This window comes from Mustelus asterias, chromosome 3, assembly GCF_964213995.1.
Source record: "Mustelus asterias chromosome 3, sMusAst1.hap1.1, whole genome shotgun sequence".
In the NCBI taxonomy this organism is placed as follows: Eukaryota; Metazoa; Chordata; class Chondrichthyes; order Carcharhiniformes; family Triakidae; genus Mustelus; species Mustelus asterias.
This window is the reverse complement of record NC_135803.1, coordinates 138,633,240-138,755,135: the sequence shown is the minus strand read 5'-3', so window position 1 is coordinate 138,755,135 and position 121,896 is coordinate 138,633,240. Positions and strand designations below refer to the sequence as shown.

At 42.5% G+C, this 121,896-nt stretch overlaps 1 protein-coding gene and 1 non-coding gene across 4 annotated transcripts; one reads left to right on the top strand and one right to left on the bottom strand.

The window, feature by feature from the left end:
* The first annotated feature begins 13,045 nt into the window (after positions 1-13,045).
* LOC144485000 (POC1 centriolar protein homolog A-like) lies at positions 13,046-112,261 on the top strand. 3 transcript variants are annotated; one of them, XM_078203328.1, is made up of 11 exons: positions 13,046-13,244; positions 16,451-16,535; positions 20,342-20,513; positions 33,736-33,915; positions 37,364-37,471; positions 40,427-40,542; positions 43,638-43,771; positions 62,378-62,446; positions 67,477-67,626; positions 103,198-103,398; positions 111,835-112,261. In XM_078203328.1, the coding sequence occupies exons 1-11, from the start codon at positions 13,230-13,232 to the stop codon at positions 111,913-111,915; spliced, it is 1,311 nt and encodes a 436-aa protein (XP_078059454.1). In that variant the 5' UTR covers positions 13,046-13,229; the 3' UTR covers positions 111,916-112,261. The 3 variants fall into 3 exon arrangements, with proteins under 3 accessions (XP_078059454.1, XP_078059462.1, XP_078059466.1); XM_078203336.1 differs by lacking the exons at positions 103,198-103,398; positions 111,835-112,261 and adding an exon at positions 76,594-79,215 and having other exon boundaries at positions 13,076-13,244; XM_078203340.1 differs by lacking the exons at positions 103,198-103,398; positions 111,835-112,261 and adding an exon at positions 67,773-67,820 and having other exon boundaries at positions 13,076-13,244.
* LOC144492010 (U2 spliceosomal RNA) lies at positions 109,294-109,492 on the bottom strand. Its single transcript, XR_013497563.1, has one exon. It is a non-coding gene; the product is annotated as a U2 spliceosomal RNA (small nuclear RNA).
* Positions 112,262-121,896: the final 9,635 nt, after the last annotated feature.

The window sequence follows — 121,896 nt, the reverse complement described above, 5'->3', positions numbered from 1 at the left end:
CTCGCTTCCTTCTCTACGAACGGTATGCTTTGTCTGTATAGCACGCAGGAAACAATACTTTTCACTGTATACTAATACATGTGACAATAATAAATCAAATCAAATCAAATCGAAACCATAAAAATCCACCCAAGGATTTCCAATGGTCTGCCCTTTTCCGCTCTGTAGGGATATGGGGGTAGGGCCTGAGTGGGATTGTGGTCGATGCAGACTCGATGGGCCGAATGGCCCCTTTCTGTACTGTAGGGTTTCTATGATTCTATGATTCCCGTGGCGGGCGGGACGGTAAAATTTGCCCCATGGAGTCATTATTTTAACAAGTTATTATGATCTACAATTTCCCCATCTGGAAGGGTGGAAGCAGGTTTAAAAATAACTTGCAAATTTGGATATATAATTTGAAAAGGAAACATAAAATACAGGGGAAAAGGGGGAGGGGAGAAGAGTGGGTATAATTGGGTAGCTCTTTTCATGATGGGCTGAATCGCCAGCTTCTTTGCTGTATGTTTCTATAATTCTATAATTATTTGCGATATGAATATGTTTTGACAAACACATTGAGCAAAAATATTATTTCCCTGTGTCACAGCTTGGCCATTTTTCTATGAAAAAGATTTGGAATAAGCAATTTTAATCCGGTCTCCACCAGTGTTATACCATCCACGGCCATCATGGACAGCCCACTTATCAGTCAAGCCAGTTTAAGGGCAGACAATGGCCTAGTGGTATTATCGTTAGACTATTAATCCAGAAACTTAGCTAATATGCTGAGGGTCAGGGTTCGAATCCCGCCACGGCAGATGGTGGAATTTGAATTCAATAAAAAATATCTGGAATTGCGAATCTACTGATGACTGTGAAACCACTGTCGATTGTCGGAAAAACCCATCTGGTTCACTAATATCCCTTTAGGGAAGGAAATCTGCCGTCCTTACCCAGTCTGGCCTACATGTGACTCCAAAGCCACAGCAACGTGGTTGACTCTCAACTGCCCTCCAAGGGCAACTAGGGATGGGCAATAAATGCTGGCCAGCCAGCGACACCCATGTCCCACGGATGAATTTAAAAAAAGTAATACATCATTTTCTATTACCAAAGAACGCAATTAGAAAAATGTTCTCTGCTGCACATTAATCGTGCTGGATATTTCAGGCTTTATGGAAGATGGAAGCTTCATCAGTTTAATATTTACAGTTTGCCACCAGCTCATTTTAGCAACAACTTGAATCCGCATGGGATTCTGGAGCAAAATACAGAATCACAATGATCCATTGATGGCGATAATAGCACCTTGAATTTATATAGCGCCCTTAATATAATAAAATATCTGAAGGTGCTGCACAGAAGCATTGTAAATCAAATTTTGAATGACATAAGGAATCAGTAGGGCAGATGACCCAAAGGCTTGGTCAAAGAAAGTTTAAGGAATATCGTAAATAGTCACTTTGTAATACAGAACTTGATTATTGTTGAAAAAAGTGACACGTTCTTGAAGTTTATTGTCTCGCACTCATCAGAGCAGCTGTGCAAAATAAACCAACAGTAAAAGGAACAAGAATTTATACTGCATCAGAAGAGAGTGCTGATTGGTTGGAAAGTGGAGTCTGATTGGTAGAGGTGTTGCCATGGGAAATGCAGCAGAAAAGAGTTAACTGTTAACTGTCAAGCTTTGGTTTCAAATTCAAACCAAGCAGGTCAGCTCTAATTGATCATTGCATTGCCATGGGGAGTGCACCAGAGATTGGCTGTCCCCCAAACTTCTCATTGGTTGGAAAAGACATAGGCTGAAATTTACCACCCTGCCTGCTACGGGAATCGGAGCGAGTGAGGGGTGGACCATGGAAAGGTCCGTTGACCTTGGACAGAATTTTACGGTTTCGGGACGAGCGAGGCCGTAAAGTCCCACCCATAATGCATGGACATGCTCCTTCTGTCAAAGAGCCAGGCCCTGTGTGAATATATGTGGCTTCTAACATGCACGAGTGAGCCACACAGCCAGATGAACTGATAATCTTCAATTAGTTTTCAATGCAATTCTTAGCACAATCAGGATTGTTTAGCAATCACATCTAATGTGAGTTTTGCAAGCACAGGCTGTTTGGGTACGATCAGCACTTTGCCTGTTTTTGCAAACAGCTGACTGGAAAAGATCACTAGGAGGCTTGAGGCGTGTTTGCCTGTGGAGTGAATGCAGACGTGATCATCCCCTCTCCCCATCAATGGCGGGCCACCTTTCCCACTGTCAAATGTCAGGAAATCCTTTATAATAAATTTGCATATAATTACAGAGGCGAAATGTCAAAACCATCCCCCACGTCTAACTTAAGTCTCACGGCGGCATGATCGTAGAATCGTGCAATGTATCAGTGGTTTCAAAAGGTGTGCACCCGGTGAGCTGAATTCCAAGGGGAACTCGGAGGAGAGGGCAAACATGCAGTGCTTGTGGATCCCATTTCAAGAAAGCAGCTCCTCATATGCGTTGGGGGGAGGGCGGGTGCTCATAGGCAGGTCTCCACAGCAGCTTCTTCACGCCTGCCTTGTGGCAAGGCAAACTGTGCAAGAGTGAAGGGATGCAAGGACCCCCAGGACTTGGGTAACAATAGGGTGGGGGGAGGGGGTTGAAGTCAGCACAGGCTGCACGCAAGCACATGGGGGGTGCAGCATAGGGAGGGAGGGGAAGGTGAAGACAACAGCCAAGCAAATGCATAAAACTTGTCAATGATGAGCACTCTATCGCATCTGAGGTCATTTGGCTTGAGCTCAATTGACAGGCTTGGAGTCAGGCTAGTCAAGAAATTGTGCCCACTCAAAGAGCACTAATGCCTGAGAGTGTCAATGATTGCTGCACTACATTTAACCACTTATGCACAGACATACAAATCCAATGAGTTCTATGGTTCAACAGAACCACTGAGTGACTTGGCAAGTATGAGGATTCCTTTAGAGAGGTGACTGTGGAGCATTGATTGAGGGGTGCACCCCTAATCCCTTGCTTTATGTTAAAGTTTACATTGACAAGTGCGGGTAGAAGAAAAACACAATGATTTGGAATGCAGGTCAGGACAATGCCTGCACCCGCGTTGAGGCATCAGGATGCAGTTGAGTGGCCGGAGGTCATGTTGTGTGGCGCAGTAGTGTGGGGAGGTTGTTTGATCAGCCATCATGTGCACTGAACACTGGATATTCATGGGGTGATCAAGACTCTGTGGCATGCATAAAGGGGCCTTGAGAGACAGCTGCAAATGATGACTTGACAAAGGTTGGTCCTCAGCAGACTAAAGGTGACTGTTGTATCTCTCCCTTTGCTGCACCAATGAGGAGGTTGTCAGGAAGATGGAGCCTGGCAATCTCATTTTCTGCCTCATTGCTTATAAACAGGAGAGAAGATGGGGAAGAATTTGACAGCGGAGCTTGGCTCACCAAAGACAGGAGCTGAACCCTCAAGAGCAAGGGGCGGAAAGACCCCTCTGCATGTAGAGGATGAACCCCCAGACAGGCATCACTCATAGGTGCCTCGCTAGGCTGAGGGTCTATATTGTCTTGCTGCAGATGACCAAGAACCAGTGTTGCCAAAGAATGCGCATGTCCAGGGGTTGCTCACATCTGCCACCTGCTGCAGGATTTGGTGCCAAAGGGACTTGGAAGACATCTACTGTTAGTGTCCATGAAAGTGACTGCAGTGCTCTATGTTTATGCCAGTGGCTCCTTTAATGGATCCACCGGGGACCACTGTGGGATCTCACAAGCCTCCACACACAGGTGCTTCCAGGAGGTCATGAATACCATCATCATGAAAGCAGACAACTTTGTGCATTTCGGCTGGGATCAGGCAAACTGGAAGCTGGGATTTATGCAGATCCACAAGTTTCTACAGATGCAGGGTGCCACCGACTGCACTTATTTGGCACTCAGATCTCCATTGGTAACAAGCAGATATCAATCGCAAGGGTTTCCACTTGCTGAATGTTCAGATGGTCTGGGACCATAACAAATGCATTCTGCAGGTCTGTGCACGATTCCCAGGGAGTGTCCACAACTCCTACATTCTCACCCACTCTCAGATCCCTGATGCCATCCAAGATGCACAGAGGCTGCAGGGTTGGTTGCTCAGGGAAAAGGGCTACCAACTGAGGATGTGGCTGATGGCATCCATGAGACGCCTATCTCCAACAGAGGGAAGATATAATGAGACTTATGCTGCAACTTGTACATTGATGGAGATACAAGATGATCCAGATGTTGCAAGTTAGGTTCTGGCACCTGGACCGATCGCGTGGAACCTTGCAATATAGTCCACAGAGGATGTCACGCATCATTGTCACCTGCTGCACCCTACACAACCTAACAGTGCAATGTGGGAAGAAACTCCCAAAGGAAGAGATGGAGGAGCTGCATATCTCCTTCAATGTGGAAGACATCTCCAGGGACGAGGGTGAGGAGGTCCTCAAAGGCGAGGATGATGGCCAAGAGTCTATTGCAATATCCAGACAAGGCTGGCATGCTCAGGACATGCTCGTAGCTGCTAGATTCATGGAGGGTGATGGCGACATGCATTCTGGACATTCCATAGATCCTCACATTGCATCTTTTAAACTTTGGACTCATGTCTGACTATTGGCAGCGCACACATCCTCAGTGAAAAGGCTCCCATCATGCAGACACAGCATTTGCCCATAGTCCTGACATTCTAGGAGGATGATGATGAGACACTGCATAGATCCTTATGGAGCTTATATGAATGTCTGACTCCTGTCTGACTTTGGCGGCTCACTTGTGTTTGGGTAGCACGGTGGCACAGTGGTTAGCACCGCTGCCTCACAGCGCCAGGAACCTGGATTCAATTTCAGGCTTGGGTCACTGTCTGTGCGGAGTTTGCACATTCTCCCTGTGTCTGCGTGGGTTTCCTGCGGGTGCTCCCATTTCCTCCTACATTACCCTTTACTGTCAGGGAGACTAGCTAATGTAAATGCATGGGATTATGTGGATAGGGCCTGAGTGGGGTTGTGGTCAGCGCAGACTCGATGGGCTGAATGGCCTCCTTCTGCGCTGTAGGATTCTATGAACGGGGCCATATCATGGGGATGCAGTGAGGGAACTTTGACTTAAAAAGACACACTTTTAAATCTTCTTTCAAACAGTGCTTTCCCTCAGCTGTTTTCAGCAAGGATTCACTTTTACAACTCTGCTTTTGGTATTCCTTTGTCTTGAATACCATCAAGCTTTCATACAAATTTTCAGAGACGAAGCCACTAATTGCTTCACAATTACTTCAACTATCGCTTCACAGACTATAGTGAAATATCAAAAACCTTTGGATTGCTGGGTAGGTGGTGTGGAAGTGTTTTTTTTATTAACCAATCTTTTCTATTTTCAAACATTGTGTATTCCCAGGAATCTAATTTTTTATATCTGATTCCCAGCATCTATGTATTTCTTTTTAACCCAAAGTATTAGACTTGAAAGAAAATTTAGTGATCTTGTGCCAACATGCAATGGGAAGATTAGTTTGAGATATAGCAACATCAATGTAGCATTGATTCCTCCAACTTGTGTTCCCTTGGGGTAAGGCTCATGGGACTATGGATAGTTGAAGTTATCATTTGCTGTATAATGACCTTCTCTGTCTGATGATGAAAAATACATCTATTTATTGATTTTTTTCTCTGCTTGTGTCTAAGGATCTGTGGATAATAATCCAAACAAGCAGAATTAATTATTTTGGAGTTACATAATGTGAGTAATGAATTTATAATGAATGTTTTGATAAATCTAAGCATCCATTTCACCACAAAGACTTCGGTGGAGCAATTAATACAATGTTTGACCAGGAATTAACTCTTTTAAAACAGAATTTTATACAATTGGTAGAAAATAATATACTTGCTGTGCTAAGTGTTGTATTTCCCTCAGATGTGGGTGTCTAGTTTAATTGAATGGCTGTTTCTGAGACTTTCCAATGAACTTCAGAGAGATTTAGCTCGACTCACTTTTTGAAGGCTGTTATATATTTAAGTAGTTGCGTAATTGCTTTAAGAGCCAGCCAGTCATGATTTGATGGTGATATCATTGGGGTATTTCACAGGTTCTTAGAATCCATAAAATCCCTACAGTGCAGAAGGAGGCCATTTGGCCCATTGAGTCTGCACCAACAACAATCCCACCCAGGACCTTGAGAGTAAGGGGAAATTTAGCATGGCCAATCCACTGAACCCACACATCTTTGGAGCATGGGCGGAAACTGGAGCATCTGGAGGAAACGCACGCAGACACGGAGAGAATGTGCAAAGTCCACACAGACATTCACCCAAGGTCAGAATTGAACCCGGGTCCCTGGCACTGTGAGGCAGCAGTGCTAACCAATGTGCCACCGTGCCACCCGTTCTTGTTTAATTTCAGTTTCATTTTGTACTCTGTTTGGCAATAGCTCCTTCAATACACCTGTGTTGTTGTTCCTTTGAACCGACTTGTGCAAATTACATCTTTTTCTTGATGTTTAAAACCCACAACCCCTAACATAGTTAGGACAATACAAAAAGAAAATTGGCAACGAGTCAGAATTTTGTTTCACCAAGAACATTGAGAAAAGATCCGAAGGCAAAAAAAGCATGGTAGGTCCTCGCACTTCAAATATTAGCAGGCTGGGGAAAATCAACAACAGGATCAAAGATTGGAGTGACAGAGCAAGAAAACGAAGTAAGAAAAAAAGCAAAAACAAATATAGCATTTGTTACTGGAGAAATAAATTGGGTAGACTCTTCTAAACTGCAGAGTCCACGTACATGTTGTAGTCTGTAGCGGCAGAGCAGAAGACTCACTACACAGTTGAAAAAGGGTGGAAGCTTTCTGTGTGGTTTTAAATGAGGGTTTTTTTTCCCGATCAGAGAAGGGTGAGAATCCAGGCAGCATCTGGCATATTTAAAAAGAAGGAAGCCTCTACTAGGTGGCTGGGGTTATTTGAAAAAAATACATAAAGTCAACTATCTCCAGGGTAAACAGGGGAGTACTGGGAAGACAGCAGAAATATATATACTCAGCAGTCTCGAATCGCTTGTGTCTGTAAGAGAAATGGTGGGTCAATTAGGATCCATGTATCCTTTCAAGGAAGATGAATCATGGTGTTCCTGTGCAAAGCATTTTCAATACTTTGTACAAGCGAATAAAATTGCAAACGAGTTGCTCATACCAGCTTTTCTCAGTACATTAGGAAGTAAAACCTTCAATTTGCCCCAGTGCATACTTCATCCAGCAAAGCCAGGAACCAAAACTTACGATGTTTAGACAAAGATCTTTGAAGAACATTTACTCTCCAAAGCCATTGATCATCGTGGAATGGTTCAAGTTTAGTTTTAAGTTACACCAAAGGAATCAAGTGGAAGATGAAAGTGTTACTCAATTTGTGGCAACATTAAAAACGGCTGGCACAACATTGTGAGTCATTTAGAAGACACTTTTCAAGATCATCCAGTTTGTGGTCTCCTAAATGAGGCTATCAAAAGAGGATTGCTGACTGGACGTGCTTTGACTTTAAAGACAGCAGTAGAAATCGCAGTTTAGATGGAACTGGCAGATAAAGAACCTCCACAATTTGGTACAGGAATGAAGATCCACGAGTTGGGAACAGCCCTTAAGAAGTCAAAAAGCAACAAGATATCACAGATGTGCCAAAATGGATCATTCAGGGAGTAACTGCTGAAGCAAGGATAGTCAGGGCAATAATGTGGCAAAGTGGATCAGATTGCAAAAACTTGTGGGCCAGAAGAACTTCCCTTGAGAAGAATATTCAAAAGAAGAATCTGGGTCCTTTAAGAAGAACAAGTTGCATTCGACAAAAATAATTGACAACATGGAAGAATTATGGCTCTGAAAAAGAAAATGTCAGAAATATGATGAAGGGCCCCAACTGAACATCTTATCCATACATTATTCTGGGGGTGATTTTCTGTCTGCTTTCACCGTCAAAGAGAATGGCAACAAGGGCTGAAAATCCAGAATCGGGAAATGCAATTCTCTCCCATGAGATTACGTTCCATGACTTTCCTGCCCCTCGCTGGTGACGTAGTGAGGGTGAAAACCCCATTTAAATGTATTTTAATAAATTTAAATATAATTATCAGCCCCCACCCCCACCCCCTTGCCATATATTCCACCCTAACCATATTTTCAAACCTCAGCGACGTTTACATCCAGATGTGAACCTGTCATGGGGATCCCCCCGGGGGCGTAAAGACGAGTATAGCCCCAGGGGAGAGGGACATGGCCAGCCCTGGCTAGTCTAGTTGAGTTTCTGGTCAATGGAACCTCCCAGGATATGGACAGTGGGGAATTCAGTGATGGTAATGCCACTGAATGTTAAGGGGCGATAGTTAAGATTCTCTCTTGTTGGAGATGGTCATTGTTTGGCAACTTGTGCAGCATGAATGTTATTTGTCGCTTGTCAGCTCAAATCTGGATATTGCCCAGGTCTTGTTTCATTTAGACATGGACTGCTCCAGTATCTGAGGAGTCATGAATGATGCTGAACTTGGTGCAATCATCGACGAACATCCCCACTTTTGACCTTCTGCTGAAAGGAAGGTCAGCTGAAGATGGTTGGGCCTAGGACACATGCTTGAGGAACTCCTGCAGTGATGTCCTGGAGCCGAGATGACTGACCTCCAACAACCACAACCATCTTCGTTTGTGCTTGGTCTGAGTCCAACGAGCAGAGAGCTTTCCCCCTGATTCCAGGCTAAGGCTCCTTGATCCTAGGTGATTTTCACAGTAACTTAATTGCAATGTTAATGTAAGCATACTTGTGACATTAATAAATAAAATCAAAAATAAAAATAATGATTCCACACCAAATAAAATGCTGTCTTGATGTCAAGGGCAATCACTTTCACCTCTCCTCTGGAGTTCAGCTCTTTTGTCCATGTTTCAGCCAAGGCTGTAATGAGGTCAGGAGTTGAGTGGCCTGGGCAGACTGAGCATCAGTGAGCAGAATATTACTAGGCAAGTGTTGCTTGATTGCATTGTTGATGACCCCTTCCATCACTTATAATTGAGAGTAAATCGATGGGACTGTAATTGGCTGGGTTGGATTTGTCCTGCTTGTTGTGTACAGGAAAAACCTCGGCAATTTTTCACATTGCTAGGTAGATGCCAGTGTTGTAGCTGTACTGGATCAACATGGCTGAGGGCATAGCAGGTTCTGCAGCAAATGTCTTCAGTACTATTGCTGGAATATTGTCAGGGCCCATAGCCTTTGCAGTATCCAGTGCATTTAGCCATGAGCAGCACAGTGGCACAGTAGTTAGCACTGCTGCCTCATAGCACCAGAGACCCTGGTTCAATTCCAGCCTAGGGTGACTGTGTGGAGTTTGCACGTTCTGCCCGTGTCTGTGTGGGTTTCCTCCGGGTGCTCTGGTTTCCTCCCCACTCCAAAGATGTGCGGGTTAGGTTGATTGGCCATGCTAAATTGCCCCTTAGTGTCAGGGGGATTAGCAGGGTAATTATGTGGGATTACGGGGACAAGACCTGGGTGGGATTGTTGTTGGTGCAAGCCTGATGGGCCGAATGGTCTCCTTCTGCACTGTAGGAATTCTATACAAAGAACAAAGAAAATTACAGCACAGAAACAGGCCCTTTGTCCCTCCAAGCCTGCACCGACCATGCTGCCTGACTGAACTAGAACCTCCTACCTTTTCGGGGACCTTATCCCTCTATTTCTATCCTATTCATGTATTTGTCAAGACATCCCTATAAAGTCACTTTCGTATCTGCTTCCACTGCCTCCCCCGGCAGTGAGTTCCAGGCATCCACCACTATGATACTGTGATTTCTTAGTTTCCCATTCAAGAAGAATTTTTTTGTTGCAGAAAACTCAAAACTCAGCCGTTCAATAATAACCTTGTTGTTTGTATTTTTTTGCAGTTCCTTGTGGAATGCTAAAAGCATTCAGCTTATCAACAATTTGGATGATGGTGAGGGATCAATATCTGCTGGGGCTTTGGGGCAGCTGAAAATTTGGGCTATTCTTTTTGATACCTGGGCCCAAATCTTCCAATCAGGGTGGGAATGCTTATTTCCAACACTGATCAGACAACAAAATACCCATTTACCTGCTTCCAATTCTTCAAGGCAATCTTCGGATTGTGGGTCCTTTCAAACTCACTCAGTGCAGGAAACCTTGGAGACATTGGTGAAGGGAATCTGCGCAGAAGTAATGCCCCTTGTTATGGCACCAGCTACCTTATTCTGGTAAATAATTTTAATGTTCTTTGAGAAGCTTCGGAGAGGAGGTAACTGGGCGAGGGGTAGGGTGGGTGAGGGGGTTGGATGGGTAAGGGAGGTAAGTCGGGGGAGTCAGTGAGGTGTTGGGAAAGTTGGGGAGGTCGTCAGGTAGTGGGGGAATAGGGCGGAGGGGAGTTTTGCTGGGGCTGGAGAATCTGGGGTAGTCGGGCGGTGATTGTTAGCAGGTGGGGGGCTCAGGGGGTTTGGTGGATGAGAGGGTTCAGGAGTTGGCAGGCAGAGGGGTTCGGGGTGTTGGCAGCAGTGGATGGCTGATGGACAATGGGGTTCAGGGATTTGTGGGCAGGAGGGTCAGGAGGATTGGCAAGTGGGGGCGTTGGCGAGCAGAGGGTTTGGGGGGCTGAAGGGCAGGTGGGGGATTGGCAGGTGGAGGGGGTTTGGAGCCATGGATGTTAGGGAAATAAATAGTGATATCTTGAAGAGTATATATATAACAGAGAAGGAGGTACTGGAAGTTTTATAGTGCATCAGGATAGATAAATCCCTGGGACCTGATGAAGTGTATCCCAGAACATTGTGGGAGGCTAGGGAGGAAATTGCTGATCCCCTAGCAGAGATATTTGAATCATCGACAACCACAGGTGAGGTGCTTGATGATTGGAAGGTGGCAAATGTTGTGCCTTTGTTTAAGAAGGGCTGCAGAGAAAAGCCAGGGAACTACAGGCCGGTGAGCCTCACATCTGTAGTGGGTAAGTTGTTAGAAGGTATTCTGAGAAACAGGATCTACAGGCATTTAGAGAGGCAAGGACTGATTAGGGACAGTCAGCATGGCTTTGTGAGTGGAAAATCATGTCTCACAAATTTGATTGAGTTTTGTAAGGGGTAACCAAGAAGGTAGATGAGGGCAGTGCAGTTGATGTTGTCTACATGGACTTTAGGAAGGCCTTTGACAAGGTACCACATGGTAGGTTGTTGCATAAGGTTAAATATCACAGGATCCAGGGTGAGGTAGCCAAATGGATACAAAATTGGCTGAATGACAGAAGCCAGAGGGTGGTTGTAGAGGGTCATTTTTCAAACAGGAGGGCTGTGACCAGGGGTGTGCCTCAGGGATCGGTGCTGGGTCCATTGTTAATTGTCATTTATATTAATGATTTGGATGAGAATTTAGTCGGCATGGTTAGTAAGTTTGCAGATGATACTGAGATTGGTGGCATAGTGGACAGTGAAGAAGGTTATCGAGGATTGCAGTGGGATCTTGATCAATTGAGCCAGTGGGCTGACGAATGGCAAATGAAGTTTAATTTAGATAAATGTGAGGTGACGCATTTTGGTAGATTGAACCAGGGCAGGACTTACTCAATTAATGGTAGGGCGTTGGGGAGAATTATAGAACAAAGCGATCTAGGGGTACAGGTTCATAGGTCCTTGAAAGTGGAGTCACAGTTGGACAGAGTGGTGAAGAAGGCATTCAACATGCTTGGTTTCATTAGTCAGTTGAAGTTGTTCAAGACATTGGTAAGGCCACACTTGGAATACTGTGTACAGTTCTGGTCACCCCCTTATAGAAAGAGTACAGAAAAGATTTTCTGGGATGCTACCGGGACTTGATGTTTTGAGTTACAAGGAGAGGTTGGGTAGACTACGGCTTTTTTCTCTGGAGCGTAGGATGTTTAGGGGGGATCTTATAGAGGTCTATAAAATAATGAGGGGCATAGATCAGCTGGATAGTCAATATCTTTTCCCAAAGGGAGGGGAGTCTAAAACTAGAGGGCATAAGTTTAAGGTGAGAGGGCAGAGATACAAAAGGGTCTAGAGAGGTAATATTTTCACAAAGAGGGTGGTGAGTGTCTGAAACAAGCTGCCAGAGGTAGTAGCAGAGGCGGGTACAATTTTGTCTTTTAAAAAGCGTTTAGACAGTTACATGGTTAAGGTGGCTACAGAGGGATATGGGCCAAACGCAGGCAATTGGGACTAGCCTAGTGGTTAAAAAAAAGGGGCAGTAGGGACAAGTTGGGCTGTAGGGCCTGTTTCCATGCTGTAAACCTTTATGACTCTATGAAGCTATTAGTGGGTGGGATGTTTCAAAGGGGTTGGTGGACGGACGGGTTCAGGGGGTTGGTGGGTGTGGGGGTCAGGGGTTGGCAGACGGGGGTGTTGGGGGTGTTGTTGGGTAATGGGGTCAGGTGCTTGGTGGACAGAGGTGGGCGGAGGGGTCAAAGTGGTTGGCGGGGCAGGAGAGCGTGTGGCTTCAGTGTGGGAGAATGGGGATCAGTTCTGTGGTAACCCAGGAATTAAGAGTCGGATTGTTCATGGGGTGGAGGGGAATTGCCCATCGGAAATTCCAACTTCCCAAGTAATCCCAACGGAGTCTGTGCACTGGGACTTCTGAGAAGTCCCCAAATGCAAATGACAGGTGGGTCTCTGACCATCCGAGACTGGATGATCTGGGCCAAAACCTTTCAGCGAAATGTGGGGCGGAAAAAAAAAGTTGCTTAGAATGCAATCAAGAATCTCTACTGTGCAGAAGGAGGCCATCTGGCCCACTGAGTTTGCACCAACTCTGACAGCATTTCTTACCCAGGTCCATCCTACACATTTGCCAATGCAGGTAACCACATCTTTTGGGAGGAAAGTCACACAGTAATGGGGAGAATGTGTGATAGTGTGGAATCGAACCTGGGCTCATGGCGCTGTGAGGCAGCAGTGCTAACCACTGTGCCACTATGCCGCACTGCCATTGAAGTGGAGAGCAGCATGACTGGTCGAATGAGTGAGATATCAGTCGGCGGACAGAAATTGGGTTGGTGCCCTCGCCTTTAAGGGAGGGGAGGGGCCTGGCGGCGGCGCGAGCGGCGCGCGGGGGGATAGCGGCACCTGGATTGGCGGAGGCCGGTTACCGGGGAGACGGCGGGCCGGTTACCAGGGAGACAGCGGCTCGCGCTAGGCCCAGTGCGGCAGGTGGCTCCTGTCAGCCTGAGCTCCAGTGAGGCGGCAAGATGAGCTCCGGCCTGGTAGGTGTCCCGGGGCGGCCGGAGATCAGCTCAGTGGGATTAGGGCGAGAGGAAGGCCTAAAGCCCCGGCTGTGGGTTGGGGCTCCGGGGCCCCGGGAGGGTGGGCTGAGCTGAGCGGGGGAAGGCTCTGTCAGGCTGGGGAAGAGGTGGGGGTCGGGATGGACCGCGAATGCTTTGTCCATTTTGAATCTTTGCACTGGCCACCCTCCCCCAACAAACACACAACTGCCCCAAGGGGATCTAATCTACTGCTTCACTTCTGCTCATCTTCAAATTACACTTTAATGGAGCAAAGGTGCTCCGGTTTCCTCCCACAGTCCAAAAGACGTGCTGGTTAGATGCATTGGCCATGCTAAATTCTCCCTCAGTGTACCCGAACAGGCGCCGGAGTGTGGTGACTCGGGGATTTTCACATTAACTTCATTGCAGTGTTAATGTAAGCCTACTTGTGACACTAATAAATAAACTTTTTAACCTGAGGACTCCCCATTTTAAAGCAGAGTCTGGTCGTTGCACACCATGTATTGTGCCAATCATGGGTCACTGGTTTAGACATCCCATCGCCACGTTCAATGGTATAAGGTCCTGCTGCCCTCAACTCAAACTCCACCAGCCCAGTGTCATCCTAGAATGTGAAGGTAATTTCTGGCATCTTATCGTGCCTACTGTCAACAGTCTCCTTCAAACCCTTTCCCAACTTCAGCAACAAATATGAGGAGCTTACAGACTGCTTTGAAACTAATGTTGACATAATCCATTCAAGTGTCTTTGTGGTTTCTTTTCTCTCTCACACATACAGACTTGGCACTTGTTTCTTTCTGTAGCATCTCTCCCCTCGGGCCCTTTCTCAGCTCATTTTGTTCAGCTCCTGCTCCCTCGACTTTATTACCGCTAAATTATTCCATTGTTGGATAGCGTAAACAGTTCCCGAGAAACTGTCCCTGATGTTTCCAAATCTGCCACCATAATCCTTTTCCATTTATTAAGAGTACCTTTACTCATGTCCTTTCAAAATTACTGCCCCACCTCCAATATTCCTTTCCTCTCTAAAGTGTTTAAGTATGTTGTTACTTTCCAAATCTGCCCTTCTTTCCTGCTGACCCATGTTTAAACTTCTTTAAGTCATATTTCTATCCCTTCAAAGCACAGAAACACTTCAATCAAAGAAACAGTGGCATCTTCTGTGCCTAAAACAGTTGTATCCTCTTCCTCCTCATCTTCATCCCTTTGCAGCCTTAGACCCAATTGACATTGACCAGGTCAAGAGGGTTTCCCTTGAAGGCATTCCCATCGATTGCCTTGGAATCTCCTGAAATGGCTTCTCTTTATCATCCCTTTTGAGTATCCGAGGGATCTATCATTGAACTGCTCTACTAATCCACATGATGCCTCTTAATAGCATCATCTAAAGTCATAGAATCATAGAATCCCGACAGTGTAGAAGGAGGCCATTTGGCCCATTGAGTCTGCACTGACAACAATCTCACCCAGGCCCTATCCCCGTAGCCCCACATATTTACCCCACTAATCCCTCTAACTCTCCGCAATTTAGCATGGCCAACGCACCTAACCCGCACATCTTTGGAGTGCTGACACCTCTTTCCATATGTATGCTGATGACATTTGGTTCTATTTCACCATCACCTGCCTTCACCCTACCATCATCTCAGCTTTCAGACCATTCATCTGATATCCACTCCTGGATGAGCCACAATTTCCTTCAGTTAAATATTGGAAAGGTCAGAGCGTCTTCTGCCCTTGCCCATCCCATTGCATTCCATTCTCTTACTGCTGTCTTGGGCTAACTACTGTTCGCAATGTTGGCATCATTATTAACCCTGAGCTGAGTTCCTGTTCTCTATACTCTCCATCAAAAAGGCCACCTAATTCCACATCTGTAACATTGCCCGTTCTTATCACAGCCCTAACGTCTCTGGTGCAACCTTAACTCTTGCCTCGTTCACTCCAGACTGAAACACTCCAGTGTCCTCCTGGTTGGCCTCCCATTATTCAGCATCCATAAACGTGAGCTTATCCAAACCTTTTCTGCCCATATCCTAATTCATACTGTCTCACCCACCCATCAGCCTGAAACTTGCTGACCTACATTGGCTCCCATGCTCCTGCACTTCAGATTTGAATTTGCATCTACATGTTCCAATCTCCTTGTGGCCTTCCCCTTCCAACTTGCGTAACCTCCCCCAGGAACGCTGGCTTGGATTTCCGCTGAGTCAAATTGTTGCTATTCCTACTTGACAATATTGTGTTGCTGGACAGCTGGATATCCCCATGGTGCCAGATTAGAACTGACTGAACATATCCTGGGGCGGCACGGTAGCACAGTGGTTAGCACTGCTGCTTCACAGCTCCAGGGACCTGGGTTCGATTCCTGGCTTGGGTCACTGTCTGTGTGGAGTTTGCACATTCTCCTCGTGTCTGCGTGGGTTTCCTTCGGGTGCTCCGGTTTCCTCCCACAGTCCAAAGATGTGCGGGTTAGGTTGATTTGCTCTGCTAAAAATTGCCCCTGAAAGTCCTGAAATGCGTAGGTTAGAGGGATTAGCGGGTAAATATGTAGGGATATGGGGGTAGGGCCTGGGTGGGATTGTGGTCAGTGCAGACTCGATGGGCCGAATGGCCTCCTTCTGCACTGTAGGGTTTCTATGATTTCTATATGAAATAAAGGATGGGAAAAGGCCATTAGGTGTGTCAAGTTTGTCTCATTGGGACAAGGTCGAGGAAATTGGGGGTGGGGTGGGGTGGGACGGTGGTGGGGCGGTGGGACGGTGGTGGGGCGGTGGGACAGTGGGGAGGCGTGGAATCTTCAATTTCTGCCAGAGTTTGGTGCAAAGCTGGTGGAGCAGCTGTGCTCCCTGCCGAAAGGTAGTGTCAGGAAGTCCAGACCATTTTCTGGTTTGGTCCTCATCCCATTATTTCCAAGAACTATGGGTACCAAAGGAGCATTACAGTGGTACTCTGCTTCTGGGAGGGTGGAGAATTGGCTGACTCCTACTTGAAGTTGGCTGGGAGGTACGACCTGTGAGAGGACAGGTGTGTATTTGTGTGTATGCAATAATTATAAAAGCAGTTTTTGTGTAGAAATGTGTCCTGCACAATAATTCAAAGAAACAAACTGAAGCAACAATTATTGACTGGTGTAGAAACACAGAATGTGCAAATATTTAAGGTTTCACTTTTTTATTTTGTAGGAGGATCCAACATTAGAACGCCACTTTAAAGGCCATCGTGACACTGTTACAAGTATCGACTTTAACACTAACATGAAGCAGTTGGGTATGTTGCATTTCCTGAGTAAGCTATTGATAATCTTTAAGGGCATCCATAAAGTTAGGATATCAGATATGTGCCAATGTGTGTGTTCAGGGAGATGGCAGTGAGGACTTTTAGAGGTCATGCTACCCAGAAATAAAGACTTGTATTTACCTCATGCCGTTCGTGACCTTAGACGTTCCAAAGCACTTTACAGCCAAGGGAGTACTTTTAAGTCTAATGTTGTAATATAGGAAAAGTATTCCAACATCTGACAAGTATCCCAACATCTTCACCTGGTCAGAGTTCAGTCAACATCAATGTTGATCATGGATAATCAAAGCATCCAATTCCTCAACCATGCATTCTGAACTGGACTACTATCACTGTAGATCCAGACTTTATATTCTTACTGTTACGAAGCAAAGCCAAAGAATCAAATTGAGTAACACAACTTTGGCTCATCAAGTTCACACCTTTTGATAATTATGTGTATAGTCTCCAGTAAAGTTCACACTCTTATCACTTACTTAGTAATGTTAGGAAAGATTCTGTGTATTGCCCAGTCTGGCAGATATATCTTTCAGGATTTGCCCAGCTCAATCAGTACTGGTGATACTGAGGCACTCTTTGTGAAGGGCATTGAAGTTCCTGACTCAGAGTACATTCAGTACCCTTGCTACGCTCAGTGCTTCTGCTAGATAGTGTTCAACATGGAGGAATACTGATTTATCAGCTAAGGAAGGGTGGTAACTGGTAATCAACAGGAGGTTTCCTTGCTCATGTTTGACTTGATGCTGTGAGACCCCATGGGGTCCAGAATCAATGTTGAGGATTCCATGGGCTGCTCTTTCCGAAATTGCAACTTCTGGTGGGTCTGTCCTGCAAGTGAGATAAGGATGCTACCTCTGACGGAGGAGTCTGAGACATTGGCTATTAGGTGCAATATGTTAAGAATGATTGTGTTGGGCTGTTGCTTGGATAGTTTTGCACTATAGGGATTCTATGGTTCTAATCTCAGTCTTGAACATACTTAATGACTCATCCTCCACAACCCTCTGGTTCCTCCACATCTCTCTGGGGCAGAGAATTTCAGAGATTCATTACACTCTGGGTGAAGAAATTCCTTCTCATCTCAGCCCTAAATGACATGCTCCTTATTCTGAGACTGTCCCTTGGTTCTAGACACCAAGCATCCCACTCCATCTGACGAAGGAGCAGTGCTCCGAAAGCTTATGGTATTTGCTACCAAATAAACCTGTTGGACTTTAACCTGGTGTTGTGAGACTTCTTACTCTAGACACCTAGCCAGGGGAAACATTCTTTTTGCATTTACCGTCGAGCCCTTTAAGAATTTTACATGTTTGAATGAGAACATCTCTTATTCTTCTAAACTCCAGAGATAAAAGGCCCTGTCTATTTAATCATTCCTTATAGGATAATCCCATCGCCTCCACAGTTAATTTCGTGTACCTTCATTGCACTGTCTATGGCAAGTATATTTTTCCTTGGGTAAGAAGACCAAAACTGTACATAGTATTCCAGATGCGGTCTCACCAAGGCTCTATATAACTGCAGTGAGACACCCAAATCCCTTTGAAGTTCAATACTTCCCAGCCTCTCACCATTTTCAGAAATAGACTGAATTTATGTTTTTCCTATCAAAATAAATAACCTCATATTTCTGCACGTTGTATTTCATCTGTCAAATTCTTGCCCACTCAGTCTCTCCAAATCCCCATAAAGCGTCTTTGCATCCTCCTCATAGCGCATATTTCCATCTATTTTGTGCCATCTGCAAACTTGCAAATATTACATTTCATCCCCAGAAATCATTTATCCAGATTGTGAATATTTGGGACCCAAACCCTGACCCTTGTGGTACCTCACTAGCCACAGCTTATCATGTGAAAATGACCCATTTATTCCTACTCTCTGTTTTAGAATCCATAGAATCCCTGTAGTACAAAAGGAGGCCATTCGGCCCATTAGGTCTGTACCGACCACAATCCCAACCAGGTCCTATTCCTGTAACTGCACACATTTACCCTGCTAATCCCCCTGACACTAAGGGGTAATTTAGCATGGCCAATCCAACCTGACCAAACATCTTTGGACTGGAGGAAACCGGAGCACCCAGAAGAAGCCCATGTAGACATGCAAACTCCACACACACAGTGACCCAAGGCTGAATTGAACCTGGGTCCCTGGCGCTGTGAGGCAATAGTACTAACCACTTTTCTGTCTAATAACGTTCTCAATCCATGTCAGTATATTTCCCCCAATTCCATGTGCCCTAATTTTGTTTACTAACTGCGTTGTGTGACACCTTACTAAAAGCGTTCTGAAAATCTAAGTATACCACATCCACCGGTTGTCCCTTATCTATTCTGCCAGATATATCGTCAAAAAACTCCAACAGGTTTGTTCAACATGATTTCCCTTTTATAAATCCACATTGACTCTGACTCTGTCCAATTCTTCCAATATTTTCTGTGTCCTGTTATCACATCTTTTATTGTAGATTCTAGCATTTTTCCTACTACTGATGTCAGGCTAATGGGCTGTAGTTCTCCTTTTCCCCCTCTCCCTCCTTTCTTAAATAGTGGAATGCTTGAATCTTAAATAACATTTGTAGAAAACAGTTTCTATGCAGATCTTTAAAGTTTTATGACAACTACTTACAACTAAAAAATGAACATTAATTTAGCTGACATTTTTAAGCATTGACTGTTTACATCTATTAAACAGATATTTGTAAAACATAATTTCTATGTTTCTGAAGAGAAGTTCAATACAGTAAATTTTTACCACAAAATACTTAATCCGTTTAATTTCATGCAAGTAATGTGAAATAAGACATGTAGCGCCTTTCATGATCACCGGATTTCTTGAAGCATTTTACAGCTAATGAAATACTTTTTGAAGAATAGTCACAATAATGTAGGAAACATGGCAGCTAATTTGTATAGAAGACCAAGCTCCCAGAAACAGCAATGTGATAATGGCCAGTTAATATGTTTATTGTGATGCTAAGGGATAAAATATTGTCCATGGGGATTACTCCCCTGTCCTTTAAAATAGTGCAATGGGATATTTTACCTCCATGTGAAAGAGCAGACTGGGCCATAGTTTAATTTTTCAACCTTTTTAATCCGAAGACAAGGCCAAATAATTGCCTGTTTTCTCTCATTGGTTTATTTGCTGGCTCAGCTAATTTATCCATTGATTACTTAGTCCATTAAGGTCAGGAAAGCCCAATCTTAGTTGGGACAGTGATAAGAGCACAATTGACCTCTGCTTCCATGGATAAAAGAGGGGAAAATTCGCTAGAAATCCAGCTCTTAATCTGTGTCCGATGGTCCTTGGTGTTTGTTGGATCAGGATAGAATTGGACTTGGCTGTGATGTCATAGTTTGCTAACAGGCTTATGGATGAATCATGGTTTAAGTAACTAAGGAATCAATACCATCCAGTAAGAAAAGAATAGGAGGGGGCGAAAGTTGGTGAGAGAAAAGTAGTACTGCTAACTATGGATCTTTTGGGTAGTCCCTGTTCCTGAAAGGATTAAAGAGATCCAAAACCTGGGTAAAGATCAACTTCCGTTTCACGGTTTTAACGCACTGATCAAAATTGACAAATTTTGAGACAGATTTCATAGAAATTACAGCATTGCAGATTATGGAATTTGGTGATCGTATACTCAGTTTACAAATTTAGGACAAGGGAGTCGAAGGAGACTGCTTTGGTGCATAATTTTAAATAAAGAGAATGTACCAGTTATGTTGCAGATTTGAAACTAACCTTAAAACCTTGTTTTCTTTTAACAGCAACCGGATCAATGGATTCCTGTGTCATGATCTGGAACTTAAAACCACAGATGAGAGCCTATCGATATGTAGGTCACAAAGACGCAGTCCTTTCAGTTCAGTTCTCTCCCTCTGGTCATTTAGTGGCTTCTGCATCCCGAGACAAAACAGTCCGCCTCTGGGTTCCCAGTGTGTAAGAACATTTTTTTTGTACTTATGATTTAAAATGTGACATATATCTTATAGAGACCTATAAGATAATGAAGGGGCTGGATAGGGTAGAGGTAGAGAGATTCTTTCCACTTAGAAGGGAAACCAGAACTAAAGGGCACAGCCTCAAAATAAGTGGGGGCCGGTTCAGAACAGAGTTGAGGGGGAACTTCTTCTCTCAGAGGGTAGTGAATCTCTGGAATTCTCTGTCCATTGAAGTCGTGCAGGCTTCCTCGTTGAATATGTTTAAATCACGGGTAGATAGATTTCTGATCGATAAGGGAATTAAGGGATATGGGGAGCAGGCGGGTAAGTGGAATTAATTCACTTCAGATCAGCCATGATCTTGTTGAATGGTGGGGCAGGCTCGAGGGGCTAGATGACCTACTCCTGCTCCTATTTCTTATGTTCTTATGTTCTTATGAAAAGGTTGATACCTATTATTGCTCGAGAACTGGGGATTTTGATTCAGCTTTGTTCCCTTATTGTATCTGCAACTTTTATTGTAATGGTTGCAAGCAAGAAAGTTTATTTTTATTATTCATTTTTACAGATGTGAGCATTGCTGGCTGGACCCTTATTGTCCACCTGAATTGCTCTTGAGAAAGTGGTAGTGTTCAGCCTTCTTGAACTGCTGCAGTGTAGAAACACCCACAGTGCTGTTAGGGAGCCAGTTCCAAGATTTTGACAAAGAAGGAATGGCGATATATTGCCAGGTCACGCTGGTGAGTGACTTGGGGCAGATCTTCCAGGTCCTGATGTTCCCATGTGTCTGCTGCCCTTGGCCTTCCAGATGGTTGTGGGTTTGGAAGATGCTGCCTAAGGAGCCTTGGTGAGTTCCTGCAGTACAACTTGTGGATGGTACAAATTGCTGCCACTGTTCATCAGCGGTAGAGGGAATAAATATTTGTCGAAGGGGTACAGATTAAGTGGGCTGCTTTGTCCTGGATGGTGTCGAGCTTCTGGAGTGTTATTGGAGCTGAACTCTGCAGGCAAGTGGAGAGTATTCCACCACACTCCTGGCTTGTGCCTTGTAGATGGGGAAAAGGCTTTGGGGAGTCAGGAGGTGAGTTACTCGCTGCAGGATTCCTAGCCTTTGATCTGCTCTCATAGCCACGTATTTATACAGTTAGTCCAGCTGAGTTTCTGGTCAATGGTAACCTCTAGGATGTTGATAGTGGCCGATTCAGTGATACTAACGCCATTGACTATCAAGGGGCGATGGTTAGATTCTCTCTTGTTGGAGATGATTGTTGCCTGGCACTTGTGTGGCACAAATGTTGTTTGCTACTTGTCAGCCCAAGCCTGGATATTGTCAAGGTCGTGCTGCATTTAGACAGGAACTGCTTCAGTATCTGAGGAGCCACAGATGGTGTTGAGCATTGTGTGGTCATCAGCGAACGTCCCCACTACTGACCTTTATAATGAAAGGAAGGTAATCGATGAAGCAGCTGAAGATTGTTGAGCCCAGGAAACCACCCTGAGGAACTCCTGCTGTGATGTCCTGGAGCTGAGATGATTGACCTCCAACAACCACGACCATCTTTCTTTGTGTTAGCTATGAGTCCAACCAGCAGGGTTTTCCCTTGATTCCTATTAACTCCATTTTTGCTAGGACTCCTTGATACCATACTCAGTCAAATGCTAACTTGATGTCAAGGAAAGTCACACTCACCTCACCTCTGGAGTTCAACTCTTTTGTCCATGTTTGAACCAAGACTGTAATGAAGTCAGGAGCTCAGTGACTCCGCTGACAGAATCCAAATGAGCATCAGTGAGTAGGTTATTGCTAAGCAAGTGCCACTTGCCAAGAAAATCTGTCAGGAAAACCTATGAAATTGTAATATTTTGTGTTGACAATATTCTGTTCATTTTTTAAACAACTGGGGTATGTGAATGGTAATCGAAGCAAGGGACAGAGTGACTGTGGGAGTGCAAATTAAGAGTTTGATATGGTAATGAGATTAGCAAGACATCAACAAATGTTTAGCTAAGGTAATTTAGAAGGATGGTTATAGAACAGAAATAGATTTGAATGAGTGTTGTGGTTCAAAGGATAAGATACACAAGGTGTGAAAAAAGATGTCATAGGTGAAGTATGGATAAAGGAAGTTTATAAGATGTTGAGAGGCATAGATCGGGTGGACTCTCAGAGGCTTTTTCCCAGGGTGGAAATGGCTGCTACAAGAGGACACAGGTTTAAGGTGCTGGGGGGTAGGTACAGGGGAAATGTTAGAGGGAAGTTTTTCACACAGAGGGTGGTGGGCGAGTGGAATCGGCTGCCGTCAGTGGTGGTGGAGGCAAACTCGATAGGGTCTTTTAAGAGACTCCTGGATGGGACTTAATAGGATGGAGGGTTATAGGTCGGCCTAAAAGGTAGGGATATGTTCGGCACAACTTGTGGGGCCGAAGGGCCTGTTTTGTGCTGTAGTTTTTCTATGTTTCTACTTTTCTTTTAACTTCTAAAGCTAAAGTAAAGAGATGAAGTTAATCAATTTTGGGCAAAGGCAGTCTTAAAGAAACTGGGTGAGAAAATAAGAGATTAAGGGGAAAGAATGTATTTATTATTTATTAGTAACAAGTAAGGCTTATGTTAACACTGCAATGAAGTTACTGTGAAATTCCCGTGGTCGCCACAGTCCGGCACCTATTTGGGTCAATGCACCTAACCAGCACGCCTTTCAGATTGTGGGAGGAAACCAGAACACCCGGAGTAAATCCATGCAGACATAGAGAGAATGTGCAAACTCCACACACTGACCCAAGCCAGGAATTGAATCCGGGTCCCTGGTGCTGTGAAGCAGCAGTGCTAACCACTGTGCTACCGTGCTACTGAAACCTATGAATATAACTGTTTTCGATCTCTGTCAACAGCAGGAATAGCTTGTTAGGTCTCAACAAAATGTGTGAATGAAGCCAGATCCAAACATCAAAAGAGCACCCTAAAGACAATTAAAGGCACTGTGGCAAAAGGTACTGAGCTTTTATAGACCTTAAAAGGTGTTGCTGAACAGATGGGGAAGGTTAGCTCTGAAGGTAATTAAGTTAAGATTCTTCGGAACTGTTTAAAGTATTGGTACCATGCGAAGCCATTGACTTATTTAAGTGCACTTCTATTTTAGTTTATTGTTTTTTAAAATATTTCTTAGTAAACATTTACTTTGCTATAAAAACATCGCAAACAGTCCAGGGTATCATTTATAGATTTCAAAACCTCTTGTCATAATATCCAATTGCAAACACAACATGAAGACAGTTGTTTCAAGTTTTCCTTCTAGGATTTGAATAGCTTGGCACTTGCCATCAGCTTTGCCTTTAACACACTTGATAGCACTGTTGATGTCCCCTTCTACCTATAGCGTGCATTGACTATAAACCACCCCCACAGCTACCTGTCATTTTTGCTCCACCTACCCTGCAGCTCACTACAGCCCAGAGTGAGAGGGAATCCTCCTTCAAGTGGTTAGCACTGCTGCCTCACAGTGCCAGGGACCCAGGTTTGATTCCCGACTTGGGTCACTGTCTGTGTGGAGCTCACCCGTTCTCCTCGTGTCTGCGTGGGTTTCCTCCGGGTGTTCTTGTTTCCTCCCACAATCCAAAGATGTGCTGGTTAGGTGGATTGGTCATGTAAATTGCCCCTCAGTGTCAGGGGGGACTACCAAGGTAAATGCATGGGGTTATGGGAATAGGGCCCGGGTGGGATTGTGGTCGATGCAGACTCGATGAGTCAAATGGCCTCCTTCTGCACCGTAGGATCCTATGATCAAGGCAGAAAAAATTCTCACCACAGGAATGGAAACAATGTGCCGGGTTACCGGGAAAAGGTGGGCGAATGGCACTAAGCCATGATGCTTGTTTGGAGAGCCGGTGCAGACGCATTGGGCCAAATGGCCTCCTTCTGCGCCATAATGATTCTGTGGTAGGCTTGTGCAGAGATCTATTCAATGACAGCAGTGAGCACTGTCATAGACCTCTCAATCCTGGGTCCATGATTAAATTAAGCATAGATTGCTGGGCTGAAAGTTGCTTCCTCCTGCTGGCTATATGAATTTGGAAGGTCTTTATCCAGTTCTTAGTAGCCATGTGACGACAGAGCAAAACCATCTGGAAAAATGCAATACTGTGTGAAACTTGGGCCCTGGTTTAGTTGGTGTGGGAAATTTAAAATTGCCTCCTTGGTGCAGTTGGTGGTGCTCTCCTCAGGTGCGTTATTAGAGAAAAGTACTGAGAGTTTTAATCTTCATCCAACTGGTCCAGATCTGACTTGGCCGTGATACTCCCCCTGGTGTCTGAAATGGAAAGTATTCTTGGCAGGAATGACATCCTTCACCTTGAACAGGTAAAGGGCACATTTGATTACCAAAAAAAATGACAAAGAGTCTCTTTTTGATCATTTTAATGGCAAAGAACTCAAATTTGATTTTGGGCCCAATTTTAATTCAGTGTAAGTAAATGGATTTTGAATGAATTAAGTTTGGGCACTGTATTGTGTCGATCTGTGATGCATTGTCCCATAATGAAAAGGAAAAAGTACTGATAGATCAGCAAACTTGAGAGGATTTCAGAAGAGCAAACTCCGGTATGCTCTGGATTTACAACAGCTGCGATGTATTTTATGTTTATTTGCTGGAAAATGCTGGGTTTTTTTAAACTTCACTCCAAGGCTTGGATTCATCAGCTAGTGCACTACTGACTGTGTACCATTTTACAGATGCTGTTCTTTGAATGCGATGTTAAAGTATGCTTTGTCTAAACATTATTTTCCTATTACCCTACTCGAAGAGGAACGGAGAGTTCACCTTAATTCTTCCCTCAACCAAAACCGCCAAAAGTAGATTAACTTTCATTCATTTAATTGCTCTTTGTGGGATTTTGTTGTTTGCAAAATGGCAATCATAAGCCTGCATAACAGTCGCTGCAGTCTTAAGAATAAATTGTTGTATTTTAAACACTTTTGAACAAAAGTCCCAAGAGCTAATTGGTGTTGATTTTAACCTGAGGATCACCACACCTCAGGTGAGGGGCAAGGATGAGAAGGCATGAATAACCTCAGCTGGTACGGGTATTGAATCCGTGCCGTTGGCGGCGTTATGCATTACGAACAAGCCACCCAGCCAGCTGAGCTGACTGACCCCTTTAAGCACCGTAATACACTATTGAAAGATGTGATTTGTTGCTGTGTAAATGCATATAATAATGAAACGAAGGAGACTGTCACCGACTTCAGGAAGCGTAGTGAAGGACATGCCCCTGTCTACATCAACAGAGGTGAAGTGGAAATGGTCGACAGCTTCAAGTTTCCAGGTGTCCAGATCACCAAGAGTCTCTCCTGGTCCCTCCATGCTGACTGTATAGTTAAGAAAGCCCATCATCATGTTACTTTCTCAGGAGGCTAAGGAATGTGGCATGTCCGTTACAACTCTCACCAACTTTTACAGATGCACCATGGAAAGCATTCTTTCTGGATATATTACAGCTTAGTATGGCTCCTGCTCTGTCCAAGACTGCAGGAAACTATAAAGGGTTGTGAATGTAGCGTAGTCCATCACACAAACCCGCCTCCCATCCATTGACTCTATCTACACCTCCCTCCCTCGGAAAAGCAGCTAGCATAATCAAGGACCCCATGCAGCCTGGAATACTCTCTTCCACCTTCTTCCGCTGGGATACAGATACAAAAATCTGAGAATGTATAGCAACCGAGTCCAGAAGAGCTTGCCTGCTGCCATCAGACTTTTGAATGGTCGGGCTGCACGGTGGCACAGTGGTTAGCACTGCTGCCTCAGAGCACCAGGGACCTGAGTTCGATTCCTAGCTTGGGTCACTGTGTGGAGTTTGCATGTTCTCTCCGTGTCTACATGGGTTTCCTCCGAGTGCTCCGGTTTCCTCGCATAGTCCAAAGATGTGCTGGTTAGGTGAATTGGCCATGCTAAATTCTCCCTCAGTGTACCCGAACAAGCGCCGGAGTATGGCGACTAGGGGATATTCACAGTAACTTCATTGCAGTGTTAATTTAAGCTGACTTGTGACACTGATAAATAAACTTTACTGAAGATCAGTTTACTATATTATGATCTTTCTCTACACTCTAGCTATGACTGTTTCACTATATTCTGCACCCTCTCATTTCCTTTTCCCCAATGTACACTCTGAACGGTATGCTTTGTATAGCGCGCAAGAAACAATACTTTTCACTGTCTCCCAATACATGTGACAATAATAAACCGAATCAAATCATTTTTTCTTTTCTGTTGTGCTTCTGAACGGTCACTAGGTGGTGCAATTGATATTGTACTTTATAAACTGAAGATTTTTTTGAGGTTAAGTTCTTATAGGTCTGTAACACTAAGGAGTGTGTACTCGTCAAGCAATACACAATGTAGCATATTAAAATGATATTATAAGAGGCGCTTATCCAGTATTTCTTCTTTGTGTAAAGCACTTGAAGTGGTCTCCAGATTAAATAATGGAGCTGTTTCACCAACTGAAAGCACTTCATTAAGCTGTTTTGATATTTGTTTCTCATCTGGTTTGTGTCTAACAATTAGTTTATAATAATATACAGGTGTGCTGCAATTAGTGGAAAATTGTTTTGTTTCTTCAGTAAATACCTTTTTCCCGACCATTTGAGAAGGACAGTGAAACCCGCTAATCTACAGTTACTTTAAAACAAATTAATTTATATATTGAGAAGAACTTTTGGTTTTGAATATAAGAACATAGAAAATGAGAACAAGAGTAGGCCATTCAGGCCCTCGAGCCAGCTCCATCTTTCAACTATACCACGGTTGTCTTCTCCCTCAATGCCGTTTTCATGCATTATCTCCATAGACCATGGGCGGGATTCTCTGGCCACGCTCACCTCAAAGCTGGAGAATCCCGCCTGAGGTCAATGAACCTTTGCATGATTCCACCCCCCCTCCCCCCCGTCTGAGGTCAATGCATGGTCGCCCCCCCCCCTCGCTACAATTCTCGTGGCGGGCAGGAGAGTTCCAGCCCATATCTTAAATTCTATCAATCTCTGTCTTAAATATACTCAATGACTGAACTTTCACTGCCCTCTGGGGTAGTTTAGGACATCATTTTTTCTGGGTTTGGATAGGTGTTTTGAGTCTATTTCTATATATTGATGCTACAATATGCTAAAGCTATTAAAATAAGCAGTGAAATGAGACAAGTTATCGCTGCTGTTTAAATCATGAAAGTTTGCCACTCTGTGCAAGCCAATGTGACATTCACACTCTTCACCCTTCAAATAAATTCCCAAAAACGAATTGCCCTAAGTCAACTTGTATTATATAGAATAAAGCAGTGGAGAGTTTGTTTCAAAATGTATTGGCATGTAACAGCAGCCATTTGAGCTTTGGTTTTGTATTATCAGTTCATTTATTCAGCAACTGAATTTCTGGTGTGCAAAAATTGCTCACCAGGTTGAACCTCCAGAAGTTCCTTGCAAGGTTTCTATCTGCCTAGCATGAATTGCACATTCCTCTTGTAGGAATCTCACCCAGTTATCCAAATTCACAGAACTTAAGTTCAGGTTAGCAGAGGGAAGGTTCTGGAATCCCGTTGTGTGCATGTAGGGGAACTGCTGGAGTTCAACTAGCTAAAACCGCGCTCAACAGAACTGTATCATGCTGTTTAACCACCTCGGACTCGCCTACCTGTTGGGGCATTGACTTGTAAGCGACTCTGGAGCTATGGCAAGAATCATGGCTCACCTAATGAAGGGGCAGTGCTTCGAAAGCTTGTGCTATCAAATAAACCTGTTGGACTTTAACCTGGTGTTGTGAGACTTCTTACTGTGCTTACTTGCCCCAGTCCAACGCCGGCATCTCCACATCAAGAATCATGGTTCCCAGTGATGGTTTATTCCTCCAGGTGCCACCAGGGAGCTATTCTTGGGTCACTGAGTCTATAACAAGAGGGTTGATTGGGTTTTGAGCTTGTCACCTTACCTTACCAGCCAGGAGCTCGTAATTGGCTTGGCATGAGACAGTTCCCCACAACAGGTTTTTGCCTTTGATGGTTGGAAGGCCAATGGTGAGCTGCATGTCTTTGGAATGTTTTTTATATTATTTCATGGAATATGGGTGTCAGCAATTGTCGGCAATGGGTGTCACTGGCAAAGCCAGCAATTATCATGAGTTGCTCTTGTGAAGAAGGTGATGAATGGCCTTCTTGAACTGCTACAGCCAATAGCCATAAACCAGCTAACTTTGTTCAAAGTAGTTGCGAGTAATTCTACACTTGAAATTTTGGTGTTCAAGTTTAATTGGATAACTTTCTGCTTTGAAACATGAGCACTTTACAAAACTTTGCCAAAGCAAAAAACTAAATCGCATTCAATTCAGGCAGCCTGCCTTAAAAAAATATCTTTATCATGCAGACTATTGATAAGTGATCTGCATTTGTAATTGCTTAGATTGGCAGAAGTTGATTGTGAATGTTGTTTACTAAATGGTCTGGCAACATTTGAATTAAAAATAAATTTTGACAATAATTTTGCTCCTTTGATAAAAATGAAAAATGTAATAGAACAAAGAACAAAAAACAGTACAGCACAGGAAACAGGCCCTTCGGCCCTCCAAGCCTGTGCCGCTCATTGGTCCAACTAGACCATTCGTTTGTATCCCTCCATTCCCAGACTGCTCATGTGACTATCCAGGTAAGTCTTAAACGATGCCAGCGTGTCTGCCTCCACCACCCTAATGTTTGTCTGCTGCTCGCTTATTCAGCTTGAAGGCTACAATACTTAAGATTTCCTCGCTCAGTCAGTAGAGCTTGAGACTCTTAATCTCAAGGTCGTGTGTTCGTTGGGCGGTTAACATTTGGGGCGGGACAGTGGTTAGCACTGCTGCCTCACAGCGCCAGGGACCTGGGTTCGAATCCCGGTTTGAGTCATTCTCTGTGTGGAGTTTGCACGTTCTCCCTGTGTCTGTGTGGGGTTTCTCCGGGTGCTCCGTTTTCCTCCCACAGTCTGAAAGATGAGCTGGTTTGGTGCATTGACCCGAACAGGCACCAGAATGTGGCGACTAGGGGAATTTCACCGTAACTTGTGACTAAGAAATAAAAACTTTAAACTTTAAGATTTATTTTGGTTAAACTGATGTATTGTGTAGGTGCTGAGGATTAAGTCCTGTGGGCATCACTGTGTTGTACCCTGGTGAAATCACCATTATCCATATATACAATGATTCAAGACCAGGAGTGCTAATGATTAAAAGGCCTGAAACTACTTATAGGTTGTTGCTGGGCAACATAAGAATGTTCGAATAGATGTTCCGAAAATAAATTTAACAATAGTGGCCTGTGATAAAGAGATGCAGGTGCTATATTTAGCAGCGTGGACTTAAAAGCAATTTGTTTTCATGTACCTACCTTGAGGTTGTGCCCCTTGATTAAAATGTGGGTTTGTAGTTATTTTTTAAGTGTGTGTCCTGATTTAAAATAAATGTCATTGTATTTAGAGCTCTTAATTGGATGCAAAAATGGAACAATGGCATTAAAAGCATTAATTCTTTGAGGGTCCTGGTTCATATTCAGTGAATAGACAAAATGTGTTCTTGAATAATTGATGTAATTCTTCAATTATTGTATACCGAGATCTATTATTAAAAAAAACATCTGTGGCATTGCTTACTGTGTTGGAAGATGCACTGTTTGACTGCAGGATTATTGTAATGTGTAAACCAGAATTTATTATTAAATTACATATAATTAATGTCCTGTGACATTGTTCATGAACCAAAAAGTAAACTTCTCCTGGAGTGCATAATCGAAAATGACAATCCAGTGCAGAACTGAGGGAATGCTGCCTTGTCAAAACGTTGCCATTTGTAGCAGTCATTAAACTGATGCATTGTCCAGTGGCTCAAAGGTAAAAATCCTTTGATTTTACTTGAAGAGCAAGGAATTTTCGCAATGTTCTGGGAAATCCTCTCTAAACTATTACCAACAGAAAAGACCCCGAATTCAAAATCAGACTACAATAAGTAAGCATCAACTGTGGAGTAAACATTCACTATGAATCTTGTGCAAGGATCAGTACAGGCTATTGCCAAATATGATTTTGATACTGAAAATTGAAACTCGTTACTGACTTGTAACTAATTATAATTTCCAGTGTCTGTTTTTTTAGTTAAGTCGTTTATGCAGTATTCTTGTGTATTTTTTGTATACTAATGTTTGGTTCACAGGGTCTTTCCTAGAACCTTTGAGTGGCTGTGAGGAGTGATGCCAGGGTCAAGGGACTTCAATTATGTAAAAGGAGTAGAAAAACTCGAATTAGCAAAAATACTGCAGGTATATAGAAATCTACAATAAAAACAAAATACTAGAAATAGTATTAAAGTTTCAGTTTGATGGGTGGCACAGAAGTTAGCACTGCTGTCTCACAGCGTCAAGGTGCAGACTCGATGGGCTCCTTCTGCACTATCGGGATTCTATGATGACCTTCAGAAGTGAAGATGTTGGGATTCTTCTCTTTACAGCAGATGATTACAGCAACAGGGTGCCCTATCGCAAGCATCCAACCTCCATCACCTCCTCTTCCACCCTGTGTCTGCACCATGCCTCAAAACTGGGAGTAGATTTCTCACACCACCCATAATTGGCTGGCTTCCCCGCTTGCCAGATGCTAATTGATTCTATGTGGCAAGATCAGCGAGGAAGTCTCACAACTGACCATGCAGCCAGACAACAGGCTTATGACCCCACCATTGGATCCTCCACACAAACAGTAAAATGCAACCTTTATTCCACCAACTTTCAGACAGCGCCTAACGTGAATGAAATGATGTCCATGAAATGTGAGGTCAGATGGTTGACCCATACTGGGGACATGACCTGGCACTACCCTCACTTTGAGGTGCACATTTTCTGCATACCCGAATCCCATGGTCAGTCAGAAGTGTGCGTTGTTTTGGCTGAATGGCCCTTTGCTCCTGCCATCCCAGTGGTATGATACTGCACATTTACAATGCCTCAGAATGAGTGGCACCACTGGGCCTGAGACAGGAGTGGTGCTATGTGTGGGTTTGCAGAAGGAGCATGCTCACAGTGTCAGGGAATGTTAACAAATGGGAGGTGGAGTGCAGTTCATCGCTGTGGTGATGCCGATGGAAGAGGAGGTGGTGGAGGTTGGATGGTTGCGGCAGGGCACCCTGTTGCTGAGGGTGAGAAGGGTGTGGAACCCCTGACAGCAGTCAATATTCTGGGTCATTGCATGACTGAGATTCCTTCTATACCCCTGTTTTCAAACCAGTTGAGCAGGTGAAAGGAAGGTCACCTCAGAAATATGGATGGTTGAGGGGGAAAAAATGAACATGATCATAAAATGAAGGAGAAGATTTTAAATATGCCTGTCTCATCATGCCACTTCATCCGTAGCCACAGGATTAATAATATTGACTTCAAGTGTATTAATAGCACAGGAATATATTGGACTGTTCAATCTGTTTGCAGGTTGAGCCAGTGTGTTAAGGATTTATTTTGCAATTTTGCTTGGATAATAAATCATTTTTATGTTGATGTTGAATCATGGTATGTAGGTTGTAATCTATAGAAATATTTCATGCTCTAAAAGGATACTTTGCAATTGCCTAGCACTCATTAAAATTTCACAAAGGTGTTTGGTGAGCCTGTCCTGATTTACTTCCACAGCATGTAACAAAGATTAATTGACGAGGGATTTTAAAAGAACTAAGTGGGAAAGTACCTCTTATGACTGACTCATTCTGATAGTCTAACCAGAGGCATTTAATTATTCTTCAATATGCCAATCTATATAGAATCATAGAATCCTACAGTGCAGAAGGAGGCCATTCGGCCCATCAAGTCTGCACCGACCACAATCCCACCCAGGCCCTATCCCTATAACCATGCATTCACCCTAGCTAGTCCCCCTGACACTAAGGGGCAATTTAGCATGGCCAATCCACCTAACCCGCATATCTTTGGACTGTGGGAGGAAATCAGAGCACCTGGAGGAAACCCACACAGACACGGGGAGAATGTGCAAACTGCACACAGGCAGTGACCCGAGGCTGGAATTGAACCCGGTCCCTGGCGTTGTGATGTAGCAATGCTAACCTCTGTGCCATCGTGCCTCTAGAAGTGTAACACTTCTAGAATTTAATACAAAACTATTTAGTTATAGGGATTGTGAAATTCGTGTGTGTTTCTGAATTGAAATTTGGTTTCTTTGTCTGAATTCAAGGAGTCGATTTCAAGTCTACCTCACTTTAGTTCACCTGCCTACATGTGCCCCACCTCTGTCTTCCTCCCCAAGGGCCGCAGCCACCCCGACCAGCGTCACCACCATCTTACTTTTTTTAAGCTTCGCCTTGAATTTATTGACTTGTCACTTGATCAAACCAGGCATTCATGTATCACTTGAATAAAAATAGAAAATGCTGGAAAAATTCAACAGACCTGGTAGCATCCGTGGATAGAGAAAGAGTCAACATTTCAAGTCCAATATGAATCTTCTTTGAAACTGATTCATGCATCAGGGCAGCATGGTTAGCACTGCTGCCTCAAAGCGCCAGGGACCCGGGTTCAGTTCTGGGTGGCTGTGTGGAGTTTGCACATTCTCCCAGTGTCTGGATGGGTTTCCTCCAGGTGCTCCAGTTTCCTCCCACAGAGATGTGCAGGTTAGGTGGCTTGGCCATGCTGAATTGCCTCTTAGTGTCCTAGGATGTGTAGCTTATGGGGATTAGTAGGATAAATACATGGGGTTACGTAGCTAGGACCTGGGTGGGATGCTCTGTCAGAGAGTTGGTTTAGACATGATGGGCCGAATGGCCTCCTTCTGTACTGTAGGAATTCTATGATCATTTCTTAAATTGGGAAATTATGAGATAATGCTTTTAGTTTTCAACAGATTTTCTCTCACCCCTCTTACTTGCGAGCCTTAAAAAATCTTGAATTTTTTGTCAGACTTTTCTCACTAAAATTACATCCTCTAAGTTTGTGTCTGCATTTGTTTGTTAACTTGATTATGACACATCACTGGTTTCTTGAAGTTGGGAAGTACTGGAACCTTGAGAAATAAAAGTGGTTAGTGGGAGGTATTGGAAGCGAAGTTGCCTTGAGAGAGATGGTTCAATGGTTGGACACTTAATCTGTGGGAACATTTGTTGTGTGGTGCATAATATTGCTTTTAATTGACTCGCATCATCTCTTTTCCTATTTCTCTGTAGAAAGGGTGAGTCAACTGTGTTAAAAGCTCACACAGGAACCATACGAAGTGTTCAGTTCTCCAGTGATGGACAATCATTGGTTACAGCTTCTGATGACAAAACCATCAAAGTTTGGACAGTTCATCGGCAGAAGTTTCTTTTTTCTCTGAGCCAGCACATAAATTGGGTTCGCTGTGCCAAGTAAGTACTTCTATTGTAGTAATTATACTTTACAGAGAGGAGGCAGGAAATGGTTTGGTTGGCATTTCTGCCTTTCATGCACATCGTTTGATGCATGGATTAGTCTTTGTGTGACTTCAGAGACTGAGAGTAGGTCTGTCATGCTAAGACTTGTATTTTAAAGCATTTTGACAGAAACTGTGCCCTCTGTCCTAGCGTGGATCGGGGGGTCTGAGTTTTACTTCATTTCAGTACTACTCTTAATGCTGATATGCATTTTAATTACATGAAAAGTTACCCTCCCTGCTTAGTTTATTTTATTTTTTCCACATGTTGCAAATTTGTTCTCTTTTTTTTTGGGGGGGGGTGGGTATTAGAATATGTTTGCTATTTTGTGCTCATTTTTAAGTATTTTATTGTACTAGTATTAGTTTATGCTGCATACACTTTATTATGTACTAGTACTTGTACTCTGTTTGCTATTCCTTGCTGGGTGAGTTTGGGTGGCCTATATATTTATATTTGATATCCTAGTGCTAGGATTACATGCTTGTACTTGTATTTCTGTCCGCCATCCTTTACTTGATGAGTTTGGATTTCCATTGGCTTTCTGGGGAGCCACTATTTATACTTCCCCTCAAAGTATGAGGGGAAGAGTGTGACATACCAAAACAGTTCTTTTCTAGGTCCATGTGGCCAACTTATAGCAATATTGGATGAGTCCCAGACCTAATTTGCTTATTCACATGCTCGACCTTTGTACATTGGACCAAATTTTGTCTCATGAAATATAAAAAGTGAAATGTAGAAATAACTTTAAAAATCAGACGGGGGGCGGGATCTCTTTTTCTACATGACTGGCAGAGTTTGTTTTTCCCTTCTTCAAGGGCTGTTCTTTTTGGTTGTTGATAATTGGGTTCATTAATATATTAGAATCGGTCACTACAAACGAAAGATATACAGCACAGAAACAGGCCCTTTGGCCCAACTCGTCCATGCCGACCAGGTTTCCTAAACTGAGCTAGTCCCATTTGTCTGCATTTGGCCCATATTCCTCTAAACCGTTCCTATCAGTGGAGCTGTCCAAATGTCTTTTAAATATTGTAATTGTACCCGCCTCCTCCGACAGCTCATTCCACATACTCACCACGCTCTGTGTGAAAAAGTTGGTCCCTTTTACAGTATATTGGCGATTGGCTGTCAGACAGAAGGCAGAGAGTTGGGATAAAAGGTTCTTTCTCAGAATGGCAACCGGTGACAAGTGGTGTCCCGCAGGGTTCAGTGTTGGGGCCACAGCTGTTCTCTTTATATATTAACGATCTAGATGACGGGACTGGGAGCATTCTGGCCAAGTTTGCCGATGATACAAAGATAGGTGGAGGGGCAGGTAGTATTGAGGAGGTGGGGAGGCTGCAGAAAGATTTAGACAGTTTAGGAGAGTGGTCCAAGAAGTGGCTGATGAAATTCAACGTGGGCAAGTGCGAGGTCGTACACTTTGGAAAAAAGAATAGAGGCATGGACTATTTTCTAAACGGTGACAAAATTCATAATGCTAAAGTGCAAAGGGACTTGGGAGTCCTAGTCCAGGATTCTCTAAAGGTAAACTTGCAGGTTGAGTCCGTAATTAAGAAAGCAAATGTAATGTTGTCATTTATCTCAAGAGGCTTGGAATACAAAAGCAGGGATGTACTTCTGAGGCTTTATAAAGCACTGGTTAGGCCCCATTTGGAGTACTGTGAGCAATTTTGGGCCCCACACCTCAGGAAGGACATACTGGCACTGGAGCGGGTCCAGCGGAGATTCACACGGATGATCCCAGGAATGGTAGGCCTGACATACGATGAACGTCTGAGGATCGTGGGATTATATTCATTGGAGTTTAGGAGGTTGAGGGGAGATCTGATAGAAACTTACAAGATAATGAACGGCTTAGATAGGATGGACGTAGGGAAGTTGTTTCCATTAACAGGGGAGACTAGGACGCGGGGGCACAGCCTTAGAATAAAAGGGAGTCACTTTAGAACAGAGATGAGGAGAAATTTCTTCAGCCAGAGAGTGGTGGGTCTGTGGAATTCATTGCCACAGAGGGCTGTGGAGGCCGAGACGTTGAGCGTCTTCAAGACAGAAATTGATAAATTCTTGATTTCTCGAGGAATTAAGGGCTATGGGGAGAGAGCGGGTAAATGGAGTTGAAATCAACCATGATTGAATGGTGGAGTGGACTCGATGGGCCGAATGGCCTTACTTCCGCTCCTATGTCTTATGGTCTTATGGTCTTATATCATTCAGTAGGTTATGCACATGGACAGTATTGTTGAAATATTGTAAAATGTATTGTAAAGTAGCAGACGCTGCCCTTTTATAGTGTCACTTTGATTAAAAATCTGATAGTGTCAAAGCACAACCTTTTATGCAGAAGAATTAGCAGTTAGCACAGAGGCTGTTTACATTTTTCACATCACAAAAAGCTTGCACGTTGGAGGTGTGCATTGGACCAAATTTTGCAGTCAGCACAGAACAAACGTCTCTATCATTTCATTGCATTTAGACTTCCCACAGAATTGCAATCAGCTTTTGCACTGGAAGTTGCAGTGATCCAGAGTCCAAAATGGCACAGTGGGTTCTAACTGTGTGAACAGGGAAAGCAATGGTGTGTTTCCCTAACCAATCAGATTGAAAAATCCTTAATAAAGCACAGAGTCTAAACTAAGAAATGTAAGTTGAAATAGGTAACTTAATGTCAGGCCATGCTCTGAAAGCAAAATAAATAGAGGGAAATAAAGATAAAGAGGGAAAGAAAAAAATAAATAATATTTTTAAAATTATAAAGTCATCAAAAGTAATTAAAATTTGAAGAAATGATATTCTACACCCATTAATTTTCATTGCTGGAGAGGTTGTTTGGCAGTAATTAAGATTTACCACACTGCTAAAATTTCATTTACACTTGCATGGACAAGACCCAACTTTTTCTATAATGTTCAATGGATATATATTTGGGTGTGTACTGGAGCTATAAACTTTCAAGGCCTTGGTTCGGGGATGGAGGTGGATGGGACTGACTCGATTGCTTTGTGGGCAGCGGGCATTGATTCAAATGGGCTAAATGACGACCTCCTGTGCTTTAACTGATTCTATGATAGCACATTGTTCCATGCCATGAGTCTTTCAATAAGATACTGTCATAGTGAAGCTTCTAAAGTAGCAGGGAAACTCAAACTGCATCTTCCTGATTTCCATATTTAGTTTTGCATGCGTCTTTGCCAGAAGTTGATGTACAATTTGCTCTTCAGTAACAGAGTGCTGATAGGCTTATCGCTATTTTTTTTACAAAATCCCAGCCAATATACTTGACGGAGGTTTTTTTTGTAATTTCCATCTACATTTCTTTTCAGTGAATAGAACTGGGAATAAAGCACTTCCTCATTGTTTTGTAGTTTAACTGTATTTTTTTGTTTTCGAATTCAAGATTTTCACCAGATGGACGGCTCATTGTTTCTGCAAGTGATGACAAAACTATTAAAATTTGGGATAAAGCTACTAGAGAATGTATACATTCATTTTACGAACATGGAGGGTGAGATTTTTAATTCCATATATTTGTAAATAAATTTTCAGTGTATTAATAATTGAACAGTCCTTACCTGTAGTGCTTGCACTGTCACCCCACTGTGCAGTGGAGCAATGGATTGTAGGTTTGTGCCCATGATTTGTCTGCATGCCAGATTCCTAATCTCAGTGGTGACATTGTGAGCTGGTGCAGGATGTGGAGCTTCCTCTGAAAGGAAGGAAGGACCCTGGATGAAAGTACATTCTGTACCTTCTAGCATGTGACGTATTTGCTGCGATACTCTGAAATTAAAATAGAGGTTTGCTTAAAGAAGTAAACCAGGCTGGGACTCTGTGTTTCACTACACCAGTATATTTATTGCTAGGGATAAACTAGCTGGGATGATGTTAGTTAGCTTGTATATGTTAATAGTGGTTTGTTACATGAAACCATTTGGATTGATGCCACTTGAAGTTTGCTTTGTCACCTGCAAATGGTCCATTAAGATTAAATAAATATGCAATCACATGATAAGTGGATTTAGGTCTGACTTTTGTTAGCTGACAGTGGCTTATTGCCATTTGTATTTGAATTTTTGATTTCCTTTGGCTGCTTGGAGATTAGACAAGAGATCATGTTTGTTATTTTCTTTATTTGGGGAGGATATATATGTTTCCTAACCTACTGCCATCTGTTTTGCCTTTGCTACTACTTACCTTGTTAATGAACTTGTCTAAATTATAACTTAAATGTTACACTATCACTTTGTAAAATAGAACAGATGGAGAGTGATTTATGCCATATCCAGTAAACTAACTTTAGTGATGGAGATTTTCTTAATCAAACACAGGCATGGAATGTTACCAAATCCATGCTCAATAGAGCTTCGTTAATGCATTAAGTTTATAATTAGAGTTTTGGATGTGATGGCTGGGACATGGTATATTTGTCTATAAACATTCCTTTGATTTATCTTAGTGTGAATTAAGATGCAAGATTCATTTCCTTTTACTCCATGCTTGATCCAACCTGAGTAAAATAATAGACCAGAATTTACTGTGACTGGCAAACAAATGCCAACAGTATTGCTCATTCGACTTGCCCTTGCACATTTCATTTCCAAGATCTTTTGCACAAGAGGTTCTTGTAAGTGGGAGATCAAAATGGCATGGGGTCCTCTATAGAGCATTGGGGCTTAGAGCAAACAGGGCAAGCAACTTTGGGGGAATTTTCCGATCCCGCCCGCCATGGGAATTGTAATGGGTGGGGGGGGGGTGAACCATGCAAAGGTCCGTTGACCTTGGGCTGGATTTTTTGGTTCTGGGCCGAACGCGGCTGGAAAATCCTATCCCATGTGTTTCTTTAACCAATCAAACTGAAATATTGCTAAAGGAACAGCACGAACTCTCTACCAGGAAGTGTAAGCTTTGTATTGAATTGAAAATCAGGTATCGAAAGCTAAATAAACAGAAAGCAAGATGAATTGACATGGAGAGAAATAAGAGACTGAAAGAACAAAGGTTTCTAATGACCATTAAAATCTGCAGGATTGGGACGTCACACCTGTGAGAGTTAATTTTCAATTCCAGAAAGATTGTTTGACAGTAATTAAGATGTATCACATCATTAAAAAAGATAGTTAGACTGAAATAGACAAACAATTACCCACTTTAGTGTGTGAGTTTAGTCTGTGTTATTCTTGTAAGTCCAGCAAATTCATGCTATTCAGTACATTCAGGCTGGGGAGCCAGATAGTGAGATACTAATTTCATGCAGTTTGTGGAGGAACAGCACCTCTTGGCAACAACATCTGGATTTTCATGTTTAACTGTAAAGTTGCACTGCTCTGAAGTTGCTGTCCGATTTGCGTATAAATAATGGTGAGCGCGGTTAGCCTCACCAGCATTTTCACATTAGATTCTGGCCCACTATTTGCTGTACCAGTATGTGCTTTTAATTTCGCACAGACATTTCCCTTGAGTGTCATTGCCAGTATGTGTTGAAATAAGTCTTGTTCTATGAACCTCTGTTGACAAGTTGTTGATTAAAGCTGCTCAAATGTATATAATTTTGAAGACATTGGGAAAAAGGAAATATCTATCCATTAGTTAGGTCCTAGATGTAAAAAGACATTAGGCAGGATTTTCCTGCAGGCTTTAGGACCCCGACATCAGGATCTGCACTTGGCCGCAGTGAGATTGGCATGGCACTGTTCCTAGAGGCAGCTTCCCAGTTGGGGTCTCCAAGCTGGCCAGCTTATTAAACTGGGCTTTGGATGTTGCAGGCCCAGCAATTCTGAAGTCTCAGCAGCCCCACCTGGAGAGGTGGACTTTTCTGAGGCAGGCAGGAGACCTCGAGGCAACGTCAAAATGTATGCAGACTTGAAGGAGTAAAACTATATATATTCATCAGAAGGGAGGAAAGCCTGTAGGCTCTCAGATTGGAGGGGAAATGTTTCCACGTGGCTCGATGGGACTGCTGGGGGAGGGGGCGGGGGGGGGGGGGGGCGGCATCCTTTCCTGCCATAGGTAAGGTAGGACTGCCATAGGGAGGCCTCCTTTTAGGACAAGGGCTCTCTGCCACTGCAAAATGCCAGCAAGCCAGTTTAATTGGGACCTTAATTATATAAATTGGCTGCCTGCCTCCGTGGTGCTTGCAGCCAGTCTACTTTCCTGCCAACCCCTAAGTTCCCCAATGACAGGAAATGTTGGGGAACTGTCTGACCTTGCTCTTCCAGTTTTCCATTATTTTGCCACTTCCAAGCACACCATACTGGTGCTGCAAAAATCCAGTTCCCAAGCAGATAATCTATGTTCCCACCAACTGTCGTGATACTTTTGTTGTAGTTTTGCTCAGCAGTTCTGCATTGTTGTTATCCAATGTAGACAAAAGAAAATAGTTTTGTTGTATGCCGGTAGTTTTTGCTCTCAGTAAAGTGAAAAAATAAACAAACTGAAAGTTATTTTCTTTTGTTCCTAAAAGGTTTGTAAATTATGTAGATTTTCATCCCAATGGAACATGTATTGCAGCAGCGGGAACAGACAACACTGTTAAACTTTGGGACATTCGTATGAATAAGCTTCTTCAACATTATCGAGGCAAGTAGATTGCAATCTCTATATTATTTCAACTCCATTTGTCTATTATGCATAATAAGTGCTTTAAATGGGTTTATAATATTTATTATAATTTTCTGATACCCGTTCTTGTTTATTTTAATTAGTATGAAGGGTTGGAAGCTGAAAGTGTATTTGAGAAACTGTTTTGTGTATTTGCTCTTTAGCCATCTTTGTTCAGTTGCACATTTTTTTGACCTTAATTGCTCCCAGGGTAGGTTATGCATTCTATATCCATGGAATGTATATTTTCTGATCATTTATCACAAAGGACTTTCCAATGAAAAGGAGTAAGGAACATTTGGAACTTCAAATACAAATTTTGAAGTGCTACCTTGAAGTAGCTTAAATTGATGACCTGGAACTCCAGTTGTACCTATAGGTTGAAAGTAAATGGATTACTGGCAGCTGGAATTGTTTGAAAGTTTAGAACGTTTTACACTCTGGAGGAAAAGATTGCTTGAGAAAGATATATTGAGAGAAAGTCGGAATTGATGTATTAAGATGTGTCACAAGGTGCGCGAAGCAAGTGTTATGTTCCTCATGGGGAACTGTAAACCAAAATAACCAAATTTACTGAGTGCCCCTCAAATGAAGAGATCATCAACAAGATTTCCCAATTTTGTAGTTTTTGTTTTAACATAAATCAGAACCAATGTAAATTAACAGGCAAATGATACTTCAGATAAAAAGTTAAACTTGACTTTAAATAGTTGACGCAACAAAGATATGTTTTACACAACCATAAGCATTCACATCACTCTCTACAAAATAGTGGCACCATGTCGATACAGAGCTCCGCAATATGTTGGTCCATATTCATGCAGGGGAGGCCAGGAGTCCGAGCTAACAACTGGTTTCACCTTCGTTTTCACTGGTACAATTTTCATCAGAAGGCAGACTTCTATGCTTGCGCTCTCCTGCAGGTCATGAGAGTCCTCATATTGTAGCTTTCTAGAGTTTATTTTCAGCCGACTGAAGAATATTGCTCTGGTTCATGGTTTAGCAACTTTTGGGAAAGCACCCAGCTCTTTAGTGTTTCTGAGCGATTCACAGCAGATTTCCAGATGTTAGACGTTTTTAGCCAGCTCTACAGTATCTCCTAGTGCTCCTTACTCCCTTTGTGCCAAACAAAAAAATTGTCCTCTTCCTGAGAGTGATTTGCTTTTTCTCCTCACAAAAATATTCTTGTGTCCTCTTTCTATCTCTGCCTGCTTCCTCTTTGTGTCTGCATCTGTGCACTGATTGCCTTCATTCTCCAGCTCCTCTGCTCGTAGGTAGCTCACTTTTATGTCTGCAGCTCTGCTTTCTGTCTGGCCGCTTGGCTTCTTTCTGAATTTCCTTCCTGTTGGCACTGGTCAAATTGACTGATAATTCTTATTAACCAAGAAAATTACAATCGATCCATTTACAATTAATTCAAACTCTTAAAAGGCCTTTTCAAACATTCTTAAAAACAATTACAGATTCCACAGACCTTTTGAAGAAATGATAAAATCTCCTTTGTGTACTGCCTCTGGGTTAAATGTTATATTGGGTGTTTGAAGAATCCCTGATATATCTGTCTGTGTAACCAGAAAAGAAGAGCTGATTGAAAAAGGGATTTCTATGGAAGTGTGTCGATTTGTAGATCATAACAGGTTTGATGGGCTCCAGTTTGTAGGGGCTTGCTTTCTTGAAAAATTTAAAAAGAAATTGAGGAAATGCTCTTTTCCAGTACTTCTCTTCCAGATATAGATATCTGCTCCAGACTCTGGGAATGTGCTGCTCATAACTGGTGTGATATATTAATCCAGCCAGTATTAAAGACATAGTGGGTGCTGGGGGCATTGCTTTGATTTCAGTTGGAATTAATTGGCCTCCCAATGCAGCAATTGTATGACTGAAGAGAGCAGTCACCAAATTTGTCTGCAGCCTATGTATCAACTGGTATCATGTGATCCCTAAGAAAGCATGAGATAAACTGTGCACTGTTTTCCCCAGACATAGCTTCCTTGATACTAATAAGGACTTTTGTCTGTTCAACTAAGTACAGACCAACCTTCAGGCTCACCCACTTAAAGGTTTTCCAGTTCCTAAGACGGAATTTTGAAAGGAATATTTATGCCCCTACCCACATAACTTTAGACCTTATTGCTATGTTGCTTTGTGTATTGCGGTTTGTGAATGTGTCTTCAGGATTTACTGAAGTTCATTACAGAAAGCTTGGCTAGGTATAAAGGCCAGTGAATGTACTCTGGAAGGCCCAGGGAATTGGGACATACAAAATATGGACGGTGGAAAATCCAGAATAAAATAGTTAGAAAGGGACCAAAAGTGTAACGGTCTATAATGAGAGAAAAAGGAATGTACATGAACAAAAGGACAAAATATAGAGATAGTAAATAAGAGTGAATGAGAATGATATACTACCAGTCTATTTTTCATGCACTGGGTTTTATTTGTAAATTCTAGATTACAGCTCAAAAGTATTTTGTAAGTCACTCTTGATATAAAATAGTCTGTGAAATGGATGGTGAAATGCATTCCAAGTGGATAACTCTGAATTGGCAGAACACTTTGAGTTCACTAATTTAAAATATGTTTCCATTGAGATAGAAACTTCCCAATTTGAATTAGAGTAACTTGCACACCTTTGTGATGTATTATTTTTACTATGAAGGTGTTATCTATTTTGACAGCCTCCCTTAGCAACCAATCTACTAGGCAGTGGATTTGCTTGTCCTGTTTCCACTACTTGGAATGTTAATGTTTGTAAAGGATGGCAACTGAAGAAGGAAACATTGTCCATCCTGTAGGATTGTCCTATTTTTACACATAGGCATTGACCACAAATCAAGCTCTCACTCTGTCATCCATGAGGCTGCTATAAATTTGGTATTGACACATACTTTTGCTTCTCAGTGACTGGGGTGGGGAAACCTTCTTATTCTTTGTGATGGATAGGGGAATGGGTTTTGACTGAAGCCATTCATTTCAAAATGGTCAGGCTTTTCTATTTTGGAAAACCAATTGGTGTGAGGGATGCTTAATTCAAGGAATGACACCTTAAGTTAGGTATCTTTATTTACTTACAGTGCATAGTGCAGTGGTCAACTGTCTCTCATTCCATCCAAATGGAAACTATCTCATCACCGCATCTAATGATTCAACACTGAAGATACTTGATTTACTAGAAGGGAAGTTGCTCTACACTCTTCATGGTCATCAGGTCAGCTCATTATATCAAAATTCTTTCTTTCAGTGGGAATCTTTTTATTTTGATAGTGAGGTGTCTGCGTTTGGCATGGTGTAACTGTCCGGAAGATGTGTCTGGAGTTAGCTTTTTACTATGACTCTGAATTTGCATGCCCTGTCAAGAAAGTATATATTATAATGAGGACTTTTCTTTAGGCTACAAAGACAATTAAATTATTTGTTTCTTTTCCTCTTTTTTTTAAATGTCAAAGGATCTCAACTAGAGTGAAGGCAAGACTTTGGATTCTTCATGGCTGAAAATTTTAAGTATTTCTAGGACAGGTTTCTTTGCAGCAGGTCAATCCAGAGTAAAGCATCTCCTCCTTCTAAAAGGAGGAACTGACCTCCATGCCTTGATCCAATTGTGCTGGCCCTTTAGTTAGTACTGGATACAAGGCTTTAACCTCCCTTGTTAGCCTTCATGTCCTTGATGGGTGGCATGGTGGCACAGTGGTTAGCACTGCTGCATCACAGCACCAGGGGCCTGGGTTCGATTCCTAGCTTGGGTCACTTTGTGTGCGGGGTCTGCACATTCTCCCCATGTCTGTGTGGGTTTCCACCGGGTACTCCAGTTTCTTCCCACAGTCCCAAAGATGTGCTGGTTAGGTGCATTGGCTATGCTAAATTCTCCCTCAGTGTACCCGAACAGGTGCCAGAGTGTGGCGACGAGGGGATTTTCACAGTAACTTCATTGCATTGTTAATGTAAGCCTACTTATGACACTAATGAATAAACTAAAAAACTTTAAACTTCACCCAAGATATCAGTGAGTGAAAATAAACTAGCCTTCTGGAAGAGGTTTGAAATGCCTTGTCCTAAAAAAAGTGTCAGACTTTGGATTACAACCCCATTACTAGCACTAATATTGATATGGAAACATTCCTCACTTCCTATTAGCTGCTGGAATTTCTAAGGCCGGGAAATACACCTAGCCAATCTGTCAAAATAGAGGTAAAATATAAGCTATGCAACTCATCAAAATGTTTAAATGAATGACCAACTTCCTGGGAACAAGTTGATTGGCCACCTCTGTTGTATTTGCATTAAAACTGAAAGTAGGTGGATTTGAGGCAGATTGAGTGCAGATATGAGATTTTAAACATTTCCACGTCCAGTTGACCCCAACCCACCTGTTTTTGGCAGTTAAAATGACCCTCAAAGTTTCAGGTTGGTGATTTTTCAGCAGAAGTGGAAAAATATTAAAGCAGATAGAGAGGTGGGACGATGAGGAAAGAATGGAAGAGATCAGATTAGTTGGTGAATTTAAATTCAGTTAAATACAATCTGGAATGAAAAGGTAGTATTAGTAATGGTGACTACGAAACTACCCAGATGTCATAAAAAGACCTAACTGGTTCATTAATGTCCTTTACAATCACCAGGAGGGTTGTGAAAATGCTGTGCTCGTGACTGAAGTTCTATGAGTTCTTCAGCCTGATAGCACCCAGACAAGTAAACCTGTCCATGATGTTGAAAGGGTTCAATTTGCAGAGTTGCAATTTCCCCATCTAACATATTTTGTTGCTGTCTAGATGAAGTTTAAGTAATCTATTTGTTACAAGTCTGCTTCCAAGTACTATCCCATATAGAGTTTTTCAGCTTTAATGGTGATGGTAATTTGCAATATTGATCAAGTTTCCTGTTTCAAAATTCTGGCCCATAGTTGCATTTTGTTTTGGAATCTAAGGTCGGTTTATTGTCATTGTTATTGGTGAGAATATTTATTTAATCTGATCAAATTTCTATCTATATCAAGAAAACCTGATTGTGAGCTTTAACACTCAATGCTAACTAGTTCTATAATTTTATACAATTAAATACCCAATAAGGACCCTTATACAACTGCAATCAAACGCTTGGATGATACAGAGTCTGCCAATGGTGGAATGAATTGTTTTTTCTGTTGTTCTCCATTGTGGCACATTTTTAATGGCTGGACTGTCCATTTTGCACATTGCCAAAAATTGCAAACTTGAAATAATTTTTATTACTGCAAATCTGTAACAAATACCATGTATCATAAATACTGACAGACAAAAGCAAAATGCTGTGGATGCTGGAAATCTGAAATTTAAAAAGTAAAAAATTGCTGGAAATACTCAACGGGCCATAACTTCCATGGAATGGCAATCACACTCTCGTTGCCACTCTAGTTACTTATACTGAAATGCAGCGACACCTTTCTGGCCTGACCTTCTGTTTTGGGCCGGGTGAGAATAGTGTACTGCAGCAGGTTTCCCGGACCATCAGTCGAGTACAACTGAGTCGTGAGTAAGGAAGACACCCCTCCTTTTTTAATGGCATTAGCTGCCATGAAGCAGTTAAGTTTAAACATCCTTTGATAAGCCAGGGGTAAGATAAGGGTGTAGGATGGGGGAAGGGATGGTGGGGGTTTGGTGGTCAGTGGTGGTGGTGGTCATCAGAGGGTGGGGGTTTGGGTCATCATTTGGGGGGGTGGTCTGGATGCGTAGTTGTGGGTGGGGAATGCCGTCAGCTGGGGGATGGGGGTAGACAGCTGATGAGGAGGGATGAGTGAGGATGGTGGTGGTTGAGTGGGGTAGCTGGGTGAGCGGGATGTAGTTTGGCGAGTGAGGGGTTGCTAGACTGGTGGAGGGAAGGATAGGCATGGGTCCTATGGGGAGGTGGGAGGGTAATCGGGGGTTGATGGAGATGTTAATTGGATGTAGTGGTGGGTAGTCGGAGTGGGATTGGGATGGTTGGAGGGCAGTTGGGTGATGGAGAGGGTAGGCATGTTGAAGATGCGCTTTCGTTGCCCTGACTGGTCAGGCAGTGAGTTCCAGTACAAGCTAATCAGTGTCCTGTGCTGTGGTCACCTATGCACTATACAACATGCCTATGCAAGGAAGTCTTTTAAATTTATTCTTTCATGGGCTGTGGACATTTGTTTCCCATTGCTAAGTGTCTTTGCATGGCTTACGAGGTCATTTCAGAGGGCAGTTAAGAGTCAACCACATTGTTGTGGGACTGGAGTTGCATGTAGGCCAGACTGGGTAAGGATGGCAGATTTCCACAGAACCATAGAGAAGTTATGGCACAGAAAGAGGCCATTCAGCCAGCATAGCTGAATGGCATCAGCTGTCATGGTGGGATTTGAACCTGTGTCGGCAGAGCTGAGTCTGGTTCTGACTTGGGTCTCTCGATTACTAATCCGGTGACATTACACTATGCCATCGTCTCCCCATAGGTGGAAAAAGAAGAGGGACTGATAATGTCATCGAGCAATAATATTGTAACAATACAAATTAAATGCAGCTAATGGCTGTCGCCTTGTACTCGCACCCACTCCTTCATGTGCACACCCTGTGGACACCCTATGGACTATGAAGAAAGGTTGAACAAACTTGGATTGTTTTCATTGGAGTGTCAGAAGATGAGGGGGGCCTTGATACAGGTCTACAAGATTATGACAGGCTTGGATAGAGTGGATAGTCAGAGTCATTTTCCCAGGGTCGAAGGGTCAATTAATTGGGGGCATAGATTGAAAGTGAGAGGGGGGAAATTTAAAAGAGATGTAAGGGACAAGTTTTTCTCACAGACAATGGTGAATGCCTGGAATGCGCTGCCAGAGGAGGTGGTGGAAGCAGACTCTAACGACTTTCAAGAGGCATCTGGATAGATACATGAATCGGCAGGAAATAGAAGGATATGGGCCACATAGAGGCAAGAAAATATTGGATTAGAGAGGCATCTGTGTCAGCACAGACTTGGTGGGCCGAAAGCCTGTTCTTGTGCTGTACTGTTCTTTGTTCTTTGTTGAGGATGAGATGGAAACAGTCCGTTCAAATTGTACCTGCAGCTGGCTGAGATGCCCATGGCTTTCCATTCTCATCTTGAATGTGCCTGTGAGGGCACCTCCACAACTGTTGTGTCTTACAACAATGAAGGGACAGCCTGCCACAGGGCCTTGCAGCAGGGATGGTTGCTAAGTTGGAGAGACCAAGAAGGGGAGGGACAATGTTGGTGCCCCTCAGGATGGCCACCTCATCAGCCTCTTTGACTGCCTCAGCCCTTTCATGGCATCCTTCAATGCTGGACAAGGGCACAGCTGGTATCCATGCCTCAAACGTCTGCACCACCAGTGACACTGCATTCCACGTGATAGAGCATCTCTCCTTTTCAGTGAAATCCTCCTACATCTAGTCAGAGCGGTGCAACGTATGATACTCTGTGAGGATGGCCATTCTCAATGGAGGAGCACATGCACTCAATTCTTCAGCCATGATGAAGAATAGTTCCTATAGATTGGAGGGTAGCTAATGTACATAGAAAAAATACAGCACAAACAGGCCCTTCGGCCCACAAGTTGCGCCGGTCATGTCCCTACCTACCTAGGCTTATATATAGGCTTACCTATAACCCTCAATCCTATTAAGTCCCATGTACTCATTCAGAAGCCTCTTAAAAGACCCTATCGAGTTTGCCTCCACCACCACTGACGGCAGCTGATTCCACTCACCCACCACCCTCTGTATGAAAAACTTACCCCTGACATCTCCTCTGTACCTACTCCCCAGCAAGAAGTTTAACAACACCAGGTTAAAGTCCAACAGGTTTATTTGGTAGCAAAAGCCACACAAGCTTTCGAGGCTCTAAGCCCCTTCTTCAGGTGAGTGGGAATTCTGTTCACAAACAGAACTTATAAAGACACAGACTCAATTTACATGAATAATGGTTGGAATGCGAATACTTACAACTAATCCAGTCTTTAAGAAACAAAACAATGGGAGTGGAGAGAGCATCAAGACAGGCTAAAAAGATGTGTATTGTCTCTCTCCACTCCCATTGTTTTGTCTGCATGGGCTTCCTCCGGGTGCTCCGGTTTCCTCCCACACTCCAAAGATGTGCAGATTAGGTGGATTGGCCATGCTAAATTGCCCCTTAGTGTCAGGGGAATAGGGTAAATGCGTGGGGCTATGGGGATAGGGCCTAGGTGGGATTGTGGTTGGTGCACACTCAGCGGGTCGAATGCCCTTCTTCTGCACTGTAGGATTCTATGAAGTGAATGAAATAGGGGAGGAGGTGAAGTAGAAAGCAATTCTCCTGATCGCATATAGAACTCAAACTTTTAATCTGATACATAGTCTCACAGCCCCAAGCGTGCCTGACTCCAGTTCATTCAGTGAATTTGTTGAATTGGTGAAGTCACATTTCTAGCCCAAGCCATCAATCATATTCTGGAGATTAAAGTTTAATTCATGGGGGAGATCCCCACGCAAAACGAATCCTGCACATATAAGGAGGCTGAGTGTTTTTTCTGTCATAGGAGAGGCCACCTGAGGCAAAGACATGGAGCCACGTCAAGTAGCCAATTAAATAATGCATCATCAGTATGCAATGTGGAAGAGTCTAACACCAACGACTTACATATTCATTCACTGTTTAATATAAAAGTGGGCAAGATAGCCCCTATTAGTGTAAATGGGAAGCCTCTTAAAATGGAAATTTATATAGGGGCATCAGTTACTCTGATAGGTGACCATACATACCAGTCGGTACTTGAGAGAGGAGTTCAACCATTGAATTTGCAGAGTGTTGCAGCCAAGTTGACGACTTATTAAAGATAATGGACGCTGCAATGGTAGCTGTAAGCTGTGGGCAACAGTCTTCCCAACTCCAGGTGATCATAGTGGCAGGCAAAGGACCAAGCCTTCTCGGCTGCGATTAGCTTAAGGAAATCAAGTTAAATTGGACTGAGATTTTCCAAGTACAGGCAGGAGGACTGCGCGAACAAATGAAGAAATTTGAGAGCATCTCAAGGATGAACTAGGCAAAATAAAAGGTCCTGCAAGTGGTGATCTATGGGGATCTATGGGGACCCAGAGGTGACCCCCTCAACGCTTTAGGGTGAGACCAGTACCATATGCTTTACGAGAAAATTTTAAAGGCACCATCCAGGACAAAAGCAGCCAGCTTGATTGCAACACCTTCCACAATCAATTCCTCCACCATGACGAACATTGGCAGCCATGTACACAACCTACACTATGCACTGCAGGAATTCACCAAAGTTCCTTAGGCAGCACCTTCCAAACCCATGAGTACCACCTAGGCCAACAGCAGCAGGTACCTGGGAACCCATCACCTGCACATTCCATTACAAGTCACTCATCACCCTGACTTGGAAATATATTTCCTTCACTGTCACTGAGTCAAAATCTTGGAATTTCCTCCCTAACAGCACTCTGGGTGTGCCTACACCTCAGGGACCGCAGCGGTTCAAGAAGGTTGCTCGCCATAACCTTCTGAAGAGCAACTAGAGATGGGCAATAAATGCTGGCCAGCGACACCCACATCCTGTAAATGAATTTTTAAAAACTTGCCTTGCAATTCTCTCCAAATGTTGCTCTCACTCAAGTGGCTTTGACCAGGAACCACCTCCAGGATTTCTGTCTCACTTTTCAAGATTCCTGATTCTCTGCATACACTCGAGCTTCACTTTCCTAGCGGACTTTCAGATCTTCAGCTATGCCAAGCAGAACACCACTGATCCAAAAGAGTATCTTTGTCCTTATGATTCACAGCATAGAGTCACCAACCTGTGGCTGCACACTCTTATCTTCCGGGCTTCTCTTATACCCACTTTGCTTCACTGCTCCTTGCAGTTCTTTCTTTAACTTTTTCTGCTCCTTTCACTCAACTTTACTTACAGGACCTGTTCCTGACCTCTGCCCTTGTCCCTCACCTGGGGCTGTCTTCTGAGACCGCTTTCTGTCTCACTCCCTGGTTTGGGACTTCTTCCTGTTCTGCTCCTCATGTCCTGCTCCCTGGGGCACATTCTGTCTTAATGGCACTTCTGTTCAGGTCACCTGATCTGCTGTTCACATTGTTTTACTTTTTTCCTTCTCCGCATGTGTGCAGAGCTGATTCCTGGCCTACAAAACATTAAAATAAAAGTCTAACTGCATGTGCGGTGCTTTCCCTGGCTGGCACATGTATCGAATGCCTGAGGCCTGCTATGAACTGTAGTCCTGGCCCCCAAACCCCTCCTCCCCGACTGCTGATTAAAGTAAGTATCAGCATTTGTTACACTGAAATTGGAAAATCAGTACTGCTGCAACATCTCCATGATCTTTTGCATTTCTGCTGGCAGGAAAGATTTGTGATTCAAGACGTGTGTGATTCAAAAATTGTTTTTGGGATTGCATTGACCACAGTAATTACTGAGGCATCCCCTTGTTAAGTATTGTGGGGAAGGTCTTTGCTTGTGTTGCTCTGACCAGATTGTAGACCCTGGCATTATGCATCTGCACTGATTCTCAATGCGGCTTCAGAGTTGGCAGATCAACACTTGACATGATTTTCTGACTTCAGCGGTTACAGAAGTGTGATGAAGAGTGCCGACCACTATATATTGCTCTCATAGACCTCACCAAGGCCTTCCACCTTCTCTCGATATCGACTTTGTCAACAGAGGCAGACTCTTTGGACAGCTGTGGAAAACAGACTACCCTGGGCGTCATTTTTGCCTTTCACAAGAAAGAGGTTTTCAAGGTCAGCAGCAAGATAATAATACAGGGCACGTCCTTTGGACCGCTGCTGCCATTGTACACTTTCAGCAATTCAAACGAGGGTATCCATCTGCACGAAAGATCTGGCGGCCAGCTGTTCTACTTGACAGGATTGTATGCCAAGACTAAATTGTGTAATCTCCTAATTCATAAATGGATGTTTGCTGATGAGACTGAAGTTTACTGGCAAATGCCTGTCGATCAGTTTTTCTGGGTCTGCAAGGAATTTGGACTGACGATCAGTGTCTGAAAGAACAACATTATGGGCCAGGACGTAGAGACTCCACCTCCTATCAATATCAACAATCTCACTCTGGAGGTCATTAACAATTTCACAACAATTACCAGCAACCTGTGAAATCAGCACCTGGATTGCCAAGGTCATAGCTGTCATGCTGAATTTGAGAAGCTGCTTTTGGACCAACAGAAAACTAACCAAAAATACAAACTCCGTGTGTACCAGGCTTCTGTCCTCAGTACCCGCCTTTATAGTCATAAGGCACAGATAACTTATGCAAGCCAAGAAAAGCTGCTGAACAGCTTCAACCTCTGCTGCCTCAGATGAATATTTATTTGGATATCTCCTGGAAAGAAGTATGGTATAGGGGTTCCTAACAAGTTTGCCTTTTGAGTCAATGGTAACTCTGTTGGCTGAGTCATGTGAGCTGAATGGGTGACAAATGCATCCCCAAAGACATGCCCTATGGTAAGCTTGCTTTCGGCACAAGACCAACAGGTAGTCAATGTCCACCATACAAGGATATCTCCAAGTGAGACTTAAGTTGACTGGGATCAGAGTTAATACATGGGAAGCCTTCACTGCTAACTGGCAGTCAGGAAGGATGTGCAAGAAGCAGAGGCCAAAAGAAATGGCCAGATGGCAGAATAGAGACTCTGCCAAAAGAATGAATATTGGTTGACCTTGGACCGAAGCCATTCACTTGTGCCAGCTGCAAATGGACTGCCACTCAAGAATCGGCCTCCATAGCTACAACAGTCGATGTTCAATACAGAAGTGACATTCACCTGAGGTCACGTACCAACCGACTCAAGAACAGCTTCTTCCCTGCTGCTGTCAGACGTTTGAGTGGACTTACCTTGCATTAAGTTGATCTTTCTCTACACCCTAGCTATGACTGTAACACTACATTCTGCACTCTCTCGTTTCCTTCTCTATGAATGGTATGTTTTGTCTGTATTGTCTGCACAAGAAACAATACTTTTCATTGTATGTTAATTCATGTGACAATAATAAATCAAATCATCAAATCAAGTCAAATCATCACCTTGGGTGTAGTCCTTTGTCTCCCGAGACAGATGTATGCCTGTATATATAATACTGACCATGGAAGAACAAAATTGGTAGCAGAGAGCAATTTTAAAAAAACAAGCTTGCTTTCTGGTAGTTGGTGATTCCAGATTCCTGGGTTTAAGCAAATAAATTACTAATTACATTGTATACTTCTGTTAACTTATTTGGTGCTGTTTTCTCATGGTTGATGGTCAGTTTTCCTTAAATGCTTATAGGTTCACCCTCCTTTGGACACCAATAAGATTCTTTAACCAGTTACAATAATTAATTAAGAGTGATTTTAAACTAAATGTGATTTTGTTTTTTGCAAAGTGAATGCTTTTGAGATATAACAGCGACTTTCCTTGTGTGATTTTATATAGTTTTATGCACTGTATATAAGATTTTTATATATTTGTAATGAATGAAAAGTTTTGTGAATGATGTGTACTTCTGTACACATTAGTTATACTATCTCTGTCCTGATTTTTATATAGTGCTTTTTATGTTAGCATTTATAATGATAAAAGACTATTAATATTTAATTAGTCATCAGGCAGCTTGGTATGTAAGTTTCCTACCATCAGACTGGAATGCTGTTTATAGAGTATTTGCAGTCAGCAGATTTTGCCCACAGGTTCCCTGCTGGCAACAGTATTTAACATTTTAATTGGTCATTAATCTGCTGGTTCCCCATAGGGAGCAGTGTTTAATCCATTACCTGACCTCACCAGGTTTCTGGCCATCAGTTGGGAATAACATTTTTTTAAAATTCTTTGGTGATCATCTGCCTTTCGCTTTTTTTTAGTGCCAATGCAGTCAGTCAGTTTGAATGAATTTGTCTTGCAACCAGTGCTTAAAGTTCTTTTTAGTTACAGAATCGCAGAATTGTTATGATGGCCCATCGTGCCTGCACTGGCTGTCCAAATGAGCATTATGACTTGGTGCCATTCTCCTGTCTTTTCCCTGTTATCCTGCCCATTGTTTCTATTCAAATAATCATCTAATACCACTTTAATACCTCAATGGAACCTGCCTCCATCACATTTTCAGGCAGTGCATTCCAGACCTGAACCACTTATTGTGTGAAAAAGTTTTCTCTTGCATCACGTTTGCTTCTTTTGCCAATCACTAAGTCAATGCCCTGCTATTCTCAATCCTTTTACGAGCGGGAACAGTTTTTCCCTTTCTACTCTGTCCAGCTCCCTCATGATACTGAATATCTCCATCAAATCTCTTAGCCTTCTCCTCTTCAAGGAGAATAGTCCCAACTTCTCCAATCTATCTTCATAACTGAAGTTTCTCATGCTTCCAACATTGAAATTCATCTGCACATCAAGGCTTAGATCATTAATATATGTCAGGAAAAGCAAAGGTTCCAATCCTGACCCCTGGGGAACTCCATTACAAACCTTCCTCCAGCCTGAAAAATATCCATTGACCATTACTTGCTGTTTCTTATTACTCAGCCAATTTTGTATCCATGTTGCTTCTGTCCCTTTTATTCCATGTGCTATAATAAGTCTGTTGTGTGGCACTGTATCAAATGTCTTTTGGAAGTCTACGTACACCACATCAACAACATTACCCTCTCTGTTACAAAGATAGTTAAACATGATCTTCCCTTAATAAATCCATGTTTGCTCTTCCTAATCAAACAAAATTTTCCATTTGACAATTAATGCTATCTTGAATAATTGTTTCTAGAAGCTTTCCCATCACTGAAGTTAAACTCTGTGTAATTGCTGCGTTTTTCCTTGCAACCTTTTTTGGACAAAGGAGTAATGTCTGTAATTCTCCAGTCCTTTGGCACCTCCCCTGAGTCTAGGGAAGACTGAAAGATTATTGTCAGTTCCCTCTACAATTTCCACTCTCACTTCCTTCAGTATCCTTAGATGCATCTCATCTGGGTGTTGGTGCCCTGTCAACTTTTAAGTACTGGTAGTTTATTCAATGCCTCTTCCTTATTTGAACCTTTCTGGGAATTTCCTCCTCTGTCACTGTGGTCTGGGTAGCATCTGCTTCCTTGGTAAAGACAGATGCAAAGTATTATTCATTTAACGCCTCAGGCATGTGCCCACCTCCATGTGTAAATATCCTTTTTGATCTCTAATTGGCCCTACTCCTTTTACCACCTTTTACTATTTGTATGCCTATAGAAGACTTTGGGATTCCCCTTTTTATGTTGGCTGCATTCATGGTATTTAATATAAGTTAAACTAAAGACTTTCGTAGCACAAAGAAGCTTCCCACTGACTCCAGTTTTGCCAGGGCTCCTTAATGCCATACTCAGTCAAATGCTGCCCTGATGTTAGGGGCAGCCACCTCATCTCACCTCCTGGAGTTCAGCTCTTTTGTGCATGTTTGAACCAAGGATGTAATGAGGTCAGGAACTGAATGACCCTGGCAGAACACACATTGAACATCTGTGAGCAGGTTATTGCTGAGTAAATGCCACTTAATGGTGCTGTTGGTGATCCCTTCCATTTATTTACTGATGATCAAAAGTAGACTGATGGGGGTCTTGTTCTTTTGTACAGGACATACCTGGGCAATTTTTCACATTGCATGGTAGATGACAGTAATGTGACTGTACTGGAACAGCTTGTGAAGCACAAGCCTTCAGTACTATTGCTGGAATATTGTTGAAAATATTCAGTGCCTTCAGCCATTTCTTGATATCACATGGGGTGAATCAAATTGCCTGACATCTGTGATGCTCGGAACATCCGGAGGGGGCTGAGATGGATCACTCGGCACTTCTGGCTGAAGATTGTTATGAGTGTTTCAGCCTGATCTTTTGCACTGATGTGCTGGGGTTCCTCTTCATTGAGGGTGTGGATATTTGTGCAGCCTCCTCCAGTGAGTTGTTCAGTTGTCCACTACCATTCATAGTTGGATGTGGCAGGACTGCAGAGTTTCAATCTGATCCATTGGCTGTGGAATTGCTTAGCTCTGTCTGTTACTCGCTGCTTAAGTTTGGCATGCGAGAGGAAGTAATTTTCCAGTTCACTCTGTTCAAATGTTTGATAATTTTCAACGTCTCTGTTAATTTCCTTGGCATTGTTGGCTCCAGTGGAATTAGAACAGTGTCTCAAATCTCTCCTCATACTTGTAGTTTCTCATTTTTATATAATTTCATAAGAGAAGAATATATACTGTCCTTTTTTTATGTTGAATCTTTAAATACCTTCACCATCCTTTGAAATGTCACCATATGAATATAACTTAAAATGAAAGCTTGGATAAATTAATATTTTTGTGCTTAGATTGAATGTGTCAATTGGACGGTCAGGGAAGATCATAGAATACCTACAGTGCAGAAGGAGGCCATTTGACCTATTGAATCTGCACCACTCTTAGACAGAGCATCATACCAAGGCCCTATTCCTGTAAACTCATCTATTTATCCCTCTAATTCCCCTTACCTACACATCTTGAGACACTTGAGGGGAAATTTAGCATGATCAATCCACCTAAGCTGACATATTTCAACTGTGGGAGGAAAACGGAGGAAACCCACGCAGACACGGGGACCGCATGGAATGTACCCCAGGTTACTGTGGGAGCGAGGGAAGAGATTGCTGAGCCTCTTGCGATGATCTTTGCGTCATTAATGGAGACGGGAGAGGTTCCGGAGGATTGGAGGATTGCAGATGTGGTTCTGTTATTCAAGAAAGGGAGAAGAGATAGCCCGGGAAATTATAGCCCAGTGAGTCTAACCTCAGTGGTTGGTAAGTTGATGGAGAAGATCCTGAGAGGCAGGATTTATGAACATCTGGAGAGGAATAGTATGATCAGAAATAGCCAGCACAGCTTTGTCCAAGGCAGATCATGCCTTACGAGCCTAATTGAATTTTTTGAAGATGTAACTAGACACATAGATGAGGGAAGAGCGGTAGATGTAGTTTATATTGATTTCAGCAAGGCGTTTGATAAGGTGCCCCATGCAAGGCTCATCGAGAAAGTGAAGGGGACGTTGCTTTGTGGATTCAGAACTGGCTTGCCCACAGAAGGCATAGAGTGGTTGTAGATGGGTCTTTTTCAGCATGGAGGTCGGTCACCAGTAGAGTGCCCCAGGGAACTGTTCTGGGACCCTTGCTCTGTGATTTTTATAAATGACCTGGATGAGGAAGTGGAAGGATGGGTTGGCAAGTTTGCTGATGACACAAAGGTTGGTGGGATTGTGGATAGTGTAGAGGGATGCCAGCAGTTGCAACGAGACATAGATAAGATGCAAGACTGGGCGGAGAAGTGGAGATGGACTTCAACCCAGATAAGTGTGTGGTAGTTCATTTTGGCAGGTCGAATAGGATGAAAGAATATAATATTAAGGGTAAGACGCTTGGCAGTGTGGAAGATCAGAAGGACCTTGGGGTCCGGGTTCATAGGACGCTCAAAGCAGCGTCGCAGGTGGAGGCTGTGGTTAAGAAGGCGTATGGAATACTGGCCTTCATCAATGGAGGAATTGAGTTTAGAAATCGGGAGATAATGCTGCAGCTGTATAGGACCCTGGTCAGACCCCACCTGGAGTACTGTGCTAGTCGCCTCATTACAGAAAGGATGTGGAAGCCATAGAAAGGGTGCAGAGGAGATTTACAAGGATGTTGTCTGGATTAGGTGGCATGCCTTATGAGGATAGGTTGAGAGAGCTGGGTCTTTTCTCCTTGGAGAGGCGAAGGATGAGAGGTGACCTGATACAGGTGTATAAGATGTTGAGGGGTATTGATAGAGTGGATTCTCAGAGGCTTTTACCCAAGGCTGAAATGGTTGCCACAAGAGGTCACAGGTTTAGGGTGCTGGGGAGTAGGTACAGAGGAGATGTTAGGGGTAAGTTTTTCACTGAGGGTGGTGGGTGCGTGGAATCGGCTACTGGTAGTGGTGGTGGAGGCGGATTCGATAGGGTCTTTTAAGAGACTTTTGGATAAGTTCATGGAAGTTAGTACCATAGAACCCCTACAGTGAAGAAAGAGGCCATTCGGCCCATCGAGTCTGCACCGACCACAATCCCACCCAGGCCCTATCCCCATATCCCTACATATTTACCTGCTAATCCCTCTAACCCCCATATTTACCCGCTAATCCCTCTAATCTACGCATCCGGGACACTAAGGGGCAATTTCGCTTAGCCAATCAACCTAACCTGCACATCTTTGGACTGTGGGAGGAAACCGGAGCACCTGGAGGAAACCCACGCAGACACTGGGAGAATGTACAAACTCGGCACAGACAGTGACCCAAGCCGGGAATCGAACCCAGGTCCCTGGAGCTGTGAAGCAGCAGTGCTAACCACTATGCTACCGTGCCGCTAAGTAAGATAGAGGGTTATAGGTAAGCCTAGTAGGTAGGGACATGTTCGGCGCAACTTGTGGGCCGAAGGACCTGTTTGTGCTGTAGCTTTTCTATGTTCTATGTTCTAATGTGCAAACTCCACACAGATAGTCTCCCAAGGCTGAAATTGAACCCGGGTCCCTGGCGCTGTGAGGCAGCAGTGTTAACCACTTTGCACCGTGCCGCTAACCACTGTGCCACCGATGACAAAGATTAACTGAGGAACATGAGAAAGAAAAGGAAATTTGTGAATGTTACTATTTTTAAAGCTAACTCTACTTTGAAAAATAAAATCGTGTCATCTCTTTCATAAAAAAATGTAGCTGTTTCAAATAATAATTCAATATTTTTTTGCTAAGTATCCACTGATATAATAAGCATTAGAAAAGAGCATATTGGGTAAAACAGTGCTCAGCAACAAAAGTGAGAAACGTGAAGTATTTCAGAGTAGTGTTCTATGTACTTGCAGAACAGCTTGTTCTGAGAAATCTTCCAGCTGTATTTATTTGTGTGGGTGAATGTGCCTGTTCCAGATTTGACATATGTTTTTGTCTGGCATCTCACTAGTATTCTGGGAGGGAACTGAGGAAGTGATAGATTAGAAGGGGAAGTGATAGTATTCCAGAAATATGCTTTGACGTAATAAGACCTCTGTTTCAGGCGCCTGGTATGTAAGATACCAGCTGATCATTGCTAGCTTACCCAGGGAGCAGAGCCAAGTTTACATTCTTGTATATAATTATAACTTAGATGGTCCTTCCTTTCCAAGGTTGGTGTTAACTGAGACCTTTTTGGTTTTGCACTGATGACATTTTACAGCTGTTTTTCCATATATGCACTTACTTGAATGAAGACGGTGATGGGTTAATGCAGTGAAAGAAAGTTTTAAGTTTTCCTGTTTAACACTTGATCACTTTAATTGTTTCAAGCTAACAGCACATAATTTGGTTAACTTCACTAATTGTTGGGTGACTTGCATTAGCATAATTATTAATGTATTATATATATAGATGACATTCCTATTACTGACCTGTGAAAGTTCTGTCGGAAATTTGAAAGACTCATAACTTATGGGTGCATTAAGGGCAGGAGAGTTGTTTTTCTGGATGAGTGTGTACTTAGTCACTGGTGAGATGGTCTGTTTATTCTCTCGGTTCGCATGGTAGTGGGACATTATGTTGCTTGTATTCATTCTCTAACAATGTGCTACATGGCACTGCAGTTACTTGAAGTACATCCCTCAAAACACACGTGTGAAATTATTGATCATAAACCACAGACCAAACTTAATGGTTATATAAACCAAAAGAGATGGTTATAATAGTTATCAAATTCTTTTTACCTGTAATGTTTTAATGTACAATTTAAATTAGGAAATAACAAGTCTTATTAATTTATATAATTTTTCTCACCCTGTCTTTTCTCTTGTCCCTCAAAGTAGACTACCTTATCAGTTATTACATTGTTGTAAGACGAGTATTATCATTGTTTGATTCATGTGTCACTGCTCAAGTCATATGCCACTGTGTTTCAAATAGTCGCAAAACATTTTATGTGGCACATGGGGAAAAGTGTTCTGTAGAAAATTACAGTTAGTCAAGTCAGAAGTATTTGAAACTTTTATAAGGCTTGATTGGTATGTTTAATAGTTGTATCAATACAAGCAGTATGATAAATTAAAGAATATGAACTCAAATTTTATTGTATAATGTCTTATAATATTGGTACAGTTCTGTTTTTTGCTAGCAAGATGTGGTCTGCCTAACTAGTCCAAATGTTAACAGTTAACAAGTTGTTAACAAATGTTAATGCTTACATGTGAATTTCCAGTTAACTTGGGTATTGTGGTGGTTTTAAGAACATGCTATTTTGTTAAATGAAAAGTCCCAGCGATGTACAAAATTCTTAAGGCTGACTCTTGGGGCTTGCCTGCCAGCTGCACATGTTGGGAAATCTCAGGTCTATGTCCATGATTTTACATCCCTTAGAAGTTCTGGCAGCATGACCATGTTTCCTAATCTGCACCACCAGCTTCAAAAAATTGCTTTTTTAATGTCCACGTCTGACGTTGCTTCTTTAATGTAACTTGGAGTTATTTCAGAAAGTTGTACAATTGAAAGAATTGGGATGACCGCTTTCAGTTTGAGAGAGTTCAATTGGCACATATATTTATCTATTATATTGTTAAGGGACCGGATATTAGTTTTATTTGAGTGACAGTCAACAGTGCCAGCTGCTCAGTTTATGAGAAAGTTAGTTTTGGAAAAAGTGTGTAATGTTTTTGTGCCATGTTCCTATTCAGAATTTAGAACACTTTATCAAGATTTTTTTTTGGTGATTTAGAGGTAATCCAGACCATTGTATTTCCAGTGCTAGATATAAGAGCGGTCAGTTTTATAAATGAAGATTTGCATCGTAGGTCTCTTGCATCAAAAGTAGGATTGAAAAGTGCCCGCTCATAAACAGTCACTCAGTCACATTCATGCAGGGTTGGTCATGGAAGATGCATTTGATTCAATCTTCAACCACAACTAGGTTTTAAGAGCTGTTAAAATATGTTGTACTGGGTTAGTAATTGATGGCTTGTTGTAATGAGGGAAACACTAATAATGGCAGCACTTATCATGTTTTTGTGTTTTGGAACACATTTGCAAATCATTTCCAAAATGGGCTTTTAGAAAATTTCAGAAGGGCTCAAGCTTTTGTCCTTGAATAAAATGCAAGTCCATGAAGAAGTAGCGATGAGTTGGAATAGATGGAAGTTGTTATTATATTAGAAAGATTTCAAATGTGAAAACTCAATGGACTAGTTCCAACAATTTTGGCCTTTTTTTCTCAAAAGGTTTGCAGTGAAATTGATCTTATTCTCCTGTTTCTGGTCAGGAGCAATTAGTGCAGAGTACACATGACGTACATACTACTATTGCAACCCAGTGACACAGTGGTTAGCACGGCTGCCTCAGAGCGCAGGGACCCGGGTTTGATTCCCGACTTGGGTCACTGTTTGTGTGGAGTCTGCACGTTCTCCCCATGTCTGCGTGGGCTTCCTCCGGGTGCTCTGGTTTCCTCCCACAGTCCGAAAGACGTGTATTAGCTTTGCCAAATTCTCCCTCAGTGTACCCGAACAGGCACCGGAGTGTGGAGACTAGAGGATTTTCACAGTAACTTCATTGCAGTGTTAATGTAAGTCTACTTGTGACACCAATAAATAAATAAACTTAAAACTTGAGTGCCTGATCTTCCTGTTGTGGTTTGTTTATAGTGAAGCAGACACACACTGGGAACACTCTTGAGTGCAGCAGAACAATTCAGGCATGTACGGATCTTAAAGGCAACAAGAATCTCGCGAGGGAAAGATATTGGAATTTCCAGGAAAATAAATTGCAGGATGATTTATTGGGGGAAAATTTTCATCTTGGAAATTACTGAGTACGGAGAACATATCTCAAATTCACTTCTAAATGTCAGGAATTGTACATTGTCTGTCAGTGGGCTTCATCTCTACACTGTCCCTTGTGAATGTGTTTGTATTCCTCGGGCATTGCTAGGATGGCAACAGGAGTCCTATTGCCTCAGTTGTATGTCTAGGAGGGAGTTGGTAAGAGGGCAGTGCCAGGCTGTTGAGTAGGAGGAGAACCAGAAAATGTATGTGTGGATGTGAAGAATAATGGTGAAGGAATAGGAGGAGAGTTTGACTCTGAAATTATTTGTTCTATACAAGATTTGCATAGTAGCTGTGTGGGCAGGTGAAGAGGAATTTTTTGCTTTTTGGTCAGGAAACTGATGTGGCTCAGGAGAGGGCCAGATGAATTTACATTAATTCTCCAGTTGTGGTAAAAGACTTCTGGTTGTTTTGCCTCATTTGCCTCAAAATAAGCCATATTGCAAAAGGCTAAGAGCGGTGGCAAAGTGCTGAATTTAGACTTCATTACTGTATAAAAGATGAATACCACTTGGTAACATTTATTGAAAAGACAAAACCATTTTTATTGTTGATATCAATATCAACTTGCCCCTCAAGAAATAGTGCACCTAAACAGCTGATTAAGGCAGTAGCACTGAACTTTTATGGGGTGAGTTTATCTCTGATCTGCACCGGTACAATTGGAGAAATCCGTGTGTAAAGCTTTCTGATATTAAATTGCATACAATTACATTGCGACACACTTTTTGAACATAGTCAGGTTTGAACACCCACAGAGTAATTTGATAAAATGTCTTTTGGGAACAGGATAAGAGCATCAGGATTAGGTTTTGTTTTGCTGACCCTGTTTAGGAACAGCGCAGAGGAAGCTTCGCCATTATGTAAGCAATTTCAGTTTTATATGTTTACCAACTGTACACGGTGGTCAGATTTATTCTGGATATTTTCCTCAATGCAATGTTGGTAAAAAGTAATCACGTTCAATTCCTTGTTTTCTGTTTAAAGGGCCCAGCTACTTGTGTAGCCTTTTCCAGTATAGGAGACTTCTTTGCTTCAGGTGGCTCAGATGAACAGGTGGGTGTCTATTGTTTTTCTTCTTTGTACCTTTATGGTTGAGGGACTGTTAATTAAAATGGCTTAATTTTTTTCTTGTATTTAAGGTGTAATTCTTCTTTAGATTTTTAAAGCAAATTGTGTGGGGGGGGGGTCTTAATTATAGGGTGGAATTCTCCCAAAAGAATTGTAAGTGTTGAATTCATGGGAAAGCCGGAGTAGTTCTGGTCAGCTCACTATAAGAAGGATGTGGAAGCGCTGGAAAGAGTGCAGAGGAGATTTACCAGGATGCTGCCTGGTTTGGAGGGTAGGTCTTATGAGGAAAGGTTGAGGGAGCTAGGGCTGTTCTCTCTGGAGCGGAGGAGGCTGAGGGGAGACTTAATAGAGGTTTATAAAATGATGAAGGGGATAGATAGAGTGAACGTTCAAAGACTATTTCCTCGGGTGGATGGAGCTATTACAAGGGGGCATAACTATAGGGTTCGTGGTGGGAGATACAGGAAGGATATCAGAGGTAGGTTCTTTCGCAGAGAGTGGTTGGGGTGTGGAATGGACTGCCTGCAGTGATAGTGGAGTCAGGCACTTTAGGAACATTTAAGCGGTTATTGGATAGGCACATGGAGCACACCAGGATAATAGGGAGTGGGATAGCTTGATCTTGGTTTCAGATAAAGCTCGGCACAACATCGTGGGCCGAAGGGCCTGTTCTGTGCTGTACTGTTCTATGTTCTAATTCATGCTGTTTTTTTCAGTGGGAGTCCACACTATAATCTCCCATGCTCAGTGCAATGCAGAGGCCACCAGCGTGAATATCATTAAATTTCAGGGAGCGGGGCCCATTTACGCCTGGAAGGTTGAAACCAGCGGGCCTCTGCACATGCGCAGTCAGCCTCCCATTTGCTGGCCAGCTCGATCACTGGCCAGCCCGGGACCTCCACAGTGTTCCTCCCACCCCCGACCATTCCTGGGCCAGCCCCAACTCCTCCCCACCCCCCTCCCCCTGGCAGGCCTACCCTGATTGCTAGCCTCCCTCCTGCCCCCATCGATCCCAATGCAGAGTGGCAGCGGAACCCCCCCCCCCACCGATTGACCCCTAGGCTCCGTCAAGCCGCAAACCCTTGGTGGGGATAGGGAGGGGGGAGTGGAGGTGGAAGGAGAGCTGGTGTTGCAGGGCTGGCCAGCAACGAGAGGCCATCAGTACGGGGCCACTGCGCATGCGCCAATCTCAGAACTGACAGGTCAGCGCATGCACAGTGGCCCGCTCAGAGCGCTGATTTCAGCCTCTCCAGCGGGGATAGGCCCCGCCCTCTAGTTTTTCATGATATTCACACTGGTGGCTTCTGCAGTGCAGTGTGGGAGATTCTTCTCTGAACTCCCACAGAAAAAACCAGTGTGAATTACTCCAGTTTTCATGTGAATTTGACACTGAGAATTTTTTTGGGAGAATTCCATCTAACATTTCTGTTGAAGTTGAACTAATGTTTTCTAAAGATTCACTATAATTTCTTGGCCTTTTGTACTTACAAAGCCCAAGATCCCGTATGCCTTATTAGCAGCTTTGTCAACCTGCTGTGTCACCTTCAGTGATTTGTGCATGGTTCCTCTGCTTCTGAAACCATCATGGGATTGTATTCTTTATTTGATATTGCCTTTTCTTCTTCTTCCTAGCAAAATATATAGCTTCATACTTCTCTGCATTAAACTTCATCATGTCTGGCCATTCCACCGACCTATCTCTGGCCTCTTGAAGTCCAAGACGGTCCTGTTCACAGTCCACAATGCTCCCAAGTTTTGTGGCACCTGCAAATTTCGAAATTGTGCCCTGCACACCCAAGTTTAGGTCACTAATATAGATCAAGAAAAACAATGGTTCGAATAGCAACCTCTGGAGAACTCCACTATGTGCCTTTATCCAATCCAAAAAATGACTGTTCACCACTACTTTTGGTCTCCTGTCACTCAACCAACTTTAAAGCCACTGTCCCTTGCATTCTGTGAACTTCAACTATGCTGACAAACCTAGCATGTGGCAGTGCATCAGACATCTTTTAGAAGTCCTTGTCCACCATGTCAATTGCATTATCTTCATCAATTTCTCCCTGTTACTTCATTCCTTTTTTGAGTTAAGTCCGCATTATTTCCACATCATATTTCTCCAAGTGACTGTTAGTTTCGTCCAGGAATATTGTTTGTTAAAGCTTTCCCACTTCGAAGGTTAAATGACTAGTCTGGAGTCATCTTTATTTTTTCTCCATCTATTATGCCCTGTGGCTATGTGGCTATCTACGTTTGTCACTCACCAACCTTATTTACCATGCTGCACACATTCTCATGCGTGCACAGTAAAAACCTAATGTTATACATATAAACAAACTGTCAAACTGGAGATTTTCTTGGACCATGTCATTCCTTCTCGAGCCAGGTTGTATATCGATCCACTGATATATGCAAGCCTGACTTTGAATATTGTAACATAATTCTATTGCCTGTTTTTTCTTTAGCACGCATTAAAACATTCTCTAACATCTAAGCTTCCATGTATTTAGATCTGTAAAGACTGATGTGTTCACAAATTACATATTTTTCTCATCATGATGATGCTAAATTAGCGATTTTTAGGAAGGTTAGAAGAGCATAACTATCAAAATATATTCAGTCTTTTCTGGAAATGTATGCTGGAATATTTGACTTACTATCACCAATTAGCTTTTGGTCCAGAATCAATTTGTTTCATAAAATGAGTTATTTATAAGGGTCCTTCAGCCATAATTTCAACATTCCTTGGAAATTACTCAGTTGTTTTTACTGCATATATACTGGCCAATATGAACACGCAGCAGTATTCCAGTAAATAGGCTAGCTTGGACCCAAGAATCTCACCCTGAAAGAATTTTCTGTACAGCAGTTGAACATAACATACACTCTGTGTCACAGTTAAGAATTATGTAGCCTCATTAAGAATGGTGTACTTCTACATTTTAAAAGTTGTGTAATGTGGAATTCTACCTTTTTCAAGTTTGTGACTCACTATTGCAAGACTTGAGCAAAATTATTTGATAGTCTCCTATGCTGAAGAGAGGCAAGCCAAAGTTTAGGCTTCAAGTTAAACAGAATGTGAAGTGGTGAACAATTGAAATCGGTACAGGGGAGGCAGGTGATGCAGGAGGCTAAAAGCAGTCAGAGGTGGAATCTAGAGCAGGATTAGAGGCTGGGTGGCTGGTACGGGATAGCAAGTAGTCAGGAGACTGAGAATAGAGAAAAGATTCTAAAAAGAACTTGCATTTCTATAGTGCTCAAGGTATTCTCACACTGACCGAAGCAACTTCACTGCCAATGAAGTACCTTTGCAAGTTCAGTAACTATTGTAATCGTGATAAATGGGATGGCTGTTTTGTACACAAAATCCCACAAATGCAATAAATTGCAGAGGCGACATAGTGGTTAGCACTGCTGCCCCACAGCACCAGGGACCCGGATTCGACTCTGGCCTTAAAGTAAATTTATTAAAGTAAATTTATATTAGTCACAAGTAAGGCTTACATTAATATTGTAATGAAGTTACTGTGAAATTCCCCTAGTCACCACAGTCCGGCGCCTGTTCAGGCCCATCTACCTAACCAGCACGTCTTTCAGAATGTGAGAGGAAACCGGAGCACCTGGAGGAAACCCACGCAGACATGGGGAGAACGTGCAAACTCCACACAGACAGTGACCCGGGTCCCTGGCGCTGTGAAGCAGCAACCACTGTGCTACCATGCCACCCCATTGGGTGACTATGTGCAGTTTGTCCATTCTCCCTGTGTCTCTTTGGGTTTCCTCCCCCAGTTTCTTCCCACAATCCAAAGGTGTGCAGGTTAGGTGGATTAGCTGTGCTAAATTACCCCTTAGTGTCCAAAAAGAGGATTAGTCCGGCTTTGGGGATAGGATGGAGGGGAGGGCCTGGGTGGATTTCAGAGAGTTGGTGCGGATTCGATGGGCCATATAGCCTCTTGCTTCATCGTAGGGATTCTAAGATTCTAAATCACCAAATATTCTAGCTTTGTTGTTTGAAGGAAAATATTGGCCAGAAAACTGGGAGAATTCTCTTGCTTTCCTTCAAATAATGTCATGAGGTATTTTATGCCCACCTGAGAGGGTAGAGACATGGTGTTGTTTTAACATTTCGCTTGAAAGACAACACCTCAGTGCAACACTCCCTCAGTACTGCACTGAACAGGTGAGATTATGTATTCCAGCCCCTGGAGAGCAGTTTGTATAAGATCTTCTGACTGAGGAAAGAAGGACACTGAAGCTCAGAAGAAACTGACTATGTTTTCAGATGATATCGTGATGTGGACAGCATATAGATGAGAAATAGGTGAGGGAGGGGGAGCATGGATGGATCCCCAGGGAATGCAAGAGGTAACATTAAAGGAGTGGGAAAATGAACTATTGTAGGTGATTCTCTGCCTACAATTAGATCGATAAGAACAAAGCCAGATTAGTGTTGTCTCGGGCAGCTGGGTTGCAGTGGAGTGGCATTGGAGGAATGTGGTCAACCATGTCAAAGGTTACAAACTTGTCCAGAAAGATGAGGCAGGCTATTTTACCTTGGTCACAGTTTCATGTTATTTGTCACTTTGATAAGAGCCATTTTGGTACTATGACAGGGGAGGAAACTTGGTTGGAGGGATTCAAACCATGGAGTTGCAATTAAAGGTGGGCATGGACTTGGGAAGTGACAACACAGTTTTGCAAGGAGGAAACTACTAAAACAATTTATTTAGTTCCTCATATTATTACTGTTTGTGGGGAGCCTTGCAATGTGTTATTGATACTTTTCCAAACACTGGCTCTAAAGCACAGTGGGATGTCTTTATGTCATGAAAGATGTTGTATAAATGCACGTTCTTTTCTTTCTAGTACAAATTTGAATCCTTGTCTCATGGAGCTGGTTTATTTTTCAACTTGTGCATCTGTATTTTTTAAATAAATAGCCTGTAAAGTGATGTCCTCAAATTTATATGTGTGGTAACCTGCATTTTATTAAACTTATTCAATGCATTTTTCAGGTTATGGTATGGAAGACTAATTTTAATGCTGCAGATTATGGGGAAATGTTGAAAAATCAATCTCAACCAATGACTGTTAATTACATATTGAAGAATTCTGATGGTCCTTCTTGGTTGCCGGAGCATACTTCAGAGTCACATGTGGTGGAGGTAAGCTCTGTGATTTCTGTAACATTTTCTTTGTGGTATCTGACTCTCAAAACGCATTGTGTAAACACATTGTCACGTCTTTTATTTGAGAAGTTTGCTTTTCTATTCTTTTGAGTGGAACAAGTATTGCATTTACACACATACAGGTTCCTGGAAATGCACTGACATGAGGATCAATGCAATCAAATGTTCATGAATACCCAGTGCAGTTCAAAACTTTTATTTGTATTATGTTTGGTGGAACACTCTTGGACAACCGGCAGCCAATCCAAAGTAAATTTGCCGGATATGCTTATGTCAGGTACTGAGAGACCTGGTGAAAATTTGCAAAGTTTATCTTGGGCCTGTGTGGTTGCATGTTGGGAGTTGCAGGCTCAGCGCTCCACTGAAACCCAATATCAAAGCACCAGAAAGTCAAGCTGCTTCTGCTGCTTAAACAGTTTTTTTACCATCATTTCTCAACGTGGCACCTCTCAATGTGGCATCCCCAGTATTCACTCAAGGGAGTGAAATGGAAGAAAATTCCTGCTTTAAATGGATTCACATCTGATTTGCCAGTCAGAAGCCAACCACCATAGTCTGAAACGTTGCTGCGGGAGTTCCTGGCAATATCCTTGTGATCTTCAGCTGCTTCATTAATAACCTTCCCTCTTTTGTGACATCAGGAATTTGAAAGTTTGGTCACAATTCTGCAGCGTTGCTCTGTAGGTGCTGCCTGACTTGCTGAATATTACCAATATTTCCTGTTTCTATTTCAGGATCCCAGCATATGCTGTATTTTGTTTTTGTATACACATTAAAATTGTTTGCATTTTCCTGTTTGAGAGGAAATACTTTAAATATTTACATCCTTACTTCATTTCTACTCTACGCCTTAACACTTTCAATATCTCTGATTCCTGTAGAGTATGGATGTATCACAACTTTGTGACTTGTCTACTACAATTTGTGTGTATTTTGTTTTGTCTTCTGTGTAGGTACAGTGCTCCTACCCAATAATTCAATTTGGTCAATTGATAAGTATGGCCAAGCAAGCATGCTTGTTTTTCTAAGGCACAACTTGACTAGATTGCAATCATTTGGGGGAAAAAATAAAACTTGGTGTAGATGACGTCTAAGTTTACAGACCAATGAGATCTAGGGGGATATTTTACCTTGGGTGAGCAGATGTGTTCATAAGTGAGCAAAAATTCCAATTTTGGCATCAGGGTACCAGCTCCAGCCTATTAACTTCCAGGCTTTACTGAGATGGAACAAGTGACCAGCTGCCAACCTGATCTCAGAAAGCTGGTTGGCATTTGAAATATATTGGTAAGACTGGAAGCCTTGGACATAATCCACTTGCGGAGTTTGGAGCTGAATTTCCCTGGCTTCACAGCACTCCTCTGTGGGTCAGGAGGAGTGAGTGTGCTTCCTTCCAGCTTCCCAAGCATTCCCACAATCAGAACCCGACAGTCCTTCGGAATGGTTCCACCCTCTAGGATCAGGCCTGCCTTGTTTCATTTGGAGTTCTCCTTGTCCAACTGTAAACCAAGCCTGCCAACCTGGCTGAATTTTGGGCCAGGAACTTGGAGCGACCAAAAGACATACACAATGGAGTTAAAACTACACAGTACCGGCATGTTACCAGAATCTCTCTCCCTCATCCACCAGTGTGTAGGTAAGGAAAATAATTCTCCCTCAGATTCTGATTTGTGTTTAATATTCAAATTGTTGAATGAAAGAAATAAATTAAAGTACGTGGAAGAGAATAAAAGTATGCACACAATTGGCCCAGAAATTTATCAAATTGTGATACCAATTTACTTTGCTTAGGCACTCTTTGTCTCATGCGATGATGGTTTGCACCTACATGGTCAACTTTATGTTAAACATCAGCTGGTATGGCTTAGGATATGGCTCCGGCTCCCCACTGATGTGGCAGTCTCAGCCACATTTTCTGCAGGTGAGGCAGTCAGCTGAGAAAATGCTGGATTCACTGGCCTTTGTTTTCTCTCAACCAGCTCAGTTTTCCATTTTTCCTTGAATCTTCCAATTCCCCGCCAAACAATCAGGCTCCAGAAGTTCCAGCTGTTAGCAACTATTTCCCGTTGTCAGTGTCAATGTCCTTGCTTGCAAGGTGTCCTTGTAGTAGAGGTAGGAACATCCAGCTAGTTATGATCCAGACAGTAGCCAGTTCACTGTACAGGAAAGGGGTCTTTGGGTATAAAGCTATAAGCCTTCCAAAGAATGTGGCCAAGCTAGCCACAGATATTTTAGCTTTATAATGAGTGTATGCTGATGGAACTAGTATGCTCCAAGACTTTTGAGTGTGTTAACTTGTCCTGTCAAGAGATGTCGAGAATATGCTGTTTTTCAAACTGGAGACCTGTGACCAGCAGTGTATCTCAGGGTTCAGTGCTGGGCCCACTGTTATTTGTCATTTATATTAATGATTTGGATGAGAATATAGGAGGCATGGTTAGTAAGTTTGCAGATGACACCAGGATTGGTGACATAGTGGACAGTGAAGAAGGTTATCTCGGATTGCAATGGGATCTTGATCAATTGGGCCAATGGGTTGATGAATGGCAGATGGAGTTTAATTTAGATAAATGCGAGGTGATGCATTTTGGTAGATTGAACCAGGGCAGGACTTACTCAGTTAATGGTAGGGCGTTGTGGACAGTTACAAAACAAAGAGATCTAGGGGTACAGATTCATAGCTCCTTGAAAATGGAGTCACATGTGGACATAGTGGCGAAGAAGGCATTCGGCATGCTTGGTTTCATCGGTCAGAACTTTGAATACAGGAGTTGGAATGTCTTGTTAAAGTTGTACAAGACATTGGTATGGCCACACTTGGAATACTGTGTACAATTCTGGTCACCCTATTATTAAACTAGAAAGAGTGCAGAAGAGATTTACTAAGATGCTACCGGGACTTGATGGTTTGAGTTATAAGGAGAGGCTGGATAGACTGGGACTTTTTTCTCTGGAGCACAGAAGGATGAGGGGTGATCTTATAGAGGTCTATAAAATAATGAGGGGCACAGATCAGCTCGATAGTCAATATCTTTTCCCAAAGGTAGGGGAGTCTAAAACTAGAGGACATAGGTTTAAGGTGAGAGGGGAGAGATACAAAAGTGTCCAGAGGGGAAATCTTTTCACGCAGAGGGTGGTGAGTGCCTGGAACAAGCTGCCAGAGGTAGTAGTAGAGGCGGGTACAATTTTGTCCTTAAAAAGCATTTAGACAGTTACATGGGTATGATGGGTATAGAGGGATATGGGCCAAATGTGGGCAATTGGGACTAGCTTAGGGGTTTTAAAAACAAGGGCGGCATGGACAAGTTGGGCCGAAGGGGCTGTTTCCATGCTGTAAACCTCTAGGACTCTATGTCTGAGACAGTGAAGGTGGAACGTGTTCAGCATTTTCTCCTGCCAAACATATGTTGTCCGGGTCTCACCAGTGTAGAAAGTGCACGGAGGATTCAGGCTTGGTCGGCTTGCAGTTTGGTGTCCTCAAGTCAGGTTGCTGTTGTTCCACACACACTCTCACTCAACTTCATCATCATAGCTGCAGCTTGTGTGATGCGTGTGTTGATTTCATCATCAAGGGACAGATTACTAATGTGGAGTCGCGGAAGTGTGAAACTATCAGAAACCTCCAGCATCATATTCTCAATGCTGATTGAGGATGGAAACATCCTGGACCATAACATTTGTCTTCCTGATACCGACGATCAAACTAAACTCTACATGCATCGTGAATCTGTCCATTTGCCATTGAAAGTGCTCTTTGATCTGTGGCAAAGCTAATGTGGCATTATTGGCATTGAGCAACTCTGAGGTTTTGGGTCCATTTTGTCTTGGATCTTCAGTGGGCAAGACTGAAATAGATTGCTGTTAGTTCTGGCATGTAGGTAGACATCCTCCTCAGATTAACTGAAGGCAACAACAACAAAGAGAAGAATATGCCAAAGTGTGTTGGTGCCAAAATGCAACCCTGTTTGACCCCATTGTGGATTTCAGAGGATTTCAATGTTGTCCTGCCCTAGCTGACCTTACCTATTAGGTTGTCATGGATGGAGAGATCATACTGAGCAGTACTGGCAAGGCAGCCAATTTTCTTTTTAGCAGCTTAAATAAACAGCCTCTGTACACGTGGTCAAATGCCTTGGTGAGGTCAATGAAGGCAATATATGATGATTGCCTTTATTCACAGAATTTCTTCTGCAGCTGCCGAACTGAGAAGATGATGTCGATTGTGGAATTTCCAGTTCTGAAACCAGATTGGGCTTTGGAATAGATGCATCCAGCCAAGGTCTATAGTCTGACAAAGGAAGCGCAGGCAAGTATTTTTCCAAAAATGCTTAGTAGAGCAAAGCCTCAATAATTGTTGCAACCACTTCAGTTGCCCTTGTTCTCATATAGTATCTCAATCTTTGCATCTCACATATCCTTGGACATCACCCTTTCCATCCGCCAGAGACAGATGTTTGCATGGATACTGCAAGAGTGCCTGTTTGTAATGCTTGATGAGTTCAGGCAGTATAAGATCATTACCTGGAGCTTTATCAATGGCAAGCAAGTCAAATAGTTTTGCTAAGCTCCTCCACTGTGGGTTTGACATCCAGCTCTTCCATGATAGGCAGGCTCTCTTTGATGTCCAGAGCTTTCTCAGTGACCAAGTTCTCCCTCAACTACAATTCCAGTGAGTGTTCCACCGATCTCTCCAACTGTTAATTACAGTTGGTGATGACCACCTCCCCAGTCTTGTTTACAATGGCACTATCTTCTTTCTGATGTACCTGTTGCCCATTTGATCCCATCTTACATGCCCCAATGTTGCCTGTGTTGAAGGACATCTGGATATTTTAGCAAAGTTGTATCCAGTATTTATTGGCGATGTGCTTGTTGGACTTTATTCAAGCAAATCTTAGTGTGACTGAGTCTTCTCGCGCAAATCTCTCTTGTAATTAATGAGAATGGATCACCTGACTCGAATTACAGGGTCCATTACAGCGATGTTAGCCTTGAACCATGTCAGGCGTTTTATGCTGTTGCTTCTCATATGTTCAGAGTACAGTATCACATCTGATGTCTTAAAGAACGTTTCACTTTGCTTCTGCACTTTGTGGAAATGCGGGAGAGCACCTGTTCCATTGAGATGAGGAACTATTGGATTTCATCTGGGTAGGCAGTATGGCTGACATTGATACAAGGACAGCCTTTCTGCTTTAAATGTAAAGGGCTGCCAGAGTTGCATCCTAAGACTGGTGCACATCAGGGAGAAATCTGTATTGCAGTGAATACTCTGGCAGCTGAATGTGTCTGGTGACTTTCAGGCATAGTTGGTGCCAATAGTCTGATCTTGGATGCTGCCATGACAACTTGTGGCATGGTTTTTAATGAAAAAAATGCGAGTTACACAAAAATGGGGGTAGCAGCAAAGCTGAAGTAGTCTCTGTCCATTGTCATTTATCTTTCCCATGCAATGAGGCCAAGAATCATGGTCTGTGTCCACTCTTACATTGAGATCTCTCAATGGGTAGCGGTGTTCTAGCTCGGGAATTCTACTTTCAACAGTGTCAAGAGAGAATGCATTCTAACCATTTGTGAGGGAGTAGGGCCCTAACATCGAGAGTAGCGAGTTCCTTACAGCGAAGTCTAGAGCCTACTCATGAAGTCCACTGAACTCCTCTCCTGCCAGATGAATGAATATTATTATTCATTGAGCGATCCTCTTTTGCTGAGCCTTGTCTCTCGCAGACAAGTTATGTATATGTACATCTCTTCAATTTCCGTATCAATCTCATCTGACTTGCACACGTTATTGACCTGCTGCAATTCGCCTGTCAGTTCCGTGCACAAAGATTTGGTTCATTTGTTGAGGAGAAGTTCTAAGCAGGTGGACCGTGGTTGGTCCGCACCTTGCTAGCCAAGGGCTGCCCAACCTGAGGTGGGTAGTAGCTGACCAGTGGGATCCTACTGTTGAAGACAGCCCTTGGTCTCTGCCAATCATGTTGGACTTAACACTTGTAATGGCTGCCTTGAAGTAAAACGAGAGTGTCTCTCCAGGGCACAAGCTCCTAGGTAAATTTTGTGGTGACTTTGGGTTGCACAAACATTAGATTCAATCCAAAGAATGTGGAGCACTACTTTTAGCACCAGCTTGGTTGCAGGAGTTACCCAGAAGATGACATATTTAGATGTCAGTCAGCCTTTGGGCTCCAGATTTTTTGGCAGGGTTTATTCCCTTAGCCTTTAACTTTTCTGAGGTATCCAAAAGACATTGGGCCTCTTTGCCCATTGCTTGGCCTTTGGTTCATGAATGCCAGCTATATCCATACACCATTGGACCTGGACACTGCATATCCAGGGGCCAAAACTCCTCTGATTTCCTGAGTAGCTTTAGCCTGGGACTATGAGGTACCTCTTTTTTTCTATGTATTCCCACAAGGAGGCACAGGAGAGGACTTGCTGATGGAACAGCTGTGCAACGACAAGGAGAGACTTGCGTATTTGATTCTCCTTGCTTTGCGACTAGCTGGTGGTGTGGGCTGAAATTTGAAGCAAAAAGTGGAAAGCATGCTGACTCTCTTCACCAATACACTAGATGCATCACATCGACCTGTTAGATACACATGGTACCACAGTTACACAAGAATTGTATTCCATTGCCCTCCAACACTATGCAATTATTTGAAGCGTTGGCAAGAGGGCACCTCATTTGCACGTATTAATTGGATACAAGAGTAACTCCATATTTGCCCTCGCCCCTTTCTTACCTATCAATGCTTGTCAACCTGCAGCATTAAAAAAATTATAATTCTTTAGATGTTGCACCCCCCCCACCAAAGGAACCCTTCATCCATCTTTATAGAGGCTACCTATTCAGCGTCCTAACTATCAGGACCATGCTGCTTACACTTTTTCATTCTTTCCTTCCTGGTTTACGGAATCCATGCTTCTTGCCAGCATACGTCTTGTAACGGGTGAACTGAAGTTCCTCGGCTTACATAGCATTGCAGACACTCTTAGAAATCTGATGCAATTTTTCTGGGACTTCCATTGCTGAGAATGGCAGAACCATTGTGCAGTTTTAGAACTGATGTGGAGATGCCGGCGTTGGACTGGGGTAAACACAGTAAGAAGTCTAACAACACCAGGTTAAAGTCCAACAGGTTTATTTGGTAGCAAAAGCCACTAGCTTTCGGAACAGGCTGTTCCTTCGTCAGGTGGGTGGGAGTTCTGATCACAAACAGGGCACAAAGACACAAACTCAATTTACATGAATAATGATTGGAATATGAGTCTTCACAGCTAATCAAGTCTTAAAGGTACAGACAATGTGAGTGGAGGGAGCATTAAGCACAGGTTAAAGAGATGTGTATTGTCTCCAGACAGGACAGCCAGTGAGATTTTGCACATCCAGGCAAGTTGTGGGGGTTACAGATAGTGTGACATGAACCCAATATCCCGTTTGAGGCCGTCCTCATGTGTGCAGAACCTGGCTATCAGTCTCTGCTCAGCGACTCTGCGCTGTCGTATGTCGTGAAGGCCGCCTTGGAGAACGCTTACCCGGAGATCAGAGGCTGAATGTCCATGACCGCTGAAGTGCTCCCCAACAGGAAGAGAACAGTCCAACTGGTGATTGTCGAGCGGTGTTCATTCATCCATTGTCGTAGGACATCCTTTCCTGCAGCTTACGTTGAAGTAATTGAGTTTGTGTCTTTGTGCCCTGTTTGTGATCAGAACTCCCACCCACCTGACGAAGGAACAGCCTGTTCCGAAAGCTAGTGGCTTTTGAATCATAGAAACCCTACAGTGCAGAAAGAGGCCATTTGGCCCATCAAGTCTGCACCGACCACAATCCCACCCAGGCCCTACCCCCATATCCCTACATATTTACCCACTAACCCCTGTAACCTACACATCTCAGGACACTAAGGGGCAATTTTTTTTTAGCATAGCCAATCAACCTACCTGCACATCTTTGGACTGTGGGAGGAAACCCACGCAGACACGAGGAGAATGTGCAAACTCCACACCGACAGTGACCCGAGCCAGGAATCGAACCCAGGTCCCTGGAGCTGTGAAGCAGCAGTGCTAACCACTGTGCTACCGTGCCGCTACCAAATAAACCTGTTGGACTTTAACGTGGTGTTGTTAGACTTCTTACCAATTTTAGAACCACAGACTCTTGGTCAGCAATCCTTAATTAAGAATAAACATTAAGGTGTCAGCACTTGTAATCCGAAGATCTAGTTTTTCATAGACATTCAGAAGAAGAATGATTAGAATTTTGGATAATTTGGTATTGCAAACTCCCTACTTTTCAAAGGGAGTTTCCTCAATGTCCTTGTTTTGTACCAGAAATTTTCAGGATCTCCACAAGATGGCTCACTTTTGAACTAGTAGGGTCAGGGGAACGTCAAATTCTTTCCTCTTGTATTTGCTCGTCATTTTAATTTTGTGATGCATACTACATTGGTGTCTTTATGTGAACAGTATCCTGTCATTTAAATAACCTTAATTTTCAGGACATTATTTCTGACCTTCATAGGTCTTTATACTGCGATATTACAAAAGGGAGCATGTATGTGAATTGTCCATGCTTCCTGTGCTCATGCCTAACTTTGGTTTCTTAAAATCTTGACTGTGTTTTCCTGTAATCAGTCTTTGACTTCCTTTTTGAAACTGTACGCAGTAGACTAGTGTCTGCACATCTGTAGATACTTTTCCGGCAATACAATTCAGTAACCATAGCGAAGCAGAATGATGTAATATTTGTATTGACCGATCATATAAAAGGATTACTGCTGACTTAAACAGTTTACTATATTTTGACAGAAGTTAGCATTTACAGATAAAGTCAGTGTATGCAGACCTCCGTTATATGATGTAGTGATTCAGTGATTTTTAACCAGGGTAAAATTCTACGATATTTATTTGACTATAACATCTGCAAACTTCCACCCCCAGCTCATTATCAGTTGCCATTGTCTACTAACATGGACTTGGGAGCACCTCCACATGCAAGTCCCTCTCCGAAGTCACACCATACTGACTTGGAAATATGTCATCATCCTTCCCTGTCATTATGTCAAAATCCTGGAACTTCCATCCAGACAGCATTGTGAATATATCTATACTACCGAGACTGCAGTTGTTCAAAAAGGCACCTTTTCACCACTTGTTCAAGGGCAATTAGGGATGGATAATAAATGCTGACCTCGCCAATGACATCCATATCCCAAGAAAGAACAAAAGCAATTCAACCCATTTCAGTTTCGAAGGATTGTGACTGGTACCTCTACTTGCACTACAACAGTGACTATATTTCAAAAGTATTTCGTTGTGCGAAGTTTGAGCTCGGGAGTTACAAATTACCCGAAAAGGGGTTCAAGCTCATAAGTGATTTTACAGTAGTTTATCGGGTAGTTTATTCAGAAGCAACGGTTTGAATATGATTCATTAGATAAATAGGAAAAGCACATAATTTGTGACAGGTGAGAGTGGTTAGATCCTGGATGACAAATGGACTGATGAAACAGAGTAAATATTGATCTCTGTAGCTGGTGGTGGCAGTCTTCTGTCCTGTGGTCGAAATGTCCTCGTATGAAGAAGGCTGCTGTTTCCTCTGAGCGCTTACTTGTATAGTTTATTTCTGGGGGTTGGTGGTCCACCCCATGTCAATTACTTGCTCCATCCCACCTGGCCAATTACTGACGAACAGGTACCTAAAGTTATACACCACCTCCCCCCCCCCCCTTCCACTTTGCCTTGAGGTCATCTTTCAGCTTATTTCATAGTGGATGCCATTTATTTTACTCCTGCCAGGCACTTGTCTTGGTAAGAGGGTACAAGACTCCATCCTATCGATTTAGGAATTTTAGCATGGAGACTATATCAGGAGACCTTTGAAAGCATCAATCTCCTATTGTCTCCTGTTTACCTCTGTCCCTTGCTGCTAAAAACGTTTTTTTGAAAGAGGGAAAGAGAACCCATCCTTCTGCTAGAGGTTCACAATGCTAAACCTGCTGATTCTATGATATTCTAAACTGCCATTTCTTACAATTGATTGTGCTTCGGACATCCTAAGTTTATGAAAGACATTCTATAATTACATATCTCTCTGTCTGTCTCGTTCCATCTGCGTGCCTGTCTGTCTTTCTTTTGTCTGTCTTCCATTTGTCCAATTTTAGTGTCTCCACAAGGTGGGCGACATTGAGGTTTTGAAAAGTGTGCAGAGAAAGGTTATAAGTTTAATTTTTAGTCCAAAATACCTCCGTTAGCCAGATAGGCTCAAAGAGCTGGTTCTGTGTACTTTCGAAAAGCATGGAATCAGGTGATTTGATCAAGATTTATAAAATAATGAAGGAACTAAATAGTATTGATATGAACCAATTCTTCTAACTTGAATAGGTCAAAGAAAACTGGCAATTATTCTTGCAAGTTATGTCTGCCAAATTACTTTAGCCATTAATTAAAATGTTATTATACCTTTCACAAGACTATTCACCCCTATTACACTGAATATAGTCTATGGTGTCAATAAGTTTTTTAAAAATTTATCACTTGAGATCCATCAATAAATGGTTGCTTTTGTTTCTATTGGAGAATAATATGAGAGAGTCAAAAGGCTCGTAAGCTTATTAATGACCTGACAGGCCATGATGTGAACGCTGCTTTCATGGGTGTAACCATGCCACATGAGAGGGTGGCTAATTCTACATTACTGGAGGTATTTTTGGGCTCTGGAATCCAAACAATGAGGGATGCCATCTGTTCCCATCGGATGCAAGTACCCCATTGAATGTCAACCAAGAATTCATGGCTGGAGCACTCCCTTCACTAGGATTATCTGGACCTGAGTTCCATTTCTGCAGCTGCTGAGTCAGAGATGGGGCTGCTACCACTAAACCAAGTTTTAAAGTTTGTTTGTTATTGTCACAAGTAGACTTGCATTAATGTGCAATGAATTTACTGTGAAAATCCCCTAGTCACCACTCTCCGGTGCCTGTTCTGGTATACTGATGGAGAATTTAGCATGACCAATGCATCTAACCAGCGTGTTTTTCGGACTGTGGGAGAAAACCAGAGCACCTGGAGGAAACCCACACAGACATGGGGAGAATGTGCAAACTCCACACAGATGTCACCCAAGCCGTGAATCAAACCCGGGTCCCTGGTGCTATGAGGTAGATGTGCTTGCCACTATGCCGCCCTGGTTTTGGAAACCAAAGGCTCTTTCCTGTTTGATCATAACTTAAAAAACATCTTTAACTGCTCTTCATTTAATGATGTGTGGTGTTTCAGTCCACGAATACAATGATAATGTGCCCATGTGTGTAGGTAGAAAGTACATTGTTACCAACCGACTCCACCAAAGTAGTAAGGAACAAGTTGGACAATAAATATAATTGCTCATGATGAATCAGTTTAACAACATGTGTGTTAAACTATTTGCTCAAACACTAGCCTCAATATCAGAGCATCTAAATGAAGTGTGTTTGTGATTCACATGGCTATTTGAAGGCAAACCATTTGGTTTTATGTGACACAAAAATGTGAAAAATGTAAAAATTAAACTGTTCAATTCATTAGTTTTATTATTCATTTCTGAGAATGTTACTCCTGCTGAAAGTTTCACAACATCTAAATATTGCTTTGAAGGACTGGATTTAGTGGTCATGTAGAATATGTGGTCATTGGAAAGTCAGGTAAGTGGTATGAAGTGTTTCCAAAATATGATGTTTTGCTGATTATAGTGCACAATGATACCAGATTCTTTGCATTCTCCTTACTTAAACTGACTATAGTTCCCCAAAATGTAGTTTCCACTGTATGGTGCTCATCAGATGGTTACTTCTTCCAGTGTTTGACCTTTTAATCTGAGTCACTAGCCAGTAATCTGTTGTTTGTCTGCTCAAGGTTTACCATTAAATGCTTGCACGAGAAGTCATTCATTCAACTAACTGATCAGAAAATTAATGAGTATTCAGGCAGTTGCATTGTGAGGTTTTTTGTTAAGGTTTAGGATTAGCTGCTAATGAAAATTCATAATAGTCTCTTGATAGCACAGTCGCTAGCACTGCTGCCTCACAGTGCCAGGGGCACAGGTTCAATTCCGGCCTCAGGTCACTGTCTGTGTGGAGTTTGCACGTTCTCCTCGTGTCAACGTGGGTTTCCTCGGGGTGCTGCGGTTACCTCCCACAGTCCAGAAATGTGCGGTTAGGTTATTGGCCACGCTAAATTCCCCCTTAGTGTGAGAGGGATTAGCGGGGTAAATACGTGGTATTGTGATGATAGGATAGGGCCTGGGTGGGATTGTTGTTGGTGCAGACTTGATAGGACAAATGGCCTCCTTCTGCACTGTGGGATTCTATGATTCTGGTTATGATGCCTTTTATAGATATTGGTTAAATTGAATAAACAGTGAGAGCTTGAAACAGATAAAAGCAAAATACTGCGGATGCTGGAATCTAAAACAAAAACAGAAAATGTTGGAAAATTTCAGCAAGTCTGACAGCATCTGTGGAGAGAGAATAGAGCCAACGTATCAGTCTGGACGACCCTTCGTCAGGGCTGGACGAAGGGTCATCCAGACTCAACGTTGGCTCTATTCTTTCTCCACAGATGCTGTCAGACTTGCTGAGATTTTCCAGCATTTTCTGTCAGAGCTTGAAACAGACTATTCGGACTAAGAGGGTCGGAGTTCATTAGCCAACATTGTTAAAATAGCGGCTCTCAGTGAAAAGAAAAATCGTGCAAGTTTGCCAATTTGTTGCCCAATTCTAAGGACTCCAAACTTCAAGCATGTTACTGACAGCCATGTTGGAATCTTGGGCTTTCGCTGGTGGTGAGCTTGGAAGTGGGAATGACATTAACTTAGGCAGGATGATGGAATACTGGCACCTTGCCACCTTCCAGCACCCTTTAGAACTAAGTTCTGGGAGAGCCCATGGCTGAGCTTCCAGCCCTGCTGCCAATTGAATCCCTTCTGTGACCGATCAATGTTCACTGCAGTATAAAGGATTAACGTTAAATGGGTAAAAATATAGTCTACATCATCAGTGACATTGTTTCTTCATGCTCTGTTATCATGTGAAGCTTAGTTCCATGTAGGGCCTTGTGTGGTGAATAGTTTGTGAATAGTTAGCATTATGCTCAGTAAAAAATGGAGTTTGCTAACAGTATTGCCTCCAACATTATCTGTAAGTCCAAGACGACAACTACCACATAACAGACCACAGATGGCAACAGTTAAAGGTGGCGAAAGGAGCAGCAGATGAACAGCACAGCAATTTGAAGGAGCAGCAATTGAACCAACTGCAGAACAAGGAGAGCCTGAGAAAATCTTCGCGCCTACTCCGGAAGAAGCAACAGTGAAAAAGAGGTGGAAAAAGCCCTACCTTTACAAAACTGCTTCAACCATATGGTAGGCCCAGATCAAGCTGAGAAGTGACAGAGCTGCTGTTACAGGTTTACCCAGGTACAGAACAGCACTGGGACTAGCAGAAAAGACCAGCATGGAGCAGGTCAGTCAGTACCGTACTCTACGCCATCGGCAATAGTGCAAATGATGTTATGGTCAGACACAATATAAACGGAGACAGGGCATCATGTGAAGAAGCTATCAAAGCCTTTAATATTTATTTTAATCTTCTGAGAAACACCATTTTAGAATGAGCAAAATTTTAATAGGTGCACCCACAGACCTGGAAAGAACATATATTCCTTTATTAATGAGCTGCATCAATTAACAGAAAATTGTGAATTTGGAGCCGTGAAAGACAAATTAATTGAAGATCGCATTTCATGAAAGTCTTAGAAGAGACATTCTCATTTTTTGAATCACGGGAAGATTTGACCCTACAAATTTTCCGGAGAACACTGACAACCATTTTGGAGGGATTAAAAGACGTCATCTGCCACATGGATGATATCCTGATTCACAGGTCCACTATACAGAAACATGATATATGAGTGAAAGCAGTGTTGCAACACTTGGAAAAAGCAGAGCTAATTCTCAACAAAAAATGTAAGTTTTTGCCATCCACTATCAAGTTCTTTGTTCATGTCGTTCATGTATCAGACACCAGGGATGACCCTCAGCAAACCAAGGCCATAATAAATTTCCACCACCCCATATCATTGTGGAGCTCCATCGCTGCTTAGGAATGGTCAATCAGGTAGGGAAGTTCCTACCTAAAATGTAAATGTGAACAAGCCACAAGACAACTGCTCAGATAAGACCAGGCAATGTTGTTGGGGAGAACATCAACAAATCTCATTCAAGAATATGCGTATTTCACCAGACATACTGGCACCTTATAACCTGGAACTGCCCACAATAGTTGCTGGGGATGCATTAATGACTGGACTGGGAGCAATACTCATCCAAATCCAGAAAGCTGGAGCCCACAGGCCCGTTTGTTGTGCATCTAGGTCATTAACCAAAACAGAACAAAGGTGCACAGGTCCATGTGGCAGGTAATGTCTATTTTTGATCACTATGAGAAGTTAACTGACTATGTCCTAGGCCTCCAGTTTACAACAGAAATGGACCACAAGCCATTATTAAACACCAAAGAACTAGCTAAGGTGCTACCTAGAATCCAGAGATATTGGCTGAGATTCATGAGGTTTGAGGCCAAAACTGAATATGCACATGGCAAATAGCAACAGATGCATTGTCCCACAATCCTGTAGGGAAGTCCAAACTTCTAGCAATGCCGGCATCTCTGTATTGTGGATGACTTGTTCATCTACAATGAGAGGCTGGTCTCACCAAGAATCCTCAGACTCAAAATCCTTCAAAGTAAAGACCAGGGACACCTCGGTATTACAAGTGGTAGGTCACATAATTCAGTTTGGTGTCAAGAATTTCAAAATCACCAAAGGACATGATTTCAAACTGCATAATTTGTGCCAAGAGTAGAAGGAACATTTGACGGTATCATCATTTCCATCCAGATCCTGGGTGTGTCTTGGAATGGACCTAGAGGCCATGTTAAATTCTCCCTCTGTACCCAACAGGCGCCGGAGTGTGGCAACTAGGGAATTTTCACAGTAACTTCTTTGCAGTGTTAATGTAAGCCTACCTGTGACACTAATAAATTTTTTAAAAAGGTGAACCAGCCTGGATTAGAAACTAGAATTGAGAAGGCCATATACTGGAAAAGGCACATCTGAGACCGTATCCAGTTGAATCAGAGAAAGGGATGGTGAGAAGGAATAGAAGTGCACTTCTATCAACAAGAAGCTGACCATCAATTGAATAGCCTAACTCTCCATATAATAAGGAAGACAACCTGAACAGAGTACCAATAGTCTCTGAAGAGTCACAAGTTACTCAACTGTGCTCAAGAGAGAGCATGTAGAACCTGAATCCTATGCAAACAAACAAGGCCAGGGAGATTGGTGAAACCATCACACTTATTTCTGTAAACCAGAGATGAAAACAGAGACTTTGTGGGGAGATATAGGATAATGTAAACAGTATTTATTGAGTCAGAGACTTGGGAGTAAGGGTCGGTGTTAAACTAGGCCCAGAACTTCCATCTCTAGCAGTTGGTATCCTGAAGGTACCCCAGAAGATGTGCTGAGGGAGCCCTGCAAAACCTTGTGAGAGGACCATATGGGAATTGCCCAGAAGCTCAATCCTCCATTGGGCCAATCGATCTGCACTGGGAGCCATCTAATATTCCGACTTAAATCAGAGACTTTGGATGGCTTAGCAGAATAGTCACCCAGGAAAAATATTAAAACCACTTCTAACTCCTGGGTAACCATAGTACTGACCATCCCTCCCCCAAACCACCTTTTTGGACCTCCTGACTACCCTGCCCAGCCAGCAAGCAAAACCGAGACACACCAACAAAATTCCATCCCTTATGGTAGAAGAGGTACTGTAACAATGTTGACTAAGTTCTTATCTGGGTTGAAAGCAGGCCACTTCTGATCCATCAGCATTGGCAACATGATAAATACTTTCCACTGCAAGTTTTTATTTATTGAAGCTGGTCTTGGGGGAAAAAAATAAAGAATATCCAACAGTATTGTGGAAATGCAGGGAAAATCTTGTTTTTTTGCATTTGCCTTCAAGCTCCTATAGCTGACACCTATGAGTTATTAACTGTATTAAGTTTATTTTATTGCTAAGGTTCTTGGCAATAGCTTTTAAAATGTGTACAGTTAATGGGTTGGTGGTTAAATTAGTTACATTATAATGTGGTAATCCTCCTCTCAATGTAGTATCAAGGAAAGCTGTGAATTCAGTAGTCTATGGCATCAATTCCTTAAATAGTTGATTTAAAAAATGCAGTATGTTGTATGAATGTAACTAAATTTAAACCAAACATTATCACTTCTATTACAATACTGAACTTTATAGATCACTTTGACTCAGCATGAAAATTGTACTTTGACTCATTTACATATATGAAATATTATTGGTTCAGTTCAGATCTTCTAAATGTGACATTTGAATTTGGAGTAACTGCTACATTAGATCGTGAAATTTAATAACATTGTTTCACTGCAATGATAAATTTAATTTTAATGCAATCTAATGATATCAGAATGGATGTGAAAAGTAACATTTGCAGACTTGGCTTTGTACCAGTGTATGGTCTTAGATCTTAACTCGGAAAAAATAGCTATTGCATAGTTACTTTCAAATTTCTTGTGCTCATATGTGTTAGAAGATGTCATTGTGTTTGTCATTTTTAATTTGTGTTGGAAATTTAGTTTTGGAATGTATGTTTTTTTTATGGCCTGAATTTTACATGCACGCATGACAGGCAGGACAGCAAATGGCTGCAGTTCCCGGTCTCGCATGAGATCAATTAATGACTGTGATATTGTACTGACTGGCCACTTCAGCGGCAGCCAGTGTGAATTGTGTCTACATTGCATCAGCATGCACAGCGAGACCTGATGGAGATTCTTGAGGGTCTGCGTTCCGTGATCTTTCAGAACATCAGTGCTATGTTGACCCTTAGCTCTGAGCGCACAGCCTCATCCATCGAGAGAGTGGTAACTTCCAGGCAGCACAGTAATGGAGGGGTTCTTGGCGTTGCGTTGGGACCTGCAAGCCCTCACACAGGCATAGATCTCAGGAGGTCATTGCCAGTGTGGCAGAAGGAGGCAGCATCCAGCTTTTCAAATAGGAGCCCATCCTTCCTAAGTGAGCAGGTTGGTCAAGGCACACGTCACAGTGGCGGACCAGCTGGCTGTCACCGCTGGGGCCTTCTCTCACTGCGCCCCAGACAAGGGCAGCAGATATTCCGTTTCTGTCCCAATCCTCAGAGTCTGCGGTGACTGAGGAATGCCCAGCCATGCCATTGAGCAGGTGGTGCCTGCTTAGGCCCTGCGAGCCAGAGGACACCCACCAAGATCATCTCTATCCATAGGGCACCACAGTCAGCAACCTGCCTCAAATGTCGCTGTCAGTGAGGCGGAGGGCACCTAGACATAGCACCTGCAAGCGTAAGCCTAAGACACAGTATGCACAGCAAAAGGTTTATGTTTTCCTTTCATATCATTTGTGTTTCGAAATGATCCGATTGGATGTTTTTACTTCGTTTTGCTTTATTGGTATCATGTTAAATCACCACTTGTTCACAAACAACAATCACCAGTGTGACATAGCTATGTGCAGATGACCAAGAGACTCTGCAAAGATCACCCAAAGAGCCCTGGAACAATCTGGAAGTACAAAGGTTAACTGCCACAGTGACCTTGAGAGCCATGGGCATTTGGTGTCCACACACACAATTGGAGGCTACGTCCGACCCAATCATCTGACAAATGGTCATGACGGCTTCCCTTGAAAGCCGTAGCCACGGGCATTTGGTGTCCACCCACACAATTGGAGGCTACATCCGACCCAATCATCAGACAAATGGTCGTGACGGCTTCCCTTGAAAGCCGTAGCCTCCTGCAGCACTAGACCTCGGTCATGTCAAGGATTACTGCCTGTGAACGCTAGCAGCTGGGTGGTGGAATCTTCTGCAGGGACAATCTCCTTGCCCTCCCTGCTGGCCCTGAGCAGACTGAATTTGCACCTCTGCTCTGAAATGATACCTGTGAACATTTGGCCTTCTTTCTCTTTGTCCCTTATCTGCTCAGAGAAGACTCCCTTCTGAGTCGACTAAACCCATCTGCAGGGATGCAACTGGGGCCAACCCATGCATGGAGGGTGCTAGAGGGATGCAAATCTCCGATGTCAGAGGACAGATTTGTCCAGATTTCTCCAGACTATATGCTAAAAGGAATGCGGAGAAGACACTCAAATTGCTCCAAACCAAGATGCTCCAAAACTTAGAGGGATTAGTGGGTAAAATATGTAGGGATATGGGGGTAAGGCCTGGGTGGGTTTGTGGTCGGTGCAGACTCGATGGGCTGAATGGCCTCTTTCTGTACTGTAGGATTTCTATGATTTCTATGAAACCCTCACCAAACTCCCAAAAACCTTTAACTCCTCAGTCTGCCTTTACTCCAGTCCCCTTCCATCCCGCCCTTGGATGAGAAAACTGCAGAAACAGATTTGCTGCCTGCCCATGTGCACGGGTAATGTAATATTCTGGACAATTTGACAATTAATCTTTACGTGGCTTCATAATTGTCAGTGGGTGCACTACCAATCCGTGCCTGCCAACCAAACTATTGTGCGAGTGAGTGTCACGATGCATGCCTGACATCTTCTTGCATCTTTTCACGTGCTTCCAGGTCAGGCACACATCTGCCCAGGCCACACACAATTCTGCCTGATGTTTCACAAAAAAATCAAGTAACCTGAAACTGTATATGATTGGGTTTTAACTGGGGTGCTCTTGGAGGAGAGGGAGGGGAGAGACATTTAGCAATGGGATTTAAGTATTCGCAATTGAAAAATCTGTTCAAACCTGGGATAAGCTGCTGCCCTCAGGTCCCCTCCTTCACAAAGACTACCTCATTCCACATCCATAATCACATGCATTTACCCGTGCCTCAGCTCAATTTCTACCACAACTTTTGTCACCTATTCTAGTGGTCTTCCATCTGGCCCTTCAGCTCACCCGAGGTTCTGCTTTCAGAGCTCCGTTATGTCCCCTCCAATTGTCACTCCTGTCCTTGCTGGTCTACGTTGGTCCCCTTTCTCCAAAGTCTGTAACTTAAGATTCTCATCTTCACATTTAAAATTCTTCATGGCTCTGACTCTGCCTATCTTATTGCTTTTCATCAGCCCTAGGCACCTCCCTTCCCTCAAAGATTCTCCATTCCTCAAATTCTGACATGTTGTGCATTACTCTTCCCCCATTGGCCCACCGTTGGTGGCTGTTTCTAGAAGAACGATAATTTTCATTTATTATCTCGTCTTTCAACATATATAATGTGGCAAGGATTATGTAAATGAAATTTATTATTCTTGTTGTTCTGTTATGCATCTTGATTTTATGTCCATACTATGGAGGATCAGAAAATGGTCCTTTTAAGCAATTCATGTGCATATTAAATGGGAAGGATTAAATGCTGGTTTGTGAATGAGCAAATTGTCTTTAGTCTCTAATTGGGATATTTTGTACTGGGGTGGTGTGGGGGTGGATGGGTTTGTCAATGCAGTTCTGTCAATGGAGGTTTAAATGTAAAAGTAGGTTGCCTTATTACATTAGACTTGTGACAGGATGACACTCTGCTAATACTCAAACCATCTGTTATGGTTCAGATGGGAGGATTAGCTCTTCATCAATGTGCTTGCTTTGTTAATAATGAATATCCGGTTGTGAGTAATTTAGTGTTACTGATAATGCCATCCCAGAATTCATTTTGACAGTGTTAAAATGCAAATCTTGTCATCGTTTGATCTGGCATACAATATCCTGTTTTTCTTTCTTTTTTGTGCCCCTAGATACATATCTGAAACAACAAATAGTGCATGAAAACAGTAGATTAAAAATCTGTCATGTTGTTGTCTTTTGATACCATGATTATATTCCTGAGAATGCAATAGAACCACCTTCAGATCAATTCCTATTCGAGAAAGGAAGAAGATTTCTCTTATAACATGTTTAGCCTTATGGAATCAATATTGCTTTTGCTGCAGTAGAGAATTCATTTGATATTGTTTAATTTTGTAATCCTGTGTTGCATCTTCAAGGCATTTTAACCTTTGTGATAGTTCATTGCTACTGTCATACAAAGTTACATTCCTTCAATAAATCCCTGTGCTGAAGCAGTTTTAACTAATTTGAAAGTTATAGTTTGTAAGAACTGGACATGTTTTTCATGCCCTATGTTATTAACTCTCATGCGCTGATCCAGTTAAACAGACATTAAATTTAATATATTATATAGGATACATAGAACATAGAACAGTACAGCACAGAACAGGCCCTTCGGCCCACGATGTTGTGCCGAGCTTTATCTGAAACCAAGATCAAGCTATCCCACTCCCTATCATCCTGGTGTGCTCCATGTGCCTATCCAATAACCGCTTAAATGTTTCTAAAGTGTCTGACTCCACTATCACTGCAGGCAGTCCATTCCACACCCCAACCACTCTCTGCGTAAAGAACCTACCTCTGATATCCGTCCTGTATCTCCCACCACGAACCCTATAGTTATGCCCCCTTGTAATAGCTCCATCCACCCGAGGAAATAGTCTTTGAACCTTCACTCTATCTATCCCCTTCATCATTTTATACACCTCTATTAAGTCTCCCCTCAGCCTCCTCCGCTCCAGAGAGAACAGCCCTAGCTCCCTCAACCTTTCCTCATATGACCTACCCTCCAAACCAGGCAGCATCCTGGTAAATCTCCTCTGCACTCCCTCCAGCGCTTCCACATCCCTCTTATAGTGAGGTGACCAGAACTGCACACAATATTCCAAATGTGGTCTCACCAAGGTCCTGTACAGTTGCAGCATAACCCCACGGCTCTTAAACTCCAACCCCCTGTTAATAAAAGCTAACACACTATAGGCCTTCTTCACAGCTCTATCCACTTGACTGGCAACCTTTAGAGATCTGTGGATATGGACCCCAAGATCTCTCTGTTCCTCCACAGTCTTCAGAACCCTACCTTTGACCCTGTAATCCACATTTAAATTTGTCCTACCAAAATGAATCACCTCACATTTATCAGGGTTAAACTCCATTTGCCATTTTTCAGCCCAGCTTTGCATCCTATCTATGTCTCTTTGCAGCCTACAACAGTCCTCCACCTCATCCACTACTCCACCAATCTTGGTGTCATCAGCAAATTTACTGATCCACCCTTCAGCCCCCTCCTCTAAGTCATTAATAAAAATCACAAAGAGCAGAGGACCAAGCACTGATCCCTGCGGCACACCGCTAGCAACCTGCCTCCAATCCGAAAATTTTCCATCGACCACCACCCTCTGTCTTCGGTCAGACAGCCAGTTACCTATCCAATCGGCCAACTTTCCCTCTATCCCACACCTCCTCACTTTCATCATAAGCCGACCATGGGGGACCTTATCAAACGCCTTACTAAAATCCATGTATATGACATCAACTGCCCTACCTTCATCAACACACTTAGTTACCTCCTCAAAAAATTCTATCAAATTTGTGAGGCACGACTTGCCCTTCACGAATCCGTGCTGACTATCTCGGATTAATCCGCATCTTTCTAAATGGTCGTAAATCCCATCCCTAAGGACCCTTTCCATCAATTTACCAACCACCGAAGTAAGACTAACCGGTCTATAATCACCAGGGTCATTTCTATTCCCTTTCTTAAACAGAGGAACAACATTCGCCATTCTCCAGTCCTCTGGCACCATCCCCGTGGACAGCGAGGACCCAAAGATCAACGCCAAAGGCTCTGCAATCTCATCCCTTGCCTCCCACAGAATCCTAGGATACATTTCATCAGGCCCAGGGGACTTATCGACCTTCAGTTTATTCAAAACTGCCAAGACATCCTCCCTCCGAACATCTATTTCCTCCAGCCTATTAGCCTGTAACATCTTCTCTTCCTCAAAAACATGGCCCCTCTCCTTGGTGAACACTGAAGAAAAGTATTCATTCATCACCTCGCCTATCTCTACTGACTCCATACACAAGTTCCCACTACTGTCCTTGACCGGCCCTAACCTCACCCTGGTCATTCTTTTATTCCTCACATAAGAGTAAAAAGCCTTGGGGTTTTCCTTGATCCGACCCGCCAAGGACTTCTCATGTCCCCTCCTAGCTCTCCTAAGCCCTTTTTCAGCTCATTCCTTGCTAACTTGTAACCCTCAATCGAGCCATCTGAACCTTGTTTCCTCATCCCTACATAAGCTTCCCTCTTCCTTTTCACAAGACATTCCACCTCTTTTGTAAACCATGGTTCCCTCACTCGGCCATTTCCTCCCTGCCTGACAGGAACATACCTATCAAGGACACCCAGTATTTGTTCCTTGAAAAAGTTCCACTTTTCATTAGTTCCTTTCTCTGACAGTTTCTGTTCCCAACTTATGCCCCCTAATTCTTGCCTAATCGCATCATAATTACCCCTCCCCCAATTGTAAACCTTGCCCTGCCGTACGGCCCTATCCCTCTCCATTGCAATAACAAAAGACACCGAATTGTGGTCACTATCTCCAAATTGCTCTCCCACAACCAAATCTAACACTTGGCCCGGTTCATTTCCCAGTACCAAATCCAATGTGGCCTCACCTCTAGTCGGCCCATCCACATATTGTGTCAGGAAACCCTCCCGCACACACTGCACAAAAACTGCCCCATCCAAACTATTTGACCTACAAAGGTTCCAATCAATATTTGGAAAGTTAAAGTCCCCCATGACAACTACCCTGTGACCCCCACACATATCCATAATCTGCTTAGCAATTTCTTCCTCCACATCTCTATTACTATTTGGGGGCCTATAGTAAACTCCTAGCAACGTGACCGCTCCTTTCCTATTTCTAACTTCAGCCCATATTACCTCAGTGTGCAGATCCCCCACGAAGTGCCTTTCCGCAGCCGTTAAACTATCCTTGATTAACAATGCCACTCCTCCACCTCTTTTACCAGCTTCCCTACACTTAGTGAAACATCTATACCCCGGAACGTCCAACAACCATTCCTGTCCTTGTTCTACCCACGTCTCCGTAATGGCCACAACATCGTAGTCCCAAGTACCAATCCATGCCCCAAGTTCATCTACCTTGTTCCGGATGCTCCTTGCATTGAAGTAGACACACTTCAACCCACCTTCCTGTCTACCAGTACCCACCCTTGACCCTGATACCTTCCCCAATACATTTGTTAGTTCTCTTTCTTTTTAAAATAAAAAGAAATTCTCATCTCTTCAGTACATCATAAATTAATTATTGCTGTTAGAAGTTTAATTGGGAGCATTATTGTCCTGAAATATATTAATTATAATGTCCCAAAGGAGGAAAAGAGAAACCTTTCTAATTCTTCCCCTTGCTTCATCATCTCCACCCAGGCACAAATTGCACATTATTTGTGGAGAGTTTTTGTGCATCTCTGGTATCTTCCAATTTCCAGGGCTGTTGCTTCTACGACTGTGTTCATCCAATGTTTGATGTAGCCCTCCTTCTGCCTTTTTTTTCCTTGATGAATTTCTGCCATATACTGACGTGCTGGCAGACATGTCAGTAATGACTGACAAAGAATCTCTCCTGCTCTTATCGCCTGCCATGGGCGTATTGGAAGAATTAGTACAGCTTGGCTGTATCATGAGCGCTTCTTCATGGCCAACCAAACCTGGAGTGAGACTTGAAAGTGGAATTTCTGGCTCCGAGGCCAGGGGAGCTATCCACTGCACCACGAGCCCTCCGTTCCAGAGCTTATAACTTGTTAGATTATATGACTGGAAAGTAGTTGGAGGGCTTCCTGGAGTGGCCTTAACTTTAGGGTTCCTGGAAATTGCAGACCCGGTTGTGCACAGAAAAGCTAATAAAATACCAGAGAAACAATCTTTTCATCTTCACGAAGGCATCATAGAGAAAGTGTATACTTTTTCAGCTTTGTTTAAGAATTTTTTTGCAGAACTATCTATTTCATTTCAGGAGAATGCTGGAGACGAGGTGAGCATAACTAGCCTTGTCATTGAGACAACATTTGAACAAGTATAGCATCAAAGAGCCCTAACAAAGCTAACTTCAAATTGAAAACACTGATGAGGCTAAAGGTGTCTCCACAAAATAAAATAGTCATGAGTATTGGAAATCAATAATTGCACCCCACGGATATCCTGCTCTTGAGGGCAGCGTTCTTGTCAAAAACATTTTCAACTATTCCACCATAAAGCTCAGGAGTGGAACATTTTCTGATCATTTTGAAGTCTATAGCTTCATTCACAACAGTTTGTATTTATATAGCATCTTCTAACTTAATGCAATGCCCCAAGGCACTTCCCAGGATCATTGTAAGGCCAAATTTGGCATAAGGAGCCACATAAGGAGATATTAGAGCTGACGACCAAATGCTTGATCAAAGAATTGGGTATTCAGGGGCTTAAATGAGGAAAAAGAGATAGGCAGTGAGTTTAGAGAGAGAATTCCAGAACTTGGGGGACCAAAGCAGCTGAAGGCACAGCCATCAATGATGGAGTGATTAAAATTGGTGACTGCTTAAGGTAAATTTCAGTTCAGCCTTGAAGTTTGGACATCCAGCCCAAAGTTAAAAATGTCAAGTGAATAATTTTGGTGCAGTTCCAAACATTTATAAAGGTGCATCTATTCCTCAACCATGAAGCAATAGACAGCAAAAAAGAAATAGTGCATAAAATGCTAATGGACAATTTGTTACACGTTTCTTAATATCTGCTGAGATCTAGAACAGTGCTGACCTTATGTCCTGACCGGGGGGGCGGGGGGGAGAATCTCAGGACTGAGATGAGGAGGAATTTATTCACTAAGGGTGATGAATCTTTGTAACTCTGTGCCCCCAAAGGCTGTGGAGGCTCAGTCACTAAGTATATTCAAGACAGAGATTGACAAATTTCTGGATATTAAAGATATCATGGTTTATGGGGATAGTTCGGGGAAATGGCATTGAGATACAAGATCTGCTCTGATTGGTTGAATAGCAGAACAACTTGAGGGGCTGAATAAATTGATTAAACTGGGATTGTTCTCCCTGGAAAGACGGAGGCTGAGGGGTGACCTGATAGAAGTTTATAAAATTATGAGAGGTATAGATAGGGTGAACAGTTGGAAGCTTTTTCCCAGGGCAGAAATGACAATTACAAGGGGAGCACAAGTTCAAGGTAAGGGGGGAAGGTTCAGTGGAGATGTGTGGGGGAAATCTTTTTACAGAGTGGTGGTGGCCTGGAATGCACTGCCAAGTGAGGTGGTTGAGGCAGTTACGTTAGCCACATTTAAGACTTATCTTGATAGGCATATGAACAAACGGGGAATAGAGGGATATAAGCTGTTGGTCTAGATAGGTAAACGTGATCGGCGTAGGCTTGGAGGGCCAAAGGGCCTTTTCCTATGTTGTACTGTTCTTTGTTGTTTGAGTGGCCTATTCCTGCTCCTAATTCATATGTTCCTATGATACATTAAAGACTCTGAGGTTGTATCTAAGCCAATGCCAAAGCAAAGTAGGGAGAACATTAGTCTGCATCTGACATTATATACCCGGCATTGGTTAGCGAAATTGGAGAAGGTGTTCTAGTCCTCGACATGGTTAGTTACCTTGATAAACACTAAATTTTATGCTTCCATAGGATAATGTGATGTGTCATGCACTTCACTATTTGCCTTTCTTTATATAAAACAAAGTTCAACACCCATGATACACTTTTACATCATTGTTAACTTGTGTAAACAACTAAATCACCACCTAAGTAAAGTTGAAAAACATTTTAGAATGATGACTTGCTGCAACAATATCTCCTGTAGGAAAACTTCTCTCACAGCTTTCCATAACTAATATTTGCAAATTGCTTCATTGAAAATACAATAGAAATTTAGTACGTTTAATAACAGAAACACTAAACTAGGTCTACCATAAGGTATATTCAGGTGGTTGGTGTATGGGACTGTGAACAGCAAAGAAATAACAAGTGTCAGGAAAATAATCTCCCTTAATGAATGTAATTTGTGGTATTTTTCACTAGTTATCTATTTTGGTTCACTTTAAGAAATAAAATGTTGTTTACGTAGGAGCAACGAAGGGCAGAAGTTGTGAACTCTCATCAGTGCATGCGATTAAAAGGACATTCTGAGTTGGTATCAGAAACCTACTTTAAACACTGACATAAACACATGTTTTAAATTTGTTTGTTAACTTCCAGGTACCCACTAGATAGGTTTGTGCGCTATGGAATAATTTATAGGTTGCAGGTGCATACTATTTCCTGTTACCTTTCTGTAGGCTTTTGAAATAGTTTAACATGCCAGATATTTTTGTGAAAGCAGTAGCGTAAATTCATCTTCAAACAGAGCATGTCAGGAAAGACCAAAGGTCAATCCAGTGAAAAGCGCATGTTTGAAAGCCGGAAAACTGGTTTGAGGCAGTGACTGAACTGGTTGACAATTTGGTTTTTACTAACTCTGGATCCCTGAAAAAAAAATGGAATAATCTGCTTACTTTGCTTAGGAAACTGTGAATGGTGATTTAGATGTCCTTAATAATCAACAAATATGTGACTAAATGCTTATGATTCAAATTTTTAAATATCAGTATTGCTGCATTCTGTAAATATTCACGATTTCCATCTTGGAAAGTAACTTGCTTACGTGTGCGTAGGCTCTCACCTGGTCAACAGATGTGAAGGTTACTGACTTAAGATGAGCAGGCAACTGGCAATTTTAATTAAAGGGGGGGAGGGGGAGTATAACGTCGAGGGGAATTTTATTATTGCAGTATATTACATGTTTTCTGAGGGGAAAAGAAAATGAAGGGGGATTTTTTTTTTTGAAGTGTGTCCAAGTTGGTCATATTATTCAATATGATAATGCAACATCAATAAGAATTTTCTACTGCAACCCCTTGACAACATCTAACTAACCTGTGTTAGAACCAGCTGCAGCAGGAAATTCCTGTCTGCTGTGACTTCTTCATCTGTATAGGTGTGTGTTTTTTCTTAAATTGGTCTTTAAAATGGAATTGCTGGTGCCAGCAGAATTCTATATCTAGAAACAAGTCTGAAGCTGGATTTAATGACTTAAATTTCAGGTATTTCAGCAAATATACATCTCAATATGTCAGAGTTCTCAATAATATATTACTTTATTATAATTCTAATTAACATTGTTTGTTCCACTGGTATTTAAGGATTTAATTTAATATGAATACATGTTAAGTTCTCTTGTCTCCATGTTTTTCAATCCATCCTTAAAATAGCTGCAACTTCATTGAAATCTCTAATATTTGTGATGCAAATCTTTCCCTGTAGTTTAATTAAAATAGTTTTGTGGACTGATTGCTGTTGCAGGTAGTCTTGGTTGTAGGGTTTGTTTGTTGCTGCAAAGAATTGATAGAAAAGTAAGATTTAGCATATTTACCATAGATCACAGTGTATAATTTGACCCGGTGCAGCCCCATTTTCTAGCCCCAAAGATCTTGTTTTGGAGATAGTCGGCATGTAAATCAACCCCCTCACTTTACAGCCACAACGTGCAATATTCACATCAATAGCTAGCCTCAGTTTTTCACCCCCACAAATGCATGTTTTACTTGCCTTATATCTAGGTGCAAGGCATCGAGCAGGCAGTACGGACTGGGTTGCGAAGATGCGCAGTAGTTTAAGACGTCCACACACAGCAGATCCCATGAGGCAAATGATGAAGAGAAATTAGTCTTCCAACAAAACAAATGAAGTATGAAAGCTGAAAGTCGTAGCATTTGCTAACTCATGAAATTACTGTGCCGCAGCAAGGGAATTCCACGTTAGTGAAAAACCAGTGCAAGAATGGAAGAAGAAGTCCACCTTGAAGATAATGCTCAAGGCCAAATGTATCATACAAACCGGAACCAACCACTGGCCAGACTCTAAGACGCTTATATCGGAATGGGGTCTTAAATTGTCAGGACGGTTTAATTGTCATCAGAAATACAGCGCAAATATATACACTTAACTGGGCCAAATCAGCAAAGATTTCACCAAGAGTTAGTTGGTGTAGCCACTTTGAGGTACAGAAATGTCTTGTTTTACAGCAGAAGTCCAAAAGATGTGCAGGTTAGTTGGATTGGCCATGGTAAATGTGTGGGGTTATGGGCTGAGGGTGCAGGAAATGGCCTGAGTAAGGTACTCACTGTCAGCGAGTCGGTGCAGACTTGATGGGCTGAATGGTCTCCTGCACAGTCGGGATGCTATGATACTTCTATGAAGACAATATCACCCAGAGACTACCAAAAGATTTTGTTGCCAAAATTACCAGTTTCCAGTGATTCTTCATCACACAGCAGCAAATGCAGGAGTACCCATTATGCCACATTGGCAACATGGGTGAAACGCCTATGAATTTTGATATGCTGAGCAACAGAACTGTAGAGTGGAAAGGTTAACAAACAATTTGAGTGAAAACCACAGGACATGAGAAGACAAAATCATGGTTGCCTGCGTGGCTGATAGAACTAAATTAAAGCTTACGGTAATTTTCAAATGTAAAACCAGGCCAAAAATCAAGTGTCCTCCAGGTGTATTTGTACATGTCTATGGAAATGGTTGAATGGACGAAGATAGAGTGGAGTTACTAATCAGTAATGAGTTGACATGTTCAGATTCCATATAACCGATGAGATCAAGAGAGGCCTGTAAAGTAATAACACCTGCATTGCAATTATACCAAGAGGTCTAACATCCCTAGTTCAATCCTTCAGATATGTGCCTCAACGAACCATTCAAGGGTCAAGTTTGTACTGAAGAGAATAGGTGGATGATTGATGAAGAAAGAAACCTTCACAAAGCATTGCCTTGCTTGATATTTTGTGCGGTTTTGTCATCAAATCACGGGATACTATTATAGAACAAAAAAAAATTATCGCACAGGAATTATCGCCCTCCAAACCTGCACTGACCATGCTGCCTGACTGAACTAAAACCCCTTACCCTTCCCTCTATTCCCATCCTATTCATGTTTTTGTCCAGACGCCCCTTAAAACTCACTATATTGTATCTGCTTCCACGACCTCCCCCAGCAGCGAGTTCCAGGCACCCACCACCCTCGGTTTAAAAAAAAAACTTGCCTCGTACATCTCCTTTAAACCTTGCCCCTCGCACCTTAAACCTATGCCCCCTAGTAATTGACTCTTCCACCCTGGGGAAAAGCTTCTGACTATCCACCCTGTTCATGCCCCTCAATCTTGTAGACTTCTATCAGGTCGCCCTTCAACCTCCGTCGTTCCAGTGAGAACAAACCAAGTTTCTCCAACCTCTCCTTATGGCTCCTCGCTATCTATCAATCACCTGATTGTTCAAAAGATGTGCAATATTCAATTCAGTGGATGGAGGGGAAGATGATTTGTTGTGGAGGCATGATTCTAAAAGTGAAAGTGCCACATCTGGTCCAAAGTGTGATCCTTACAATGATGCCAGAGTGTCAGTGTAAGAATGTCTCTGTGACACGGTCATTGCCAGGGTGTAAGTGCCAGTGCCAGAGTGTCAGTGCCAGCGTGTCTCTGTGACACAGTCATTGCCAGGATGTCAGTGCCAGTGCCAGAGTGTCAGTGCCAGCGTGTCTCTGTGACACAGTCATTGCCAGGATGTCAGTGCAGAGTGTCACTGTGACACTGTCACAATGATGAACTCCTTGCTTCAGATGCCGAAGACAATAAAATTGACGGATTTTAAAACTCTGTTACTGTGGTGAAATAAAATTTTGTACAATCAATTTATTCAGTAAACACTGCCACATTAATTTGATATGAATTAACAAAGAACAAAGAAAAGTACAGCACAGGAACAGGCCCTTCGTCCCTCCTGCATCAATCATGATGCCTCCCTAAACTAAAACCGTATGCACTTAGAGTCAGTATCCTTTCATTCCCATCCTATTCATGTATTCGTCTAGTTGCCCCTTAATGCTGCTATCGTACCTGCTCCCCGGGCAGCGGGTTCCAGACATTCACCACCCTCTGTGTTTAAAAAAAAACTTGCCTCGCACACCTCCTCTAAACTTACTGGGTTTTTTTTCACATTCCAAAATATCAATCACCCACACCGAGTTCACATGTTAAACTCGGGGTATAAGTTGACCCGCCATTTTTAGAATCATTTTTGGAAGCTTCAAAGGTCAACATATAAGTAGTGAGAATCAATAAACATCACTGACATCCATAGAATCCTCATGATTAGCGCTACGTAGGACTCGCGTTCGTCATCTCCTTTTGGGGAGAAAAATTTAATTTAATGTACAAGAAATATTGGCAATGTAATGAGATATAGACAAAGCTGCACGTTGTGGTTTGACACAGTCATTTTTTGAGGAAGGAAGTTTCCAGTTTCAATGTCCATTTCCAAAGTTAGAAATGAGTTGGCAGACCTGTTGCAAAAAAACTGTGCGCAAAATCATTTGCTGGGAGAAGTTGCCACATTTTAGAGTTTTTAAAGAGTCAGGGTTTGAGATCCCTGCTTAAAAAGCAAAAATTGATTTGCTGCTATCTTGTAAATTGTCCTATTGGACTGGCATCTGTGAAAATGGCTGTGCAAAGGGATTATGTTTTCAGTCTGTCTCTCAAGTCTCAAGCCAGTCATGCAGTTAGCCATCTTATTCAAATACTGCATTTGCAAATGACTGGCTGACCTGATTGAGTCATTTTGTGTCCAATACTTGGTGTACTTAGTCATCAGTTTAATTATGATTATTCCTTCCCTTTTGTATTTGAACATAAATCTGTTCTAGTAGTGTAGAGAATAAAATAACACGACGTTGTTATAGAAACTTAACTTGTAACAGCAAAATGACTCCCTCAAAGTGTGACAAATACAGGCTAATCAAATTGTTTCTCTTAACAGTAGCAATGCCTTACTGTTTATCTTGCATGAGAGATGTTTCTTGAGTTATTTTTCTCACTTCTTGATCGAGTAATCACTTCGCCAAATTTGAGATTTTTCAGCTTCTCTTCAAAGCCAAATTGGTCACTGCCTCTGGTTTAAAAAAAATTGAACTAGCTGTGGTGAATTGTCTTTATCAAAATCTGTTTCTGCTACTCACAAAATTTGTCTTCAATAGATGCCCACACATATCCTTGTAATGTCACCTATGACATTACAAGGAAGTAACAATTCTGAACTTAGCTCCTAAATAAAGTGTAAAATTTGTTTGAAATTTTGAACTCAAATGGGGTCGTTTTTAACTTGGGACGATAGTGTTCAACAAGTGATATCAGAGTAACTGCTGGTTAAGCATCTCTCCAGATATTCATTTTGTATGTGAAAATCTGGAGCGGTGTAAAACAGGCAGTTGCTCCAATATCATCTGTTTTATACTTACACCTGAAGTCAGGATTTTAAAAAAATATGTTACAGCAACTGCTACTCGTAATGTTGCACTAGGAATTGCACATAGTTATGTCTATTTGAGTTAAACTCAAAGCAAGGTCAATAGTCCTGGAAATTTCTGGCACGCCATTTTAATCTGTTGCATAATAGTAGGACTTTGAGAATTATTGACTGTTTATTGATTTCCCCTACTTATCAGATGTCAAAATTTTACTTTTTCCCTTAAACAACTTAAATCTAATGTCCCTTTGGGCTATCTTTGATAGTAGAAATCCTGTTTTTTTTCCAGTTAGTGTTACAGATCAGAAACCCCAAGGTATATTATGAAGCCAGACTAGACCCCAACAATTTTCTATTTTAGCATTAGTGTGGGGATAGGGTATTTTACTCTAGGCATGATTCTACTGACAGACTAGGGATCTTTAATCAAAACAAATTTTATTTAACAATGCAGTTTAATTATAACAAATTAATTAGCTTAACTTTTAACCATTGAACAATTCTTAAACATGACCCGATACAATTCTTAACTACTTATCTACCACTGAGTTCCAATCAAGCAATATTTCTCTTTTAGACTTAAATCCCTCTTTATAATTAGTTAGCAACACAAAGGCATACTTACTTGACTTAGGTTGCCAGCCTTGGAGCTTTCAGAAATCCTCTATAGAGAGAAAGCGAGACAGAGAGACACTTGTTTCTTTAAGCAGATCCAGGCAGCAACTGCTTGTATTTTAAAATGAAATTGAAATGGTTTTGTTCCTGCAAGTTTAGCTCCTCCCATTAGCCACATGACTGTCTCTCAATCAAGCTTATCAAAACTCACATGGCTCTGCATAGCTAGTCTAAAACCCTAGGAGAACCTAAATAAACAAAAGAACCATTAACTCTACAAAGTAACACGGTCCTAGCTAATCAGTTATTAGCCTGCATTCTTAGCATCTGTTGCATGTTTACAAGACAAATCAACTCTTGTAACAAGACACTTCCTCTAAAAGGAACCCCACCTTAAACATAAAATATATTAAAATAGCACAGTATCATCACAAGTTACACAAAGTGGATGATCCACCACCAAAAAGAGGTCATAAGGGCATATTCAGACATTGAGTAGGAAACACACTTTACATTTCCAGCAAAACTTTGAAAATAGCCCATAACAGTTCAGGGATCAGATATTTCTTAAACCAAGAATTACTTCATTCAGAAAAATAACTTGTGCAGTCGGTTAACTTAGTTTCATGGTAGGTATTTGAGGTCAACTGACACAAATGTATTGTTTAAAAATAAATGAAATAAGTTTTTAATGAAAAGCTTCTGAATTAGGATATTTGGGCACAGGAAGGAAAAGAATCTAACATTGCTTGTTAATGCTCGTAATATATTGTAACAATAAAGGGTAGAAATTCAAATTGGTGTAGTGTGAATACAAACACATAGCACATTTGATATCGCTTTGCTGCTTATGTTTTGATGCTGATACTAATCACTTTTAACACCTGAGAAAAAAAGCACACACTGAACTGTGAGTATTGAGCATTATTGTTGCCATTTGGAATTTCTAGTCTAAATCTTTATTCACAATCATTTTCCATAGAACCTTAGAACTGCTACAGTGCAGAAAGAGGTCATTCAGCCCATCAAGTCTGCACCAACATGGCCGGCATTGTGGCACAGTGGTTAGCACTGCTGTCTCACAGTGCCTGGAACCCAGATTCAATTCTGGCCTTGGGTGACTGTCTGTGTGGAGTTTGCATGGTTCCCCCCCACCCTGTCTGCCTAGGTTTCCTCCAGTTTCCGCCCACAGTCCGAAGATGTGCAGGTTAGGTTGATTGGCCATACTAAATTGACCTTTAGTGTCTCAAGATATATAGGTTACGGGGGTTAGTGGGCTAAATACATGGGGTTATGGGGTAAGCCTGGGTAAGAGTCGGTGCAGGCTCGATGGGCCAAATGGCTTCCATCTGCACTGTAGGGATTCTGTGAACTCTCTGAAAGAGCATCTTACCCAAGCCCCTGCTTCCCCCAAACCCTATCTTTGTAACCTCACGAATTCACCATGGCTAATCCACCCAACCTACACTTCTTTGGCAGAAAGGGACAATTCAGCATGGCCAATCCACCTAACCTGCACATCTTTGGACTGTGGGAAGATACCAGAGCACCCAGAGGGAACCCACGCAGACACTGGGAGAACGTTCAAATTCCACACAGAGAGCCACCTAAGGCCGGAATTGAACCCGAGTCCCTAGCGCTGTGAGGCAGCAGCGCTAACCACTGTGCCATCCCAAATATTCAAATTCGTAAATTAGTTCCTCGGAACAGCCCTTCATACATTGTGGTCTCCACGTTAGGTGTAATGTACAAAAATAAATTCCTGACATCTAGTTCATGTGAGTCTGATGTACAAAGCTAGAACTGAACAAAGAGGCCAATAGGAGGTCTTGTTCCAGCACAGTAAAACAAAAATTGAAATATTTTGAGATCTAATTAGTGGAAAACCAGTCTTTCAAAGCTCTATGCACTTTGCAAAAAAGGAAAACATTAGTGAGAGAGGTAACTAATAGTCTCTGGGTGGGAATTTTTACTTCATATTTATGCAGAACAAACAGAACATTAAGCTTTCAAGAGTTTATTGCACAGCTGCTTATTTGTTTACGCACAACTCAGTAAAGGAATTGAAGTATTGCAGGACCTCCGTATGTCAATGTTAATGACCTAGGACAGGCCTGTCCAACTGCCTACAGCCACTGGAATCATTATACGTGGCCGCCGGGGCCAGTTTTCAAAATGCTAGAAGATTCTGCAAAGAGCCGCATCTGCAATCATAGGCCTTTCCTCTCCTGTGCATGTTGGGAGTGAGAGAGTGGGCTCTATTTTACCATTTTGATTCTAAGTGTTGGGCGGACTTGAAACTGGGAGTGTTTCAGATCCGACTTTTAGACCTGTTCTCAGGCGTCCCCGTACCCACTCTGCCTGAAAAAACATCAGCGATTCCAAATCACGCTGCTAAAGCCTATGGGCGGGGCTTAACGCGCCCGAAACCTGCAGCTCCATTTGACGCCTCCAACTGCACATGCGCAGAAAGAAAAATTATAGAATACGGCTCCCCTGCTATATCCTTCCCGGGCCGGATAATGCCTCGCCCTGCCTCCTACAGACATTGCCCCCCCCCCCCCCCCCCCGCCACATTACTGACCCCCTTTGACCCCCACCCATCCAGATCAATCGTGGGCCCCCCCCCCGCCCATCTCAGGCAGAGTGGCAGTGGACCCCCTCCTTCCCTCTTCACTGATCTCAGGCAGAGTACAGCAGGCCCCCACTGATCTCAGGCAGAGCGGCAGTGGACTCCTTCCCCCCCCCCCACCCACTGATCTCAAGCAGAGAGCCGTCGGACGCTAGGCACTTATCTCTTCTCTAACTGGAGCACTCGAATCAGACTCTTATGGAGCATGTCTGTTTCGTGCTGATTCCGGATGGGGGAAGTGCCGGTAAAGTTGGGCGTGCAGCCCATTAAGTCAATTTAAATGCATGCAAATGCATTTAAATGGCCGTCGTGCCTGTTTCAGACGTCGTCCCGATCATGGCCATTTTTGGGTCTTGACAAAGGGGGAACCGGCGCGGAGGCAGGCATGGACCGCGCTACTCACCTCACGCCTGACTTTACCAAGTTTTCGCACCCGCAAACTTGTGCAACGCGATGGTAAAATCGGGCCCAGTGTTTGATTGTGTGCGTGTGTGGGAGTGAGCGAGTGAGCACATGTGTGGCCATGAGTGTGCATGAGAGTGAGAGTGTGCGTGTCAGTGTGTATGCCTTCCCACTCTCAGGTTTTTCACTCAATCTCACCATCATGTACGTATACACACACACACACTTTTTAAAAACTTAACAATTTATTGCTATGACATTGTTTTATTTTTACTCAACAATTGTTTCTTTTCTTAATACTTTCTCTTGATATTCTGATTAAAGATGCGCCAAACTTTATCTTGCTGAAATTTGCTCATCAGCCCCTTGAATGAGAAACAAATGGAAATGTGCCCCTCCCCCAAGCAAAAAGGTTGGACAAGCCTGATCCAGGATGACTGTACAAAAAAAAGAGATGATGAAGGCTATCCATGAACAAAGTGCCAGTTTTTAAGTATCTTCTGTTTGTGTTTTAGAAGCCTTTGGCAAAAAACTTTTCAGACACTGGGTCAACTAACGTAAATCAACAAAAGAGCCATTCAAGCAACATTCTGGCATCAGACGCAAAACCTGTTCTTCCCTCAAGCCAGTTTCATCTGCAAGAAGGGAACGGCATCCCCTCAGCCCTTGCAAGTACTCTGGAACACATAGTAGGGCAACTGGATGTTCTCACTCAGGTAAGTGGCATCAGTTTCAGCACTTTGTCACTAGTGTAATATTGGGGAAGGTTTCCTATCTGAATCACCTGGCTTGAGTGTGTGTGCTTGTGTCAGCTACACTTAGCTTTTGTTTACAAATGGGGGGGGGGGGGGGGGGGTGGTTAGGGAGGGCAGTGGGTTACATCATAGTTTATTTGATGGTAGTTTGTTTCACCTATATCCCAAAACTTCAAAATTTACAATTAATCCTATAGAGTATCCAGAGACCTTGAAAATTGTTTTGTTGATATATATCTGAAACTGCTTCAGGTCATTGCAGTATGACATGGGTGGCATGGTGGAGCTGTGGTTAGCGTTGCTGCCTCACAGTGCGTTGGATCTGGGTTCGATTCCAGCCTTGGGTGACTGTGTGGAGTTTGCACGTTCTCCCTGTGTCTGCTTGGGTTTCCTCCCGGCGCTCCGGTTTCCTCCCACAGTTGAAAGATGTGCAGGTTGGGTGGATTGACCATGCTAAATTGACCCTTGGTGTCCCAAGATGTATAGGTTAGGGGGATTAGCACATTAAATGCATGGTGCTACAGGGATAGGGCAGGGGCTGGGACTCGTGAGATGCTCTGACAGGGGAGTCGGTGCACTTGATGAGCCAAATGGCCTCCTTTTGCACTGTAGGATATCTGTGACTGTACTCAGACAGTCGACTAACTTTGGTTAGAAATAGATGAATTAGCTTTCAATTAGTCATATTTTTATTCTTCAATGCGTGTTAGTTTTCAGTATGATAATGGATTAGTTTAACATTTTCCAATATTAACTATTGGCCTGAACGTCTGTGGAGTGGCAGTTGATGTTGGATTGGCACTCCACGCCCAAATTCTTACCTGCTTTTATTTCCCAGCCGGTCTCTCTCAACGTTCCGGCTCAGGCTGGGTGAGATCCTGGGGCTGAGCATCAAAGTGCAGTTGAGACAAAGTGAAGAAGGTTATACCATAAGCCAGTTAAGTTTAAAGGTCCATTGAAATTTAAATGTCCTTGACAGGCTGTGGAGAAGGTAAATAGATAAGACGTGAGTGCTGGGGGAGAGAGGAGGAAAATTGAGGTTGGGTGGTGGGTTTGGAGGTCAAGGGGCTAGAAGGAGTGGGGTTGGGGAACAGGGTGAGACTTCGGGTTGGCTCGGTCTTAGGGGTGTGGGGAGGAGATTGCCGGGCCTTGGAGAGGTGGGAGAAGGGGTGTTAGGCCTCAGACAGACTCTCACATTTCTCTCTTTTACACGCATGCACTTTTTCTCTCACACATACACATCTCTCAAACACACATACACACACACACGTCTCTCATACATCTCTCTCTCTCTCTCACTCACTCACACATACAGACACATCTCTCTCTCACACACACACACATGCACATCTCTCTCTCTCCCTAGCTCCGAGGCCACAGAGCCCCCCTCCCTCGGCAGCCACTGCTCTCCTTTTCCAAAATTAAGATTAGATAGATATCAACAACATAAGCATAGAGCATGTTCACAACACCATAGGTGAGGTGAGAGGAAATTCAAAAGAATATTTTTGGAAAATAGAGACTTGTTGCTGACACTCTACATGTTGCACTCATCAGAACAAATACATGACAAATAATCGCAGCAATTTACACTGCAAGAGGAAAGGATGGTGATTGGTTGATAAGTTGACTCTGGCTGGGGTATTGTCATGGAGAAAGCTATGGAGAACTATAGGCTCCCAGGTAATTCAATAAAGGTGCAAGGCTTGAACATGATCCTTTTGTTTGCAGAAAATGGGTCCCTGCATATGAATGTGTCACTTCTAGCAAGCATAAATGAGCCACATTATGAGCTCGGATGATTATCTTAAACTGGTTAATAACATTTGATGATTTACAAATTGAAAACCACCACCACATCATCATCCACAGTCCATTAACAAGCTCCTCAAGGAGCTTAACAGGCCTTTGATCTGAGGTAATTGTGTTCCTGTCCTCCCTTTTAAAATTGCATCATGTTCTAGATGTGGTAGAATGTAGTGTTTTCAAATCACACCCAGGGTAGGGTAGAATAAAGGATTGGGGTAGCCAATGAGATTAAACTGTGGCTTTACCTGATGCAATTTTTCAAAGCCATCTCGGCCTTTTGGCTAAGATGAAGTGTTAGATCAAGCCCAGGAGGGGTGCAATGCTTCATCTTGTCAGCTTGGATCTTGTTTGATCAAGCCCAAGATGGAATGTAAAGTCTTGACTTGTCAGCTTGGATCTTATTTGTCCCTCATGCTCGGGACTGTGTTTGGGCTTAATTGGATTTGGCTTTTCTGATCGGAAATAAAGTACTGGGGAAAAAAAGTCACACCCATAGTTGTTCCTGCCCCCATCGGCAATTGAAAATCAAGCCTATGATTGTTTTTGATCTTATCTGTTCCTTGCTATCTGACTTGTCCAGTTCATGTTAGTTGTGAATTGGAGTTAGGGTGGAACATAAATTGTGCTGTGTTAATTTATTACAAGCTTGACAGTACTTTCCGAGATATATCCACCAATTGCATAAACTGCCTGTGTTCAAGCCTATACTACTTGTTTTATGTATTATTTAAACCAGTTATTTGTTTTTTGTAATCCAGCTTCTTTCTATCAGCGTACTGTCTGAGGTGGTCAATGTTACATGTGTCAGGAGGTTATTTACCTTGTGGATTTGTTTGTGGAAGATTAGCTTTATTCAGAGAATCAGCAGTATCCAACCTACAGTAGGTAGTTTAACATTGCACATTAGGAATTTTAGTTTCCCCCTCTTAATTTTACTGCCAAACAAAAATAAACACACTGAAAGCTTTCCAAATTGAACATTATCTAGCTGTTTGAGTAATGCTAACAGAAATCCATTCTCATCTTCTAAAGAAAAGTTTGTGGGAGTAATATAAACAGTAAGAAGGTTTTGAAGGAAACGCACACAAGTGTCCCAGTGTGGTTAGAAATGATGTTTGCCTTGTGTACAATGGATGCATGATGTTTTGAAGCATATAATCACGAGCACTGAATTTAGGAATTTTGCACACAAGGTTTTCATGATATAAATGGTCCTTACTGTTTTTAAAAAAGAGACCCTTGTTAAAATGAGCTGGCTTTAAATTAAATCTAATTATATATACAGTTCCTAAATTAAGAAACACATTGCAATCATGTATCATAATTCGAAAGTGTTCCATTCTGTCATTAAAATTGACTAACCATGTCAAAATGTAATTCATATACAACTCACAAATTTGAAGAAGCATAAAGTACGATATTATAATCTTTACATACTCCGGTGATGATTTTTAAAAGCACATAATGTTAACTGTAGTTGTTCAAAGATGATGGTCAAATAGGATGCCGAGATACAGAATCTGTTTTCAGACGCTGATCGAAACTCGAGCAATGTTTTTGAAATGAGATAGCCATGTCCTATGTGAAAAAAGTTTTGTAAACTCAGAGGAGTTCATTTATTTCCATGTGTTTCTAATATTTGGCTTGAAAGCCACCATTTTGTCTACCTGAGAGAGAAGACATATGGTTTACATTGCTGGAGGAAGTAGGTTTGTAAACTGCCGTGTTTCTCTTGTGGCATGTGGTAAATAGCACAAGTCTAACAGAAAAGAAGGCTTGCAGGCATATTGGACAATTTATTGACATTCCATACTCTCAACCATTTGCTTAGACTGTTGCCCTCTGACCTGGCAGTCTGGTTCTACTGGGTTGCTATCACACTTACAAAGATACCTAAAGTGATTCCCCTTGTTAATGTGGGTCGTTCATGATTGGCAGTAAGACCGTAAGGCAAATGACATAGCTGAATGGATCAGATGGGTAAAGCTAACACTTTAAAAAAGAACATTCTAGGAACAGTGGAACCTTTTCAACATTAAAAGCAATTTAATTTTTTGCTTAAACCTCTTGTCTGCAGTACATCACCTTGATCTGAAAATATATCTGTCTCGAATCACTTTGATAACTATTTTCTAAATAACATTAAAGATTAGTTACCTTGATTAGGATTGCATTAAGCCTCAAGTCCTATTAAGTTATTTCAGTGCAGAAAATACTGCATTTATAGTAGCTCCTCATGGCCCTGGTGATGTGGAAACAACTCTATTAATATTATGGATAAAATTCTAAATCATTGAGGAATAGTAATTATACCTGCAAAGCCATGGCAATTTTTAAGTTATTAGTTTTGGTTCTACAGCTGCCAGTGGCTACAAGCATGCGAACAGAATGGTGTGCCCTGCTGCCCTCAGCTAGTGTGCTAAACCATTCAGCTCTTCACAGTCTATGAAAGAAAAAATAATTAGACCATAGAATCCCTACAGTGCAGAAGGAGGCCATTCAGCCCGTTGAGTCTGCACCGACTCTCAGACAGAGCATCCCATCCACGCCTTTCCCTGTAACACCATGTACTTGTCCCACTAATCCACCTAACCTACACGTCATAGGACACTAAGGGGCCATTTATCATGCCAATCCACCTAACCTGCAAATTTTTGGACTGTGGGAAGAAACCGGAGCACCCAGAGGAAACCCACACAGACACGAGTAGAACGTGAGAACTCCACACAGACAGTCGTCCAAGGCTGGAATTGAACACGGGTTCCTGGTGCCGTGAGGCTGCAGTGCTAACCACTGCACCACCGTGCTGCCAGATCTCTGTATCGTGCCATCAGGACATTCCAAGGCACTTTATAAACAAATGAGTTATTTTCAAAAACTGAACCATTTGTTACACAGGGGAATATGGTAGCCAATTTGTGTACAGGAAGGTTCGCAAGAAATTAGATCAATTACCACTTGATTTGTTATAATGATGATTGCAGAATCAACACCCTACCCTCCTTTAAATAGTGCCATGGACTTTTGTCTCTGTTTAATGGCTCATTCATAAAACAGCTCCCTGGTATCACAGCATTTCTTCAGTGCTTCACTGAAGCATCAGCCTAGATTAGGTGGTCAAGTCCTAGAGTGCAACTTGATCCCAGAGAGAAGAATACTTATATTTTTTGGACACTAAAGAAATCGAGGGATTGTGGTGACAAGGTGGAAAAGTGGAGTTCAGGTGGAAGGTCAACCATGATCAGATTGATTAGTGGAGCAGGCTCGAGGGGCAGTGTAGCTTATTCCTGCTCCCATTTCTTATGTCCTAATACTATCAACTGAGTCATACTCGCTCCATGCCTCCAGCAGCAAAAGTCTTTGAAATTATCTTCCTTTTAAGCCGTCACAGAAGCCACCTCTTTGAGCTAGTCCTGGATGCACAGAAGCCAGCAGCTCCTTTCATTTATTTTATTGCTGTGCCACTGAAGTCAGAGCTGCTCATTTCCCTTGCGAAGAGTATTGCAGAATGATGCCCAGTTTCCCGTTGCTTTTCTGTCCAGACAATGAATCCATGATGGATTTAAAATTAAAGAGTATGTTAATTGCTCTGTGCACAATGTAACTATGAGGTATTCTAACAAGTAGATGTGCACCATGCAGAGCTCATCTGCTTCCCATCTGGCCCAGCGGAATATTGGTCAGGAGCACTTAACAAAGGAGCTCTTTGGAAGAAGTTTTATTTGAGCAGTTGATTTTGTTCCCAAATATTTTGCCCCTCATAAAATTCAGGCTGTGGAACATACAAGGGCACAAGCACTTACAGTTCAAAATACCACCCTATCGGTTATCATAATCATTTTCAAAAGTTGTACAACGACCTGAGCAGCATGTGTTGGAGCACTCATTTGTTAAGCTGGAGAGTAATAGGATGCACATTTGCGCATGTGATGTATTATTCTCTTTTTTAATCCAATTCAATCAAATCAAGTCCAATTCAGAGTCTCAACAAGTGAGACATTCCCGATCCAAGCTGATAAGACAGGGCTCTTACCTCCTGTCTTGGGCTTGACCTACATGATCCAAGCTGATTGGAGTGGGCATTGCACCTCCTCCAAGGCTTGATCTCATTTGCATCTTAGCCAAAAGGCCGAGATGCCACTTTTAAAAATTGCTTCAAATGAAGCTAAAATGTAACCTAATGACTTCAACCAAGTACAGCATGTCAATACTACACTTGATCTTAGCCAAAAGGCCAAGAAGCGATGTATTATTCTCTCTTTCCTCCATCATCACATGCTGAGCTTTGATCTTAGTTCTCTAACCATGCGGTGGTAGCCAAACGGTTAGGTCAGTCCTATGACATTTATGTAAGTTTGTCCAGAATATGAAATTACCCTAATAACAGCTAACCTTTACCATGTCTATTTTATGTTGTCGATTTGAACTATTAATATTCACGATCTTTTGTTCCACAAACCTTGCTGATTACGTAAATATTTTTGGGCTTACGCTGAACTGATAAAATGCTCTCTCGATTTAATTTGTTCTGTGCATGCTCCATCAGTTATTATTTTCCCTACTAGCCTAGTTGTAAAAATGACACAGCAGTTCAGACTTTATATAAGGCTGTGTATTTACCGATTCAATATCATCATGTCTGCCTAAATGTGAAATTTTATCTTCACGTTTCAATGCCGATCGTATTTTTAGGATTTGCAATTTGCAGCACAAATATTGTGCAATGTCAATAATGAGCATAAAAATCTAATCAACATTATTTGCTGCCAAGCCCATTGCAGCAATTTCAGATTAAGTGTGTCCTCATTTGCCCCTGACTAGTTCTGCTAACTATTGGCAACTGATGTATCTTGCACTCTGCTAAAAAGAAAGGAAGGGTTAAAAATTAAATACTCAGTCGAAGAAATTGGGTATTTTAAAATGCTTTGAATGAATTCTGATGTTCTTAATCCTGATCATTTTAATTCTTGAGGTACTTCACTGAAAAGTACATGTAATGTTCTTCAAAACCTTTGGACAAGTCGTCTACTGCTTGATTTTTTCCCCAAGGGAAGATTTTAAACCATAAAATGTAAGACTTGAGTGGAACAACCATAATTTGGTTTACATATTAATGGTCCAACTTGACACTTTTCTTCGATTACTGATTCAAATGAATTATATTTTAATAAAAGGGATTGTCAGTTAAACTAGTGGAAGCAATTATTTAATATGGTATTTGTATTATCAACAATTCACAGACTATGGTTTCTTGACAATTGGTTAATAATTGGGATATTGTTGTAGTTAGAATGGTATAGAATGAAGGTTACAACGCTGCTCTGAAGAAGTAGATGCCTCTTGTATGCTGTGATGTGAATGTTTTTTGTCCTATGTGGGCCCCAACCCCAAGGGAATATCAAGGAAACTGCTTTACTCTGATCCATTTAGAAGAATCTCACTATACCAGATGTCGGAGCTCATAAAGTTTAGAGAGTCATGGTATCTGAATTGCAGGCAGAAGGAGAGCAGCATTACTATTATCTCCCTAGCCTTTGGTTATATTGGAGGAGGCAGTAAAACGAAACTGGGAATTAGATAAAAGTTTTCAACCAAATCTTTTTGTGCACGCACTATTTGGATATGGACAGTGTGCATTTGGATATGGACAGTGGGCGGCACGGTAGCACAGTGGTTAGCACTGCTGCTTCACAGCTCCAGGGTCCCGGGTTCGATTCCCGGCTCGGGTCACTGTCTGTGTGGAGTTTGCACATTCTCCTCGTGTCTGCGTGGGTTTCCTCCGGGTGCTCCGGTTTCCTCCCACAGTCCAAAGATGTGCGGGTTAGGTTGATTGGCCAGGTTAAAAAAAAAAAATTGCCCCTTAGAGTCCTGGGATGTGTAGGTTAGAGGGATTAGTGGGTAAAATATGTGGGGGTAGGGCCTGGGTGGGATTGTGGTCGGTGCAGACTCGATGGGCCGAATGGCCTCCTTCTGCACTGTAGGGTTTCTATGATTAAAGCAGTTTAAGTTTATCTATTAGTGTCACAAGTAGGCTTACATTAACACTGCAATTAAGTTATTGTGAAAATCCCCTAGTCGCCACACTCCGGCATCTGTTCGGGGTACACTGAGGAATAATTTAGTATGGCCAATGCACCTAACCAGCACAGCTTTCAGATTGTGGGAGGAAACCGGAGCAGCCGGAGGAAATCCACGCAGACACAGGGAGAACGTGCAGACTCCACACAGACAATGACCCAAGCTGGGAATTGAACCCGGGTCTCTGGTGCTGTGAGACAGCAGTGCTAACCACTGTGCCACCATGCTTTTATTCTGTAACTGATGTAAAATCAACCAAATTTTAGCAAGAAAGATGATGCGCTGCTCTAAAGCCACTCAGAATAATATATCATTTTATTTGTGATTGCTCTTGTCCTGTACGTTCATTTCTGTTTTACATGTGCCTGTTCATTTCATCTTCAAAGTGTTTGCGTATGACAGGAAGCAGTATCACAAGCCTCTAACGCTGTCATGTGAAAAGGCTATTTGTGCTGCATCTTCCCTTTACTTTCAATGAACAGCATTTTATCTTTTAATTTTACTCTTCAGACTGTGACGATTCTTGAACAGCGACTGACATTAACAGAAGACAAGCTGCGTGAATGTCTTGACAACCAACAGAAGTCATGATTAAAGTAAGGCCTACTGTTTGAAAACAGGAGTGAACCACCAGTGGAATTGAAAGATTAAGCATCTTAACTGGCAGATATGCTTAATGTGTGTTAATCCACAGATCACCAATCAAAGTTTTGTAAAATAGTTAATCCTCCTTGATAATATGATGCCTGAGTACAGCTGCACTGACATTTTTAGCAGTGATCTGTATACCTTTTTGTACGTTTTATACAATGATGCCCTCTGAGGGAGTATTTCTTATAATGCAATAAATTTCTTATAATTGTTTTATTTTACACCAAAATGAATCCATATGTATTTAGATATTAAACATTCTAATAAATTTTTTTATCTTAAAGTTAGTAGGTAACATTTGTCAAGTCCATCAGATGTGCTTTCATTGATTTGAACAGTTACAGTTGAACATGAAGGGCTGAATTTTGCCAATCAGTGGTGATCCCTGGGGAACGGCCAGCAAGAAAGCCAGGGGCCTCCCGAGCCTCTGCCATTTGGGGATTCAGTGACAGTCAGACAGTTAATGAACTGCCATTGGGGCTCCCATCCATTTTGTTGATAAAATCCCACCTCTAAGAGCTGCGGGCCACTCAGAAGGCCAGCAGCACCTCAATCCTAGTTGTGCCACCAGGAGCAGTGGGCAGTGCTGGTCTGCACTGGCTGGAGAAGCAGCATAGGTGTCATCCTTGGACCAAGATAAATGAGGTCGGGGTCTTGGGGACCAGGCAGGCAGACCCCCATGGTGGGTTGGGAGTGGTTGGTGACGGGTGGATGGTGTTTCCTTGGGAACAGCCTTTTCCGCCAGGGAAGGGGGTGACTCTGTGGGTCAAAGAGTGCCTGATCACAGGGATGCAGCCAGGTTTTATGGGTGGTCTCCCCATGTGGCAGAAAATGCCCCCGTCATTGATAAAATACCAGCAGTAGCATGAAGAGACATTTAATTGGCCAGTTAAGAGCTTAAATTAGCGGCACTGATAAAATTTCATAGTGTTGAGATATCTTTGAGTTTGTTTCAGTGTTCTCCCCAGGATCTTATAAACTCAAGGTAAAAAAGCAGATCTAACTTCTGAATAAAAACAGGACATGCTGGAATTACTCAGCAGGTCGAGCAACAACTATGGAGAGGCAAAGGGTTAATGGGCTGATTTTTTTTTTTGGCTCCATAGTGACCACACTGGGGGCTGGAAAACGGGGGAGTCATGTTGGGGCGACTCACCGGAACATTCTTGCTGGCAGAGAATTTTTACATGAGCAGGTTAGGATTAGGATCGGATTCTCATTGCACTGCATTAATGTGGTTAAAGCTCCAATTAGAGATGATTTTACAGCCTCCCCAGCATTTTGTTGCCAGCAGAACATTCCCCACCACCACCACTTGTGGGAGCCACTAGCTCAATGGAGGCAGCCTGCGGGTGAGCCATCAGAGCCAGTTGGGAGGGGCCAAGGGCAGGAACGGCCACAGCCCAAACTATTCCTCTGGCCGGGTTTTGTCCTCCACTCTCGAGGGCTTTAGCCCTCACTACCTATGATTTTCATAGATGCCTCTAAGGACACATCGATGTTAAGGCACACTCGCGATCCTTGATCTGCTTCAGCAGCACTAAACTCTCCAGCTGGGACTGTCAGGGCTCCAGAGCTGCCAACCTCTGATCTGACAGCATTGAGAGCCCATCTGCTGTCCTTAGGAGGGTGAGCATAGAGTCGGCCACTTAGGAAGCCACCTGTGTGAAATTGTGCCTGGCATGCCACCAGCAAATTTAGACTCGAGCCTCCCATTTGGTCCCAACTTCAGTGTCCTGAAGCTCTCAGTAAAATCTAGTCCAGTATTTCAGATCAATGACTGGAAAAGGTTAGAAATGTAAGAGGTTTCAAGAAAGTATAGAGCCAGCAAGAGAGTGGGACAAAAGGTAGAAAGAAGGTCTGTGGAGGTAAAAGGCAAGAGAGATTAAATGACAAAATGATTGATGGTGTGTCAAAAGGAAGGGAGATAAGTAAAAAAAGAAAAGATGTCTTGAGGTGTAAATGGGAAAGCAGAATCATTACTAACAGATGCCATCTAAAAACAATGCCACAAAACAAAAGATAAAAGCAAAATACTGTGGATGCTGGAATCTGAAACAAAAACAGAAAATGCTGGAAAATCTCACTAGGTCTGACAGCATCTGTGGGGAGAGAATAGAGCCAATGTTTCCTCAAAATCTTGGCTCTATTCTCTCCCCACAGATGCTGTCAGACCTGCTGAGATTTTCCAGCATTTTCAGTTTTTGTTGCCGCAAAACAAAATGTGGGGAAGAACTTACTATCCAAAATTACTGAAAATGTTGAGTCCAGAAGGCTGTAAAGTCCCTAATCAGAAGATTGTGTATTTCATTGGAGCATTGTAGGAGGCTGAGATCAGAGTGGGAGCAGAGCAAAAAATTAAAATAACAGGTAATTGGTCGCTTGGCGTCACACTTGCAAACTGGATGGAGGTGTTCTGCAAAGCGATCAACCAATCCATGTTTGGTCTCCTTACTGTTGAGGACACTGAGTTGTGAGCTGTAAATATACTAAATTGAAAGAAGTATAAGCAAATAATTTCATTAATCTGGAAGATGTGCTTGGAATCTTGGACAGTAAGAAGAGCTAAAAGAACTGGTGGTCTAGCTTTAAACTTCTTTAATCAAACAAATCCTACAAGTAACTCTGGTGCTAAAAAATATGTTGGATTTATGCCTATTTCTGCCACCACAGGATTTTGGATACCTTTGTCATGGTAGGTTTGTTTTAATCAGTATGGTATTGATGGCCTGCAACAAAAGATATGTAAACTCATCTTGGCTAAATCCTAAGATTTTAATTGTAAATGGATATGCCACATATGTGAAATATATTCTCTTCAAGACACTGTTCACCTCTTTAAGAAATTCGGAAAAGATAATTTATCAGAGGAGGAAATTTATCAGAAAACTGTAGCAGGCCATCAGCAAGTTGGGTATATCAGTGCACTTCAGAAAGATTTGTACTGCACTAGCAGAATTAAGTGATGCACCATAAGAAAGGCGGAGTATGTTAATTCCAAGATCACTTGTCAGATGTGGCTCCAATGGAGATATATGTGACAGGCATTTGTGTTGACTCTGTTGACTTCAATAATATATTTATACCACTATTGACTTCAATAATATATTTACAAAATCATAGAAATCATAGAAACCCTACAGTGCAGAAGGAGGCCATTCGGCCCATCGAGTCTGCACCGACCACGATCCCACCCCACATATTTACCCGCTAATCCCTCTAACCTACGCGTCCCAGGACTCTAAGGGGCAATTTTTAACCTGGCCAATCAACCTAACCCGCACATCTTTGGACTGTGGGAGGAAACCGGAGCACCCGGAGGAAACCCACGCAGACACGAGGAGAATGTGCAAACTCCACACAGACAGTGACCCGAGCCGGGAATCGAACCCGGGACCCTGGAGCTGTGAAGCAGCAGTGCTAACCACTGTGCTACTGTGCCACCCAAATGGAATCTAGAAGACAATTTTAGGGTTCTGAAATTAATTCTACATAAAATATTGTGCCTAGGTTGTCATTATCTCCTCAGTCCTACTACACCTTACCTCTAGCTTGATATATTTTGCCTACCATCTGATTGAGCTTTCAAAAACAGATAAAAATACATAGAGTAATCAAGCTACTGATTTATAGTTTAAATTGTGTTACTCTGTCTATTTTTCTATCTCCAAAGCACTGGCCTCGAAAATAGTGTTACAAGGCGTAAAACAGCGTAGGGCTAAAATTTAGCTTCCACTTTAACTTCACTTGAAATGAAAATTGCACAGTGGACTTCAATCTGTGACTGTCAATTTTGCACACCCGCTGAAATTGAATTTCACTCCCCAGATCCTCCAAGATACCTTGGACGTTACTACGGAAAATCCGCGATTATAGATACAATGCCCGATGAAGCAAAATTTGGATGTGACAGATGCTTGTTAAAAGTCATAACTTTGGACAGTAATTCACAGTACAAAACACTATAAAATACAGTAACACTTTTGAGATAGCAGTAATCGGTGACTCATACGAACATCTATGAAAGAACATATGGATTACATAGAAACATCAAAACTAGAAGCAGGCCCATTTGGCCCTTCGAGCCTGCTCCGCCATTCATCTTGATCATGGCTGATCACTGAATTCTGTATCCTGATTTCCCTCCCCCTTCCTCCCATATCCCTTGATCCCTTCAGCCCCAAGAGCTATATCAAATTTCTTCTTGAAATCAGACAACATTTTGGCCTCAACTACATTCGAGGGTGATGAATTCCACACATTTCTCCTCACCTTAGTTCTAAAAGATTTATCCTTTATCTTCAAACTGTGACCCCCAGTTCTGGACTCCCCCACGAATGAGAACATTCTTTCTGAGTCTACCCCGATTAGGAGTAGGCCATTTGGCCCCTCAAGCCTGCTCTGCCATTCGGTAAGATCTCATCATGCCCCAACTCCATATCCCCACCTACCCCCACTAATCTTTGACTCCCTTCTTCGTCAAGAATCTATCTAGCTCTGCCTTAAAAATATTCCAAGACCTGACTCCACCACTCTAGGAAAGAGAGTTCCAAAGATTCATGACCCTCGGAGGAAGAAAAATTCTCCTCCTCTCTGTCTTAAATGGGATATCCCTAAATTTTAAACTGCGCCCTCTCCCACAGCACCCACCTGGTCAAGTCCCCACAGGATCTTATATGTTTCATTAAGATCACCTCTCATTCTTCTAAACACCAATGGGCACAGGCCTAACCTGTCCATCCTTTGCTCGTAAGATATCAGCACCTCCCCCGCGCCCCCATCCCAGATATCAACCGAGTAGCTCCATACCATGAAAGTCATGACAATATTTTAAGGTGTGAATCAGGATAGGAAAGTTGGCAGCCACTGAGTTGTTATAACAAGGTGGTGGAAAAAGTAATTCTATGAGCCAATTTAATTGCTTTTAATTTCTTTAATGATGCCAGCAAAAGCTAGTGTTTCTGGGTTTCTTTTTGTAAATATTTTACTGAAAAGCAATTCGCGATTGCAAATCAGAACAAAACAAAAAATGGACAGCCGCTGATCTGTATCAAAATGTACCAAAGCAAATCTTTTTTTTACAGAACAGCTGAACTGAGCTTTTCATAAGTTGTGGGGGGGGAGGGCGGGAAAGGCACTAAACACAAATTCAAATGTTTTATGGAATTGCTGTGCTCGAGACCAGGCAGCAAAGGCACTATTTATTGGTGCTTTAGGAAGTAAATTGCACAGCAGAGCATTTTCTATTGTGTTAGTCCTCTACTCTATGCACTGGGGAAGGGAGTCAAGAGAAAATGATTTCAATAAATGCCTGGTGAATCAAATTTAATGAAAGCGGAATTTGGATGCGAGCCTGACAGGCGATGCCAATTATGATGTCTTTCCTCATCACTATGTCCCTCATTGCCAGAATTCCACACAAATCATACATTGATATTTGGTGTGCTGATTTGGTGTTTTGTTATGCAGCAAAGGCCTTGCAATTTAACTCGTGATGGCCCAGAAGATTGCACTTGAAGTAAATCTGCTTTGGCAGTTTGTCAAAGCAAAATGTGTGTTGTTGTTATGGAAAGTGCAAAAAGAATATTGAATATCACTTCGTTGAGGTGACGCATTGTATTTAAGTCATTTGAATCTTTAGCTCAATCGGGTACAGGGTCAAAATTCAATAACATATAAATAGTTACCAAACCGATAATCCCCATGCTTTCTGATTCCGAAGGTCTCACAAGCAATGGTCTCGATTAAAATTTTCCTTTTAATTTGGGATTTCTGTTGGTCCTCTATTTGATGATTCAGACACAAGAGCTGTCAGTTTCAAGTAACTGAAAGTTAACAGGGTACATAAAGCTGTAATTGTCCAGTGACACAATTGCTTTTATGCTCAAGAGTGCAGCTGTGATGAAATCAAATGGTATTGTTCTCATTTTCATAAAGAAGTTTGAGCTTCCACAATTAAAATGATCTTGGTTAGCCCATCAAGCAACAGAAATGGTTACGGGAATATAAATTTATACATTCCATTCCTCCATTATTATTCTGTGTGCAACAGGAGTACAATTTGAGTGGTGCTCAGGAATTTGTACAACATTAAACATATTTTATTTTGTTTTTCAGTTCACACTATTCTTCCATGCTCCCTACATCTTTAAATGTATGCATACTCTTTGATTTGATTTATTATTGTCACATGTATTAGTGAAAAGTTGTTTCTTGCACACGGTGGCACAGAGGTTAGCACTGCTGCCTCACAGTGCCAGGGACCTGGGTTCGATTCCCTGTCTGGGTCATTGTCTGTGCGGAGTCTGCATGTTCTTCCTGTGTCTGTGTAGGTTTCCTCCGGGTGCTCCAGTTTCCTCCCACAGTCTGAAAGATGTGCTGATTAGGTGCATTGGCCATGCTAAATTCTCCCTCAGTGTACCCAAACAGGCGCTGGAGTGTGGCGACTGGGGGATTTTCACAGTAACTTCATTGCAGTGTTAATGTAAGCCTACTTGTGACACTAATAAATAAACTTAACTTAAGACAAAGCATACCGTACATAGAGAAGGAAAGGAGAGGGTGCAGAATGTAGTGTTCCAGTCATAGCTGGGGTGTAGAGAAAGTTCAAGTTAATACGAGATGGGTCCATTCAAAAGTCTGATGGCAACAGGGAAGAAGCAGTTCTTGAGTCGGTCGGTACATGATCTCAGACTTTTGTATCTTTTTCCCGATGGAAGAAGGTGGAAGAGAGTATGTCTGGGGTGGGTGCGGCCCTTAATTATGCTGGCAGCTTTTCTGAGGCTGCAGAAAGTGTAGACAGAGTCAATGGATGGGAGGCTGGTTTACATGATGGGATTGGGCTTCGTTCACGACCCTTTGTAGTTTCTTGTGGTCTTGGACAGAACAGGAGCCATACCAAGCTGTGATACAACCAGAAAGAATGCTTCCTATGGCTCGTATACTTATGATGTGGAGATGCCGGCGTTGGACTGGGGTGAACACGGTAAGAAGTCTCACAACACCAGGTTAAAGTCCAAGAGGTTTATTTGGTAGCAAATACCATAAGCTTTCGGAGCACTGCTCCTTCGTCAGATGGAGTGGAAATGTGCTCTCAAACAGTGCAAACAGACAAAATCAAGTTGCAGAATACTGATTAGAATGCGAATCCTACAACCAGCCAGTCCTACAGCCAGACTGGCTGGCTGTAGGATTTGCATTCTAATCAGTATTCTGCAACTTGATTTTGTCTGTTTGCACTGTTTGAGAGCACATTTCCACTCCATCTGACGAAGGAGCAGTGCTCCGAAAGCTTATGGTATTTGCTACTAAATAAACCTGTTGGACTTTAACCTGGTGTTGTGAGACTTCTTATCGTATACTTATTACAGACAAAAGCAGCAGATTTGAGGTGCGAGCATTTGAGTTCAAAAAAAGTTATCATACACAGCAGCTGCCTCTTATAAGGTTGTATGAATAGATGCAAGGAATAACATTGAATGTTTTTAATGATATGATGTGAGAGCTGCCACACCGACTCAATCTTTTTCATAGACTTTGCTCAACGTCAATTCAGTTGAATCACACACAATTAAGAATCCAACACATGGTCTTGAGAATTTCCTAAAATAACAACAATCTGACACCTTAAATAAGTGGTGATTTGATGGGTCATCGCACGGTTTAGTGATAAAAGTGCTTGGGAAGACAATTAACTCTGGAACTTTAGTTGGAAATCTCGTTTTCCTCTTTGTAAATAGTCTTTTGTGTTGAATCCTAATGAAAGCAGAAACACTGATATAGAATCCCTACAGTGCAGAGGGAGGCCATTTGGCCCATTGAGCCTGCAGGGATAACAATCTCATCCAGACCCTATCCCCGTAACCCCACAACCCTGCCAGTTCCCCTGACACTAAGAGGCAATTGAGCACAGCCAATCAACCTAACCCACACATCTTTGGACTGTGGGAGGAAACCAGAGTACCCAGAGGAAACCCATGCAGACACGGGGAGAACGTGCAAACTCTACACGGTGACCCAAGCCGGGAATTGAACCCAGATCCCTGGCGCTATGAGGCAGCAGTGCTAACCACTGTGCCACCGTGCTGCCCTATGGCCAAATGGATTTGGCAAAATATTTGCTGTTTAAGTCGACTTGATAGACTGGTGAACCCTATCTTGTCCTCAACAAACTCTCCACGGTGGCACAATGGTTAGCACTGCTGCCTCGCAGCGCCTGGGACCCGGGTTTGATTCCCAGCTTGGGTCACTGTGCGGAATCTGCACGTTCTCCCCGTGTCTGCGTGGGTTTCCTCCGGGTGCTCCGGTTTCCTCCCACAGTCCAAAAGATGTGTTGGTCAGGTGCATTGGCCATGCTTAATTCTCCCTCAGTGTAACCGAACAGGCGCCGGAGTGTGGCGACGAGGGGATTTTCACAGTAACTTCATTGCAGCATTAATGTAAGCTTACTTGTGACAAATAAATAAATATATACAGTTATGCAGTAGGCTAACACTACAGTGGCTTGGACCCAATGAGGGGATAGGAGGGAGACCTTTTTGGGACCATATAGCAAAAGGACACATAGACATCTAATGGAGGTAATCAGGAGAGTTAAGTGCTGGACCAATGCGTGAAAACTCTTTACTGTAAAAAGTTGAATGATTTTGCCAGGTCAGTCAAAAAGCAGAGCCATCAACACTTCACAAGAATTAATTGCAGCAAACAAGTCTGCAACTCGAAACCACCCACCACATTGTGCTAAAGTGCTTCAAGAACTTACAATTAATGCTCTAAGAGTTAGTGCGAGCTTTTTAACTTCCCAGCCTTCACCTGCAAGTATTCCTGCACTCAAAGCCCCAAATGGTATGTAATTGTTGGTTCATGCATTTGTTATCTCCATCATCGTGCTGATACTTAGGCTTCTGTGCCTCATGGTATTCAGAAGGCATTCTTGCTTTTCACATCCTTCATAAAGAAAAAGACTGCCCGTAACACAAAAAAGAGATCGTCATAAGACTCTACAGCATTCGTCTGCTCAAACCATACACAAAGGAATTGCTGTAGCCACTGGGGAAGCAGCCAACAGAAGAAGGAAAGCAGGTACTAACTACAGATTAATTGTGACTTTCTGTTTCTCCATTCTCATTCCGACGTTTCCTTCATTATCTGTCAGCAAATTGTGAAAAGCTAGGATAAGAAGGTTAGGAAGATATTTTCTAGCAATATTCAAAATTGAGGAATTTTGGTAAGAATAAGATGAACCTGTTTTCCACTGGCAAATGGATTTGTTATTGAGGGCACAATTATATGATAATGAAACAAGAGGATATTTCTTTACACATTGACTTATGATTTGGAATACATTACCTGAAAAGGTTTGTGGAGTCAGATTCAATGGTAATTTTAGAACATAGAACAGTACAGCACAGGAACAGGCCCTTCAGCCCATAATGTTGTGTCGAACGTGACGCCAAATTAAACTAATCCCTTCTGCCTGCCTTGGTCCATATCCCTCTATTCCTTGTATATTTGTGTGCTTATCTAAAAGCCCCTTAAATGCTCCTATCATATCTGCCTGCACCACCCCACACCTGGCAGTGCGTTCAGACACCTCCCATTCTCTGTGTAAAAAAAAACTTCCCCCTCACATCTCCTTTGAATTTCCCCCTCTCACCTTAAGTATTAGACATTTCAACTCTGAGACAAAGATTCTGACTGTCAACCCTATCTATGCCTCTCATCATTTTATAGACTGCTATCAGATCTCCCCTCAGCCTCTGCCGCTCCAGAGAAAACAACCCTAGTTTGTCCAGCCTCTCCTTATAGCTCATACCCTATAATCCAGGCAGCATCCTCGTAAACCTCTTCTACACTATTTCCAAAGCCTCCACATCCTTCCTGTAATGCGGTGACCAGAATTGAACGCAATAATCCTAAGTG

Bases quoted from the DNA above. Each gene is read 5' to 3' on its own strand.
- LOC144485000 (XM_078203328.1), top strand. The intron at 16,536-20,341 runs GTATGTTGCATT...TTCTTTTAACAG, and splicing joins CACTAACATGAAGCAGTTGG to CAACCGGATCAATGGATTCC. The intron at 62,447-67,476 runs GTGGGTGTCTAT...TGCATTTTTCAG, and splicing joins CAGGTGGCTCAGATGAACAG to GTTATGGTATGGAAGACTAA.